This window comes from Trichomycterus rosablanca, chromosome 1 (assembly GCF_030014385.1).
Source record: "Trichomycterus rosablanca isolate fTriRos1 chromosome 1, fTriRos1.hap1, whole genome shotgun sequence".
Taxonomy (NCBI): Eukaryota; Metazoa; Chordata; class Actinopteri; order Siluriformes; family Trichomycteridae; genus Trichomycterus; species Trichomycterus rosablanca.
The window spans coordinates 34297398-34441576 of NC_085988.1; the positions used below are offsets into that span (position 1 = coordinate 34297398).

The window sequence follows — 144179 nt, forward strand, 5'->3', positions numbered from 1 at the left end:
GTAAAGTCAGAGACGATCGCTCATCTATTGCTCCTGTTTGAGTTGGTCATCTTCTAGATCTTCATCAGTGGTCACAGGACGCTGCCTACGGGGCGCTGATCCACTCATACCAGCACAACACACACTAACACACCACCACCATGTCAGTGTCACTGCAGTGCTGAGAATGATCCACCATCCAAATAATACCTGCTCTGTAGTGGTCCTGGGAGAGTCCTAACCATTGAAGAACAGCATGAAAGGAGGCTAACAAAGCATGCAGAATGGACTACAGTCAGTAATTGTAGAACTTCAAAGTGCTTCTAAATGGTAAGAGGAGCTGATAATGGACAGTGAGTGTAGAAATAAGGAGGTGGTTTTAATGTTATGGCTGATCAGTGTATAAATAAGAAATGAAAAGTAAACGTGAAATACCAGTGTATGCAATGTGTGTCATCAATAAATTAAATAGGTAATTTGTAGATGTACAAGTGCCCCCGATGATTAACAGTTCAGTAGTGTTCATTTTTTATTAGCATGATGGAGTGTGGGAAAAAAGCTTCTTTGTAGCCTGGTCGTTTTTATTTTATTTTATCTAACCTTTATTTAACCATACAAGAACAGCTTCTTATTTACAATGGCGGCCTGGAAAAAGGCAAAGCTTCTTAAGGAACATGCATTCTTACAAAAAATTACATAAGATATTGAAGCACGAAACAACAATTTCAATACAATAACAACAAATAATCAAACAGTCCAACAACAGAGTAAAAAGAATGTTAATCTGTTACACAACAGCTGCATGTATCACTTAAGATGTCTGTATCGTCTTTTTTGGAAATTTATCCAGCTTTAATGTTTTTGCAGAGTGTTCCAGTCTTTGGCTGCAGCCACCTGAAATGCTGACTGACCAAAACGTCAGTAAAATAAGTAAAATAAGATGAGCAGTACGAGTGTTGAAAACTGAAGATGAAGTTTGCAATAAATGACACAGATAGGGGGGAGACAAACCAAGGAGAGTTTTGTAAATGAGCATAAACCAGTGAGTAGTATGATGAGTGTGTAAAGATGGCCAGTTAACAGGAGAAGAAAGAGTACAGTGATGTGTCCTTTCAGGGTTTGCTCACTCACACCCATGGCAATGAAGGGAAACAAATCCATATTATTGTGGCGATTGTTGTGCTTACCCTGTGGCAGTGGAGGGTGCAGTGAATAAACAGAGTCTTCATTGCTAGGAAGGAACATTCTTTTTATTTAAACAGCAACAACAACAACTACAAGCTCTCTGTCTGGGTGGGGCAATATAGATCTAGAATGGCTAGATCGACACAGAGTGCTCAGAATAGCACTAAAGTCACTACATAAAAGAATAAACACCTAGATGGTAAATGTGCATAAATGCACAAAGCACTTAAACAAGATACTCCAAACAAATGCATTCACCAAAATTTTAGAGGTCAATTTCTACATTCCTACATTACCACATAACCACATAAAAAGCATTATTTTATATTTTATGCATTATTTTAGTTTACCCAAAGGGGGTTACAACAAAGTGCTCTTTACCAACACTACACCCTCCAAGCCCCAATTCACTGGCCAGCATAGCCAGTGTGACTAGTGGCAGCCAGGCATCCGGGCCAGATGTCTTTGCCTCTGTGACAGATTGGAAATTGGCCTGCCAGACAGTGGCACTTAACTCTGGTGTTACCACCTGCCGCTTACCCCTCTTGTGGTGCTGGTGACGGAGAAGGAGACACTTTATTGTCTATTCTGCACAGTCAGATGGTGGTAGATCCAGGAGCCATAGTGCAGCGGGTGCAGCAGTCCATTCTGCATTGCCCGCAAGTTTGCTGGATAAGTAATGGTTGCTCGATTCAGCGGCACAAAGCTGGGCATGCTGGCTCCACTTAAAAGATTTGGGCAGACATAGCACTCAGTACCCAACCCTAGCAGAGTGTCGTCATGATTGCATCAGCTTGGGTAACATCACAGTTACATTTGCTAATTGGCTATTTACAAGAATGGTGCAGGACAGGCATAATTTTCCAAATTTGTCCAAGTAAAAATTAATGATCAAAAATCATTGAAAAAAGAATTAAATGGGTAAGTAAGATTCTGGTCCCAAATTGACATGCTAATTTGCAGTAACCTAATGACCAGGATACAGCGGTTGTAAAACAGACAATAAATAAATGAATAATACAACCCACACTGGGTTTGTTTTCTATAGTCTTAGTGCTACACTGTTTCTGTAAAAAGCATAGGCTTCTGTAACTAAAGATAAGTAAGTGAATTATGCTAACACTTTATAGCTAAATTGAAAGTGAACTAACGGCATAGCTTCATATCCAAATGCAGAGAAAAATATACAGTACAGACCTTAAATTTTTCATGATCAGCTTACTTAATAGTGGTTAAACCAATTGGTTAAATAAAATTTAAACAAAAATCGTTTTTATGTTAATAGATAGATGGATAGATAGAGAGAGAGAGAGAGAGAGAGAGAGAGAGAGAGAGAGAGAGAGAGAGAGAGAGAGAGAGAGACCCGAATTGAGTTTGGGTGTTGACTGACCTTGGTTTTTAATCAAAGTTGTGGGTAAAAGACAATTTTCTATTTTTCCCACTTTTTTCCTCAATCTAGTCGTGTCCAATTACCCTGATTGCATCCTCTATACTGATTCGACCCTTCACCGCTGACTGAGGACGCCTCTCAACTGACATACGCCCCCTCCGGCACATATAGTCAGTACAGACTGCATTTTTCACCTGCACGAGTCAAGTTCACACACTGACGGGCACTGTGTACGGAGGGCCACACCACCATCAGCATTATTCCTCAGCCCTGTGCAGGCGCCATCAGTCAGCCAGCAGGGGCCGCAGTTGCACCAGTTATGAGGACCTATGATTCGACTTTTTACCCCATGAACAACAGCCAATCGTTGTTAATGCAGCCGCCCAGCCCAGTCGGAGGCCAGAGCTGAGATTCGATACGATGTATTCGAAACCCCAACTCTGGTGTGCTAGCGTACTTTTTACCGCTGCGCCACCTGAGCGGCAGAAAGCACATTGTTGAGCTGAAATATGCCCAAGCTGAGTTAGAAATTTAAATTTCTGTGCATTACCTGTCAGTTTTTTTACTTTAACTTGACATTTACACCTTCCCATACAAAAGAAAGCTAAAACAACTATTAAAAAAGTATGAATTTAACTCACCAACTATTATCTCAGGTGAAAACAAGATTATACTGGCTAATCAAAGGACTGCCTATTGCCCATAAGTTCATTAGTAAAAGAAAAAAAAACTGAATGAATAAAATGATGTGCTTTACAGTGTCATTGTTATATAAATAACATACTTATGGTATGTGCCCTTTGCTTGAGTAGTATTGTAAAAACAAAGTGTTTGTAACAGTTCTTACTTTGCTTTTTTTGTTTTATTATAAGTATTCAACGCAGTGCCATTGCTTAAAGTGATTTATAAGGTCACATTAACAATATACCGCTAAAGTGACTACATTTTACTTTTTTACAGTAAAATGAGTTAAGAACTGAATGTCTAGGAGCTTCTACAAAACTGAAATGGCAGCACTAGTTGCCATGAAATTACAGCATTACAGTAATTACCAATACTTTTACAACATTTCTGCATGTTCCCCCATGTCCGTGTGGGTTTTCTCCAGGTACTTTGGTTTACTACCACCTCCTAAAACTTGCAGAAGGTAAGCAAATCAGCTACCCATTAGGGCAAAGCTCTGCCAGTGGTGATGGATCTCCCTCCCTGTTCTACGAACTGGCTGCCTGAGAAATACCAAACAGCTGAGCGTTTACTGCAAGCTTGATGGCACGCCGGTGGCAGGCCTTATTGACACCAGATCACTATCAGCCTGGCATCATCCTGCACTGCCAGTGACGGAAAGCCACCACAGCGATAGTGGAAATGGTGACAGGACAAGCAGAAAGGATAAAGGGAAAGAAGCAGATTACTATGGAACTTGGCAAACAGTGCATCAGCAATTTGTCTTTTGTGGCAGGATCGTGGACCAGTGCATCCTAAGGTTTGATGTGCTCAACATCATTAACATTACGATCATCAGCAGTACCGACACTCAAGCTAGTGAACTGTGGATGATTGCTGGTGAGAAACATTAAACAAATTTCTAAATAAGTAGAACTGCCATGCCATGACAGCTGAGGGTGAACCAATCTCTTACAGCAGCACAACTCACAAGACACACCAGTTCAGCAGCTGGGGCTTGGTTCAGTGACAACAGCAACAGCACTAAGTGGTAACACCATCAAGATGACGGACCAACTCAGCAAAACTCATTGCTGCCAAACCAACACACCAGTAAAAAGCTCCAGCGACAGCACCAACTTGTTTGCAATAGCTGGAATAGAAATACTTGTACTGCTTGATGTGACATACCAGGGGGAGGAAGGCACACAGCGGCAGACAGTCCCCTATCGTGATCGATTAGCCCCATGCGTACAGGTGGCCCCAGCCCTCATGAACTGTCCATGATTAGTCTGGACACTGAAACTGTCCCCATCAATGCACCGCCCACGTCTGTGCCCCAGGACTTAAACATTCGATTTGCAGACCGTGGGAGGAAGGGGGGGGGGTATGTAACATCAGTGGGTACTGGGGCCATGCTTACAGGAGTGTGATTGGTAAACAGATGAACATTATGTACATTACACTGGAATCTCGATTTAACGGACTAAAAGGGGGGTGCACTGGTCCGTAAAATGCAAGTTTTTTTTTCCAGGGGGTGCGAAAATATACGAAAACACAGCACTGAGGTCTACAAAAGAGCTAAACATAAATTAATGATAAAGAGTAAAATTAACAATGTAAATAGATATGTAAATATGTAATGAAAAACCTGTAAATAAATAAATTAAAATAAAATAAATTAAAATTGTTGTACTGTACTACTGGAGAGAAATTTAATTTACCTTGTGAGGAGATGTTTTTTTTTTTTTGACGTGATGGTATAGTGAGTTACTGAGTCTGAAGCACTGCTGGTGGCTACTGGAGCAGTGCTGGTGAATAATTAAGCACCAGAACTTGCAAAAATTAAGCACGAAACAGAGAAAAAGGCGAGAACAAAGCGAGCCTCCCGTCAAAATGAAGCCTATCACTCATGTAAACAGAGAGACGTGCGCTGGCTAGTGGACAGCTAATGAAGTACTGGTCTTGCTTCTCGCAGGAATTTTAAACAATCTGACCGAACATTTGGTTTTTCATATATTGTCTGTTAATTCTGAAATACATTAAATCGAGGTTCCATTGCAGTTGGTAATGCAAGAGGCTTGTGTGTAGTCTACCCTTTTCAGATTTTATTTTGGTGTGTTTGTGACTGTTCTCCGTAGCACAGCTGTAGGGTCAAAAGGTTGCCGGTTCAAGCCTCACCACTGCCAGGTTGCCACTGTTGGGCCCTTGAACAAGGCCCTTAACCCTCAATTGCTTAGATTGTACTGTACTGTATATTGTCACAACTGTAAGTCACTTGGATAAAAGCGTCTGCTAAATGCCGAAAATGTAAATGTACAATGTCTACCTAAAGCGCCTAATAATAAAAACCCCAAAAAGAGGGGCTGTGGAAGAATAGTACAATATACTGATCATTTAATTATACTAAATTATTTTATAATATACTAATATAGTATATAATATACTGTTTTTTTTATTTGTCAATCCGAATGTGCTAGTCACTAAAACGATTAGGGACTATCCAACACGGGACAGTACGTTGAATTATATTAACCCTCTAAACAGAACCCATACCTTCAAATTAACCTAGTACTGTACTGTATTTAGTTTACAGCATAGCGAGAGCGCTTTTCAATTGCTGTGTTCGAAATAGCATACAACATACTACCATATTAAATACAAAAGTATTGTGGCGCCGGCGAGCAGGAAGGCGAGCGTCGGGACCTCGAGTGAGCTGCCCTTGGCAGATCTCTCAGTGGTTTAGGACGTACACTCATTCACACACACATACATTCATACAACAGACAAACATATAAGCTACCTATTCAGCTCTCACCGCAGCCACCCAGTCTCCCACACTGGGATACACGCTGACGGTAAGCCTGGATACCACGGCTCCTCCCACTGACGCTACAGTATAAACATATACTGCATAATGACCCTTATGAGTAAGCAGTATAGTATGCAATATAGTGTGTAGTATGCAAGAATAATCATTTTGTGTACTACTTCTATATAAGTGCCAGCTTATTTAATTTGGAGGTGTGCTTGCTCAGAATTACACACACCCATAAGTAATTCTGTTAAAAGTATATTTTTAGTTATCATAACTAAACGTATTTCACTTTGTAATAGAAATGGACAAAAACTATTGGTTATGTATGCATACTGAATATGGGTTTTAAGCAGACTCTGGGATAAATAGTATGCATAGTATGCTATTTCGAACACAGCTAATATCCTAGTAACCGAGAAATGTACACAGTAACAGGCCAGGAACTTCCCGAATAACGGATGCAATGGTTGCGACTCACTTAACACAGGGATGTTTGTTTGATTAAAAAATATCTGGTATTGTATTTATTGTTTAAATTAAATTGTTATGGAATTGAAGCAGGACTGACGCGCTGTTCTAGTGAATCAGACACCTGCTGAGAGGAGAAGGACCTACACATCCCTGATCTCTTAGTGCTGTTGATTTACAGGATTCTCCTCTTCTGCAAATGACATTATAAATGTACACAAATATGGAAGCTAAGAGGGATAAAGATCACGGTGAGTCGTTCTCGAGTTTGATAAATGAATCTGTTGCACGCAGTAGCTAGGTGATATGCTAGCTGTTAGCGGTTTGGTAGCTGTCCATTCTCATGGTGGTATATCTATTTCACACGTTTAATATAGGATTCAGTTTATAGCAGATTGCCCATAGTTTTGTTTACCAACGAATTATTCGTCCTGACATTATTTTTCTTTTGATCGTTTATTGACATCGTCTTTATTTTGAGTAGTGTGGCTTTACTCCACTATCTACTCGTTGAAAAGGATTTGTTGTCCACCTACAGTTTGGCATGGAGCACTATAAAGATCTCAAGCTTTCATTGTTTTGTGTCAAAACTGCACAATGCTGCATCACTATAATGCCATTAAATCTATATTTGATATGATATAATTAGTCATGTTCCTTATTTGATTGTTGGTTATTGTGGATCTTCATGCATTTGCACTAACTACTTAATCCTGGTCAGGTTGCTGTTGGTTAACTAACTACTGCTGTGCATCTGATGCCTTTAAGAAATCCACGCTGACTGATCGCAAGTTATGATTCAACCCAGGTCCTCATGACTACTTTGCAGCACTCACCTTGAATTGGTGTACAGCTGTGCCTACATGCCAACCAGATTTTGTGTATACAGATTGAAATATCTGGTAACGAGTTAGGTTAATTTATATAGGATAAAAGTGAGACGTACACTACATGGTCAAAGTATGTGAACACATAATCATAAGCTTGTTGAAAATCCCATTACAAAGCCATTGGTGTTGGCCCACTGTGCGGATCAGTCGGCTCTATTTTGGGAAACCTTTTCACAACATTTTCAGTGTTTTAGTAGGAATTTGTGCCCAGAGCATCTGTGAGGTCCGGCATAGATGCTTGACAAAAAGGTCTGGCCCGCAGTTAATGTTTTTATTTCTTCCTAGGGTGTTTAGTAGCGTTGTCAAGTCAATTTTATTTCACCCGTCACATCTAGCAGGAGCAGCATTGTTGGCACAGCAGTCTCGACTTGCAGTCTTTAACCTCGGGGTAAAACAACAGAAGATGTAGTTAAAATGTAAAATAATTAAAAGTAAAATGTCAGTTTTGCAAAGAGAGCTTTAGACTCTGGCACCCCTAATTATTACAGCATAACTAAAAGGGAGAGCGAGCACGTAACAAAGTCATGAAGGCTTTCACAGGACATCACTCCCACCTCCCCCACCATCATCAAACCTGAGTGATCAGACTAGAGAGGCAGAACAACAGCAACCCAACATCCCTGATCACCACAAGTTTCTATGACCAAGAACCCCCAAGCTCTGCACCTTTGTCTATAGTTGTCAAGGCTCTTTGCAAGTCACCGAAGTTCCTTCACACCAAACTCATTAAACGATGCCTTTATTAAGAGGCTTTAGGGCACAGTCAAATTGGAGCAGGAAAGGCCCTTGCTTAAACTCTTTAAAGCATTGGATACATTTTCTGTCTACACCGCGTTCCAAATTATTATGCAAATGATATTTTTCTCTGATTTTCATAAATGGTCGATGCAAATGACAGTCTATAATTTTCAGGTCATCAACCGTTAGAGTATAAATAAAATTTTATTGAACAAACCTCCCAATGATAACAGTATATTCTTAAAAAAAAAAAAAAAAACTCAAAATGCACTGTTCCAAATTATTATGCACAACAGAGTTTCAAAACATTTTATAGGTTGTAAAATGGTAATTTGTTGAATTTGCAGCATTAAGATGTCACATTCACTGAAATCAAAAGCTCTTTTAATCAAAAACATCTTAACAGGCCAAGTTACATGTTAACATAGGGCTGGACGATATGGCTAAAATTTATATCACGATATAACTCCTAATTTCGGTCGATACGATATAACTCCGATATCGATATGAATAATACAAATTTCAGAAAAACTGCCAAAAATACCAAAATTGGATGCCGGTACCTGCGAACCTCTTTTCTGGTTTCTGGCAAAAAATACAAGCTGAATACACCACTGAATTAGTCCTTCATCTCTTATCAGCTATTTCATCTGCTTCTTTTTCAACTGTAGACCGTGGCAAAGCCAGACAGTTTTCATAGTGGTGGCCAAACTGAGACCATTGCTCACACAGGGGCGGCACAGAAACTGTCTGATATCTTATTTTTTGTATGTGGCTAGTGGCTGTTGATCTAGTAGTGTTTTGGTCACTCACTTGTTTACCTATGGCAGTGAGTACCATGTAGAATTACATCAAGCCTAGCATAATAAGCTTTTTTATTTTTTTCTAATTTTTCCTGACAAGTGAAAAACTAAAATATAGCCTATAACCTTAACATTATGAGGAAGAATTTCAAAGATATTCCTTTGCAATACTTAATCATTTGACTGCAAACTTGTGTGAACATGCTAGTGTGAATGCATGGAAAACTAATTTTAATTTTCTTTCAAGAATATGACACATTCTGACCAACACTATTAAGCCAAATCAGCATTGAAAATTGACTTTACTTTTAACAGCCTTCTACAGTGCTGGGGCTTCTTAAAACTGAATATTCTCTTTTCAATAGAAGTGTTTTTTAAATGCTATTTTTTAAATTGTTTTTCTAAAAGAAAAACCCGCCCATTTTGGAGGAAAACAGCCCAATCTGGCAACAGTGGAACGCGCAGAGCCCGTTCGTGCCTTTACTCGTAGCGCGCTATAACTAATATTAGTTGTATTAGTACTCAGTAGTATTAGTACTTAGTAGTATTAGTACTCAGTAGTATTAGTACTTCTGTAATAGTTTTGGTGGTTGACATTTATGTTGAGTGTATTACTGCACTGTTTTGGTGGAGAACTACTCGCTTGAGGTGCGCTGTTGAATTGCGTCCCTGTGGGAACACCTGCGAGCAAAAATGCTTCCGCACAAAAGTACGCACTGATATAATATATATTGTTCGAATTTGTTTAAAAATCATATCAAATTTTCTATCGCGATATATATCGATATCGAATTATTGCCCAGCACTATGTTAACACAGGACCCCTTCTTTCATATCACCTTCACAATTCTTGCATCCATTGAACTTGTGAGTTTTTGGAGAGTTTCTGCTTGAGTTTTTTTGCAGGGTGTCAGAATAGCCTCCCAGAGCTGCTGTTTTGATGCAAACTGCCTCCCACCCTCAAAGATCTTTTGCTTGAGGATACTCCAAAGGTTCTCAATAGGGTTGAGGTCAGGGGAGGATGGTGGCCACACCATGAGTTTCTCTCCTTTTATGCCCATAGCAGCCTATGACACAGAGGTAATCTTTGCAGCACGAGATGGTGCATTGTCATGCATGAAGATGATTTTGCTACGGAAGGCACGGTTCTTCTTTTTGTACCATGGAAGAAAGTGTTCAGTCAGAAACTCTATATACTTTGCCGAGGTCATTTTCACACCTTCAGGGACCCTAAAGGGGCCTACCAGCTCTCTCCCTATGGTTCTGGCCCAAAACATGACTCCGCCACCTCCTTGCTGACGTCACAGCCTTGTTGGGACATGGTGGCCATCCACCAACCATCCACTACCCCATCCATCTGGACCATCCAGGGTTGCACGGCACTCATCAGTAAACAAGACTGTTTGAAAATTAGTCTTCATGTATGTCTGGGCCCACTGCAACCGTTTCTGCTTGTGAGCACTGGTTAGGGGTGGCCGAATAGTAGGTTTATGCACAACTGCAAGCCTCTGGAGGATCCTACACCTTGAGGTTCGCGGGACTCCAGAGGCACCAGCAGCTTCAAATACCTGTTTGCTGGTTTGTAATGGCATTTTAGCAGCTGCTCTCTTAATCCGATGAATTTGTCTGGCAGAAACCTTCCTCATTATGCCTTTATCTGCACGAACCCGTCTGTGCTCTGAATCAGCCACAAATCTCTTCACAGTACGATGATCACGCTTAAGTTTTCGTGAAATATCTAATGTTTTCATACCTTGTCCAGGGCATTTCACTATTTGACACTTTTCTGCAGCAGAGAGATCCTTTTTCTATCCCATATTGCTTGAAACCTATGGCCCGCTTAATAATGTGGAACGTCCTTCTTAAGTAGTTTTCCTTTAATTGGGCTTACCTGGCAAACTAATTATCACAGGTGTCTGAGATTGATTTCAGTGATCCAAAGAGCCCCAAGACACAATACCATCCATGAGTTTAATTAAGAAACAAAAAATTAAACCTTTATGACACTTAAATCCCATTTGCACAATAATTTGGAACGCGCGTATTTTGTATACACCCATAAGGAAGAAGTGTAGCTGAAACACCCAAATCCAATTATTAAAAGGGATGTCCACATACTTTAGGTTAAATCAATACCATATTACTAGGTGTAAAAATTTTAAGCGGTAAATAAATCAACATGGGGGCAGAGCAGGTAGGGTAGATTCTGCACATGTTCAGGGTCCTGGGTAAATCAGAATATGTAAAATCCTGCAATGGATTGGTGTTTTATTTAGGGTGTATTGATGCTTTGTGGCCAGTGTTTCCATATCGGCTCTTGACCCTCTGTGACCCATATCAGGGCATCACACAATTCACCTGTGATGGAAGGAAACAATAGTACTAGAAGAAAATAGAAGAATAAAGTGACAATTTTTCTTACACAGTCACCAGTTCACCTATGAGCATGTTTTAGGGTGGCAGGAATCTGAATGCAACAATGCCAAACTACACATAGACAGTTACAAGTAGTGTGTGTACACTATCTGCTGTGCCATTGTGCCAACCCATTCAGAGCGCAGGGTCAAATATGCAATGCATATCATGGATGGCATCTGAATTTGAGCTCATGGTGTCCCATCAGTAAGGCCATTGTTTTCCTGCTGTATTATTCAGAGGCCAATCTTTATGTTTTATATGAGACATATCCAGTGGCCACAAAGTCATTTAAAAGTCATTTGTGAATCAAGTATGTAGCTGCTGCAAAAGATGGGAATAGGAGTAGCTCAATAGTAGTGCACATGTATGCATGTCACGGTCAGGAATAGGTAAGTCTTGAGCTAATAGTAGTCCTTATAGTACACATGTTGAATGCAGCATATACAGGTCCTTCTCAAAAAATTAGCATATTGTGATAAAGTTCATTATTTTCCATAATGTAATGAATGTAATCTCAAAAAATTAGCATATTTCATCCGACCAATAAAAGAAAAGTGTTTTTAATACAAAAAAAGTCAACCTTCAAATAATTATGTTCAGTTATGCACTCAATACTTGGTCGGGAATCCTTTTGCAGAAATGACTGCTTCAATGCGGCGTGGCATGGAGGCAATCAGCCTGTGGCACTGCTGAGGTGTTATGGAGGCCCAGGATGCTTCGATAGCGGCCTTAAGCTCATCCAGAGTGTTGGGTCTTGTGTCTCTCAACTTTCTCTTCACAATATCCCACAGATTCTCTATGGGGTTCAGGTCAGGAGAGTTGGCAGGCCAATTGAGCACAGTAATACCATGGTCAGTAAACCATTCACCAGTGGTTTTGGCACTGTGAGCAGGTGCCAGGTCGTGCTGAAAAATGAAATCATCATCTCCATAAAGCTTTTCAGCAGATGGAAGCATGAAGTGCTCCAAAATCTCCTGATAGCTAGCTGCATTGACCCTGCCCTTGATAAAACACAGTGGACCAACACCAGCAGCTGACATGGCACCCCAGACCATCACTGACTGTGGGTACTTGACACTGGACTTCAGGCATTTTGGCATTTCCTTCTCCCCAGTCTTCCTCCAGACTCTGGCACCTTGATTTCCGAATGACATGCAAAATTTGCTTTCATCCGAAAACAGTACTTTGGACCACTGAGCAACAGTCCAGTGCTGCTGTTTCTGGTTCAAAAGTGGCTTGACCTGGGGAATGCGGCACCTGTAGCCCATTTCCTGCACACGCCTGTGCATGGTGGCTCTGGATGTTTCTACTCCAGACTCAGTCCACTGCTTCCGCAGGTCCCCCAAGGTCTGGAATCGGCCCTTCTCCACAATCTTCCTCAGGGTCCGGTCACCTCTTCTCATTGTGCAGCGTTTTCTGCCACACTTTTTCCTTCCCACAGACTTCCCTTGATACAGCACTTTGGGAACAGCCTATTCGTTCAGAAATTTCTTTCTGTGTCTTACCCTCTTGCTTGAGGGTGTCAATGATGGCCTTCTGGACAGCAGTCAGGTCGGCAGTCTTACCCATGATTGCAGTTTTGAGTAATGAACCAGGCTGGGAGTTTTTAAAAGCCTCAGGAATCTTTTGCAGGTGTTTAGAGTTAATTCGTTGATTCAGATGATTAGGTTAATAGCTCGTTTAGAGAACCTTTTCATGATATGCTAATTTTTTGAGATAGGAATTTTGGGTTTTCATGAGCTGTATGCCAAAATCATCAGTATTAAAACAATAAAAGACCTGAAATATTTCAGTTGGTGTGCAATGAATCTAAAATATATGAAAGTTTAATTTTTATCATTACATTATGGAAAATAATGAACTTTATCACAATATGCTAATTTTTTGAGAAGGACCTGTATAGGCAGGTCACATAAAGATTTTGACAGTACACCTCTACCATGCTGAAACACTGAACTTTTAACAGTACTTTTCTGTCTTACAGAAACAGAATGTGCAAAGATCATCCCTGGACTGCTGAAGTCTCGAACTGGAGAATTTGATTTAGAGTCCATTTTATTTCTTAAACTGAGAAATCTAGGTAGGTATAATTTTACTGTGGTTGCTTTGTAATAACATTATCTGTGGTTCCTGTATCATTGTGTTCCTGTTTGTGTATTTGGTAGGAATTTATGATCTTGGATGCATTGGCGAATGTATAAACCTGGAGAGACTGGACCTCTCTGGCAACAATATCACAAATCTAGCACCTTTGGCATCACTCCGAATTCTTCTTGTACTTAACCTGTCAGCCAACAGGATTTCTAACCTGGGTAAACCCAAATGAACATACACCGACCAGGCATAACATTATGAGAACTGACAGGTGAAGTGAATAACACTGATGATCTCTTCATCACGGCACCTGTTAGTGGATTTGAGCGAGTTTGACAAGGGCCAAATTGTGATGGCTAGATCACTGGGTCAGAGCATCTCCAAAACTGCAGCTCTTGTGGGGTGTTCCCGGTCTGCAGTGGTCAGTATCTATCAAAAGTGGTCAAAGGAAGGAACAGTGGTAAATTTGTGACAGGGTCATGGGCGGCCAAGGCTCACTGATGCATGTGGGGAGCGAAGGCTGGCCCGTGTGGTCCGATCCAACAGACGAGCTACTGTAGCTCAAATTGCTAAAGAAGTTAATGCTGGTTCTGATAGAAAGGTGCCAGAATATACAGTGCATTACAGTTTGTTGTGTATGGGGCAGCAAAAGGGCGTCCAACACAATATTAGGAAGGTGTTTATAATGTTATGCTGATCGGTGTATAAAAATAAAATCCTGATTAGTATTTACTGCGTTTAAATCTGCTATGAATAACAAAACAAAACGTATTTTGTAGAGGCGCTTGCTAGCTGTGAAAGCCTTCAGAGCTTAAATTTGGCTGGCAATCTTATAACCAGGTAATTTTAATGCTCCAAACAATGCAAAAATAAATGTTTTCTCTGTGCCTAGTTTCACCTTTTCCACTGCACAAATGAAATAGTTGTTTCTTTTTAAATTCACAGCATGGATAGCCTTCATGCTCTAAAGACTTTAAGAAAATTAGAAAGCATCAGACTGAAGGATAACACCCACAATTTTACTAATCCAGGTATGCTTTTTTTAAATTAAACCTTGATTTTGATTACTAATGGTTTACTTTGCTGATTATTTTTACTCTACTTTTCCCCCCAGTATGCAAGAACTCCTCATATAGAAATATTGTCCTTGAAATGTTTCCAAATATCAAAGTACTTGATGGTAAGAATGTTTTCGCACTTGGATTTGCAATAATACTAAGAACAATGACGCATTCAGCCAAATGTTCTTGCACTAATTCTTTATGTTGCTAAAGGGGAACGGGTGGTTGGACGTGGAAGTGATCTGTATCAACTATGCAAAGACATTGATGACACAATAAAAGGTAGGTTTAGCTGCTGTGCATGTTTTGTATTCACATATTAAATCAATAAGTTCAGTTTATTACAGGAATACTCAAGTCCTTTTGTATGTGTATATGAGTAATTACCACAAAAAACAACAATTACTTACTGCTTACCTGAGATTCCAAACCATAGTGAGTGAAAGCATTCTGTTTGAAAGGAAGTTCAAACTATGTAGGGAGTAACAGTTCATCATTACAAAGGAAGTTGACAGTAAAAATTTACCCATCAATCATTGCATGTGTTGCAGGTTAAAACAGCTGGCACATTATCTGAGAGCAGCAAGCAGTTTATGTCAAGCTGTATTATGTCAGATGAATGTTTAATTAATCTTTGCTGAAAATTACTAACGTGTGAAAGTAACCAATGAATGTCCAGAAACGCTGCAAAAACAACTTTAACTTGTTAACTTCTACATAGCTAATCATGAGCAAGACAACACTTTAAACACAACACAAACTTGTTATATGTCTATAAAATCATGTTTATCCCCATTTTGGGGTGGCACGGTGGCTCAGTGGGTAGCACTGTTGCCTCACAGCCAGAAGGTCCTGGGTTGGATCCCCAGGTGGAGTGGTCTGGGTCCTTTCTGTGTGGAGTTTGCATGTTCTCCCTGCGTCTGCATGGGTTTCCTCCTGGAGCTCCGGTTTCCTCCCACAGTCCAAAGACATGCAAGTGAGGAGAATTGGAGATACAAAATTGTCCAGGACTGTGTTTGACATTAAACTTGTGAAATAATGAATCTTGTGTAATGAGTAACTACCGTTTCTGTCATGAATGTAACCAAAGTGTAAAACATTACATTAAATTCCTAATAAATAAACAAATATTCACCTATTACATACACAATATGTTGCAGGATTGTGGTTCATTAGTTTGGTAGTTTGCTAGTAGAAAGCAAAGAAACGATCAAAGATTGCTGTCAACACAATGCTCAGAGGTTTTAACCAGCTGAAGTTTCCCTAGCTGATACCATGTGATTAGTGTGTAGGAAATACAAGGGCATTGTGAGGGTCCTGTGGAATGAAATCCAGTTAAGGAGTTGGGGAAAAAAGCAGTGACACAGACGAGCTGCACTGTGCTGATGTTCTCTAGCACTTTAAAGCTCAGCGTTACAAAGTTTTCTATCTAGTACATAGTTTTAGTGATACAGAGTTATTTATTTACTTATTGGGATTTTAACGTCATGTTTTACACTTTGGTTACATTCAGATTCTCGTGTCGGAATGCACTATTTATAGAAACCTAACGAGAATTCTGTAATTCTGTAATCCATGCAGTAATCATAGCAATTGTAACTGCAAGTAATATAGACTATAATTATGTATTTTGTTATTAATATTTTCCTCTTTATTCTTTTTAGCAGGCATGTATAAAAATGGTCAGCTTCCAGAAATGCCAGACTGTAAACCTTGGGTTGATGAAGGGTTTTGGGAAATTAAGAGGTCAAATAATGCCATTGTGGAAGAAGCCTATAAACAATTTAATGGTAAAATGGATTTTTAATCGGTTTTCTACATTTAGAAAATGTTTTTATGTCCAGTACTTTGCTGAGACACTACAGTCACAGTAGTTGGAGTACAAATCAGCAGCTTAAAAATATTCAGTGTAGCTTTTAATACATCAATGTAGATTTGTTTACATTCACATGTTCTACCTGAAACACTGTTGTGTGCATAAAGTCATTCTTGGCTGCTTCTTTTAACCCATGCAATTCTGTAGGACATTACCAAAGTGCTTCATCTATATTGATTTTATTGGAATTTGCTCAATGGTGCATTGTTTCCAAGAATTATTGTTACTGGTCTTAGGTATCACATACTGGCAGAGAGGTTCTAGCCAAGGTCATGCATTATAAAAAGGAATGAGTTAAGAAGTCATTTTAAAAACAAATCAGTCATTGGTTTCATTTGTTGGACTTTTTGTTATGCTAATATATAATAGCTGGAATGTTAATTTATGAACTGGATTAACCCTTCGCATGCCTCCATTGACAGATTTGCCTTTTTACTAGCTGGTATAGTGCAAATCCTAGTGGTGCAAATCATTAAGGTTGAACAAATAAAAGCAGTATATAAATTGCCAATATTAGAAATAAAATGCTTAAAAGCCTTTTTACTTATAACCAGGAATTTCATAGGTCTTTACTGATATGTTAAAGAGGTTATATTAAACATTTGATTCATTATTGGGAGGAAACCAGAGCACCCGGTGGAAGCCCACGCAGACACATGGAGAATAAATCCCACCCAATCGGGGAATCAAACTCACACCCTTCTTGCTATGAGGCAACAGTGCTACCCACTGCACCACTCTGTCACCCCGGCTTCTTACAGAAATGCCCAAATGGCAGCTAAGTATCAGAAAGCATGTGGAAAAGCAGCACTGTTTTAAACACACCTCATTGACAGGTCTGACGTAAAACAATGAGATTATGCTTCAATGCATAAGCTCTGAAAAATATGTATTTCACTAGCATATGTGCTCCTTAACCCTTTGATGCACAAGCTAAGCAAACCCCTTCTATTGCACAACATGGGTCAAAAATGACCCATATTCATCCATTAAAGAATATTTTCATATGCACATTTGTCAGTTATTCATGTATTTGCTGTCTTAGCTAATAAAAGCTATCTATACTAGAATATGTAAACAGCTAGCAAGCAAATAGTATAGTACATATTCAAGAGCCTAATCTTTGGTTGTCTTTCAAAAGATCAGTAAATATGTTTTTGACTACAAACACTTACAAATGTCAGTAGTTTCTGTCAAATTCCATAGTAAATACATAAGGGTAATTTTTGACCCATGTTGTGCATTAGAAGGGTAGTGATACTAAAATGATTTTTATTAAAAAAGTAAAAAATATAAAACTGAAATAAGGATTTGTGATGATCAAAAACAAGTTAATTGAAAAATTCATGGAAGCTTGAATGACGAAATTAATTTATTGCAAAGATATAGAAAATAAAAACTCAGTTGGGTCACTTTTGACCCAGGTTGTGCATCAAAGGGTTAAGGTGTTTTTATGTACGAAAAGCAGAAAACAAAATTTAAAAAGATTATTTGGCTAATAAAAACTATACATGGACCGACTAACCAAAAAATGCCATCATGGTTTACATTGGTTCTGGAGACCTGGGTTCAAACCTCCTCTCTGGTCACTGTCTGACCTTACAGTTTCTCCCCACAAGTAAACAGAAGGTGAATTTGCTGCTCACATCTCAGTATGTGTTCAGGGTGTGTTCATTGTTGGAATAACATTGTCCTATGGTCCAATTGCTTGAATTGTATATTGTCTCAGTTAAATATCACTTTGGTATAAAGCATCAGCCCAATACCTATATGTAATATGTAAATGCCCCCCCTCCCCAATATACACAATATCAGTGTTGTAATAAACAGTTTTTAAACATGTTTGTCTTATACAGTCTTACACACTTATACAGTACCATTACAAATACATACTTGAATACTTCAAATCCCAAAGGAACCACATCATTCACAATAACCAGTTTTTGCCTTAACACTACTGGTTAAAAAGTACATACACAAAAAAGCTTGTATCTAATATTCTATTTTTACCTTTTTGTTTTACAGATGTAATTCATGAATGCAGGCTACTGAACAGAAGAGCAGCTCATGCAATCTCACAAACTGAGAGGACCCTTGGCCTTAAGAACCCACCAAAGCAGTATTCTGTTTAAAACTTAGCCATGATTTATATATATATATATAATTAATTATTATATTACATATTTTTTTTACGTTTATTAACACACTTGTGTGTTAAAACAGAGCTGTTATTATTTGTTTTAAATTGCTCATTACATCAGTGCCAAAACATTGAATATTTGATGCCTATAGGTTGAGAGTTTAGTTACTGTAAATGCTCTGCTAAACTCATTCTTCTTATAAAAGACATTACATATAGAGACTAAGAACTATTCTGAAAGTCTCTTTAGGATGTCTAAGATTAGTCTAATTTTGAACTGTCACACAAACTGCATTTGCTTTGAACGCTGCTGCTATTTGGACAAATTTGTGAAGCGGTTATGCTTGTTCGTTTGAGAACATGTTTTTGACTTTTTTATATTTTGTTTAATATAATTTATATTGATTGTGTTATGTGTTTGCACTATGTGTGTGTGTTTTTACACTTTGCCTATACATTTTTATAATTTCCTGACCGGCCCATGCTTTGTAATGCTTTTAAATGAATGCATTATTTTGATGTTGTATTTTTTGCATTGTGCAAACTTTTTCTTCTTTTTACGTCTTAATAAATTACACAGTTTTACATGATCGGAGAATGGTAGGTGGTTTACTTGGTGTCTCACAGCAGCATTGGTCCTGGAGTTCGCTGTTCTACTGTTCTTTTCCACAAACATACAGAAGGTGGATAAGCTGCTCCAATTGCACCCATAGGTGGCAGCCTTATGGTTGTCAGTGTTTCCAGCTGGCGTTTGAACGACGAATCTACATGGCCATCTTGTGGCACGTTTAAGCATTAGATTTTTTTAGCATAAAAAAATTCTAAAGTTTGAAAATAAAGTTAAAAAAAAAAAAAAAAAAAACGCAAATTAATTCAGTAATGATAAATGCCACCCTTTAAACAAGTACATCAAGTGCCCCTTCTTAGAATAGAATGCCTTTATTTGTCATATATACTATACAGGTGTACAGTACAACAATTCTTTCTTCACATATCCCAGCTTGTTTGGAAGCTGGGGTCAGAGTGCAGGGTCAGACATTGTACGGCGCCCCGGTTGGCAGTGCAAAACACTGATTAGTCAAACGGATTTGCTACTGAAATTAGAGAATACAAGCACCATGTGAAAACATTAACCTTATACAGTGGTGTTCAAAAAAATAGCAGTCCAACACCATTAACCTGATAAATCAATGTTTTTAGTAGAAATGCTATTTCTACATAGCAAAAAATTTACTTGAAAGTGTAGTAGAGTAATGAAAACAAAACAAACCCAACAATTAGGACATGCATGCCGCTCATTCTGAGTAATCGAAGCATTGATTGAAAGGGGCTTGTTCAAAATAATAGCAGTGAGGAGTTCAATTGGTGAAGTCATTCATTCTGCAGAAGAACAGGTGTCAATTTTGGCCCTTATTTAAGGTAGGAGGGGGGCAAATGTTGCACAGGTTGGTCATAGCGCATTTCCTTCTGAAATACTGGGTAAAATGGGTTGTTCCAGACATTGTTCTGATGAACAGCGTACTTTGATTAAAAAGTTGATTTTAGAGGGAAAAAACATACAGAGAAGTGCAGCAATGATAGGCTGCTCATCTAAAATGATCTCAAATGCCTTAAAGTGACCAAAACCTGAAAGATGCAGAAGGAAGCGTGGAACTACTGTATGAATGGATCAAAGAATGGCCAGAATGGCAAAGGTTCAGCCAGTGATCACCTCCAGAAAGATCAAGAAACATCTGAAGTTCCCAGTGAGTGCAGAAGATGATTAAGTGAAGCCAATTTACCAGCAAGAACTCCTTGCAAAGTCCCGTTGTTAAGAAAAAGACAAGTCCTGAATGGGTTCAAATTTCCCAAAGAACATACTGACTGGTCCAAAGAGAAATGGCTCAACATTTTGTGGACTGGTGAAAGCAAAATTGTTCTTTTTAGGTCTAGTGGCCGTAGACAGTATGTCAGATGACCCTCGAGCACTGAATTCGAGCCAAAGTACACTGTGAAGACAGTAAAGCACGGTGGTACAAAACTATGATATGGGGATGTTTTTCATACCATGGTGTTACGTCTATTTATCACATACGAGGGATCATGGATCAATTTAAATATATCAGAATACTTGAGGAGATCATGTTGCCCTATGTCGAAGAAGAAATGTCCTTAAAATGGGTGTTTTAACATGACAATGACCCAAAACATCTTGATTACAGACAAACAAGGTTGAGGTAATAGAGTGGCCAGCCCAATCCCCTAACCTCAATCCCAGAGAGAACTTGTGGGCTGACGTCTGAAACGCGTTTTTTTGAGGCAAAACCCAAAATTGCAGAAGAACTGTGGAGTGTAGTCTAATCATCCTGGACTGGAATACCTGTTCAGAGGTGCCAGAAGTTGGTCGACTCCATGCAACACAGATCTCGGAAACAATTGTTATGCCACTAAATATTAGTTCAGTAATTTAAAGTAAAGTGAAACCTCAAACATTTTCAGTTTATAGATACATTTTTTGAGTTTTTAAAGAAAAATGCTGGCACTGCTATTTTTTTGAACAGCCTAATATTCATTTTTCTTAACTTTCTGTAAAGGATTAACACAAACTGGCTAAATGTTGTTAATGTATCTTAATGATTTAGAATTAAAAGTGTAGTATTTTCAGTGCATTTGCATTTATGGAAATAAAAGTTATTATAATGATTTTGTGCTTTATTCACTTTTTTAAAATCACTGCTATTTTTTTGAACACTACTGTATATAGAAAATTAAATACCACACCAATTTGGGACATACCACAATGGTCCTATTGGCACCTTGGCATATTTGCACTTACTAATGGAGAACGCCATCACAGTTCAACTTTCAACCTCTGCTAATTTTTCTGGTATCATTGTGCAATTAGGTACCATGCAATGGAAAAGGGGCTAAGGAGCTATTCTGGCAGCTGTATGTGCTGGTATTGTGTAATGTCTATTAAATTAGCATTTTACTTCTGGCAAACTAAGAAATAAACGTGTTTTGGGGATTCCAGGAGAATGTTGGTTGCATATTGCACACTGTAAGGAATAATGGTCTGGTTGATGGCTAGGGCTTACTTTTCCTTTATTTTTAACACATTAAACACTTTACCACGTTAAAATGTATAGGAAAGCCAACTATGAGACATATTGAAACATCAATTTATGACCTCACATACTTATGGCTAAATATCAGTGAATCTCTTCAGTCATGATTTTAAATTAAAAAATCCTCGCCAGAAGAGCCGAGACCGTTAAAAACAGCAACTTCACATCCATACCGTGGTAAGCACGAGAGCGCAGTGTTCCATCCAACCCAGTAGGGGGCGCAAGCGCAGAAAAACATACTTTCAAAGATACTTTCCAGTTGCGGGCTAAAACCCTGCTAGTTTTAGGGTTGCCAGTTTAAGCTATAACCTTGTGGACTACTCGAAACGAATGACAAACCTTTGTAACGATATAGTCACAAATTAATATGAATTATGTATTAAGATACATTCACAATAAATAGAGCTTACTTTTACTGGTTTAGAAAAAAACATTTCATTCAGTTGAAGAAATCACAGAGTATTGTGGATGGCTCAATGAAATATTTGTTATTAGTTGAAAGAATTACGTGAATGAATTGTTTTAAAAGATATTTTTATTTGTAAGCAAATTAATATTTTGTCTTTGTTTAAACAAATAATGACTTTAAAATGATCATTTTAAGCACATAAATGTTGGGTCTGATATAAAACTCAATGCAACTTTTGCCAGTCGTAAGATTTTTGGAATCATACATAATAATTAACATAAATAAATATAAGGGGGTAAAAACAACAGTTTGGAGGGGTCGTTGGTTAGTTAATATATAAAGGTTACCCCCCCCCCCCCCCCCCCCCCCATTGTCACTGTGTAATTCACACTTTGCTTTATCCAAACTGACAATTGTGTCCGTGACCAGGGTCAACAGACAGGCAAAGGCAACCAGCAAGCTTTCAATCAATAGTCCAGTATCTTTAATCTAATAAGCCTTTAATCTAACACTGTCTAAACTAAATATAGTTGGCATAATATACAATATACAATACAATTTATTAAATAATAATAAAAGATTTCAACTGAAAGGTAAACATAAAAAACATTCATAAATGTACTGTCGATAAATCATTGGGTTAGAAAAGCGTTGAAGTGCTGCGTGACATGGCAACCCACCCTGCTGTTCCTGTGCGGAACAGAGCTGAAGATGTAGCAGTGGATATTCAGGTTGCGGCTTGAACTCAGAAGCCTGAAGCTGCAGGAGGAAGATGGCTGGGAACGCTTGGAGGTCATCGGTAAATATGTTCACTGGACAGCACTGAGCTAACTGACATCAATTAGAATGCAAACAAAAAGCTGCTGTAGCATTTGTTGAGTCAGACATTAGAATATAAATGCGTTAGTGTGAAACTTGGTGAGGTTTGGGATGCCAGGACGCAGGGCCTGTTCTTGTGCCCTTCATCACTCTGCCATGCACTGGCACACGCTGTCACCTCGTCTTCTCTTGTTGAGTTTATTCTAACTCTGTAAAGCACCTGGACTGTAAGGAACACATGAATATTCAGTGCTTGTGTGATGTTATGTGTTTTTTCGCTGCATTTTACTGCGCTTGCGTATCTGGGCGGTTAGCTGTTAGCAAGCATGTCCATGCCAAATACCGGCAGAATTAGCAACGATGCTAACTTCTCCTCACCTTTGCTTTCTCAAACTCAAAAGAAGCTTTATTGGCATGACAAATAAGGACATTCGTATTGCCAAAGCAAGTTACAGGGAAATATAAACAATAAAAATAAGAAAGAACAAAAATATACAGAATAGTTACATGTGCAAAAAATATAGAATAGAATAAAATATTAATAAAAACAGTGCAAAATAATAACAATAAAAAGTATAATATTTACAATAATGAGGTAGTAAAACAATCAGTGTGTGTGTGTGTGTGTGTGTGTGTGTGTGTGTGTGTGTGTGTGTGTGTGTGTGTGTGTGTGTGGGACAGGGTCACCCACTGTCCCTCACCTGGTGACAGGTGTGAGTATAGAGTGCTGCTAGTGTGCAGCTCTCTCTGTGTTCCCACAGTAGGTGGGGCAGTTTGTCGGGGTCTGGGAGGGAGGTGAAGTTGGGGATGATGTTATTAAATTTAGGGAAGAATTGGGAGCGGACGTGGTGGTACTTGGTACACCGGGTGAGGAAGTGCAGCTCCGTCTCTACTGTACTGAGAGTGCAGTGCTGACACAACCTCTCCTCCCGGGGCAGCCAGGACCGGGTGTGTCGCCCCGTCTCCACGGCCAGGTCGTGTGCGCTCAGTCTGTACCTCGTCAGGGTGTTTCTTAATTTAAAGTCGGATACTGCGCTCAGATAATCTGCTGCACTGTAGTGTCTGTTTAAGGTCAAATAACACTGCATTTTACTTTGAGTTTTAGTTTCAGTTTCCCAATAATTCAGATATTTAGTTCGGAGTTTTTGTGTAATTTGGTTTATTCTAATTGGGTTTACAGATTTCTTCTGTTCCTGAGTCTTTATTGTGTTAGTGTGTGTTAGTGGTGTGGCGGCGTGTGTTAGTAATGTGTTTGTGTGTGTTATTAGGGTGTCTGTGTGAGTTAGTGGTGTATCTGTGTGTGTTAGTGGTGTATGGGTGTAGTGACTCAGGACCAGTTGGATGAGGGGACTGGTATGTTTGCTCAGCTCTTGGTGTTTCAGGGCTTTATAATGATAAGATTGGGGGTCGCTCTCATTTAGATGGTTCCAGAAGTTGATTGCTCTTCTCTGTATGCTTTCATGTACAGCATCTGTACTGTGTGTGCTCAGGAACCTCATTCATTCAATCCTCATTAATTCTTCACATGTGACACAGAATTGACAGCTTGTTTTCTCTCTGTGGTTAATAATTACTCGAGATAGGATTTGTAAAGAAGTTGCCAGAAAAAACCCAACTGAGAGCATTAACAACTATAAAATTTACCTTTACTTGTTTTAAAGGATGTGGCCACCTGAAAGTGAGCCTGTTGCATATTCAGTTATCTAAATATCAGCTTTAATATGAATAACCCCCACAGCCTCCACTCTTTTAGAAAGACTTTCTACAAGGTTTTGGAGTGTGTCTGTGAAAATTTGTGCCCATTCTGTTAAAGAGCATTTGTACGATTAGGCGAGATGTTAAATAAGATGTCAACATTCATTTCTATTACAAAAGTGTTTAGCGGGTTGAAGTCAGGGTTCTGTGCAGGCCACTGAAATTTCAAACTCGCCAAATCATTTTTGTGGACCGTGCTTTGTGTGCAGGAAACATAATTGGGGGGCATATTGTTCTTTCTACAACATTGATTCCATACACCTGTTAGTTATATGGCTGGAACACCTGAACTCAATAATATGGAGTGATGTCCACTTTATTTTGGCCATTTATCACATATCGTGGTAGCCTTATGGTTTAGGTGATTGTTTTTTTTCTTCTGTGACTGAATATAATTTTATAACGGTTACAATTGGTTGTCTCTTTCTTAGCACTTTCTCCACTGATCAGCCGCTGGCACATATCTGACTTATTCATACAGCCTGCTTGTTTCTGATTTGGGGTTCAGTCTTGGGAAACATTTTTTTAGCCTGATGTACCTTGGCGCTGGAGGGATCAGCAGCCTGTTGCAGCAGCTCTTACCTACTTTGCTTTTTTGTGCTCTTTCATTCTGCTCTATTTTTTTATTGTATTCTTTTTATTTACTCTATTTACTGTACTTAAACAGTACTGGAGCTGCTGTAACACTTGAATTTCCCCCATGGGGATCAATAAAGGAATCTTTTCTTGTCTTATCTTATCTTATGTAGCCTTTTAACCACATTTTACAGTTTGTCTTGGGTTATTGTCCCGTTGTAACACCTGATTGCACTTAAATGTATTTTACAGAGATGTTGGTGGCAATTTGGTACCACAGTGGTTTACAAAATGTAACATTAAGCCTCTACAAGGGGGCATTCATGGTGTAATTTTGGTAGGCCATCCACTCTTAAAAAAGTTTCAAGTTCAAGTTGTACGATGTCTATCTGTCCATCCGTGTGTGCTCCAGAACCAAGCTTGACAATGTTGTACTCAGTGTGTCAAATGTAATGTTTCGGTGTTCATGAACAAACAGAAAAAACTCTAGTAGGTTTGTTAACTTGTTTTCAAATTCATTTTTACCTATGTTTTTAACAAAACATTGAATTTAAAACAGGCTATCCAAACCTCCACATAATACTGTTCATTTTAACATTTGCTTTTGCTAAATCATAATACAGTTTTAAAAGACAGTGATTGTGTACTGTGGAAGTTAAGGCCTGTTTGATGTGTAGTATTTTGTTCAGATGCCAATGTCATTTTTATTTTAGGTGTCTCGTCTCATGGGTGCACTGCAGAGCCAAACACAGGCAAAAACTTTTGCCAGAGGAGTAAGTAAAAGTCTTTTTTTTAACATTATTATTTTTAAAGGGCATTATAACAATGTTCATTTTATTAATATGAGTACAAATATTCACACATTAGCATATGGCAGCTCTCTTGTGGTGTACTATAAATCTATTTAACTACCTAAAGCTTCTTTGGGTCTATAAGGATGGACAAATATTTGATAAAGATCAACAGATGGTCACTATGAATGATTCCAGTCAGTTGTTGATGCAGATCCCGCTGAAGTGGACCCAGGTGAAGCTTTCACCTATAGTTACTGCAAGCACTAGCGGTTAACTCACTATGAGCCAAATCAGAAAATACCTACATTCAAGGAGTGTCCCTTTTTTATACAAAACAATATAAATGCTGAATTTTTGTTTCGTTTCACCCAAATGAATGAAGGTGTAGTGAAGTATTCAATAGGTCAGCAGATATAAAAAAAGACAGAAATGACTTTAATTCAAAAGAATTTTTACCAGATCACAAATTTAAAGATGTGCAATCTGGTAAAACCCAAAGTAAAATGATGCCAGCTGTCAGCACTAATTTATTACAACCTCTGCTTGCTTATCGATGGCAACTGCACAATGAGACGGTGATAATGGATGTCAGTGCACAACTCTTTGTGCGCTTTACAGCTCTCCATATGAACCTGCCTTGTGCAGGTAAAAAAGCAATCACCTACTGCACATGTTTCGGAGGGGGCGTGTTGCAATCTTTTTTGATCAGCAGTGGGGCAGAAAAATACAAAACGGGCAATTGGATATGACTAGATTAGGAGGAGAATGCATTTAAAAAGAACACAAATACAAAAGTGTTTGGAAGCTGTGATATCTGCCTAACCTTTGTACATGCCACAAATGTAACTTTGGGTGTTTTTTAGGTGTAATAAAGATAGTAATTTTAATACAAAGTAACATGCATTGTTGTCTTTGGTGTAATATGATGCAGCTTTCTTCTGTATCATCTTTATTCTGATCTGCTCTAACTTGTTCTTAGATTGTGAACAAGTTTGTTTGTAATAGCCTGTAATAAACTGGTTCTTTGTCTGGGTGTGTTCCCACATAAGTAATGTCCTGTTTTGTATCTGGTGTTTACAGGATAGACTCGTCTGACTAATATTTATTTTTATTAACAGGATTCATATTAATTATCGATAATACTTAAAATTATCTAACGTCAAATCCAGCATTTCTTAGGTTGATGAATATTAAATGTTTGCGGCTGAAATTTGCATTTGCTAACCATACAATCAGGTTTGACACAACTCTAACAAATAGCAGTGATTAGGCCTTTAAAATGCTGTTTTAATAATGGTGACAAAGCTTGTCTAATTTTTCACTGGTGTTCCTGTGATCGGATTTCTCTGATCTTGTGATAAAAGAAGCGTAATTGCACACTATCAGTGTTGGCTTTGTTCTTGTCCACAGTGCTGCCACCATTCTGTTAAGGCAGATATAAAGCTTTAAAAGTCAGGTTCATTATTTTCTGTGTGAGCAGTGTAGACTCTAATTATTATTATTATTATTAAAATCTGCTATTGCACATACTTGTCTTATGACATTTTTGTCTGCCATGTCTTATGTTCAAGTAGCCATAGTGTAACAACTGACTTTATTATGGTATTTATAACATTCTCTATCTAATCTGTAATGAGTAATGAAAGGCTGTGATGCTTTTATTGACATATGACTAATATTTAGAATTTCCTTTTCAGCTGCAAACTGTAACACTAATTCCAGGAGATGGAATCGGTCCTGAGATCTCCACTGCTGTTATGAAGATTTTTGAGGCAGCTAAAGTAAGTCAAACTGAATTGGCTCCACAGTAGATTACTCAATTCATTACTTTATATTTGTTAACAATCTGTGTTAATCATTTTCTCTATCAGTTTGTGAGTCTTTATTTAGCATGTGGCTGCTTCTTTTACCTGTAGGTTCCTATTCAGTGGGAGGAAAGAAACGTGACAGCCATCAAAGGACCTGGAGGAAAATGGATGATCCCTCCTGAAGCCAAAGAATCAATGGACAATAGCAAAATTGGATTGAAGGGTACATATTTTTGTTTACTTTCTTAAATGATAATGATCTTGGCTTGTGGTTGCATTTTTGTTTTATTGTTTGTAATTTTATTACTACTGTTTAGGACCTCTGAAGACACCTATTGCCGCCGGCCATCCTTCTATGAACCTGCTTCTTAGAAAGACCTTCGATTTGTATGCCAACGTGCGTCCATGTGTGTCCATTGAGGGCTTTAAAACGCCTTATACAGATGTCAACTTGGTTACCATCAGAGAAAACACTGAGGGAGAGTACAGTGGAATTGAACACGAGGTATGTAATTAAAATGTGTCTGTGCCCCAAAGTGTATTCATACATATTTTACATTTTGGTGTCATTATTTTCTTTAAATTGTTTGGTTCACCTGATTTCTTTTGTTTTTGCCACATTTGTGGCATTGCCACATTTAAATCTTCCAGGATTTTTTCAACTAATTTTAATATAATATAAAGACAACACAAGTAAATTATCAATTTATTTGTTGAAGATTAGATGTGAAAAGTAATTGCCCTCCTTAATCTAATAACTTGACAAACAACTAAAATGAAACATTTGGGATAACTTGCAATTAGTCTTTAGTCTGTGCAGGAGGTTTGGCACAATCTTCTTTGTTTTAATTCATTGTCCTGCTGCATAACCCAATTGTGCTTAAGCCTTTAGGTTACAAACTGATGGCTAACATTGTCTTTCAGGATTTTCTAATAAGTGATCACTTATCATTTCAGTGATGTTTAGATTCAACATGTCTGGCAGTTGTCATGCCTTTTCCTTCAATAAATAAAATCATAATGAAAAAATAGGATTACATGACGTAAGGTCACTAGCACACCAGTGCCAAGAGCTCCCGGGTTCGGATCTCAGCTTTGCTACCGGTTGGCTGGGCGCCTTCTAGCAGACACAATTGACTAATGCCTGCTGCAGACAAAACCTAATGTGCAAATCCCCCAAAGTTTGAGTAAGAAGGGATTGGTAGACTGCGCACACATCGGAGGGAGTGTGTGTCAGGCGATATACACCCTCCTTGGACACCATCGCGGTCCCCAGCAGCGGATTGGCTATGCTAAATTGAAAGAAAAAGGAGGTAAAAAATATATAACGATAATTGTATCATATACTGTGATGTCACACAGTGTGTCATAAGGTCAGACAAGAAGCTTTTAAATAATCTCTTTTAGTGTGGCATGTGGAATAGTGTGGGTAATGAGCTTAAAAAAACTAAAATCACACATTGTGGACCTGACTTAAGCCAAAGGTCATTAGGCCAACATTATTAGAGATGGGTGGGCTTTACTGTACTAGCTTCTACCACTTTCCTCTTTTATGAGCACTGATGTACTAGCTTACACAACTCCACATTTCCTTGAGCTGCTGCCATCCCATCTAAAAGCTGTTTGATAAAATCTCACCTTACTGTGAAAAGGTCAGGGCTCGTCATACCACTCCAGTCAACAAAGCTATATTTGAGGGTTTTTTGACGAGGTATTTGAACAGTTCTAATAGAATTATAGTGAACTCTCTTCTTTTAGTGGTGCTCTTCTTTTTTTTAGGTATTTGGAACAGACTTTATTGATTGAATATTAGTCAAGTATTATGTGACCAAAAATCTCTATTTTCTTTGCATCACTTTTAATTCATCTGCAATTGCATGCTGCTTTTTGTCTGCCAGATTGTTAATGGAGTTGTGCAGAGTATTAAGCTGATCACAGGAGACGCCAGTCGCCGCATTGCTGAATATGCTTTTGAGTATGCCAGGAATAACCAGAGAACAAGTGTAACAGCTGTTCACAAGGCCAACATCATGTAAGTCTACTTACTGTTGTCTGTTAACCCACATCTTCCTAGACTTCCTGTCAGCTTTGTGTCCATCAGCTCCCTGTCTGTAAAGTCCTAGCAATAAAAGTCCTCTGCAGTATTGAGAGCATTACCTTTTGCATTTGATGTACCAGTTTTTCCTGGTGGTTAGAATTATTGCTGGCAGATAAACACTTGCTTTGATGTGGCATTGCTATTATATAGACGTTGCTCAAAAAGTATCAATACTGGTAATCTAGCAGAAAACGCAATCATGCTCCTAACCTAACTCACTCCTCACTGACGACAGAGCTAGTAATTCACACAAATTAAATCCACACCATTTCAGTAAAGGAAAAACACACTTGAATGAATAAATAAATATTTAGGAATGTAATTACTTTTACATTTACATTTTCAGCATTTAGCAGATGCTTTTATCCAAAGCGACTTACACTGAGCAATTGAGGGTTAAGGGCCTTGCTCAGGGACCCAACAGTGGCAACTTGGTGGTGGCCGGGCTTGAACCGGCAACCTTCTGTTTACTAGTCCAGTACCTTAACCACTGAGCTACCACTTCTCTGATATATCGGATATCTCGGCTGGTCTGTTATGCTAACCAACCAACACTGAGATCCACGTTTGTGGGTGTGATTGACTGGCACACTGTTTAGCTTATTCCTGGCTTGCACCTAGGGTTCCCTGGTGGAACCAAACCCACCGGATCCCTGACCAATATAAAGCAGTTTATGAAAATGAAAAAATTGAAATAACTTCACATACACTGCGCTATAGTGCTGGCTTCTCATAAAGGGTGAGAAGCAGTGCAGGGAGTCTGGGGAGTGCAAAAAAAAGCCTTTGGTTCTATCAGGGTGTTCATTTGTGTTCTTGAACTGTTGTCTACTTGAACTAGAGTAAGGTAATGTTTACTATGGAAGCACTTCTGTAAGTCACTCTGGATAAGCAGGGCTCTAGAGTGCGACCTAATTTCTCAATGGTGCGACTAAAAAAAATCTCAGGTCGCACCGGTGCGACCAGGCATCCGAGGGAAAAAAAAACCAGACACACATTAGGCCAATAACATGGTCTAAACCAATCAGAGATAGCGAAGGGCGGGACATTATTGTAGCGGTGATATGTGAGCGACATTCAGCTCAGCCAATCAGAATGCAGCACCAGGTTTATACACGTGCGTTCGGATGTTCTGCAGTAAGTTTAGTTTTGTATATGAGACTCGCCGGATGTCCCCAGAATGAAAGTTCGGGTTCTGGAGCTCGGCGGTGTAAAGTGTTGTAACGCTCACTTAAGTCCTGACTAAACAGTTAAAGTGACTCTACCCTGCCGTGTGCCTTTATTCCCACACCTCCACCACCGCACAGCAAAAGACCCGTAACATCCCCACCGGACAGCGGCTAGGTGAGCCGACCCTCTACAGTAGCAAGGGGCTAATGCTAGCGGTAAAGTGTGGCGATAGTGAAAGTAAAAACACGACAATATTTTCGTTAAGTAAAATATAAAAATAACTAAAAGACCATAATATATTACAATACATGTAGTCAAAATACACAGTGAGTGCACCGCAAGCGATTTTGGGAATCTGTGTAAAAGATTCAGTAAAGCCGATAATATAATGCACTGCATTTAAGATTACACTCTAACACTCTAGAGCCCCATACACACACACACACACAAACATATACATATAATTTTAAATATACACACACACATAAATAGATATACACACATACATACACATTTACTCTATTATTATTTTTATAATTTTTATAAGTGTGCTATAATTAGTCTATAATACTATAATTAACTGTATTAACTGTATAATTACTACAGTATATTAACTGTAAAGAGCATGGGAAGACCATGGCCGGCAATAGTATATTTGTGACTGGTTCTAATACATTTTGAATTGAAAGGCTGAAAAAGCCCAATGCATCTATAAAACACATTACATGTCGCGATAAATGCACTGCCCAAGTGTCCCCTCTCCCCACTGCCTTTCAGTGGCAGGCAGTAGCAAACAGATCATCAGACAAGGCCATGTTGACCAGATTGTTAGTTATTTACTAGTCAATATTGCCTGTGTGGACAGTGATTTAAAAAAAAAAAAAGTGAACCTGTAAAACTGCGGTGTTAAATGCGATGCGGTCGAAAATTTGGGTGCACCTAACTTTAGTGCTGGTGCACCTAAGAAAAAAAGTTAGGCGCACCAGTGCAAAAAGTTAGTCTAGAGCCCTGATAAGAGCGTCTGCTAAATGTAACTGAAATGTAAATGAGTGCAGGAAGGAAAACTCTGCAGATACATTCATTATAATGCAGGAACTTCAAACTAAAACACCTGTTTGTTTTTTAATGGGTTACAAATATATTTGATTTTTACAGTTTATCAGTAATGCCTACACTAACCTTTCAGCTCACCCAGATGCATTTTCTGATGTAGGACATAATCTGAGAAGAGATCAAGCTGCATTCTTTAACGTTTTGTCTGCATGTTTCTATGGTTTTAATAGTTTGGACTCTGAGTTCTCAGTCATTGATGTTTTACTAGTTTGACCATTTATTGTCTCCCACAGGCGAATGTCAGATGGCTTGTTTCTAAGGAAGTGCAGAGAGGTGGCTGAGAACTACAAGGATGTGAAATTCACTGAAATGTACCTAGACACAGTGTGTCTAAACGTATGTATTTGTTTAACATAAGTCATCAAAATTACTAAAGCTGTTGTAAGATTATGAAAGTTTATGTTTGGCTTTTTTCATGCCACAGGTGACGTGGATGTAGTGGAAAGTAAAATGTTTTATGAGTATATTGTGTTGCATTGTGCATGTGTTTACACTGGCTATGTTCATTCCCTTGGAACATTTCTTTCTATTTCCTTTTAAGACGTCAACAAGATGTATTTTCTTACGCTAATGTATTTCTTGTGTCTTGTATAATTTTAGCCTAATTAGTATTGTTCTTACTTTAGATGGTTCAAGACCCTACTCAGTTTGATGTGCTGGTGATGCCCAACCTATATGGTGATATTTTGAGGTGGGTTAAAAAATTTGCAAGTGTAAATTTAAAAGGAATCTGCTGTAACTGGCCAGATGGGGTGATTTTGTCTAATGATGCTTTTGCTTTAGTGATCTTTGTGCTGGATTAATTGGAGGCCTGGGAGTGACCCCTAGTGGCAACATTGGGGCCAATGGTGTTGCCATATTTGAATCGGTACTTTGTTTTTGTTGTTTAAATAGATTAAAAGATCATTCCAACTTTTCTTCCTCTTCTTGTTGAGTTTAATTACTATGAACATTAGCATCGTTTTGATGGACTTGTATAACTGTGGTTGCAGGTGCATGGAACTGCTCCTGACATTGCAGGCAAGGACCTGGCCAACCCCACCGCCCTGCTGCTGAGTTCTGTTATGATGCTGCGGCACATGGGACTGCATGGCCCTGCCAAAAACATTGAGACTGCCTGCTACGACACTATCAGAGACAAAAAGGTATTTTATATACACACACTTCTTGCACAAATTGATTTTGAATGGATATAATTGCAATTTTACCCACTAATCCACATTTAATCAGTTATAATGACAAAGTGAAAACATGTTTTATAGTATTTACAATCAAAAATTCTAACTTGATTCAAGTATTTTTATTCAATGAATGAACTGTCACCCCAGTTTTTATATGTGCTCTGGAGGAGGCTTTTGTATTTTGCCAGATTATGTACAGTGTCTGTTCTGCAAACACCAAGTCTTTATCTCATCAAACCAGAGAATCTTTTTGCTCTTGTTGATCATGTTTTTGACTCATGTTGAGTCCTTAACATGTCGTTTAGCAATGTTCAACTAGGTAGTCGTGTGCCTTGTACTCAGCTGTGGCTTACATCTTGCACTCATTGACAGAGTGATGTACAAATGTTTGGTCATCCAACAGGTTCTTTAACTCTGCACAGGACCACTGGGTTCTTTTTTTACCTGCATGACCATGGCCGTTCTTGCTCGGATTACCAAATTTGGCCAACGCAGATGGTCAAGGTTGTGTGCCAAGTTTCTTAAATTGTAAGCCCACTGTGGACCTGTGAACAATTGATTTCCAGACACATCTCAAGGAAAATTAAAGTTAACAGAATGCACCTGACCACAAAAGAGTCAGATAAGAGATTGCAGTGTTTTTTATTTATTTTTAATTTATTAAAAAACATGTGGTCACTTCATCATTAGAGATAATTAAGTGTAGATTGATATGCAAAAATATCAATAGTATCTATTAAAATCAAATCTTTGAAAAAGAGTGAACAATGTTAAGGTGCCTGAATACTTTGTGATCTCATTGTACATGTATACCAGTCTCGCTCTTAAGTGACTGAGACTTTGAGTAATGCTCCTTTTTGTGATTGCATCACCTGTTATTTATTTACCTGTGGAAAGTTCTACAGTGGGTGTTTACATTACTTCTGTCCCAAATATTGGAATGCGTTACAATAATCAAGTTCAAACATTACTCTTTACCTTTTTTAATATATATTTTTTTGTAATTCTAGGTTTTGACCAAAGATCTTGGTGGAAATTCCAAGTGTTCAGAGTTCACAGCAGAAATCTGCCGAAGAGTGCAGGACATGGAATAAGACGTAGTACTCAACAATATATCACTGTTTATCTATGTCTGGGCCTCTGGCCCAAAAGGCACAAACAAAAAATACATTCGCCTTTGTATCATTATGCGCACAATTGCCTACACCTTAAATGTGTCTATGACTCTGAGGGGTAAAGTCCAAGTATGTTTTACTTTGTTTTCTTCAGCTTTAAAAACCCAAAAAGAACTGTCTTAAAATCATTTTCAGTGGTATTTGTGTTTAATGTGGTCTTTTTTGTGAGAATGGGTTAAAATACAATCTACATATCTTTATTTATATTTTACATAAACGCTTTGTCTTTGGGGTAATAGCAGGCATATTCCTGGTCATACATTAAAGTTGCTAATATTTTGGATTTAAGGTGTGCTGGTTTTTATTATCTACGGAAAGTATTTGGAATGTTAAATGTTTTGACATTTTGGTTGTACAAAAACCTTGTCACTCCATTATGGTGTTAAGCAGCCATTAATAAACTTATAACTGGTGATAAAGATTAAAGAAAGTGATCCTTACTGATACATACATGCATTTAATATTACACTGATATTACTGTTCTTTTTTTTATTAAGTACTTCACTGCAATCCTTTGGTGAACATTGCTTTAAATGATACTAACAAAAATGCAAGAGACAAAATTTATGTATCCCCATGTAATCCCTTATTGTGTTCAAATTGATGACTTTTTCCTTGTGAGATTGTGCTACAAAAAGCAAGTGCATTGTGTGAAAATGGCTGAGACTGACTGAGATAATCCTTTTGAACTATTTTTTGTAGATTAACATCTAGTTGATAATGTTTTATTTTAAAATATTTCTAAAAAAAAATACACATTTTTTTTTATTTCATGTGTGCTTGGGTGGCACAGCAGTAAATTACAGTAGCCCACAGGTGCTGGGATCCAGTGTTTGAATCCTTAGCATTGCTATCGGCCAGTAGGGTGTCTGCATATAGATACGAGTGGCTCTTTCAGGTGGATGACCGAGGCCCCGTGATGGGTTAGCTTCCTGTCCAGAGTGTGTTACTCCAGTGCACCCAGTGGTTCCAGGGAAGCTGGACCCACCCTGACCATGTTAATGCAGTGGTAAAAGATGAACATGAACTGAGATATAATAGTTACTTTATGTGGTGAATAAGGTTATAAACTAAATGACTATAGGTAAGGTTGCAGCTCATTTAAGTTTTTTTTAATACATAAATATCACAAGTGCAAAACAGATGAACACTTCTGCTTTTTTAAGTCTATTGATTCTTTTATTGTGGACTACTCCAACATAAAGTAGTTCTTCATTCTCTCTTGCTTTTTTGTCCAGTTTATTTGAGGAATAAAAGTGAAACATAAAATCTAATCCAGAACTAGCATAATAATTAGGCAGTTACAATTATTAATTAGTAAGGACAGTGAGGAAGAGTCCGAAAGTAAATTAAAAGTGAAGAGTGATAGGAAGCCAGAACAGTGAGAAAGAAAGGTCAAGAAGAGGGAGTGAGAAAAAAAACTGGCCCTTTTTAATTTTTAAAATGTTTTAAAATAAACTTATAATAAATATTAATGTTGGTTATTTTAATTTTAGGCACTTGGGTGGCACAGTGGTAAAGCCCCACCACCACTGAGATCACGGGAACTAGATCAAACCAGTTCACATTTCAGCTGCTCTATCAGCTGGTCAGGCATCTGCATGGACAAAATTTGTTATCCAAGGGTTGGCGGATTGGCCGAAACAGCCTAGTCATTGAGAGGTGCACCTGTCAGTGTGCTCTCGGTACCAGTCCAAAGCCTAGAAAAAATAGGAGGGTTAATGGCGGACATCCGGCATAAAGACTGCGCCCAGTCTGGTATGTGGATCTGCTGTGGTGGCCCTTAAATACAGGAGCAGCCAAGAAAAAAAAACATTTGTCACATTTTTCCAATTGTGTTTACATATGCTGGGAAGCTTTTGTAAATTCTGTTTTTATTTGTTGTGCACATTTTACATATCTAACATTCAATAGAATATGCACTTTTACTGCATTGGAGGTGAGCAGTAAGGATCATGGAGAGGTCTCCATATATGCCCCATATAAAATTAAGCCCGTAAAATAGGGTCACTATTCAAAAAAAAAAATCAAGTACTCCTGTTCTAGTGTATTTGTAGGCCACTGTGTTAAAATAACTTGAAGAGACATGAAAGCGTAGTAGCCTACATACGATGGCTGTAATAGATAGTGTTAAGCAGTGATTAGATGCATGTTTTTAGTGCATATGACTATGCCACAACACCTACTGCGATGCTGCTGACTGTCCAAACCACTGTGATTTGCTTCCTTTTTGATAAACCTACCATTGTAATAAGCATTGTTTCCATAAATATGCATGACCTATTTTTTTTTTTTTAAAGCTAATCAGGTCTGTATTGTCAATATATAAGTAGTTTTTTAACTTTTAGTACTCAAGAACAAGTAATACACGTGGATGTGCCAAAAAGGTTTGAATAAAAAAAAGTGAACAGAGAACAGTTTTACTAGCATATTTTTAATTAATCTTATTACAAACATCAGATGTGTCTAGATAAAAAATGTCTGACAAAAGTTTCCATTTTTTAACACATTAGGTTAAAATATTAATGAGATAATTAATAATTACCAGATGAGTTTAATTGTGTGTGTTTGTGTTAAATGAGTAATAGTGCCAAACTACAGTGCTATGCTCGTAGTAGTAGTAATTGTTGCAATAGTAATCATTTATTCATTCTGTTCAGGCGTGTTGTAGGTCTCGTACCTCATGGTAAACTGTGGTTGTATTTTCATTCTTTGTAGAACTGTTCTATTTCATCATGGTACTTCTTAAGGACAAACGGTCTGCACAGTTTCATTGTTGGGCCTAAAAGTAAAATAAGTTATTAATTGTATTTAATGCTAAATTACGGTTGGTCCACAATTTAAACAACCATTTTCGTTGCTGTTCCATTCCTTTAACTCGACTCCCAAGACGAAATTCAGCAGTAGGGATTATTTAGTGAAATGTGCTGTTTGTGTTACACTATGGATGCTTTGCAAAATGTCAGTTGCTTACAATGATATAATAGACATACACCAATCAGGCATAACAATATGACCATCTTCCTAATATTGTGTTGATCCCCCTTTTGCTGTCCCATACGCAACAAACTGTGATGCGCTGTGTAGTCTGACACCTTCCTATCACCTTTCTAACTTCTTCAGCAATTTGAGCTACAGTAGCTTGTCTGTTGGATTGGACCACTTGGGCCAGCCTTAGCTCCCTATGTGCATCAACGAGCCTTGGCCGCCCATGACCCCGTCGCCGGTTTACCACTGTTCCTTCCTTGGACCACTTTGGATAGATACTGACCACTGCAGACCGGGAACACCCCACAAGAGCTGCAGTTTTGGAAATGCTCTGACCCAGACGTCTAGCCATCACAAATTGGCCCTTGTCAAACTCACTCAAATCCTTATGCTTCTAACACATCAACTTTGAGGATAAAATATATATAATATATAATAATAATATATCACACCCACTAACAGGTGCTGTGATGAAGAGATAATCAGTGTTATTCATGTCACTTGTCAGTGGTCATAATGTTATACCTTGTCAGTGTATAGAGTGACAACAGAAACTAGTTTACATTTTCATTTGGGAGGTTGTAAAATGCTTTGCAATTTAATTGACCAAAAAACCTTTAATTGACAACTACCTTGTCATAAACTTAAAATTTTGGCTGGCAAGGGACAAATCTACTTACAGAAAAAGATGTGAGGGCAAAATATAGAAAAAAACTTAATGTAAACCTCTGTGATTTGGGTTTAATTTATAGGATTCTTTTGTGGATGGTGGTCAGAAGCTATAAACAAAATATGGGAATTTTTGTAGGTGTTTGTCTTAGATGGATCATACTGTATTTAGTTGTGTTTCTATAGGTGTTCCTATAGAAAATGTGAAGCACTGTCCAGATAATACAGCCACTACATTCCAGAATCTTCATTATGAAATACAGTAAATCTTGTTAAATAAATAATATTTGTTCAGTACTTACCGAGTTCTCCTCCGGTGACTGAAAAGTCTTTTGCAATGATTGTCCATTTCTGAATGCGCTGGGCATTTGAGGTGGCATTGGCATTAACCTGAGCAATTCCCTCCTCAATGGCCTGGTTTAGCACTTTATCTTTGCCTCCAGTTACATCGGAAACTTTTGTTGCTTGACTGCCAAGCTGTTTACAGTATTCCACAGCGTCTGGGCTAAGGTCATCAGTGGGCTCCATGGTTTCAGCATTTGTAACACACTAATCAATACACACACACAGAGTTAAACAGACTACCCTAACAAAGTTAAATGCATGGTTTTAAACACTGTTTTAAACACAAACCTTATTACCGTAAGTGTGAGAAGTATGGCCAGAAACTTCCTTTTGTCCCCTATCAGCATGGCATTGCTGATTATAGGCAGCTCTTTTTTCACAGCATCCTCTATGGGAACTGGAGGTACATTCTCTCCACCAGCAGTAATTATCAACTCTGAACAGAGGTACATGCAAAATTACTGCTTAACATAAAACTGTGGGAGACAATGTTAAATGCACAATGTTTTTATCATCAATGTGATAGTAACTTGTTGCAAGTCTAATCTGCCATGTATTACAACTGATTCTGCTTTTAACAAGATATGTTAGTTTAAATCATAACTGCATCTTTTCACTTGCAAGAGGCGAGTTCATTTGCTGATCAGCTTTCTGTACGGAGAACCAAACCCTGATCAACGCATTCTCGCTTGTCTCTGTGCACCATCAACCAGCCAGCAGAGCGGCTTCCACCCTGTATGAACAACAGCCAATCGTTGTTCATGTAGGCACCCAGCCTGCCGGATTTAGAGCCGACGAGTTGAGTTTAGAACCAACGAGTTTGAAATGTCAGCTCTGGGGTTCTAGCCTGTTTTACTGCTGTGCCACCTGAGCGACCTGTTTTTCCTAGTTTTTAAATGCAATGATTCAGCATGTGATGTGAATGACTAATCAAAATGAGTTTAACAAAACATAAAAAGTAAATTTTTTATATTGGATAGCAATTAGACCACAGTCAAAGAGTGATAAATAAATACATATTTCCCTGCACCTGTATATAGTTATGAAATCATGAGCTAGAATTAATTCTACCTTTTATTCTTCCTGTTATGTAAAGAAAATCATCCTCATCTGCTTTGCCCAAGTCTCCAGAACGTAGCCAGCCATACTCATCCAAAGCTTCCAGTGTCTTATCCTTTAAGTTGAGATACCCCATGAAGACATTTCGACCCCAAAAGCACACTTCGCCAGTGCCATCAGCACCTACATTTACAAGTTTATATCTGCAGCCAGGAACCACCTTACCACAACTGCAAGATAAACGATAACATTAAAGAAGAATCACTTTTATGTTAAAAGGCAAAATGCATTAATATCAAAGACTAGTAAAATCTACACTGTATGGATGATGCACATTTATGTTAACTAGTACTTGCCTTGTACGTTTGTAAGTCTTTGGGCCAGACATAAAGTGAGGCCCGCTGCTTTCACTCAAGCCATAGGCCTCATACAACCGAATGTTGAGGCCAAGAAAAAACTCGGTTGTATCACTTCCTATCGGAGCTGAACCAGAGAAGTACTTTTCACAACAAGAAAAGCCCAGCTCAGTACGAACTTTCTCCAGGACCAGAGAATTTGCTAAGGTGAACAGAAATGACTTCTCTTCATCACTGTTAGAAAGACATAACAGAAAACAAACACATTTATTCTAACACAATACATTTAAAAATAAGTATAGTAAAATGTAATGTTTATATGAATATCTCACTTCGTTGACTTTTGATTAGCCTCCAAGCAAATAGACATAGCATATGTCAGCAGTTTCTTTTTTATGTATGCACAGTGTGACAGCTCCTCCTTTAATTTTCCCATTATTTTTTCCCAAACACGAGGGACTCCCATATGGGATGAGGGGGTGACCTCTTTTAGAGTGCCTATCAAGGTCCCCTGGATAAAAACATCATACAACCAGAGAAAACTAAATGTAAGGCAATGTAAGTCAACTACACTTTGTCCATGTGAAAATATGAAGTATTTTAAAACATACAAGTACATGTTTATGTTACATTTTACATTTACAGCATTTGGAAGCCACTTTAAGCCAAAGTAACTTTTTTAAATGATGATAGGCTGTGTGTCTGTAGGGGGAGGGACAATGGTCAAAAAGGGACGGTGTTCTTTGCAAGGCTGCAAGCCACTGTTGAATGTGCGCGTCCAACCCTCAGGCAGCATTGCACAAGAACTTTATTTGCTACTGTGATAAATATCCCCACATGGGCTTGTAAATATATTTTTAAACCATTGTCACTTAACACAGTTCACTGCTTTATCAAGAAATTAAACTCTGTAATGCAAAGAGAAAGTTGTACATTATTTCAAATAAAAATACTGCTGAGTACTCTGGGCCCAAGCTCATCCCAGATGGACCAAAGAACAGTGGAAATGTGCTGTGGTCAGACAAGTCCACATTTCAGCTTGTTTTTAGATAGAAAAAAAATGGATGTTGAGTTTTCCATGGATGATTTGCACATGTAAGAAGGTATCATTGATGCAGAGGCTTATACTGGGATTTTAGAAAGATGTATGTTGCCATCAGGGTGACATCTTTTCTCAAGAAGTCTATGGTTATTACGATAAGACAATGCCAGGCTTCATTCTGCACATGCTAAAAAGGGGTTGCTCTGTAGACACAGAGTGTGTGTCCTTATCCACCCTGTCTGCAGTCAAGATATGTCTCCTATTGAAAATGTATGACACATTATAAACAGGAGAATCAGACAACAGCAACCACAGACTGTTGAGCAGGTAAAGTCTTCTTTAAAGCAAAATTGGGTAAAAATTCCCGAGCAAAAAGTGTAATTACACTTAAAACGTTTAATTAATTCGAAATATAATTTAGCTTAGTGGTAAACATGCCTCTCTGTGTTGCAGGCATCACATTTAAAATTGTTGTTAACAGAACACAAACAAGATGGTCTGTGAAAACATTGAAAAACCTTTTTTTTTTGTAATTTTGACTCTTTTTTTACCTTCAAAGCATCAGGCTGAGCAAAAGATACCAGCTCTCCCCACTGAATTCCTGTCCAGAGATCATAGATCTGAGCAGCAATATGGCTGAGAGGCAGATAGCTCACTATAGACTCTTGTTTTATTTCAGCTGGTTGCATGTCTCCAGCCCTGCTTGCATGTTGAGCTGTCCATGTGATCTACCAAAAAGATAACATTAATAATGAAAAGCCTTTAAGTGGGTTCATCTATAAACTTATGGGTTAACTTCTTAAAATATGGGTAAGCATGAGTGGACAAATCACTGAGTTGGGTGCCATGAGCAAGAACATTTTGGATCTTAGCAGCCAGTTTTTTAGTCATACTTACAGGCTACTAATCACCAAAGTTGTCTCAAACACGTTTGTACCTTTTATATCTGCAGCAAGTCTCTATTTGGCTTCTAACTATAATGTTCTGTCAACTCTACAGGCATTACACCTAACACTGTGAGAAGTTATATACTGGTCTTTACTCCAAAAGGCACACTACACCGTTTTTGTTCAATTTCATTGTTATGGCAACTTTTTGAAACCACAGGTTAATGCTGTTACTGGATGACTAGCAAATAATACAGTTTGGTTAAATCAATATTACACACTTTGCCTTGTTAATTGTGTTTTGTGGTATCCAAAACGTGGTAATGGACATGTACATTAGACTACTCACTTGCCCAGTGAGCTAGCCAGTGAATTTATGGGTAACTGAAGCTTAGAACCAAAAGTTCATCACTAGATTTTATTCCACATTATAGAGTAGCTATAGTATTATTAGATAATCCCATACCCATACTACAGTACAGTAATAACATTTAAAAAAGGAAATAATTTGTACTTTATTAATGTTAAAGGAATTTTCTAGAACGTCCTAGATTTTCCTAGTCAGAAGTGGTAAGTAAATTATTTTTTGTTTGTGTCACTTTTGATGTCTTTATAGAGGATACACGAAGGCCATTGGTCCCAACCGAAGATCAGAGCACACCTAGCACTCTTGGATCATTCTAGGTTTTCTTTGTCCATTTTGTAATGAAATGTTAATGTTCATTTTTTTGTTTGATTTAGACTTACATTGTCATGGCTGAGCATCACTCCTTTAGGCATTCCTGTGGTTCCAGATGTGTAGATAAGCACACAGCATTGGTTGGCATTCTGACTGCTGATGATGTCATCAAGGGTTTTGTCAGAAATGTCCTGACCCAATGTCATAAATTCCTCCCACTGTCCAAAAATGTAAAACATCCAAATTTCTGTACTTTTACAGTGCTTACTAGCAACATCATGATAGTAATCTGCTTAATTGGTTCATTGTTTAAGTGTACAGTTAGTGACCATTGTTCATTGATCTTGCATAATATATGCAAATTCTCCTTCAGATCTTTGTCAGTGTGTTGCTGTTTTTAACACTGGTGGTTTGATATTGGTTCATCCAATCTGACAAATTTTTTAAAGGATCTGCTATGAAAAATGGTTAAACTGCCCAACTCCAGATGTGAACATTTGTATCTAAGAAGATTTGCAGCTGCAATTACTGCTAATGTGGCTTTTACAAAGTACTGAATAAAGGGCCTGCACAGTTTAGTGAATAATGAATTTTAATTTTTGATTTGTAATTAATTGTCAACAAACTTTGAAAACATGTTTATGTATTTCATCATTATGCCTGAATAAGTAAAGATTGATAAAAAAATAGCAATTAATTATATTTAAATGTAAGTCTACGTACAACACAATAAAGCATGCAAAAGATCAAGGGGCCTGAATGCTTGTATAAGGCAAAATAAATGTTTAATATGGTCAGTAACTGTAGGTAAAAGATAAATGTAGCTGGAAGAAAGGGCAAATCATTGTATATCTTTATAATTTGACTTACTGAATAGAGACCGGGCAATTCCTTCTGCACAGATCCTGAATACTGTACGATGGCTTTCAAATAGGGCAATTTATGTTTTATCTGTGAACAATAGAAGACATCATTAAAAATGGTAAAATGGAATTAAAAAAGACAAAGACAGTTAAATCACATTACCTCCAAAATTTTATCCAGTTGCTTTTGATTTTCCACTACAATGATATTTGCTCTTGAGTCATGAGCCACATAAAGACAGGCTTCTGGTGAGTTTGTAGCATAAACCCCTGTCGTTATTCCCCTAGTGGAATTACATATAATACATTACATTAGTAAATATAAATGTTATTATGTTATATATATATATATATATATATATATATATATATATATATATATATATATATATATATATATATATATATACAGTGTATCACAAAAGTGAGTACACCCCTCACATTTCTGCAAATATTTTATTATATCTTTTCATGGGACAACACTATAGACATGAAACTTGGATATAACTTAGAGTAGTCAGTGTACAGCTTGTATAGCAGTGTAGATTTACTGTCTTCTGAAAATAACTCAACACACAGCCATTAATGTCTAAATAGCTGGCAACATAAGTGAGTACACCCCACAGTGAACATGTCCAAATTGTGCCCAAATGTGTCGTTGTCCCTCCCTGGTGTCATGTGTCAAGGTCCCAGGTGTAAATGGGGAGCAGGGCTGTTAAATTTGGTGTTTTGGGTACAATTCTCTCATACTGGCCACTGGATATTCAACATGGCACCTCATGGCAAAGAACTCTCTGAGGATGTGAGAAATAGAATTGTTGCTCTCCACAAAGATGGCCTGGGCTATAAGAAGATTGCTAACACCCTAAAACTGAGCTACAGCATGGTGGCCAAGGTCATACAGCGGTTTTCCAGGACAGGTTCCACTCGGAACAGGCTTCGCCAGGGTCGACCAAAGAAGTTGAGTCCACGTGTTCGGCGTCATATCCAGAGGTTGGCTTTAAAAAATAGACACATGAGTGCTGCCAGCATTGCTGCAGAGGTTGAAGACGTGGGAGGTCAGCCTGTCAGTGCTCAGACCATACGCCGCACACTGCATCAACTCGGTCTGCATGGTCGTCATCCCAGAAGGAAGCTGACGCACAAGAAAGCCCGCAAACAGTTTGCTGAAGACAAGCAGTCCAAGAACATGGATTACTGCAATGCCCTGTGGTCTGACGAGACCAAGATAAACTTGTTTGGCTCAGATGGTGTCCAGCATGTGTGGCGGCGCCCTGGTGAGAAGTACCAAGACAACTGTATCTTGCCTACAGTCAAGCATGGTGGTGGTAGCATCATGGTCTTGGGCTGCATGAGTGTTGCTGGCACTGGGGAGCTGCAGTTCATTGAGGGAAACATGAATTCCAACATGTACTGTGACATTCTGAAACAGAGCATGATCCCCTCCCTTCGAAAACTGGGCCTCATGGCAGTTTTCCAACAGGATAACGACCCCAAACACAACCTCCAAGATGACAACTGCCTTGCTGAGGAAGCTGAAGGTAAAGGTGATGGACTAAACCCAATTGAGCACCTGTGGCGCATCCTCAAGTGGAAGGTGGAGGAGTTCAAGGTGTCTAACATCCACCAGCTCCGTGATGTCATCATGGAGGAGTGGAAGAGGATTCCAGTAGCAACCTGTGCAGCTCTGGTGAATTCCATGCCCAGGAGGGTTAAGGCAGTGCTGGATAATAATGGTGGTCACACAAAATATTGACACTTTGGGCACAATTTGGACATGTTCACTGTGGGGTGTACTCACTTATGTTGCCAGCTATTTAGACATTAATGGCTGTGTGTTGAGTTATTTTCAGAAGACAGTAAATCTACACTGCTATACAAGTTGTACACTGACTACTCTAAATTATATCCAAGTTTCATGTCTATAGTGTTGTCCCATGAAAAGATATAATGAAATATTTGCAGAAATGTGAGGGGTGTACTCACTTTTGTGATACACTGTATATATATATATATATGTTAATATGTTATTATTATTATTATTATTTTTTTTAAAGCATTTTTCTCACCTCTTTTTCTCCCGACTTTTTAGCGCGTCCAATTGCCCGATTGCATCATGCTTCCTCTCCACTAATGCGATCCCCTCTCTGATTGAGAACGAAGCTAACCCACGCCCCCTCCGACACGTGGACAGCAGCCGTATGCATTTTGTCACCCACACTAGGCGAGTGCAATGTGGATCAGCACTGTGTACGGAGAGACACACCCTGGCAGCACTCTTTTCCCGTCTCTGGGCATCAAGCAGCCAGCAGAGGTCGTAATTGCATTAGTTATGAGAGAGTCCCTATCCGGCTTTAATATCCCACCCCTATCTGAACAACAGGCCAATCGTTGTTCATGTGGTTGCTCAGCCCAGACAGCCGGCAGAGCTGAGAATCGATACGATGTATTTGAGATCCCAGCTCTGGTTCTGGCGTGTGTTTATACCGCTGCGCCACCTGAGCGGCCTAAATTCAATTATGTTTTAATAAATAACTGATGAGAATGAAGCTGCTTTTTATATTAGTGCTTGTAAACATACTGTACAATGTATATATATATATATATATATATATACTGTATATATATATATTGAAAACATTTGCCTTCTGAAAAAATATATAGCTGGCATTGCATGGACTCCTTACCCTGCAAAGACTGCTCCTACAGCAGAAAAGAACCACTCAGCAGAATTAAATCCCAAAATGGCAACGCTGTGAAAACGCTCCAGCCCAATCTATAAATAAATAAATAAATAAACAACACAATAAAATATTCAAGTTTATCGATATCACATAATTTAAATAACGATTTTATAAGTGATTTAAAAATAAGAAGTTCACATATCGTTCATAAAATAAATCTGTAATTTAAGTACACATGCTCATAAAACTCACCTTTAAAAAACTCTTAGCAGCCATCCGACAGTAATGGTAGTATTCAGAGAATGTTATCTTCTCCCATTTGTCATTTCTTTTGGTTGCAAGAGCATACAAATTGCCATATTTCTGAACTGAGTTCATGAACATTTGATGTACTGTGATAGGTTTCTGTGGACAGAGTTCATCTATGCGCAGTAGCACTGCTCCACTTGCATCTGTGGTCCAAAGGGATTGGGCTGGAGCCAGTGCCACATCTGTCAGAACCTCTTTCAAGCCGTTATCTGCTGAAAAAAGACCATAATTGATAGTCAAGTAAATTATTTTTTATGAAAAGAAAGCTTTAGATCAGGTCTACTACACCACTGTAAAATCTTGAAAATGAGTATTGATTACTCATGACCATCCAGATTATATTACTAATCAGAAATATATTCTTGCAAAGTTATAGCACACTGACAATCACACTTTTTTGTGAAAACACATTACTTCAACAGGTGAGAGTCCTAGCCTGATATTATATTCACAGCAGAAAGGTCCTGGGTTTGATTCCCAGGTGGAGCGGTCTGGGTTCTTTCTGTGTGGAGCATGTTCTCCCCATGCAAGCGTGGGTGGCCTCCAGGAGCTCCAGTTTCCTCCCACAGTCCCAAGACATGCAGTCATGTTAACTGGAGATACTAAAATTCCCCTTAGATGTGTGTGTGTAAGGTATGTTAAGGTAAATGTGTTTGTGTGTATGTGGTAGCCTAGTGGTTAGAGCTTTGGACTGTCTATTAAAAGGTTGAGAGGTTGCGCAAGGCCCTTAACTCTCTCTGCTTTAAGGGGAGCCGGTTTGTTTCGTAGTACTGTAGAGCTCAATGACTAAATCCACCCAGTTCTAATGATTTGTGAAGATATTTTGTGTTTACCCTTGAATTAGCCTTTAGTTTTGGTTATTGATTCGCCTTATCTGTTTTGTTTGCCGGATCCTTTTTGTTTGCTCACTCAGTTACTGAAATGAGTAATTTCAAGGGTGTGTAGTCTTACTTAAATCTCATTGTGTGTCAACGCAACATTGCTGGTCATTTCAAAGGTTTAATTTTTTCCTGCAACTGTGTAAATTGGCTGCAATAATAGCACCAAAGGTGGCTTACTTACCTGCACTATTATCCATAACCTGTTCTTCTCCCTTTTTTATGAAATCTGTCATCAGCCCCAGACATGAGCGCTCTGAGCTGAGAGAGAGGACACACACACACGCTGAAAGCTATAACACTGTTCACCCAGTTACAGCCTAGAGTTTTAAACTCACACAATGTCAGGTTTTTAGTTTTTTAACTAATGAAGTTACTTTTTTTCTGCATGAAGTTTTACATGAAAATGTAAATGAAAACAGTCATGTTCTGTAATAAAATGCTGTGCAATGGCAAAGATTAAAAAAAAAAGCTTAAAAAAACACGGTAATGTCACTTGTCTGGTTTTCTCTGACATATTTTCATAAATGCCCAGCCCAGAGCCATTTTCATTTTGACTTATTCTGGAGGTGTTCCAATAACAGAATTTTATTAATTACTTTAAATTATAGGAGTTTAGCACTTTACCTAAATGTTAAAGTTACTTACCTGTCACAAAGTTTTTCTTCAGTTTTGTGTTGAATATTGCTAGATCTGGCCTGGGAAGATATTTCGCTGCTAGTCATGCTGACCGCTGTGCTGGTATGTGCTGATTTGGTGCCTTACACTTTCACAAGGAAACAATGACCCTCCTTCCAAAGCCCCCTCAACCAACCCAGTGAGAGCATGGGGCTCCAGTAAACACAGTCGCAACGCTCCAGTTTTCAGGGAATGAAAAAAACTTTTATTAATATATAGACTCATGTATTTCAAAAACTGTATATGAGAGTTACATTAGGAGTTGATTACATGTTGCTTTCATGTCTATTTTATTTTTTGTGTGTGAGAATATTTACGCAATATGTTGTTTTCATGAAAAATCTCTATTTGGGTGAGATCCCTCTATGCATACTAATGAACTTGGGGCCTTTTTGCACTGTGGATTTTTTATCCTGTAGTCTTTTGTGAAAACAGTTACCCAAAGAGTGCTGTCACTTCAGAATAGAACTGTGTTTAGGTTATTTAAAAGGCACTACACTCAGTTTTGCCATTATATGACAATGAACTTCAGCAGCATTTTAAATATTACATAATATAACTGATAAAACTACATTATGTAAATTACATATAACAAACATGTCATAACAATCATCAGTATTATTTTATAATGTTGTACTTAATTTTATTTTATTTGTATGTTTTTCCCCTGAATCACATTAGAACAAGATGCCAAGATCCATCAACAGTAGCCATCCTCAGATAATGCCAATCATGTCTGTATGTAGGCTCCCAAGCAGCAGAAGTTGGCTAGTGTAATATAATGCTGAGACACCAGAGCACTCTATTTTAAATTATTTTAATATTTTTATTTTATCAATACAATGAATAAAGAATAAAATTAAATAAAAAATCAAATCAATACAATGTAGACAACATATTCCACTTGCACACTAGCACAGAGTTTCTGAACTCCCCGGTTCGAAACTCGGTGTTGTCACCAGTCGGCTGGGCGCCATCTAGCAGGCATAATTGGCAGTGCCTGCAGCAGATACTAATTGGCCACCGTATCTGCAGGGTGGGGGCTGGACTGGGTGGGGGCCGGACTGGGTGTGGGTGGGTGTGTCTTCATACGCTGTGTAAGGGCCCTGATTGGCGCAAGAGATGCCTGTGCAGAATGCACGGGCAAGAAGAGGAGGGCTGTACACGTGTCGGGAGAGGCGTGTACAGCAACATGCTCTCCTCGGATGCAATCTGGCATCTCTCAGCAGCGGAAGACAAAATTGAGTGTGCTAAATCGGGAGGAAAATTGGGAGAAAATGCATTAAAAATAAAAAATAAAACACCGTATTTTGTTTGTCTTATGATTTAGTAGGGGATGTACATTATATGGCAAATGGTATGTGAACGTCTGACCATGAGCTAGCTAGACATTCCTTCCAAAAACCATTGACACTTATATGGAGTTAACCCCCCAGCCTCCATTTGTGGCTATAACAGCCTTCACTTATTTAGGGTGGGTTGTGAAGTGTGTCTGTGGGAATGTTCCAATTACAACCCCAAATCAGAAAACGTTGGGACAGCATGGAAAATGCAAATAATAATAATTTAAAAAAAAACCACTGAGTTTCTTACATCATTTTGACTTTTTTCATTGCAGAAAGGATAAACCTGAGATATTTCATGTTTTGTCTGCTCAACTTCATTTCATTCATTAATAAACATACATTCCTGCATTTCAGGTGTGCAACACATTCCGAAAAAAGTTGAGACAGTAAAGCATTTACCACTTTGTAAAGTTGCCATTCCTTTTCATCACACCTAAAAGACGTTTTGGCTTCGAGGATACCAAGTGATTTAGTGTTTCAGGTTTTATTTTGTCTCATTCTTCCTGCAAACACGTCTTAAGATGTGCCACAGTACGGGGTTGTCGTTGTCGCATTTTTCCTTTCAAAATTCTCTATTGGGGACAGGTCAGGACTGCAGGCAAGCCAGTTCAGTACCCGTACCCTCTTCTTCCTCAGCCATGCCTCTGTAATGTGTGCAGCATGTGGTTTTGCATTGTCTTGTTGAAAAATGCATGGACGTCCCTGGAAAAGATGACATCTTGAAGGCAGCATATGTTGCACTAAGATCTCAATGTACTTTTCTGCTTTAATGCTGCCATCACAGAAGTGTAAATGACCTTTGCCAAGGGCACTGACAGCCCTATACCATGACAGACCCTGGCTTTTGGACTGTCATGCTGATAACAGTCTGGATGGTCCTTTTCGTCTTTTTCGTTGTCCATTTTTTTTCAGAAACAGCCTGGAATGCTGATTCATCCGACCACAATACACATTTCCACTGTGTGAAGGTCCATCCTAGATGCCTCCGAGCCCAGAGAAGTCGACGCCGCTTCTGGACATGGTTAACATAAGGCTTCTTTTTGCACAGTAAAGTTTTAAGCAGCATTTGTGCATGTAACTCCGTATTGTAGAGCTTGACAAAGGTTTGCCAAAGTAATCCCTCACCCATGTGGTTATATCAGCTATTGTTGAGTGGCGGGTCTTGATGCAGTGCCGGCTGAGGGATCAAAGATCACGGGTGTTCATAACTTGCAGTAGGTGGACTGGTTACTCAAAATTGCCCTTCAGTGTAAGATGTAAGTGAACAAGTGACCAACTATAAGACTGTAACAATATTTGGTAAGGCTTTTAGAGAAGGACACACATAATGCTAAAGTTTCTCAGACTATTAGTTTCTAGAATGGTAGAGAGACATAGACAGAGAAAGGGAGAGAGAGAGAAAGGCGAGCTGTAGAAATTTCAGGCGCTGCTGCTCCAGAAAGTTCTCCAGCCGCTCACTGCATATATAAAGGAAGCAGCAGCGCCATCTCACTCATTCAGCCGACAGGTCAACCAACGGTAACGACGCAGAGCAGAGGAGCAAGAAGCCTTCACCAAACCACACAGCAAACTGTAAGTCGCTTACCAGCTGTTGCTACATTAATTACATTTAATGACAATAGAATCTAATATTACTTTAAATAGTGTATGCTTTTGTTTATTACATGTACAGGAAACAATGTATTTATTTATTCTAAAAATAATATAGAGCTTTTAAAATTAGCCGGTGCGCACACGTCCTGGTACCGTTAAACCAGTTAGACGTTAAAGTACTATTATTTTTATTATAACGTCATTGTTGCTACTATAATGCGCATGCCTATAAAATAACTGCACCTTTGCATTTTAAACTACATTAAATGCATATAACCGCCTTGTCATGTGCTCTGTTGTCCAGGCAAACATGGTGCGAGAGACCGGTTACTACGATACTCTTGGTGTGAGCCCGAAAGCCTCCCTCGAAGAAATTAAGAAAGCTTATAGAAAACTGGCCCTGAAATACCACCCGGACAAAAACCCCAACGAAGGAGAGAAAGTGAGTACCAGGCTCGCATGTCTTGTATCTATTTTCACCAGCATGTAGCAGCTGACATCTACAGAAGCGTGTGGAACTTTCTGGAATTGCTGTGCTGTTAGCCGACTAAGCTACGCTAACCTGCAGCATACCAAGAGAAATATTTAAGTTTTTAATTCCAAGTAGCCAAGGATTTTGTGTACAAAGGGGTTGTACTTTATCCTTATTATGATAAATAACACCAAGCAGGATATATTCTAACGTTGCATTACAAGTATGTCTTTTTTCATTCTTTAGAATGAGAGAAGTAAGAATTTTATATAATTGGAGTGTCATTAAAATGGTAATCGTTGATTATCAGTTTATGATCATAAATCATATTGCCTTCACTATTTTTTTATTTTATATTATAAAAAGTAGGCTTTTATTACAATGTCCCCTGCTACACTAAAATCATTTAGATGAAGTATGTAAATTAGAAACCTTTAAGCATTATAAACCTGTTTTACGCAAATGCATTCATTTTTTGTCCATTGCCTAAGTAGGGATTAGTCTTTCACTGTGTACATTATAAACTTTTGTTTCAATCAAAATAAGACTGGTCTAGTTACGGTAAAAGAGTACATAATGAATATAATAATTTTATCACAATCAATCAAGATGAATTGAGAGTGCACATTTGTACAGCCTTTTACAATGTACATCATTAAGCTAATCGATTTTCACTAATAGATCTAATTACTGCGGTATAAATACAATTCAGTCACACTGATGCATTTTGATGCATTGAATGCTTAGTATAATCAAAGTAAGGCTGAGAATGGTAAAAAAACATTAATGTTCCCCGTGTATGCCGCCAAATAGTAAAATGCACATGATTAAAATAAGTAAACTTGAATAGATACTAATAATTAACATTAATCAACTTCAGTTTTCTTCCATTGCTTAAGTGAGGAAAAAACAGTTATTGTGCAGCCTTGTTTGCACAGCCTTGTTTTCCTACAGTATTTTATACATTTGTTGGGCACAAATTTTGAAATGTGAATCTTTAAATACATCAACTACATCAACTATTGGTCTAGAGCTAGACTGGTATTGCAACAGGAGAGCTTTTCTATGTAAAAGGTAACATAAGTGTTAATTCTGTTCCACAGTTCAAACATATTTCACAAGCTTATGAAGTCCTGTCAGATCCTAAAAAGCGAGATCTGTATGACCATGGAGGTGAACAGGCCATCAAAGAAGGAGGCATGGGAGGAGGCGACTTCTCCTCTCCTATGGACATCTTTAACATGTTCTTCGGGGGTGGAGGAAGAACTCAGAGAGAACAAAAAGGTAAGTTTAGCCCAAAACTAGTAATGCAAATAACCAATTTCCTAGAAGTGGTCGCCAGTTGTTGACAATATTCATTTAAAAAAGCTTAGCATAATGAATGTGGGAGTAATGTAAAGAAGTAAGATGAACATAAACTGTGTGAGCAGAACTGCATTCATAAAATGTGGATTTTATCAACAGTTCATTACAAATATGTTTATCAAAAAATAATAATGATTGCTTATCGTCTTACATCATTTACACTTATGTTGTCAGAAAAAGCTTTAAGGTATTAATGTAAAAATAAAGCTGAGTTCTACCTACATACTGTCTGCAGCAGTTGAACAAATAATGCCACACAGATCCACCTGTGCAGAGTTTATCATATGGTCTGACTCCATACTGATGCAAAACAACTTTTCCATTTGGGATTTTAATTTGAAATAGTTCTTTTATTAAGAACGATATAAATGCATTTAGTTTTTCAGTTTGGATTAGAGCTCCTGGAGCTTGCATATTGAATTAGAGTAACGTATCCACATTCAAATTAAGTGTCAGCTGTTGATAATATATTTAAATTCTATTTTTAGCCGATAGCAACTGACTAACTTCGTTAATTGGTTAATCATTAATATTCCTACCTAAAACCAATAACACTTGCAGGGCAACGGTTTACGTTACATCGGTAAAAAAAAAATATATATAAAGGATCTATCACTGTTATACATTTATCCTATATCCTATTCTCTTTTTTAAGGTAAAAATGTGGTCCACCAGCTCAGTGTCACACTTGAGGAAATGTACAATGGTTCAACCAGAAAGCTTGGTCTCCAGAAGAATGTAATCTGTGAGAAATGTGATGGTACGTATGGTACATAAACTACTTTTAAATTCATTAAGTTGCCTTGAAGCTGCATCGTTTTGTCCTACAGATGGCAGTGTGCAGTTGCAGCTCTGGAGCCAATAGCAAAGTCCACCAAAAGTCTATAGTAGTAGTTTTAAGTGCTGGTTCATCACAGTAGTTGTTAACTATTCTGAAATTCTACATACTACAGCAGTATGTCTGTTGTAAAGATATGTCTTAAAAGCTGTTTAAAGTGAGGACAACCTTGTTAATGAAATGTGACTAAATGTTCATAATAAAATGGCATTGATTTTGTTTTAAGCTTAAAGCAATTTCTTTTACAGGTTATGGAGGAAAGAGAGGTGCTCTTGAAAAATGCTCAAAATGCAAAGGCAGAGGAGTTCAGATCCAGGTGCAGCAGATTGGACCAGGAATGATTCAGCAGATCCAGAGCATGTGCTCAGAATGCCAGGGACAGGGTGAAAGATTCAGTGCCAAGGATCGCTGCAAGAACTGCAATGGGCACAAAGTGGAACGCAAAAAGAAAATTCTTGAAGTCCACATTGACAAAGGTATATGTGCCAGTTATATAGTAAACTGCTGGCATATGCTTTTGTTTACACTCATGTGTTTGTTCTTTGTAAGTAACATAGTTGACACTTTTTGTACACCAGGTATGAAAGATGGCCAGAAGATCATGTTCCACGGTGAGGGTGATCAAGAACCAGGGCTGGAGCCTGGTGATGTCATCATTGTCCTCGACCAGAAGAAACATCCTGTATTTAACAGGCAGGAAGATAACTTAAGCATGAAGATGAACATAAAGCTGGTTGAGGCACTCTGTGGCTTCAAGAAAACAATACAAACACTAGACAACAGAACCCTCATCATCAGTTCAGCACCAGGTATATACAGCTAGAGTTTTAAATAGGGGATGTCTATAGTAGAAATCCTCTTGGAATATGAAAAGAAATGGAAATGATGAAAGTGAAGAAAAGGATGAAAGTGATTAGTGACAATGAATGGCAAATTTCTTTGCACAAAACATTTTGTCAAATTATCCATGTCATACGTTGATAGTTTTTATTCAATATTTACATATTACACCTTTATCCAAAGTGAATAGAAAATGGGAGTTTACTATGCAAGCAATTGAGGTTTAAGGGCTTTGCTCAGGGGTCCAACAGTGAGGCTTGAACCAGCAACATTCTAATCACTAGTCTAGTACCTTACCCTCTAAGCTACCACCACTCTATTTAGCAGCTTGTAGTGGTTGCTTTGATACTAGAAGTGAGTGTTATAAATAGATCAGCAACTTTTTCTGGTGATTCTGTGTACAATTAAATGGGCTTCTGTCACTGACTATAATGCTCAAATGTATCATGTTAAAACTTTGCTGTATAGCATTTAATTGTATACTGTGTAGCATTTTTGACAGCCTCATAGTTATTAAACCTAGATTTAATAACATCTGTATGATTTTTTTGTTGTTTTAAGGTCAAGTAATTAAAAACAATGACGTAAAGTCTATTCAGAATGAGGGTATGCCCGTCTACAGAGATCCCTATGAGAAAGGACTGCTCCTCATTCAGTTTGAGGTGAGTTTTTTTTTTTTTAATCACGGTCAATGTTACACCTAACAGTTTTGCAGCTTTCATTCCAATAGCCTTTGATTGTTTAGATTTTTAATACTGTCAATACTGTGTATTCCACCTCAGGTTGAGTTTCCAGAAAAACACTGGCTTCCTGAGAACATGTTCCCCCAGCTGGAACTGCTACTTCCTAAACGGGATGACGTAATGCTGACTGATGATATGGAAGAGGTGGACCTCTGTGAGGTGGACCTTGAATCCCAGAGTAGAAAATACAGTGGAGAAGCCTATGAGGAGGAGGAAAGTCCCAAAGGTCATGGAGTTCAATGTCAAACTCAGTGAGCCTCAATTCAGTGCAACCATAAATGCAGCTCATTTTATTTGTGTCAATGTATTTACAGACATGTTAACTGGTTTCAGTTCAAATGCTATCAGACATTGACTCATTTATTGTTTTATCACAGTTTTATCCTTGTTAGGGTTGCGGTGGTTCTAATTTATTGAGCTAAAGGTAGAAAACTCCTCAGACGGGTTGCGAGTCCATTACAGGGCAGACATGTATGCACAAACACATACTTTTTTTTTTTTTTTTTTTCTACCCCTTTTTCTCCCCTTTTTAGGGCATCCAATTGTTCAATTAGCATCGTGCTTCCTCTCTGTCTATGCCGAACCCTGCCCTGACGGAGGTGATTGAAGCTAACCCGTATCCCCTCCGAAACACGAGCAGCAGCCAGATGCATCTTTGCCACCCACACATTGACGAGTTTTGGCGCCACCTAGCGTTGCATGAGGAGAGACACACCCTAAGGGCACCCCCTCCCATCTCTGTGTAAGCGCCTCCAATCAGCCGGCAGAGAACGCAATCGCATAAAGCAAGGCTGGATTCGATACGACGCTTCTCAGAATCCAGCCCTGGTTGCAGCGCGTTTCTTTTTACCGCTGCGCCACCTGAGCGGCCACAAACACATACTTAAAGCAGTTTTTAATAGTTCCAGTTGGCCTGACAGCATGTTTTTAGACTTGTGGGAGATGACCAGAGTACCCAGAGGAACCCACTCAGATACAGGGAAAACATGCAAACTGCATACAGAAAGAACCCTGTCTGTCTGGCTGTTTAATAAAACCCAGGCCCTTCTTACTGTGAGCTGACAGTGCTAGCCACTGTGCCACCACAAACACCTAAAATCAGCATTTGATGGAGTATGTTGTTTAACAATCCTTATATAGGCATTTTTTTAATTATTGGCCCCTAAAGTGCTAAAGAGGTTTTCCATCTGTTAAAACCTAAAAGTAAAAATGGAAAGGACCATTAGTCATATAAAAGTAGTTCAGATGAATGTTATTGCTGAGAATCACAGCAACCTTCCTACTGCAAAAATATTTAGATCATTGCTGTATGTTTCTCAATGTTGATTTGGTATGTCTACTACATTGTGTGCATGTTGTTTTGAGTGTGGGTGTGTACTTTGTGTTTATTTCATGTCCAATCATATTTCATTTTTTTTACATTTCTACTTGTTTTGCTTTTGTCTATTGTACTTGTAAAAAGCTCAGTGCTGAAAAAGGGTATTTGTATGCTTTCTATGAAGGTAACACCTCCCTGATAACGCACCAGTGTACGTCTATACAATTAAAACTAAACAAGCAAAAAACATTTTGGTGTGTTTATCTTTTGTCACTTGCTTGGGCTAGTAGTAATTCAAGATCAGAGTTCAAGATTTATGATAAACATATAATACATGTGCTAATAATAATTCTGATTTTGCAAGAAAACATGTAACCCAAATTTAAAATGTCAAAGAAAGCATTCAAGAAAATGATCAAAACAGATGTGATTAAGATGTTTTCAGACTTTGTAGCCATGCAAACTCGTGTCTGTCTGAAGCACTTACAATGCACATTTACCGCTGCACCACCCAAGCCCCTTTTTTTTTTAAATTGTGAATGATATAATAAGTTTTAGTATGGTAGCTGACGACCCTCATGTACCAGAGGGAAACTATCAGGGTTCTCTAGGCCCTCAGGGGCCTAAAATATTCTGGAAATATGTGTTCAGCTCTAATTTTATCTTCTTTTAAAAAAAATTTAAAGATACACAAATCTAAGCAAACAAATCCTTTATACTTGCTGATTCATTTTGGAATGTGAAGTGTTAAAGAAGCCAATTTGAATTCCAGCTATAAATTAGAAAAATAGTTTTTCTATGAGAGACTAATTTCAGGTGACAGTAAAATTGATCAATAGCATCTTTTCTCTAAATAGACGAGCTTTGTTATAGCTAACTTGCTAAGTTTGGGCCGCTGTTGGGACACAGGTGTAGTATAAAATTGTCACAAGTTTTAGTATAGTGAGTTGACAGGTAGTTATGTTTGCTCTTATATTTAAAGTATAAAGTAAACAAAGACTAATACTTTAACCATGTGTTGTTTATTTAAAAGTATCAGAAAACAATGAAACAATGTACAGTGTTTGTTTATTAAGATTTTAAAAGTCATGTTTTACACTTTGGTTACATTCATGACAGAAACTGTTGTTACTCGTCACAAGATTCATCAGTTCACAAGTTTTAACATCAAACACAGTCATGGACAATTTTGTATCTCCAAGTCACTTCACTTGCATGTCTTTGGACTGTGGGAGGAAACTGGAGCTCCCGGAGAAAACCCATGCAGATAAGGGGAGAACATAAAAACTCCACACAGAAAGGACCCGGACCGCTCAACCTGGGGATCGAACCCAGGACCTTCTTGCTGTGAGGCGGCAGTGCTACCCACTGGGCCATTGTGCCGCCCTGTACACGGTGTATTGCAGCTTGTGTGATTATGCAATTATTTCTGAGCAAGCATTTGCATGTTGCATTTCTAACTCTGAACTACTATATTATCATCGTAATTTCTGTTTACTTTTGCAGTACAGTACTTCAGAAGAGAACTCTACAGCACCATTTTAGGGCCACTGTTAATTTTTATATTGCAGTGGGTATTCTAATAAACTGATGCTGATGAGCAATGAGATTAAGTTTTTCTTTATTTGTGAAACCAATCTCAACACCCCTTGTTTTTACACAATGAATAATCTTACTGTTGCACATTCATTGGCCATAATAATTAAATTTAACCTCAAAGTAATTCAGTAATTTGGAGAACTTGGGTTTAAGAATCACATTTCGCTACTGTACTAAATACAGTACAAAAAATGGCTATATTTTTATTCACAAGTGTTACAGTAGAAATACCTTCCACTTATTAATCACTGTAGATAGATTACATTATACATTACATTATACTCATTGCAATCAATGAAAAGATAAAACTGACACAATTTATTTTTATTCGAAGGACCCACTTCAATTATTTCCCTTAGTGTTGTTTTCTTCTGAAAGAACAACCTGGTTAAAAACAAAAAGCATAATGTCATGCTTGAGCTGGTTTTGGTGTCACATAAAATGATCAAAAGATTTTAACACACAAAACCTCTCAAATTTACAGCCTAAACTAATACTAAAAATACTTGCCCTCAGTCAGCCTGGCCTTTCCTCCTGTGGGCTGGCAGAGCACTGTTGAGCACCCCACACACAATACCACTGTCTGGGCATGGCTGAACACTGTTGTGATTTTATAGCAACCTGTAAACAGATGATACATTACAATACATAATGTTTTTGCTCAAAAGGTGTGAGTACATATGCACAGCAAAAAACAAATACTTCATCATTTGCTTTGGGTTACACTTATCCAGGCTTACTACTATAGCTTGTTCGTGGGATTTGTTTTGCTTTGTGGGCATCACAATGGTAAAGCTGGTAGTGTGGCTGCCACATACAAACATGGGTTCTGGGGGCCTGGGTTTTATTTTTTACCACGCCTGTCAGAAAGTGTTGCATGCTTTCCCTGCAGTTAATTAAACTGCCATAGATAGACTGGCTGATCTACATTAGCACAGCTGTTGAAAAAAGCAGCTGACAAGAATAACCTATTACAAAGGCCGTAAAAACAAAACACTGTAAATGACACAGCCCAGCAAAGATCAATCTTAAAGATGTACAGTCTTTAACAGTCTTCTACAGATGTTTCCCCCTTTACCCTTTCAAACAGTGGATCATCTGGGTTCTTGAATACTGTTTATTTAACAGTAAAAAAAAAACCACATAACTGTCATTGTAATACATCCATTGTCACACAAATAATTGTAATTAAAATTTTTTGTAGACCATATGCTGACCATATGACAGTATGTAACATTATATTAAACATACACTTAAAGAATAGCCATTAATTGGGTGCTTGGTTGGCACAGCAGTCTAACGCCCTAGCCCATCAACAATGAAGATCTATCTTGAGTTGTAATTTTAGGTTGTGATGTTGACCTAGCCGGGCATCTAACAGCCTCAGTTGGCTATGCCTTAAGAGGGAGGTCGGGAAATGTTTCACTGCTGTCTGGTCAAGGCAACTGCACTAGTGAGGATCGATTTGCAGAGTGCTTTGTTGTAGACAATACAGTTCTCTGTAAGACTCCACCAGTGGCAGGGAAAAGATGAGGGTTACCGACTGCATGCGTCAATGGGGGCACGTGACAGTTACAGCTCTCTTCGGTCACCAAGAGGGGTGGAGCAGGCAGGTAGAAGTTGGCACAAATAGGGGAATTGGCTACTACTAGTTTGAAATATTTAAAAATTATTTTTATAAATAAAAAAATAAAAATAAAAAAAGAATGGCCAATAATTATCATGGCTTCTTAAGTATCTGGCTTCCCTGGAAGCAGTAACATACCCCAGACAGGACACCAATCTATCGTGGTGTCTTGGCCAACCCCCTCACACATAGTGAATCATGTCTGTATGTGGACACCCTGTACATAGCACCGCTGTGGATTCAAACCCTGGATCCCAGCAGCAGTGGGCTAGCATAATTTATTCAGTTTGGTAAAACCCACAAGGTACATGACTTGTATTGAAAAATGAGATGAAGGTGAATCATATAGAACGTACGACAGTAAATAAATGTAATTGTAACATAAATATAACTAGAATTTTAGATTAATTTACTTATCGTAACAATGATTATACTTTGACTCACTAAGACAAACTGATAAGCTATTCTTCACCAACTGACAGGTGAGCTATTAGACGAACAGTCAATCATTCTGACTCATCCTTAATGGATTGCATGGCATGTCATATTGATTTAGGTGTGGTATATACCTGGGCATTTCACATCCATGAAGTAAGAGTTTGGACTTTGCACCAGTCTTTTCTTCTTATGCTGCCTCCTCTCCAAGTCGAAGGTGGGGTGCATTAAGTCTTTAGCCAGCTGTTACACAAAAACAAACACATTCCCAAATATACACTAATATAATTATATACAAAGTGAAATATACAGGGGTTGGACAATGAAACTGAAACACCTGTCATTTTAGTGTGGGAGGTTTCATGGCTAAATTGGACCAGTCTGGTGGCCAATCTTCATTAATTGCACATTGCACCAGTAAGAGCAGAGTGTGAAGGTTCAATTAGCAGGGTAAGAGCACAGTTTTGCTCAAAATATTGCAATGCACACAACATTATGGGTGACATACCAGAGTTCAAAAGAGGACAAATTGTTGGTGCACGTCTTGCTGGCGCATCTGTGAACAAGACAGCAAGTCTTTGTGATGTATCAAGAGCCACGGTATCCAGGGTAATGTCAGCATACCACCAAGAAGGACAAACCACATCCAACAGGATTAACTGTGGACGCAAGAGGAAGCTGTCTGAAAGGGATGTTCGGGTGCTAACCCGGATTGTATCCAAAAAACATAAAACCACGGCTGCCCAAATCACGGCAGAATTAAATGTGCACCTCAACTCTCCTGTTTCCACCAGAACTGTCCGTCGGGAGCTCCACAGGGTCAATATACACGGCCGGGCTGCTATAGCCAAACCTTCGGTCACTCGTGCCAATGCCAAACGTCGGTTTCAATGGTGCAAGGAGCGCAAATCTTGGGCTGTGGACAATGTGAAACATGTATTGTTCTCTGATGAGTCCACCTTTACTGTTTTCCCCACATCCGGGAGAGTTACGGTGTGGAGAAGCCCCAAAGAAGCGTACCACCCAGACTGTTGCATGCCCAGAGTGAAGCATGGGGGTGGATCAGTGATGGTTTGGGCTGCCATATCATGGCATTCCCTTGGCCCAATACTTGTGCTAGATGGGCGCGTCACTGCCAAGGACTACCGAACCATTCTGGAGGACCATGTGCATCCAATGGTTCAAACATTGTATCCTGAAGGCGGTGCCGTGTATCAGGATGACAATGCACCAATACACACAGCAAGACTGGTGAAAGATTGGTTTGATGAACATGAAAGTGAAGTTGAACATCTCCCATGGCCTGCACAGTCACCAGATCTAAATATTATTGAGCCACTTTGGGGTGTTTTGGAGAAGCGAGTCAGGAAACGTTTTCCTCCACCAGCATCACGTAGTGACCTGGCCACTATCCTGCAAGGAGAATGGCTTAAAATCCCTCTGACCACTGTGCAGGACTTGTATATGTCATTTCCAAGACTAATTGACGCTGTATTGGCCGCAAAAGGAGGCCCTACACCATACTAATAAATTATTGTGGTCTGAAACCAGGTGTTTCAGTTTCATTGTCCAACCCCTGTACTTTTGTGTGTTAATATGAATTGTACATAAATGAATATAATTTTATATATTGTTATAAAAAGTGAATATAAAATACATTTATAGTACAAATAAAGGTCCAAATACATGGAAAGAAAACCCTAAACAAAGACCAGAAATGTCTTTTAAAAAAACATCTGACAAGTTACTAAAATTTAGTAAGACATTTCTGCCACCTATACTTAAAGTTTATTTAAGTCATGTTTATGTGTACATAGTATACACATAAAAACTATTTCTATAGTTAAAAAAAACAACCACCTACAACTACAAAAAGTCGAAAAGCTATATATATACAGTGTATCACAAAAGTGAGTACACCCCTCACATTTCTGCAAATATTTCATTATATCTTTTCATGGGACAACACTATAGACATGAAACTTGGATATAACTTAGAGTAGTCAGTGTACAGCTTGTATAGCAGTGTAGATTTACTGTCTTCCGAAAATAACTCAACACACAGCCATTAATGTCTAAATAGCTGGCAACATAAGTGAGTACACCCCACAGTGAACATGTCCAAATTGTGCCCAAATGTGTCATTGTCCCTCCCTGGTGTCATGTGTCAAGGTCCCAGGTGTAAATGGGGAGCAGGGCTGTTAAATTTGGTGTTTTGGGTACAATTCTCTCATACTGGCCACTGGATATTCAACATGGCACCTCATGGCAAAAAACTCTCTGAGGATGTGAGAAATAGAATTGTTGCTCTCCACAAACATGGCCTGGGCTATAAGAAGATTGCTAACACCCTGAAACTGAGCTACAGCATGGTGGCCAAGGTCATACAGCGGTTTTCCAGGACAGGTTCCACTCGGAACAGGCTTCGCCAGGGTCGACCAAAGAAGTTGAGTCCACGTGTTCGGCGTCATATCCAGAGGTTGGCTTTAAAAAATAGACACATGAGTGCTGCCAGCATTGCTGCAGAGGTTGAAGACATGGGAGGTCAGCCTGTCAGTGCTCAGACCATACGCCGCACACTGCATCAACTCGGTCTGCATGGTCGTCATCCCAGAAGGAAGCTGACGCACAAGAAAGCCTGCAAACAGTTTGCTGAAGACAAGCAGTCCAAGAACATGGATTACTGGAATGCCCTGTGGTCTGACGAGACCAAGATAAACTTGTTTGGCTCAGATGGTGTCCAGCATGTGTGGCGGCGCCCTGGTGAGAAGTACCAAGACAACTGTATCTTGCCTACAGTCAAGCATGGTGGTGGTAGCATCATGGTCTTGGGCTGCATGAGTGTTGCTGGCACTGGGGAGCTGCAGTTCATTGAGGGAAACATGAATTCCAACATGCACTGTGACATTCTGAAACAGAGCATGATCCCCTCCCTTCGAAAACTGGGCCTCATGGCAGTTTTCCAACAGGATAACGACCCCAAACACAACCTCCAAGATGACAACTGCCTTGCTGAGGAAGCTGAAGGTAAAGGTGATGGACTAAACCCAATTGAGCACCTGTGGCGCATCCTCAAGTGGAAGGTGGAGGAGTTCAAGGTGTCTAACATCCACCAGCTCCGTGATGTCATCATGGAGGAGTGGAAGAGGATTCCAGTAGCAACCTGTGCAGCTCTGGTGAATTCCATGCCCAGGAGGGTTAAGGCAGTGCTGGATAATAATGGTGGTCACACAAAATATTGACACTTTGGGCACAATTTGGACATGTTCACTGTGGGGTGTACTCACTTATGTTGCCAGCCATTTAGACATTAATGGCTGTGTGTTGAGTTATTTTCAGAAGACAGTAAATCTACACTGCTATACAAGTTGTACACTGACTACTCTAAGTTATATCCAAGTTTTATTTCTATAGTGTTGTCCCATGAAAAGATATAATAAAATGTTTGCAGAAATGTGAGGGGTGTACTCACTTTTGTGATACACTGTATATATAATGACAAGTAGAAAGAGTGGAAGGCCCCCACGAAGCTTCTCAAAACACGACATGTGAAATCACAAAACTCTGATAAGCTAAATGTACTGCAAACCACAGTAGTTTTGCATGACAGTAATATTTTTAGCTAGCTTAGGTATTGGTGATGTAAGTTTCCTTTTAATTGAATAAAAAAGCGTGAATACTTACAGGCATTTTCTCGAGTAAAAGATTTTCTTCTCACACACTGCGTGCTCTAACTGCTCGCTGCTGGCTATAAGAAGGGTGCTCGTCGCTCGGAGGTTGCCAGGCATGTTTTAAAATCCTCGAGTTCGGGACTTTCCTGTTAAAGTGAATGAGAGGACATGTTCGGGCATGCTGCTACTGTGCTACATCACATAATAGTAATTACTTTATATACAGAAAGTGCAAAGTCATGCCGTCTAGCTTTTATGTAATGCTGCTGCATAACACTTTAATGATGCATCCCATTAGTCATCACATTTTGGGGGCTCTAAGTTTTCAAGACCCCCCCCCACCACTACTACCACCACAGGAAACAGTTCCCCCTCTCTCTCTGCATTGTCTTTGCTGTGCTGTAGCCAAGGTGTATATGAGGGGTCAGGTTTGGTGGGAGTAATTTAAAAATTATTGTTGTAGTGGTCTATTATGTTAACCCACCATTAACATCCAGGTTTAAATCTCAGCAGTGCTATTGGTTGGCCAGGCATCCACACAGACACATTCCTGCCTTGTGTTTTTTTGTGGAAACAGACTTGCTGTATCCCTGACCTGGATAAATCATTTGATAAGAATGAAAGAGATGTATTTATATTTCATGTCTAGGTCATTTTTGTGTGGAGTTTGCATGTTCTCCTTGTGTGTGCATGGGTTTCATTCAGGAGCTCCGGTTTCCTCCCACAGTGCAAAGACATGCAGTCAGGTTAATTGGAGATACTAATCCCCCTAGGTTAACAACTGGGTACTTCTCTATTCTAATACAAATAGGGCTAGTTTGACTGCACTTATTAGACTGGGTCACAGCTTTTAAATGAACCTCTTTAAAAAAACATCACTCAGAGCCTTTTAAAAACAACATAGGCCCCATAGATTATCTGTCTAAACACCTGTCCTTATTTTGAATATTATTTTCATTAATAGTAATGGATTAAGTGGGTAAGAGCTCAAAGTGATTATGCCTTATGTTTTTAATGGAAAAAGTCAGAACTTGAAAAAAGTACTTTTTATTTAGTAATATATCTGGCAACCTCACTCATTTTGCTCATTTCCTCCTGGTACAGTGTAAATAGTTCCACATGAAGCGTAATACATAATCGGCAAATAGAGCTATCGGCATAGTACTCTGTTCCTTACCATGGCAAGAAAATAGTAAATATAAGTGGTAGAAAAATAAAAAAATAACCAACAACCAAAAAACAGTCCATAAAAAGGATCAGAACGTTAAAGAATAAGAACATTAAAGATTATACACTATATAGCCAAAAGTATTCGCTCGTCTGCCTTCACACGCATATGAACTTGAGTGACATCCCATTCTTAATCCATAGGGTTTAATATAATGTCGGCCCACCCTTTGCAGCTATAACAGCTTCAGCTCTTCTGGGAAGGCTTTCCACAAGGTTTAGGAGTGTGTTTATGGGAATTTTTGACCATTCTTCCAGAAGCGCATTTGTGAGGTCAGACACTGATGTTGGACGAGAAGGCCTGGCTCACAGTCTCCGCTCTAATTCATCCCAAAGGTGTTCTGTTGGGTTAAGGTCAGGACTCTGTGCAGGCCATTCAAGTTCTTCCACACCAAACTCGCTCATCCATACCAGACTTGCTCATCCATGTCTTTATGGACCTTGCTTTGTGTACTGGTGGGCAGTCATGTTGGAACAGGAAGGGGCCATCCCCAAACTGTTCCCACAAAGTTGGGAGCATGAAATTGTCCAAAATCTCTTGGTATGCTGAAACATTAAGAGTTCCTTACACTGGAACTAAGGGGCCGAGCCCAACTCCTGAAAAACCACCCCACACCATAATCCCCCCTCCACCAAACTTTACACTCGGCACAATGCAGTCAGATAAGTCCCGGTCTCCTGGCAACCGCCAATCCCAGACTTGTCCATCGGATTGCCAGACGGAGAAGCGTGATTCGTCACTCCAGAGAACACGTCTCCACTGCTCTAGAGTCCAGTGGCGGCGTGCTTTACATCACTGCAGCCGACGCTTTGCATTGCGCTTGGTGAGCTAATCTGAAGGCCACATGAAGTTTGGAGGTCTGTAGCAATTGACTCTGCAGAAAGTTGGTGACCACTGTGCACTATGCGCCTCAGCATCCGCTGACCCCGCTCTGTCATTTCACGTGGCCTACCACTTGGTGGCTGAGTTGTTGTCATTCCCAATTGCTTCCACTTTGTTATAATACCACTGACGGTTGACTGTGGAATATTTAGTAGTGAGGAAATTTCACGACTGGTGCAATCCTATCATGGTACCATGCTGGAATTCACTGAGCTCCTGAGAGTGACCCATTCTTTCACTAATGTTTGTGGAAGCAGTCTGCATGCCTAGGTGCTTGATTTTATACACCTGTGGCCATGGAAGTGATTGGAACATCTGAATTCAATGATTTGGATGGGTACCCAATATAGTTTATTTACAAAGACAAACTGAGGCCTGTTGGCAGTGGTAGATGCCACTTAACAGAGAAATTGCCTTATGGCCCAAAAGCCAGCAATATAAAATTAGCATATCTTATAACCTACACTCAACAATAACCTTATGATTCATAGTGGTGTGGGCAAACTCTTGTGGAAACTCTTAGGGTAATCCTCTGAGTAAGAAAAAGATGTTTTCATATTGTGGAGTTGGGTCAGTCAAGGACGAGGCCAGAGGAAATGTTTTTTATGCTCTTTTACTGAACAGATGGAGCAAGAGTATACTCTGAGACTAAAGTAACATGGAACACAGGGCTAAGCCCACCACAAGCAACACATTACACTAAAATGGTAACTTTTAAAAACTTAAAAACTACACAAACTATCATACAAGCCGACATAACCAACACAACTGTAGACTCTTTCCATACAATTACAACTACCTGGGAGATGCGAGGACAACCACGTGCCCAGCTCTCATAAGAGTGACACATGCTATTTGACACATGACATTTCTGCTTACTACTTGTAATTACCATCAGCCCAAGTTGTAGAATTTGTTACAATGAATTATTACACCGATTTGAAGCATTCACTAATAAGCCAGTGAATTGGTAACAGCAGATTGGATTGTATCGCGATTAAGCATTAAAAGATCTACTGAATCCACTGAAGGCTCAGTCTTTGCAAGCAGAGATGGCTCATGATTTTGTTAGACTATTTTTTTAGACTGTAATTGCTAAACCACTGTTAAATGGGCATGACCTTTTAGCACTCAAATGGCACTGCATAAGAAACCATTGTGTTACTGTGATAAATATATCCCCATGTGCTCAGAAGTACATACGGAAATCTATTGTCACTTATTACAGTTCGCTGGTGCATTAAAAAATGCAACCTGAAACTCTATCTTGCAAAAAGAAAGCCTTAAGTAAATTCTATGCAGAAATGCTGGCAGGTTCTCTGGACCAAAGCTCATCTCAGTTGGACCACAAGTAAATTCGTGTGCTGGGGTCAGAGGAGTCCACGTTTCAGTTTGTTTTTAGGGAAAACAGACATCAAGTTCTTCGGGCTCCGAGTTCAAAAGAACCAGGTGAAAAGAACCATCCAGACTGTTATTATCAAATGGTTGCATCAGTGCCAATGGCATGAGTTACTTGCACATGTGTAAAAGTACTACCGACACTAAGGATTTTAGAGAGACATATGCTGCATTTAACAGTGGCAAAAGTTCAAGAGTTCAAGAAAGGCTTTATTGTCATTTTAGCTATATACAAGTACATATTGAACCGAAACAATGTTCCTCCAGGACGAGGGTGCAACATGAAACACAAGTGCAAGACAATACAATATACACAGTGCAGCTAAAAAAACAGTACAATAAATACAAAAACATTTCTAATCTAAAAAGTAATTAAGGGAGACAAGACTAGAGACAAGTGTAGTGATGGCCAGTACATGGTACTGAATAAATGATAGGTGAGGTAAAAAAACATATTCTGATATACAGTTAGCAGCGTATGGTGGTTTTTTTTATAGCAGCAGAGATATAAAAAGTGTAAGGTGCAAAAATGCAATATTGTGCAATATCAAATTCTACATTCATCATATAATAATTGCGCATTTTTTTTTTTTTCCCTTTATATTACTAGGAAGTTAATTTTGACAGTCTTGGGTTGGATTAGCTTACATTTTTAGACTTTGGAGTTAAAAATGACTAAGATAAACATCGTAGAATTGGATCCATGTGATGTATTATTTTTTCTGATTTGTTCTCCCCGTGTCTGCGTGGGTTTCCTCCAGGAGCTCCGGTTTCCTCCCACAGTCCAAAGACGTGCAAGTGAGGTGAATTGGAGATACAAAATTGTCCAGGACTGTGTTTGATATAACCTTGTGAACTGATGAATCTTGTGTAAAGAGTATCTACTGTCATGAATGTAACCAAAATTTTAAAACATGACGTTAAAATCCTAATAAACTAACAAACATAATATGATTTAGCTTCTTCTGTACTACAGAACACATCAGTAAAAAAACTACACTAACCATGTGCGCAGTAGCTTGCCAGTGACGTCAATATTAAAGCCCTGCCCCATGCTCGTTCCTGTCTGAATATTTTTGGCAGTGGTATGGACAGCACGCTTACTGCAGTCTGACATTTAGACCAGCAGCACCGGCGCAGCAAATGGCTAAGACATACGATTATTTGTTTAAACTGTTGCTGATAGGAGACAGCGGAGTTGGAAAGACGTGTTTGCTGTTCCGCTTCAGCGAGGACGCGTTCAACACCACCTTCATTTCTACTATCGGTTAGTGTTTCTGCCGGCTTATTACGGGGTGGTGGGAAGTGCAGCTTTGGGTTCTTAGCTTCTCTGTTAGGGCGTTTTTTTTATCTAATATTATTTTATTATATATTATCTACAAAGCATTTCAGTAGACAAGGGAAAGGTTACGTTTGTCAACAGTGTTGGTTAATTGCAGGCTACAATGGCTACCAGATTCAGCCCAGTTAATAAATATCAGCAGCCTGTGATGAAGGAATGTTAACTATGCAAATTCATTAAAAAGAATCGAAATGAAGCACATGTGGAAACAATGAAACATGCCTAAAAACGCACTGTTTTACTTGGGCAGCAGGTATGTTGGCATGCTCTTATAAGGCAGTAAGGGGAATTCTGCAGATGTAAACTGTCAGTCTAATTGTTCTTCAGATTGAGCTCAAGATATAGTGCTAATGACTACTGGGTACCAAATATCAATATTTTATTTGTAAAACTGCTGTCACTATATAATTTTAGTACACCATATTTATTTACTGAAAGATTCTAAACTGTCTTTCGAGCTTAGTTGTTGAGGGTTATGCTAAGGGCCTTGCTCAGGGGCCCAACAGTGCCCACTTGGCAGAACTAGGATTTAAAACTAAAACTACTGATTAGTAGCCAAGAGCCTTAAGAGTCACCACTGTCTTTGATACAAATATATTTATGTTTTTGTTGTATGCACTTGTCTGAGAGTAAAGCGAGTATCATCAGGAATTGTGTAATTTGTCCTATTGTCTATTTTCAGTATTTGACCTAAATGTGATTGGGATGATGACAGTCATCAGGTTCTACAATTCCACCTTCACAGTTATTAGCAAAGACCAGGTTCACAGTTATTAAAATAATTTAATGAATCGTATGATGATTTTCCTATCTTTCTTTTCCTATTTTATGACCAGCCCCACTGTCTCGGACTGAAATGTTGGCGTGTCGGGGGAACTTCCTTTATATTTATCCATTGACCATAGCTGCTGGCTCATACCAATAATCACTCAAATGACTTCTACGGAAGTGTGTCCTTCCCATTGTTATTTATAGCCTGCCTTTTGGTAATTTATTGGGATTTCCTTGGGTGGGAATTTTTTTTTTATTATTGAATGGGTAAATGGATAAATGTTAAATTATTATTGTTGGTCATGGCCTTTATGGTGTGTTTGATTTGTAACTCTGTTGTTTGACACTGTTAGATTTGCTAGCCTTCCTGGACTGGCCTTTTTGTGTATCCAATTTGTGTTCGGTAGTGTATATCATATAGAATTATTTATATTTATTTTAATGCTTTCGACTGTTGGTTAATGGATATTTTTAATAAAGTGTGCAATAGAATAGAATAGAATGAAAATTGAAATGTCTGTATTGTAACAGCTATCTTGTTTGAAGTGGCTTAGTTTTTTTGTTTTTCAATAGGAATTTCTCTATCCAATTTTGCCATTTATGATACCAATTGTGCCATCAGCAAAACTCTTTTTCAGACAAGTATTGTCTGAAATTAATACTCATTTGAAATCCAACCTTACAGTTACTGTGCAAACGTGCATCTATCAGGGCTGACTAGACCATGTATTTTTTTTTTTAATTTGTATACAGTTAAATTACCCTACATTTAAAATGCTTTCAAATAATATTCCATTTGCAGATTTTCCATGTAAATACAGGGATGAAATGAGTTGCTATGGTTAAAATTCCTCCTTGAACCTTAGTGACACAGTACTTCCTGCATCCTGGAAAAGAGTATGTATTGTGTTTTTGCAAAGACCATGCCTGAAACCAAAAAGGCCGTTGTTTAATTCCACCATTTCCCCTCTAGTCAAATTTAAGATTAACTGATAGTGCAGCTTAGGTGGTTGACTTAATAAACTTGTACTGCATAATGGGACTGGTTATGTACAGCCCAGTATAGTATAAAGCACTTAATATAATGTGATAAAGTTAGTTAACACAATTTGCCCAAAAAATCTATCCTTGTGTATCCAAATACAATACCATACAGTATTCTGGTAGATTAGCCTTAAAAAACAACAATGGACTGTAGATTTCATGTTAATTTATCTGTCATTCCAAGGCCAGTTATGCTGGGAAAGGCTTTCAGTTGTGCAGAATCAGGCGGCCCCTTGAACACTGGCCACACTGTTTGAACCACCTCTGAGCCTTGTGACCTTTAGCTAGTTAACGCCTTCATTTTACATACAATGCAGTAGGCAAAGGCATTATGAGCTGCTACTTCTATGTGCCAGGAGGTGGTTGACCCCAGCTCTGGCCACAATGCAGGCTTCCCTATCTCCCTCCTGAGCATAAAAGATCTCCTCTGGCACTTCCTCTGACTCAGTCTCTCTGTTTACTCTTAATGTTACGCACTTAAAATATGCTTATCATGACAGAGTTATTCAGAACAGGACTGTAGTTTACTCTTGTGTGCAAATGTTATCTAACAAGCTTTTGTAGCTTACATGCTTTATATAGCTAGCAAATTCTCTCTTTTCCGTTTTCATTTTTGTTACCGAGTTGCTTAGAATAGTACTTCCTCTAGGTCTGAGTTTTGATTTTAGCTGTCTGGACATGCCTTTAGGGTTTTCAGCTAAATACATTGCTCACATGTGTATTAAGTCTATTTTTATCAAATAAATGATGTTTCTCAAACTTTGTGGCAACAGTTTGGCCTAGCAAGGTTAATAAAAACATGATTTGACGAGTTTGATGTAATTCCAGTGCCTTGCGCAGAGCCCAGATTTCAGTGAGCTCCATTGACAATCCTTGGAATAAATTATATCACTGATTAAATGCCAGCCCTTTTTAAAAATCATCGCCTAACCTTACAAATGCTCTTTTATCTGACTGGATACAAATTCCCACACACAAATCTTGTAGAAAACCTTCCCAGAGAACTGAAGGTTGTTATAATTGGAAGGGGGAATGCATGGATTTGAAGTAGGAAAGATTCTTTTGACACAAACAACAACCATGACTGGGAGTGTCTTGGATACTTTGATTATTTTGGCCTTTATTGTTTTAAAACTATGCACCCACATCAGTGTCATGTCCAAGGTAAAGATCGTCGAGGGTTGGGGCATGGTTACATAACTGTGCATATTATTGACATGTTGGTTCTTCTCAACTGTCAATCACCTTCAGATGGAAATGTTTCCATTTATGATAGAGCTGCCATATATAGAGCTGCCAGCCCCACTGTTGGCAACGTGTTTTCTCTTGGACTGGGATGCTGAGCTCGGTCTGGTTTTCCGTAGGTGCATATACCGGCACACTTCTTTTTTGTGGACTCCGTCGATGTCCTGGCACTTTTTGGCCGTTCCGGTGATGGAACCACCTGTGATGAGTAAGTTGCCTTTCTGGAGCAGGTCCCATATTTGGACCCCTGCTGACCATAGGCTAGTGCAGCTGGTGGGGAAGGGGTGCTGCTTGTTCACTGCCAACCCCAGGTTGTTTTGGATCTTCTTTCTTTCCTCTTTTTCTGAGAACTTGGTTTGCCATATTGTGAGAACAAGTTTCTCTATTACTCTATCTTGACAGTCTCCTTGTCAGAATAAATGTTGAGCTTGCTCTGGGTTAACTTATGTTTGCATTAAACTGCTATGCCATGACAGCCCAGGGATAAACATACATTATGAGTATAGAAAAAAAAACATATAGCCGCTGCAGCACATCCTTGCTGAAATTGATATAGGCTTTTGAAAACAGTAATTTATTTGTGGTGTTCAATAAAATAGTTTGATAGTTTGTTCTGAGCGCAGATAGCATCTTAGTAGCTTGGTCTTTTATGAGTCTTCTAGAAATGTATCACGTAACATCCTTGTACTGAAGGAAATGGATTGGCATGTGATCAAACTGCTTACAAAAAGCAGATTTATTACCACATTTGTGTTTTGTTTCACTTCTTTATTTGACTGTGTTGCAAACAAGCTAAAAGTGGAAAGCCCATTAATAGGTTACTCCTCAGCTCCACCAAAGCCATTAAAGCATTGTTGTTAATGTTCAGCCTGCAGTTAATGCATACCATACAGCTTCCTTAGAGACGACATCAATCGTTATCAGTCTGGCTCATCAACAGAAAGCTCTGCATACAGTGCTTTGAAAAGTTTTTGTCCCCTTGTTTACACTAAATGGTTTTATATTCTTACACAAGATTTAATTAGTGATGTTAATGATTAACTGGTTAACCGATAACCACAAAAGAAGTCATTGTTTATATAATGCTGTCAGATTTCAATGTAATTTATATTTACTTCCAATAGTGGTAAGTTAAGAGTGGAGCTAGTGGGTGCTCTCTTTCTAAACTGAACAGGAACTCTCTAAATATTATAAGGTAGAAACCTTGAGAGGATCCAGACTCAACAGTGACCCATTTGTATGAATTAAAAAATGGATTGAAACCAAATACAGAATATGTAGAAATAATTGTAACAAAAGTTATAACAAATAAAAAGCATTATTTTTATTATTCTTGAGTTAAGTCTGTGTAAGAATAAAGGTCAGGGTGAGTGTAGTTACGACAGATTTCCATTATATTCATCAGTTCAGCAGGACCAGCATTGGCTCAGGTGGATCTAAATGTCCATGTGGATAAATGCAAGAACAGTTGTGAAGAGTACAGCATGAGACTTTGGAACCGCTATTTATTACAGCCCTACTAAAAGAGAAAACCAGATCAGAATTTGGTGTGAGGGCTTTCTCTGGAATTCAACAGCCACCTTACTCATCGTCAACAAACCTGAGTGATTGTATGTGAGAGGCAGAGGGATAGCACACCAACATCCCTGTTTGCTGCAAATCTTTATGACCATGAACCCGTAAGCTTTGCACTTTTTGTCTAAGGCAGGGGCGCACAATCCCAGTCCTACATTACTGCTACCTAACACTGCCAAATGACTAAACACATTACATAAACAGCAGGTGGAATACACCATGGGAGCACCAAACTGCCCAGATTCCCTAGGACTGGAGTAAATAAGTATGTTTTAAATCTGGACTTGAGCTTGTGTCTAAAACCCAAACAGAGCTGCAGAGATTATTCCAAAGTTGTTCTCCCTTAACTGGGATTTTAAAAACATTCTAGGAACTAATAGTGGTCTTGCATCTTGTAAACAAATTACAGCTGTTCGGTTGTAGTGCTCAGTAATTGTGGAGCCAGGCCATGTAGCACTTAATTAATTAGTAAAAGTATTTTGGAATCGATGCCATATTTAATGGCAGCCAGGTTAGGAAAGTTAGAATAGGACTAATGTAATCAACCTTTTGCTGCATTTTAATCCGGCTGGAGCTTGTTTATGGATACCAGAGCATTCAGTGAGAAGGGCATTGCAATAATCTAACTTTAATGTTATAAATGCATGAATTGTTTTTTCAGCATCTTTAACAGAATGCATTTTTTAGCCTGGCAATATTATAAAAATAAGAAAAAGCAACTCTAGTAATATTATTATTATGTCCATCAAATAAGAGGTCTGAATCAATAGCAGAGATGTTCACAAGTCACAAAATACGAGTCCGAGTCAAGTCACGAGTCTTTAGGCTAGAGTTCGAGTCAAGTCACAAGTCTTTAGGCTAGAGTCTGAATCAAGTCACGAGTCAATATAATCTACACAAAACATATATTGGAAATGTGGCGTAACAAACAATATGTAAGTTCAGATAAAAAACAAAAACAGATTATCGATTATTCACACATCATCATCATAGATAGCCTTTGAGTGTTTTTCAGAACAAATTTAAGACAAACCTTTATGTTCCTTTTGCCAAATTTCTTTCCAATGGTGAAATCATGAATGCTGCCATTACCTGAGATGAGCTGGTCATCCACGAGCTCCTGGAGGAATTGTGGTTGATTGCCCACTTCTAAAAGTATTTGTCACTGTTTGACTGTTTTCGCCATAGGGAGATAATGGCTCTTGTTGTGTTTGGCTGGAGTCACAGGTTTTTCAGACTAATTAATTTTATTTCTTCTAACATTCTCATTTTTATATTCATTACATCAATTCTGTCAGTAAAACTTACAGGGTCGCATGTAAATAATAATAAATATGCGATTGAAATTTCCTTATAGTGCTGTCAAACATCATGGTTCATACTTTGAGGCACATGTGATAGTTCATAGTTTTGTCTGCGGAAGTAAGAACGCCTTCAAAGCTTCAGAGCGTCAGAGCACAAGAGCTGTACTTTCTGTTTTGCAACGTGACCGTAAGCAAGACTAAAGCTAACCACTCTCTCCTTTTTATAAAAGCTCTTTGGTTCAGTGCTGTTACCAAAGAATATTGCTAAAGAAGAATTTACTAAACCACCTGAAATGTATTCTATTTTCTAAAATTGTATTTAATGTTTGGTACTGGCAGTTCTTACATACCACTGTGAAGTTTATTACAGTTATTGGGGGCGGCACGGTGGCTCAGTGGGTACCACTGTTGCCTCAGAGCAAGAAGGTCCTGGGTTCAATCCACAGGTGGGGCAGTCCAGGTCCTTTCTGTGTGGAATTTGCATGTTCTTCCCGTGTCTGTGTGGGTTTCCTCCTGGAGACCTTTAGAGCATTTAGCAAGTTTTTTTTTTTTTTATATACATATATTTTGTTTATGCATTTTCTCCCCTTTTTCTCCTGACTTTTTAGCACCTCCAATTGCCCGATTGCGTCATGCTTCCTCTCCACTAATGCCGACGCTCTGATTTGAGGAGAACGAAGCTAACCCACGCCCCCTCCGACACATGGGCAGCATCAGTATGCATTTTGTCACCCACACTAGGCGAGTGCATATATGCGAATCAGCCTTGTGTATAGACAGACACACCCTGATCCTCACTTTTTCCCTGCCTCTGTGCAGGCGCCATCAAGCAGCCCCCGAGGAGTCCCTATCTGGCTCATACCCCACCCCTATATGAACAACAGGCCAATCGTTGTCCAAGCGTGTGTTTTTACCTCTGCACCACCTGAGCGGCATTTAGGCCATTTAACTACTGTCACTGCTGTTTGTCAATGTTTGCATAATGTTTTCCTATTAAAGTACTAATCATCAGTCATGTTTATATAGGTGAGATTTAAATTTGCACACTTAAATGGAACTTGAAGGTCATAGCAGTTTGTATGTTGTGGTTTTTTGAAAACATGGAAAATCTGCTAAGTCAAAAATCGGCCTGCCAAAATAATATTGTAATACATACAAAGTTACAAAATCATTTTTACATTTAAACAACTTCAGTTTGGGTGTTTGACCAACTGGGTCAAGGTGCCAGGACTTCTAACCTAATTTTAACCTGATTTAGCCATTCCAAGACCAGATTTGACAAGTCTTTTGGGTCATTGTTCTATTGGAACAGCTAGAACCTTTAGATGATGGTATGGTCGGTGAACACGTTTGAAGTTATCTTCTATCCTTATTATTTTGTCCATTTTCTGCAATGCATCAGTTTTACTTGCAGCAAAACAGCCCAATAGCATAATACTAACTGTGATCATGCTTGACAATAGATACAGCGTTAGGTTTGAATGCTTCACCATGTCTTCTTAAAACGTACAGTACTGTGGAAAAATATTTGCCCCTTTCCAATTTTTCCATGCATATTTGTCACACTGTTTAGCATGTTTTAAACCATCAAACTACTTTTAATATTAAACAAAGATAACACAAGTAAACACAAAAATGCTTATCGCTTTTAAATAATGATGTCATTTATTGAAGGAATAATGTTGTTTAGCTCTACCTGGTCCTATGTGGAAAACGTAATTGCCCTCTAAGCAATCAGTTAACCAAGTGATTTGACAAATGGGTTCAATTTTACTAGCCACACCCAGACGTGATTACTGCCAGACCTGTTGAATCCAAACATCTCTAAAATAAAACTTGTCTGGCAATGTGAAGCAGGCTAAAAGGCCAGGTCTCAAATAGTAGCACATGATGGCACATTGAAGAAAGATTTAAATACAGATGCAAAACTTAAGTCATTCAAATAAATCAGTCAGAAAAAGGTTACAAAGCCATTGCAGAGCCTCTGAAACTCAGCCTTGAGAGGCTCACAAATGAACCCAAATGAACATCTGAAGAACTGCAGGTCTTATTTGCCTCAGTTAAGGTCAATGTACACGATTCTGCAATAAGAAAGACACTGGGACAGTATGGGAGTTTTCTTTCTTCTTTTTTGATGGGTAATGTGACTGAGGGGGAATATAGGACTTTGTGGTTTGTTAATATGCATTTGTCCTTCCTTACCCTTTTCTTCTTCTTTCTAAATTACTCCCCTGCTATTGCCCTTTCATTTCACAAAAAATCCCCTAAAACTCACGTGCAGTTGCAAGCAAGTCCACCACTGAATGGTCCATTTGATATACAAATTTCAGTTTTGCTTTAGGGTGCCATAGTGATATGTGTTCCAGAAGCTTCTGATACATTGCAAACCGTTTTTTGGTGGTTTTTTTGAATACATCTAACCATTTCCTCTATGCTTAAGGTAACAGTATGGGTTTTCTTCCTAACATTGGCAGATTTCACAGGTGCTCTTTTGTGCTTGAGCCACATTATAAAACTTTATGCTCCATTAAATGGAGTTTAAAAATACACAATTGATGTATAAAAACACAACACATTAATAACCAGTCATAAATCATAAACATTCCAAGGCTTCATAACATCTCCCACAAGTGTATGTTAAAAAATTGACCTTTACTGTAAGTGATTTGTTAAGTGTCTGTATTCCAACAGCAGAAAATAATGTTTTGCCTTTTTAATTGTCTTCTCTTATGGTCTTTTGTTATAGGAATAGACTTCAAAATAAGGACTATCGAGTTAAATGGAAAGAAAATCAAACTCCAGATATGGTAAGTATTCTGACTTACATTCTTTTAGTTTTCAGCTTTATCCTTATAGTTCTTTTTCACTCTAGAAGTCGGCACTTGGGTGGCGTAGCAGTCTATTACATTGGCCCACTGTTGCTGAGATCCAGCTTGAAATCTCAGCTGTGTTATTGGCCGGCTGGGTATCTACATAGACATGATTGGCTATGTCTTCGTCGAAGCCCTCTGATGTATTGGGCCCTGTCAAACATCCATCCAGTTTTATATCAACATGTGCAAATTGTTGGCTACAGGTGCTCATAGTTCAGTTTAATAAGATTTAAAGTAAAGAGTCATGACATATCGAATAGGGATTGTAAAACAACCCTTTGGAACCCTTTTATGGCTTTTGCTCAGAATTTTAAAAGTCATTTGTTACTTTACATTTTTTCAGTCTCAAACTAAGTACTTTAAATACTTATGCACTCTAAATAAAGTCGGACCTCTTTCATGTCCATGTGCACTCTTTGGGTATAGTTTGCTTACACTGTTGAGCCAAATCATGGTCTACCGGCTTAATATGCTGTCAAAACAGCTTTGACCCACTGAGACATGAACTCCACAAGATATATGAAGAAGTCCTGTTGTATCTTGTCTTAGGACATTACAAGAACTTCAACTTTATTGCATGGTGAATTTTCCTGCAGTGCATCCTGGTGCCAGCTGTTCTGTGGTGAATTGGCTGGCTATCCAAGTGTTCTTGGATAAAGCAGGATTTGTCAAACCAATTGACCTTCTTCCATTGTTTCAGTGTCTACAGTGTCTAAAGCTTCATACACAGAATGGTTTGATACACTGTGTGTTGGGATACTTTCATCCACAGAATTAAAATGATCTGCAGTTTGAGCCAAAGTAGCTCTTTTGTTGGCTCAAATCAGATGCCATAGCCCCTGTCCTCTGACATCAGTGAGTCTTGGCCACCTTACAATTTGCTGACGATTTGTCCCATGTCCCATGCTAACTCCTGTACATTGTTAAAGTGCAGACAGACATCGGAACTAGACACTGGAGCAATGGAATGAGACCGACTGGTCACAGAAATCCTGTTTACTCCAAGATCATGTTGGCAGCCAAGCAAGTTTGCACTGATAGGTTTCACTGTAAGACAATGTTCAGAGGTTTGTAGGACTTGCTGGTTGTGTATTGGTACCAGATACCACTGAAATCTTTCCATTGGCTTACTAGTGTATATATAAGTTAGATTAAAACCAATGGTCCCTAACAATTTATTAGCAAAAGTTATGTATTTGTTCTTTTAAAAGTATGATGCCCTGTTTTTAAAATCTTTTTGGATATTCTTAAAGATTTCACATCTTTTCTACATTTAGAGCATAACTTTAGATTTTCTTATCAAACTATACAATCATGCTTATACATACAAGTAGTATACTATCCCACCCCAGATTCAGTGTTCCCCTGAAGTTCTATATCTATTCTTTATGAGCCTGTCCTTCCTTTGTTTGATTTCAACTATGTGAGCACTGACGTCAGAAGCCAAACAGCTTTTCCTGTTGGGGGTTTTAGTGCTCACTCACCCAGATCTGTCACTAGGTGACTAACGCGAAGGACGTGCACACTGTAGTGCATTGAAAACTGTGGCTTTTCTATTTACAGGATGTGTAGTTTAGAAATGGCTGGCCGTCACCAGTCATCAGCGATATTGCAGGCCATGTATGATAAATAGGCTTTTTGAGTGTTACATGATTAGGTAATTCATAACTATGAACTCTGTCCATATTACAGGGACACAGCAGGACAGGAGAGGTTTAGGACCATCACCACAGCGTACTACAGAGGAGCAATGGTGAACCCATTTATTTCCATATGCTGGTCTAATTAAAACTCATGAGTGGTGTAAATCCATGTTCTGTTTTTGTCACTTTATATCTCTGTCTCTGCACCTGTCTGTCAATGTTTGTGTCTCACTGCAGGGTATTATGTTAGTGTACGATATCACTAGTGAAAAGTCCTTTGAAAACATCAAGAACTGGATTCGCAATATTGAAGAGGTTAGTTTGGAAAACTCACAACACAAAACAAAACAAAAGTTTATATATACTAATAAAATTTGTTTGCTTGAACACTTGGTCTACAGTTAAAGTCCAAAGTTTACATATGGTTTTAGCGGATATGCATGTCATGGTTATCTTGACATTTTAAACATTTTCTTTCTTGTGACTAATAGGAAAAACTAGTGACTAGTGTGAATAATTGGAAACACCTACTTCTGTGTTCCTTTCACTGAAGATTTTCTAAAAAAATATTTTACATCATGCTTATATATTTAACAACTAAAACTGTGTGGCATGGCCTTTCAGCTCCATGTTAGTAATGATAGTTGACTATCACTGGTTGCAAATTCAAACCTTCTCCACATTCCCAGAACTAAACTAAGTGCTCCTCTTCTATGGAATGCCTTCCCCGACCATCTGAGGGCACCACAGAGGATTGAGAATTTTAAAAAGGGTTTAAAAATGTTTCTTTTACCAGATTTTATGACTCTTAAATAACCACTTGATTCTATGATGTATTATGTCTCATGACATAATACAATGCTATGATGTTTATACACCAATCAGCCATAACACCACCTCCTTGTTTCTACACTCACGTCCATTTTATCAGCTTCACTTACCATATAGAAGCACTTTGTAGTTCTACAATTACTGACTGTAGTCCATCTGTTTCTCTGCATGCTTTGTTAGCCCCCTTTCATCCTGTTCTTCAATGGTCAGGACTCTCCCAGGACCACTACAGAGCAGGTATTATGTGGGTGGTGGATCATTCTCAGCACTGCAGTGACACTGACATGGTGGTGGTGTGTTAGTGTGTGTTGTGCTGGTATGAGTGGATCAGACACAGCAGCACCGCTGGAGTTTTTAATACTGTGTCCACTCACTGTCCACTCTATTAGACACACCTACCTAGTTGGTCCACCTTGTAGATGTAAAGTCAGAGACGATCACTCATCTATTGCTGCTGTTTGAGTTGGTCATCTTTTAGACCTCCATCAGTGGTCACAGGACGCTGCCCATGAGGTGCTGTTGGCTGGATATTTTTGGTTGGTGGTCCAGCACTGACAGTGAGGTGTTTAAAAACTCCATCAGCACTGCTGTGTCTTATCCACTCATACCAGCACAACACACACTAACACACCACCACCATGTCAGTGTCACTGCAGTGCTGAGAATGATCCACCACCCAAATAATACCTGCTCTGTAGTGGTCCTGTGGGGGTCCTCCTGACCATTGAAGAACAGCATGAAAGGGGGCTAACAAAGCATGCAGAGAAACAGATGAACTACAGTCAGTAATTGTAGAACTACAAAGTGCTTTAATATGGTAAGTGGAGCTAATAAAATGAACAGTGAGTGTAGAAACAAGCAGGTGGCATGTTATGGCTGATCGGTGTATATGTTTTATATTTCATGCTTTATATTACTCTTTCTTTGTAGCACTTTAAGTGCGTTATAAATAAAATGTATTATTATTATAACTTCTTTATGCTTATTTATAACTATATGGAACACTAGGTTTTCTTCTTGACCTTTGGCAGAATACCAGTTTTATGTACCATATAATAAATGCTTTAAGGCTATGCCGCTGAGATAGATTACACTATTGATTGATAAATTATTAATCTCAGTCATTAATGCCCATAATTGCATATGTGTAAACTTTTGACTTTAATTGTAGATATTCAGATCCTAGATTACTTTAAAATTACTGTATTAATGATCCATTGTTTATGAATTAACATTGCCTGGTATTGTTTTAATTACTATTAAGTTTTATGTTTTTTTTTTTAAATATAATATAATAAAGTGATGTCTCTTTTATACATTTATTCATAGTGAGTTAAATGTGTGATGTGTTGATTTCCTTAGCATGCATCATCAGATGTAGAGAGGATGATCCTGGGAAACAAATGTGACATGAATGAAAAGAGACAGGTATCCAAGGAGCGAGGAGAGAAGGTACTGCTTTAATATATTCAAACTGATCAGGATCTTATGCCCTTTTTATGCAACTGCTGTGGACTAACATGTCTGATTTGTCAGATTATTTGCACCTTTTTTGGCCAAGGCTTTGGATTAAAACTGTTGTAAATTTTATAATGTCTTTTGAACTTGTTTTTATTGGTAGCCTAGTTAGTTTCTAAGACAATATGAAAACTACCATATAGAAACAGCCAAACTAGCTGCACATCTGTAAACAAACAACATATAGAAACAGTCAAACTACAGCAAATTATAAAATGAAGTCCAGTAGATTGCTTTATTTGTCATATACAGTGGGGCCAAAAAGTATTTAGTCAGCCACTGATTGTGCAAGTTCTCCTACTTAGAAAGATGAGAGAGGTCTGTATCACATTGTAGGATTTTTAAAGAATTTATTTGTAAATTATGGTGGAAAATAAGTATTTGGTCAATAACAAAAGTTCAACTCAATACTTTGTAACATAACCTTTGTTGGCAATGACAGAGGTCAAACGTTTCCTGTAAGTCTTCACCAGGTTTGCACACACTGTAGCTGGTATTTTGGCCCATTCCTCCATGCAGATCTCCTCTAGAGCAGTGATGTTTTGGGGCTGTCGCTGGGCAACACAGACTTTCAACTCCCTCCACAAATTTTCTATTGGGTTGAGGTCTGCAGACTGGCTAGGCCACTCCAGGACCTTGAAATGCTTTTTACGGAGCCACTCCTTCGTTGCCCGAGCGGTGTGTTTGGGATCATTGTCATGCTGGAAGACCCAGCCACGTTCCATCTTCAATGCTCTCACTGATGGAAGGAGGTTTTGGCTTAAAATCTCACGATACATGGCCCCGTTCATTCTTCCCTTAACACGGATCAGTCGTCCTGTCCCCTTTGCAGAAAAACAGCCCCAAAGCATGATGTTTCCACCCCCATGCTTCACAGTAATTATGGTGTTCTTGGGATGCAACTCAGCATTCTTCTTCCTCCAAACACGACGAGTTGAGTTTTTACCAAAAAGTTCCATTTTGGTTTCAACTGACCACATGATATTCTCCCAATCCTCTTCTGGATCATCCATATGCTCTCTGGCAAACTTCAGACGGGCCTGGACATGTACTGGCTTAAGCAGGGGGACACGCCTGGCACTGCAGGATTTGAGTCCCTCTCGGTGTAGTGTGTTACTGATGGTAGCCTTTGTTACTTTGGTCCCAGCTCTCTGCAGGTCATTCATCAGGTCCCTCCGTGTAGTTCTGGGATTTTTGCTCATCGTTCTCATGATCATTTTGACCCCACGAGATGAGATCTTGCGTGGGGCCCCAGATCGAGGGAGATTATCAATGGTCTTGTATGTCTTCCATTTTCTTACAATTGCTCCCACAGTTGATTTATTCACACCAACCTGCTTGCCTATTGTAGATTCACTCCGCCCAGCCTGGTGCAGGTCTACAATTTTCTTCCTGGTGTCCTTCGACAGCTCTTTGGTCTTGGCCATGGTTGAGTTTGGAGTCTGACTATTTGAGGCTGTGGACAGGTGTCTTTTATACAGATAACGAGGTCAAACAGGTGCCATTAATACAGGTAACGAGTGGAGGACAGAAGAGCTTCTTAAAGAAGAAGTTACAGGTCTGTGAGAGCCAGAAATCTTGCTTGTTTGTGGGTGACCAAATACTTATTTTCCACCATAATTTACAAATAAATTCTTTAAAAATCCTACAATGTGATTTCCTGGATTTTTTTTTTTCATTTTGTCTCTCATAGTTGAAGTGTACCTATGATGAAAATTACAGACCTCTCTCATCTTTCTAAGTAGGAGAACTTGCACAATCAGTGGCTGACTAAATACTTTTTGGCCCCACTGTACATATACAGGTGTACAGTACAATAAAATTCTTTTTTCACAAATCCCAGCTTGTTTGGAAGCTGGGGTCAGAGCGCTGGTGCAGCCATTGTACGGCACCCCTGGAGCTGTGAGGGTTAAGGGCCTTGCTCACAGGCCCAACAGTGGCTGCTTAGCAAAGCCGAGATCTGAACCTACAACCTTTCAACTGATAGCCCAGAGCTCTACCTACTGAGTTACCACTATCCCAAAGCATATTTTTAGCAAAGCACAGTTTTAGTCAAAGTTGGCTACATCAATTAAATAAAAAAAGGTGGAAAAAAAGATTAGATTTAATCTATAATTTAAATAAGTGGCCTGCCAATGGCTTGCCTGTAGTCCAGATCTGTCTCCTATACAGGGCATGTTATGCAGAGAAGAATCAGACAACGGCAACCATATACTGTTAAGCCATGGAGTTGACCATAGCACTGATGACTTTTGTGCTTTAGATCATAATTGTTTTTGAGCTTCCTGGATTAATAACCAAACATTTGACTTAAATCTTGCGTCACACATAAAATGTTGCTCACCATCATGTGTAACTGTTGGTATGATGTTCGGATTGTGAAATGTCATGTTATATTTGGGCCAAATGTAATAGGATCTATGTCTTTTTCATTTTTGAGTCCTTAGTCCAAAGGTCATTATTCCAATCTAAAATAAGCCTTTATGTTTCATTTAGCTTGCAGTGGTTTTCATCCAACAAGGGTTTTTTGTGACTTTTTGGATAAATTGTTGATGTGCTGTTGAAGGAATTTTAGCTCGCCAGCCACTTATGAGAAGTTTTATCACTGTTTCTAGTTTTATCCATTTGAAGTGATGTTTAGATTCTCTATTGCTGGCTGTAATTAGGCTTGAGTATGTAATGTGCTGTTTTACCCAATAATCCATTAAATTTGTTTAAACTTAATAAATTAAGTAACAAAGTGGATACATTTTTTTCCCACCAGTTCTATATATTGTATTTATAGATGTATTTGTCTTTATTTAGTTTGTAGACACACTTAAATGTAATAAACATGCAAAATATAAATCAGGAAAGTGGCAAAGCACTGTATAAAATGGGCTATGTTTTTTAATTCTTGTAACATTGTAATATTACTTATGTCCTCTAGCTGGCAATAGACTATGGGATCAAGTTTTTAGAAACCAGCGCAAAAACCAGCATGAATGTAGAAGAGGCATTTTTCACCCTGGCCAGAGACATCATGTCTAGACTCAACAGAAAAATGGTGAGCCTTGCTCTTCCCTTCAGAGCTTGTCTTCAACCTCAAACCCTACCACAGTGCATTTTTACTGACTACCAAATTCTCTGTTGTATTTAATCCTTTCCTAGAATGACGGCAGTAACGGCGAGAGTGGAGCACCCATTAAAATAACAGAGAAACGTTCAAAGAAGCACAGCTTATTCAGATGCACGCTGATATGACGGACTACAATGAATGGACTGCATTTATAGACTTGATCTTTCTCGCTGCAGAATCAGCTGGTGTGAGAAGTCATGTGAGCTATGACTGAGAGCTGCTCACGTCCTTCATTATGGCACACAGACACCTGTTAATACAGCTGCACAGGCAAGTTGAAAATACGAATACTGGAGGGAAATCAACCGTATTGATTTCTTTGATATGAACACATTATACTTTGACTGCCATTATAGATTTAGTTTAAAATATAAAGGTCAAAATTAATTTTATAATGCTCTTATTCATGTTTTTAAGGGTTTATAAGTGTAGTCTAGCAGACAGTGTTGCACTGCCAATGAAACCTTATGTATATAGTCTCTAAAAAGAACACCTCAAAAGACCTATATGAAGGTAACTTTAGAATTAACCAATATTTCTTATTTTGTAAATGTCTCTAGATGTTTCCCACAGGCACATAACTTATAACCTAATTTTTAGACTCAAACATTGGACATTTTGTATAATGCAATAAAAACAAGAATCTGTGATTTGATAATTCTCTTGGACGTTTATTTAACTGACAAAAGTACAAAGAAAAGACATGTTTTGGCAACTGAATTGTATTTTGTAAATATAAACAGATATTCAGTGCAACAAAAAAAGTTGAGACAGCAAAAATAGTGAAAAGTTAATTGAATGTTGAAGTTACACTATTTTGAATTATTTTACTAAAGCAGGTCAATTAGTAAAATCATGATGGATATAAAAGGAAGATTCAACAAAGGCTTAGTCTTTGTTCAGAAAGAACATTTCTCAATGCAAGATTGAAACTAATTTGTCTTTCACCATCTACCATACACAATATTGTGAAAAGATTTTGGGATTCTGTAAAAATCTGTTTAGCGTAAGGCAAAAAAATGCTTGATTGTGTGTACCCTCCAAGCCCTCAGACATTGCATGAGAAACATGCTACCGGGATTAATTTAGCCACATTGGCTCTGGAGTACTTCGTAAAACACTTAACACAGTCAAAAAATGCAACCTAAAACTGTCATGCCATATACAGTATGCCTTATTGAAAGCCATATATCAGTTCTATGCAGAAACACTGCCTAGTTCTGAGCCTGAGTTCATCTCAGATGGACCAAAAGACAGTAAAAACGTGCTGTGGTCAGGTGAGTTCATGTTTCAGCTTGTTATCGGGTAAATCAAATGTTGAGTTCTTTATGCCAAAGACAAAAAGGACCATCCAGACTGCTATTAGTGAAAGGTGCAGAAGCCAGCATGTTTCATGGTATGGGGATGGGTGCCCACAGCATGGGTAACTTACATGCATTAGAGAAGGTACCATTAATGTAGAGGCATGTAATAAGATTTTAGAGAGACGTATGCTGCCATCAGTGTGACATCTTATCCCAGGAAGTCCATGGTTATTTTAGCAAGACAACACCAGGCCTCATTCTACATGTGCTACAACAGTGTGTGTTTGACTGGCCTGCCTGCAGTCCAGATCTGTCTCCTATTGAAAATGTAGGGCATGTTATGCATGTTATCACACAATGGCAACTATTGTTTTTAACAAGCAAAAATGGTATTCCCCAATCCAAATGATTAATAAATGTCCTTATTTGAAAAGGTGATGTAAACCAGTGTTAAACATGCATCTGTCCCAACTTTTTTTAATGTGTTGCAAACATCAAATTCTAAATTTGTGCTTTTCTACTTGGTACTTTTCTCAGGTCATCAAGGTTAAGAGGAATTAGGGAATTGCTAATTTTTATTGCATTATACAAAATGTCTCAACTTTTCTGTGAATGGGGTTTGTATTATATTCCTGACATATACTGAAATAGGTGAATGAAAGAATATAAAACATTATGGCTGTAGAGCATGATAAGTAATACACTGTATGGCCAAAAGTATATAGGCCCCCTTCTAATTATTGAGTTCAGGTGTTTGACAACCATTGATAACTTGTATAAAATTAATGAAGATTTTATAATGCATAAAATAAATAAGATGTGTTCAAACAAGTTTGTATAAAGACACAAGTTTGGATTTGACAGGTTTCTTGCAGAACTCTAGTGGCCTGCACAGAGACCTGACCTCAACACTATTAAACAGCTTTGGGATTAATTGGAACGTTGATTGTGAGTCAGGACTTTTTGTCCAACATCAGTACCTGACCTTATAAATGCTCAGTTAAATGGCCACACACTTCCACACACACATTCCACATTTTTGTGGAAAGCCTTCCCAGAAAAGTGGACACTGTTGGCTGCAAATAAGAGGGGCACCTTATATTAATGTCCATAGTTTAAAATATGATGTCAAAGAAGCCCATGTTAAGCACATGTATAAGTTTGGCTATACAGTGTAGTACAGTAAGGCTTTTACAGTTTGTCCATGTGCCTATAAAGCACAGCCACTAATATAGACAATACATATAAATAATATATATCTAAATATATATATATATATATATATATAGGGGTTAGAGTCCGGCACAGTTTTAATTTGACTTAATTTAACAAAAAAAGTCCCACTATCATTTTTGTGATTGTTGTATATTAAATGTTTGGTATTTGAAGTAGCTTTTGACATTTTCATCAGTATTTGAAAATATTGCACTTTTTTTCTTTGGAAGTGAGATTTGTGGAAGTAAGTTTTGTGTGATGAAGCAGTCAATTAAGAACTATGAGGGTTGTTAAAAATACTGTGTATGTACTGTTGCCTCATCATTTTAATTAAATAAACAGAAATACATTTATACATGGTAGGAAAAAAAGATTAGAGAAAAGGTTGTGTTTACTATACAGCTTCCCAAGTAAAAATAATGGGGGAAAAAATGACTAATATAAGGACATTTGAGTCTGCGTCAAGCAGGTGGTAAAGTAATAGTATGAACTTAACTCCCAAAACTTAGTAAGAGAATATTTAGCATACATTTAACATGGTGAAGTCTGGTATATATAGAAATAAGTATAGTACATTTGAAGGTCCATCACAAGAGTTCAGTATGCCTTAAAGTAGCACAATGTCATTTGTTTTAGTAAGTTAAGCAATTAATTACAACACTGTGGCTGTAACCAGATATAATCTGCCTCTTTTGCTCTGTTAATTGTTGTGCTGTTGCAGATAATGTAATTTTAATGTCATTATAGCCCTATTATATTAAGAAAATTAACTAATCGCTTATGTTGCATTTGTGAAATACTAGTCTATCATATCAAAATCATGTCTGTCTATATCTTTGTGTTTTATTAACTGCTTTCAGGTAAGTTTTCTTGTTCGTAGTAGCCTATACATTGCACGCCAGCACTGAATAGCATAAGCAGGAGTATTTAAACAGGAAAACACCAGATTGTGCTGAACTGTTACCTTCTGGGACAAACTGTGTTTGACAAATGGTAGCAAAATGTACAGTGTTTTTGACTGATATTCACCTTGTAAAACTGTTTGAATGTTTTGTCTGGAGTGGTGGACAATGGGAAGGAATTACAAATATTTGCAAAAGAATTTATAGGAAAGCCACTAATGCTTGCTTTATTATTGTATGATGTGCGGTTCATGTTTTGTTTTTAGCATTTAGTTTAAAAACATCATGTTTGTCGAAGGCTAAGAGAATTTTGGTTTACATTTGTCACAACCCGTTATATCCATTACTAGTAGCTCCTCAGTAGGCATCACATGAAAATATATGATTACATTGTATTGAAGTTGTCAGTTTGCCTAATCAATTCATGTCTATGCATTTGCACCCAGTTGAATAGTATAATAAGTAGCATTAATTGTACTGGTGTTTTGAAATTTGTTTGGTATACACATTTCATTTTAAAGTCATCCCATACTGGAATCCAAAGACTAACTTGGTTAATTCTCTTTGAGCTTCTGTTAGCATGTTACACAAAAAATCACATGCGTTGTAGCAGGAGGATTCATGACAGTTTGTGGTCAGATTTAATGGTGTGTTCATGTGTGTGGTTGTATGTTGTGTTTTAACATCGCACATGTTTACAGCATAAAATAACGTTCTGTGCTCTGGATTGCAAAATATGGTGTTTAGGGCATTACTAATACAGCAGTTTAGACTTGTTTAGAAAAGTATTTTCAATGTTCAAATTCTGTCATACTGTTTGAACACCAGAAACCACAACTATTGTATTCCAAACAAGTGCATCATGTGATCTGTTAGATTTTGTTACTTTGACTTGTAGTATTTTTGACAGACTTACAAAAAAACTCTGAAACCATTCCGTGCATACTTGCTTGTTTGTGCTGCTAGCTGCAGGAGTGGCTGTTTGAGAGTGAATTAGCATCATGCTAACACGGGCACTAACTGAGGGAAATTAGGTTTAATGCTGTATAAATATTTGGTTTTAGTTATTCCTGTACTGGGGCAGCACGGTGGCTAAGTGGCGGTCCGGGTCCTTTCTGTGTGGAGTTTGCATGTTCTCCCCGTGTCTGCGTGGGTTTCCTCCCACAGTCCAAAGACATGCCGCTAGGCTAATTGGAGACTCTGAATTGTCCCATAGTTACCTAGCCGCTGGGATGCACAGACCAGTGCATCGCAGTGCCGGTCCCAAGCCCAGATAAATAGGGAGGGTTGTGTCAGGAAGGGCATCCAGTGTAAAACTGTGCCAAATCCCGCCTGTGATCCCCAATGGGAAGAAGCCGGAAATGCCGACCCCGTAACCGAAAAACGGGACAAAGAATGAGGAACAAGAAGAATTCACCCTGTACTGATTCTTGTCAGATCCATGAAGATGGCTACCAGCTAGTTACAAACAGACAAGTATGTTGTTTTACATGGTTAAAAAGAGAGAATTTGAGGGTATTGTTATCCCCTAGTAGTGCTTCTCAGTGTTCTTTTGTCTTATTCCTATGGTGGCTTGGTGCAGCAGGTAGTAAAAGTGCCAAACAGCACAACTATCCAGAGTGTATTTTTGCCAGAACTAAAGCAGTTAGTGTTAATATGTAAATAAAATCAAAGCACACAGACACTGGACACAAATGTTACAGCTGCAATCACACATCATGTTTTGTGTAACTTGGAACAGAAGCACAGAGACTTGCTTTCTGTTAAGATTCCAGTATGTGGCAATAAGATGATGCTCAAATCTCCGATAACTATCATAAGAAAATGTTGCACTGAGGTTTCAGAGACTGACAGATTCTTTGGCAATACTCCCTTCCTTTATTTTTGCCATCTCTATTATTGAGGCCTTAAAATGTCTGTATTATAGTTACATAAACGGAAGTGTCTTAATGTGTTTAAATTCTGCATATAATATATACAAATGTAGCAGATTATTCCAGCACTGATATTCACTGTTTTTGTGTTATGTTAAATGTTTATTATGTTAATTACAGAACTGTGACTGTAATTATTTGAGTTTCTATAATGTATTATTTTGTGTTGTGCCATCTATCAGTTCACCAGGAAAGTGTTAATCTAAACCTACTCATCTGGTAGGCTTATTTTTGAAAAAGGAGCATGTAATCTCTATTGTTTTGTGTGTGTTTACATTTTATTGTACCACATATAACCGTAGTAAATCCGCTAAGAGTGATTATTTGTGTGATAAATATCTGTTTTTGCTCTGTTACCCTACAAACTGCAATCGTGTAACCAGAAAGTATCTGTAATTCACCGTACTAAACGCTAGAGAGCGCTAAATTATTACTATAATTCCTTTTAAAAACCACCCTTACCATGTTGTCTTGTTTGTATTTTTGTAATCATGAAATCATGAATGTAATGTTGAAGTTGGGCGTAGTAATAAAAAGGGCAATTTTTATTATTACAACAAAATATTGTTATTATTTATTTTCTACTATATTGAAAGATTTAGGCAGGAGATATACACTGATCAGCCATAACATTAAAACCACCTCCTTGTTTCTACACTCACTGTTCATTTTATCAGCTCCTCTTACCATAAAGAAGCACTTTGTAGTTCTACAATTAACGACTGTAGTCCATCTGTTTTTCTGCATGCTTTGTTAGCCCCCCTTTCATGCTGTTCTTCAATGGTCAGAACTCTTCCAGGACCACTACAGAGCAGGTATTATTTGGGTGGTGGAGCATTCTCAGCATTGCAGTGACACTGACATGGTGGTGGTGTGTTAGTGTGTGTTGTGCTGGTATGAGTGGATCAGACACAGCAGTGCTGATGGAGTTTTTAAACACCTTACTGTCCCTGCGGGACTGAGAATAGTCCACCAACCAAATATATCCATCCAACAGCACCCTGTGGGCAGCGTCCTGTGACCACTGATGAAGGTCTAGAAGATGACCAACTCAAAAAGCAGCAATAGATGAGCGATCGTCTCTGACTTCACATCTACAAAGTGGACCAACTAGGTAGGAGTGTCTAATAGAGTGGACAGTGAGTGGACACGGTATTTAAAAACTCCAGCAGTGCTGCTGTGTCTGATCCACTCATACCAGCACAACACACACTAACACACCACCACCATGTCATTGTCACTGCAGTGCTGAGAATAATCCACCACCTAAATAATACCTGCTCTATGGTGGTCCTGTGGGGGTCCTGACCATTGAAGAACAGGGTAAAAGCAGGCTAAAAAAGTATGTAGAGAAAAAAATGGACTACAGTCAGTAATTATGCTTTTATATGGTAAGTGGAGCTGATAAAATGGACAATGGGTGTAGAAATAAGGAGGTGGTTTTAATCTTATAGCTGATCAGTGTGTGTAGAAGAAGAAAAGAAAATGAATGAAAAAACTAACAAAAACGATAGGGTTCCAGCACCCTTGGAAACTTTTGTTTCTTGTACAAGTAAAAAAAAAAACATTCCTTTATAGTAAAGAGTAGTATAATGTAACAACAGAGTACCTAGTAAGGATTTCTGAAAATGAATGCTATATCCCAACTATGAAAACAAATATTTATTAATAGCCAGACACCTGCAAGAAAAAAGTCAGCTTTTATATTAGGACTTTCTTTAGGTTTGGTATGAGGGGCAAAACACTGTTTCTGTGAATGTGCTCAGCAAAATAATGCCTTTGAATTTTCCTGCCTTTTATCTGCATATAAAAACATAATTGTGTATACAAATATGATTATGGTTTTCATTGTACCAAACATACTTCATTTTGTATGTGGCTGTTGTTGACTTGTATTCATTGTTGAAATATAATTTTTTTGGGCTTTAAAATGATGCTTTTAAAGCAAACATTAAAATTAGATTTCATAACTACTAGTATTGTTAGTAAAGAAAGGCTTTAAATTGCTTACTTATGAGGAAAATCAAGATAAATGTATTTTCACCACTGGCAGAGAAAACGCACCATTCTACTGAATAATGGAAATCTTCAAAAGTTATTAGGTTCGAAAAATGTAACAGATATGAAGCCATAGAATCCAGCCATTAGCAGGTTATGTGTACTTGCCTAGACTAAATCCATAACAGTTCCAAGAAAAGTATTTCCCCCAAAGAAAAAATAGCACAATGTCTCCTATTTTTGTAGACAACAAATTGTATCCTTCAAACTTCCCTCTGTCCTTTTTAATTCTTAAAAGTCTTAATTAAACTTAAAGCAGTAATAAATCTCAGGTAAAAAAAACATTGGCTTCAGTGGGGTCAATGCAAATTCTGAGCATGCAAAAACTACAATATTTGCAATAGTGACTAACAGTTATTATCTGTATTGCAAGTGTACATGCATGCTTAATGTCAATAAACCAGTGGTGCCAATTTCTCTCTTTTCAGCCCAATCCAAGTCCAACTCTCCCAATTATAGGGCAGCACGGTGGCTAAGTGGGTAGCACTGTCGCTTCACAGCAAGAAGGTCCTGGGTTCGATCCCCAGGTGGGGCGGTCCGGGTCCTTTCTGTGTGGAGTTTGCATGTTCTCCCCGTGTCCGTGTGGGTTTCCTCCGGGTGCTCCGGTTTCCTCCCACAGTCCAAAGACATGCAAGTGAGGTGAATTGGAGACACTAAATTGTCCATGACAGTTCGATATGAATCTTGTGTAACTACCGTTCCTGTCATGAATGTAACCAAAGTGTGTAAAACATGACGTTAAAACCCTAATAAACAAACAAACAAACAAACTCCCAATTATAACTATCAATATCGTGTACAAATAGTCCTTGAGCAAGGCCCTTAACTCTCAGTTGCTTATATTGTATACTGTCACAACTATAAGTAGCTTTGGATAAAAGCTGCTAAAATGCCGAAAATGTAAATGTAAAAATTCATGAATGGACCATCAGATCTCTTGACCATCCAGCAGGCAACAACTGCAGTAGCAGTGAGGAACCCTATTCAACCTTTTTCCTCCTACAGACACAGCCAATTTTGCCAGTGTAGGTGTCCGACTGATCAATAGCACAGCTGAGATTAGAAATTGAAAGCTTGAGATCTCAATGCTGGTGGGCTGATTGGTTAGTGCAATCAGCAGCTAATCTGTGTTCTTACTAGTACTAGTGTACACAATTATACATTATCTATAGTAATATTTGTAATCATACAGTATTTCACACTGTCTATATTTTTACTAAATCTGAAGCTGTTTCCTGAAGCTAGCCAGATGTTGCTGGATAAGATGGACAGTTTGCATAATAATTAATATTTCTAGATGCTGGTATTGATAGTAAGGGTAAGGATATACATACATATACTAAACTACTTATTATTTTATTACGATTATCTGTATTGGTTAATCATGACCTGTTCAAAGGACTTTAACTGACCAGGCCATAATTGCTCAAAGACCATCCTATTGCATAAATATTGTGTTCCACAAATTTAAGTTCTTAACTTATTTTTTACTTCTATTTAGCAGCAAGTTGTCTTTAAATGTAGTGCTTTTTTCTTCCTGTTTTCTTAACTGTCAGACTCTTTTTCAGGCTTCTCCGGGGAACTTCCACATGATAGGCGTCTCTCCCTGCTTGAGCCTCGAGACTTGTTTGTGATTACCGCCAAGGCTTTAGTACATTTCATGTTCCAGCTCTTGGATCTTGCAGGAAAGAACTCCTTTTCTTCAGGTACATGTAGATGACAAGAGTCTGGTACACCCTCCAGAGAGTACATCCTGCCATCTACTATATTCTCCCATATTTGATTTGTCTCTATTAAATCTCTGGCTGAGTTTTCTGTTGAGTTTAGACTATCCTCTGTGGCACCCTCCTCTTGCTTAAAATCTTTCAGGCCATCCTCATGTTTTTCTGTTGTGTTAATGAACGCAACTTTTAGCATCAACTGATTGTCAGAGTTTTTATCTGGAGCTTTTATTATGTGTATATCTGGTGGTGATTGACCAGAAAGGCTGGGTTGAAGCTTGTGCTCAGAGCCAGCACTCCACCACCCTGAATTGTGATCTTTGGCCCAGCACACTAAATCACCAGCTGAACAGAGCAAGCTGGTGCTTTCTGCCCCTTGTACTGCAGATGGAGAAGAACTCGGATTTTCTGATTGAAAATCTCTGATTGATTTTACCTTTTCTAAAGAGAACGGCATGGCAGTATCAAGAACTTCGCATTTTGGAAGCATCTGAGAAATGTCAGCTTGAGCCTGATCAATACATTCAGTTGTCTTCTCACAAGGTGGGATCAAGATGTCCAAACCTAAGCATGGGTGACTACTCAGTCCGGGAATCTCTACCTCTAAGCCTGACCCATAATCCTTTGTAGAACTTGATGCCTTCCCAACTATTCCTGGTAAAAACTGGGTGGGTTTAGCACCATTTTTCTCCTCTGTGGCTGAGCAGTCATCAAAGCTGTATTGATAGAGGTTGTATCCATCAGCACTGTTAAGACTGCTGGTTCGGAGGAGAGATGACTGGCCGCACACAGAGGATGTCCCTGACCGCGTCCTGTGTAATTCAGTGTGATCGATTCCTGCCAGCTTCTCCAAAGCAATGCTAATGCGAGAGTAGATGTCCTCCAGCTGGGCCAGCCTCAGATCCACTGTCTGCAGAGAGGTCTTCATGCCAATCTCTCTCTCATTGACTTCCTCCAGGCGCATGGACATGTTTTCAACCCTGGTAAGGTGTGAACAAATATTTACATATATTTACATGTTTTATAAATCACATTTAGACATTACATGCTTCCATGACATGTGAATCTGGTAAATGGTTCATGAGTTTGCAGATGTCCAGCATTGGCTAGTATGGTTCTGATTTGACAAAGAACATGCATTTCTCACAAACAGATTGAGTCAATTAATGCTTTCAAATGTCATTATATAATAGAATATCAGAATATGCTCAGCAATAGATTAGTTATGGTAAATTTTACAATATATGTACCTTTCGAATGTTACCCTTATCCTTTCATCATTTGAGGACTGCTGCATATCTTCGTTCTCTCTGAAGTACTCTTCCACACACTGTTCCTCAAATTCATACAATGACTTTAATTCATCTGCATTCAGCAAAAGCTCTTAAAGAACAAAAAGAGAAGTGGAATAAGTTAAATGTAGCTGGGCAGTTTACTTTTACAGTTTACTTGCTTTTTCTCCCTTTTAGCGCGTCCAAGTTCCCGATTGCGTCACGGTTCCTCTCCACCAATGCCAATCCCTGCTCTGATTGAGGAGAAGGAAGGTAACCCACGCCCCCTCCGACAAGTTGGCAGCATGCCGTATGCATCTTATCACCTACACTTTGACAAGTGCAGTGCAGCTCAGCGTTGTGTACGGAGAGACACACACTGAGAGCACTCTTTTCTCATCTCTGTGCAGGCGTCATCAATCAGCCAGCAGAGGTCGTAATTGCACCAGTCATGAGAGAGAGAGACCCCATCCAGCTTAGTCCCGCCCATTTCTGAACAACAGGCCAATCGTTGTTCATGTGGCGGCTCAGCCTTAGCCGGCAGGCGGAGCTGAGATTTAATGCAATGTATTCGAGATCCCAGCTCTGGTTCCAGCGTGTTCTTTTATCACTGCGCCACCTGAGCGGCATTCACTTACTTTCTTAACCGCTTATCCAATTAGGGTCGCGGGGGGAGGGCGTGCTGGAGCCTATCCCAGCTTTTCAATGGGTGCAAGGCAGACAGTAACACCCTGGACAGGATGCCAGTCCATCGCAGTGTTTTAAAACCAATTTATATTTTTTATTATTATTCATCTTTTTATCTTTATTCTTCAAGGTGTACAAGGTGTACAAGGTGCACCCTGATAAATGCTCTTTTGAGTAAATGCACAAATGAACAAAGATACACTCCTACACTCCTATTTTAGGCTGGTAAAGCTACCAGGGGGTAAAGGGATTGAATGGATTTTAAATTGGAGCTCGTAGTCAGGTCCCCCCATAGTTTTGGTCATAAAGTGGGCCAGTGTTTTTTGTAACAAGTTCATGTTAATTAATTAGGATTTATTGATAAAAAATCACCTGCTTTATTACTAAATCAATAAATGACTTTACACATCTTGCATGTCGCTTTTTTTGTACTGGTAAAGTGAATCAGATATCATCTGTAATGAGCTTACTCAATCCTTTGTCCTTCTCATCCAGCTCTACTTCCTTCTTCTTGCCACAGCGGTAACAGAATCTTCTCATAAGGATGTAGATGTGGCTGAAGATGATGAGAGGGGGAGGAAGCACTGGCCTGTCATGGAAAGTCATGATCAGCTGATAGCGCTGGAACTTCCACACCTGGTTTGAAATGGACTTTACCTCAAAGAAGGTGTTGCTGTTGAGAACATTGATGTAAAGATTAATTCATTTGTTCATGGCTAAGTTGTGTCAAATATACTTTTACATCAATCCTAAAGCAGATTTGCTTTCTGTATAACTATATACAATATACACTTACTTGAAGACAGCAATAAGCAGGTTAACAAGGAGGATGTTAGCCACTAGCAAATAGCAGGCCATAATGGCTGGAGTGAGCCATGCCCCAGGAATGCAGGGGGGAAGCTTCTTACCATCCTCATCATACATGTTGTCTCCACATGGTGCTGATGAAAAACATCCAATTAAACTAGAGAATTCATACTGAAGGGGCAGAATTTCTTAGAAATATATTAGAAATGTAAAATGTACTTACGATTGATCTCCATGGCATAAACTTTAGAAAATTCGAAAAAAAGAGAACAAAAACAGCAATGCTTAAGGGTATAACAGAAGAAATTATGCATTTTTAACTGCCTTTATTACTGCATATTTGTTTTACTTAATAATTAGATTTTAAACTTTTAAATTTTATAACTTTTTTAAAATTTCAAATCAGAAATTTGACTAGGCATATTCAGACGTAAACTTTCTTTTGTATTTTAGACATAATGTCAGCATTAACCCATTTTTTCCTCATTTTTAGTTCTCAGCCATACATTCTTTCAAAGGATTAGTGCAAAATCCAGGTTCTGGTACAAAAAAGCAGCCCCAAAACATCATCAGGTTTGACTGTTGGTTAATGTTTCTACTATAAAATGCAGTATCACCAGATTTTGATGATTTACAAAAAGTTACAATTTTAATTGGTCTGTCCATATACCATCATTACGAAAAGCTTGTGTATGTCTGCTGTTCTTTAGATGTTTCTGACCCACTGAATGATTTTCAGCAATCTAGTCATTCCTGAGAAAATTCACCACTGTTCCATTTTTTTTATTTAGATCGTTTTGCTCAAACTTTGGTTCAGTTAAGTCCTCCAGCCATAGAAATAGCTTTAAAACAATTTCTGCATAGGGTGATTTGTGTTGTGTTGGATTTTTAATCAAATATTTTGAGATGTTTTATAAAATAATCTTTTACTGAATTTCATGCTTTGTGTGAAATCATTTACAGGTACAGGTACGTACAGTAACAGATGTTCTTGATGTTCAAGAGATAATCAGAACGTTTTTGTATTGCAGTTTAGAGAGCATGATGCTAAACTCTTTCTCATGTAAATCTAAAAAAACAATAATATCAGTATTTTGATGCTTACTTGTTTTAGGCTCTTAGCCAAAATGTAAAGTAATTTGCTTCAATTAAATTTTTTTCTGCATTTGCTAATGTTTTTTAAAGGTGAGTTACTAAATACCATTTTTTGATATTCCACAGTGCAGTGCTAGAATATATTTTATCTACAATGGAAAGGGACAGACACAGCAAACAACATACATTTAAAATCTAGGTGACATATGGTTTGATTCATTCATCACCTGGATAACATATAACTATGGGCTAATAATTCATCAGCAGGGTAAAACAGAGGTAAGGGAAGACTAACACAACTGAAGACAGACTACTCTGGAAGCAGGAAAAAAAATCTTACTATTAATTCTAGTCTTACGGTCTATTGAGTCCACAAACACCTCGCCATAGATCATCCAGTAAGGCATGTAGAAAATGTTTCGAGCTAGACGCCAGGTGGGCTCTTCGTCTGGGTGTAGGATGGCCTGACGTGCTACCCCAAAGCTCATAAGAACCACCAACATGATCACCACGAAATACAACATGTCAATCATCTGAAAAACACATTGGTTATGTTACAACACACCAAGTAAGCCAGAAAGAAATGCAGATTGTACATCTGCTGTCACTTACCATTTTTCCGATCATCATGACATAGGGACCAAGGTACTTATTGACCCCAAAAATATCCAGCACACGGATGTACCAGAAGATGATGTCCACACAGTAGATAACTCGGCCATAGCCCATGTATGGTTCAGGCTCCAGCCTGAGGAGTAAACCCATCATGAACATAGATATGGCCACCACGTCTGTGATATTCCAGTAGTCCTCCAGCCACACATTAATCTTCTGCTTCAGCTTACCAGGCTCTGACATCAGGATCTGCCACAAATCAGAGCAGGATCATATTGCATTTATTGTATTCCCATTCTTTTCACCTCTTTATTGTTTATTAAGTAACTTCTATCTAAAATCCAGAATATTGTACTTCATTGTTAATGCTGAAAAATACATTCACAGTTTTCACAAGGTATAGACAGAGCTTTCATAGTTATAGTAGTTACATTAAGAGCTCTAGATAGACATATAATTTTTTAAAATAATAACTCTACTATAATGGCGACAGTTTCCTAAAAATGCATCTTTTTGTTTCACTGTGATGTTTCTACATAACTATGGCATTTGATTCACTTAATAACTCTATTCACGGTCCCATTAACTAAATATATCAGTACAATGCGTAATTAAATAGAAACTCTACAAACAGAGATGCTAACCTCTAATCTGTCAGTTCAAATAAAAGATTAACTACATGCTACTGTTTATTGTTGGTACATGGTACAACAAAGACTTAAATCAACAGTTTTACTTTATGAATTATCAGTATTGATCACTCACACTTTCGCATTTTAGTAAGTGGGGGAAATGGAGAAATCCAAGCAGAAAAAAGTACAACATGCCAGTTTTCTTACAGTAAGTAATGACAGACCACAGGTCCGGAGAAATTATGTTAAAACCACTTGGTTAGTTAGTTTCTTTGTTCATTCTTTGAGTTATTTAGACATTTAATGTACAAAAGCATAACAGCAAGAACAGCACAAACAACAACAAAAAAATGAATCCAAAGCAGTTCTTATATTTTTAGAGGATGAAAACTACTGCTTTAAACATTTAAAGATTTTAACCTCACCTGTCTAACTTTCTCCAGGCCCAGAGTCAGTATGTAGGAGATAACTATCCACTCTTGTACTGATGGCCAACGTTCCATCTTCACCAGGACAATGTAATTATACAGCATAAGATACACAAGGTAGGATATCTGTCCAAAATAAACAGTTTCATATATTTCAGTAATGGATCATTTGTTTGCCAGTAAGATAATAATAAGAAAAAAGTTTTATGTACAGTATTAAACCAAAACTTGGTAAAAGGTGCATTGTAGAATTCATAAATCTTCCTTCCAATTGGTACTCGACTTAGTTTCTTGCTGTTTTCTTCATCAACTTTCTTTGAGTGGATGTCTGTGTTGGCCTCCTTAAAACACAATAGTAAAACACAGTAGTCATGCCAGTGTTTAAATTGTACCATGAATTCAGGAATGACACTTTATTAATAAAATAGCAAAGTACTACAACATTCTGGTTAAAATGAGCTATTTAATTTATGTTTATTTATGTGTTGACCAAAAGTATGTGGACACTGTTCCTAACTATGGAGTTGCGGTGTTTCAGCCACAGTCATTGCCAAAGCTACATAAAACCATTCATTCACTCATTCATTCATTGTCTTATCTATCACCACTTTATTCTACTTAGGGTCGCGGTGGGTGCAATTAAATCTGCAAAAGGTAGGAAACACCCCAGACAGGTCACCAGTCCATCACAGGGCAAACACACACACTCACTCCAATTTTTTGTAGTTTTAATTAACCTTACTGCATGCCTTTGTACTGTGGGAGGAAACCAAGAATCCCAGGGGAAACCCACACAGACACAGGTAGAAAATGCAAACTCAAGGCCTTTTTGCTGTGTTCTCCACAAAGCAATCGTGCTGCCCTTTACATAAAACCAGTTTAACTCAAGGCCAATAACGACATAGTATAGAGAAACTCTTGAGGCCTGAATAGACCCTCAACCAAACTGAACACAATTAAGTAAACAGAAATGTTGATTGTTTGCCATTGATTCTAAGCCAGCGTCAACTCACAGATGCTTTTTTGACTGAATGGTCCTGAAAATGTGCAAAGTAAGGCTAACCTTAATTTAATGCTCATGGTTTTAAAATGGGATGGTGAAGTGTCCACATGTTCTGCCGTATAGTTAATGTATTTCAGATAAGCTATCTTCTCACACTGTTAATGAAGGAACAAACCCCATATTTACCTTGCTGGGTTTATTGTCATCATTTCTGTCTGTAGCTTCCTTTTTATCATCAAAGCCTTGGTTTGTGTCATCACTAACACGGAAATCCAGCAGCAGGATTGATGGAGGGAAGATGATGCCAACAATCACCTGAGCACATAAGGTTTAAAGATTATAAGATTATAACATACACTTGTCAGTACGTGTGTCCATCATAAAAAGTTACATATTATCCCAAGGACAAAATTCTTCAAATATAAGTAAACAATCAGCACCTTCAGTCCTGGGTTCTTGCCCACTCTTAGACAGCCCATCCACATGTCGGTAAGGAGCATCTGGCAGCATGTGTGGGCAATAAAGTCTCTGTGCTTGGCAGCCACAGCCAGCTTTAGACAGGTAGAGTTGCTCCAGTTTTTAAGCTCATAGGTCAAGAGCTTCATTGCCACCTGTTCATCATGCTTGTATGCTTGGTCTAGAAGCTCAAAAGCCAAAGATCCAAATTCCCTGAAAGTTAAATGTAAATATGATGTTGTATTGGCAGCCTTTAGGGAAAAGGACCATACAAATACATAATCTAGATAAATCATTCAAAGCCAATTGTTTTAAATTGTTAAACAGATTAAGGTACAACATAAAATCCTGTTAAGACAGGGTAGTAAAACAGTATGTGTTGAAGAACAGTGACAGTGTATCAGTCTGATCACCATTACTTACTTAGAGTTGTTATCTAGATCCTGAGAAATGTCATCAACTAGTTCACTAACAGAGGACTCATGAGCCATTGCTTTATAGAGCTTACAGGCCACTAGAGCCTTCGCCATGGCCTCCTCTCCTCGCTGCCAAAGGAACAGAGCCATCTTCTGCCTCCTGGTCAGTACCGCCCAGACTATCAGCTCATGAAATGGGTATTGGAAACGGCTAACTTCAGGATCATCCAAATCCACGTCCACCTCCTCCTCTTTTTTTTTCTTTTTCTTCTTCCCTTTTAGATTCGAATCATCATCCTAGAAGTGTCAGTAACAAGTCAACATATAAATGCTGGAAAACATTATGTAAAGACTAATATTTATAAAGTCATAAAGATAGAAATATAATCATACCTCCATGCCAAGGAGTTTTAGAGCCTTTGGCTGAAAATGTTAAGTCACATGTTAGATTTCTGGGTTTAATAGAATGATTGTCATGGTTGATGTACACATCTGCTGTGCTTACCCTTTTAAGGCCATAGAGGTTGTTGTAGAGAGAACGAAAACTTTTTCTTGTGTAGTTACACCGGTACGCTCCTCCCATTAGGTACTCCATTACTAATCCAATGTCAATTAGGGTAATTTGGTAGTCTGGTGGGAGGTTACCCTAAAATGGTTGAGATATAATTATATAAATCAGAAACAGTGCTACACAAATGATTTAGAATCATTTTGTAATAATCTTGACATAAACTATGCTGATTGGTAATACTTGTTAGTCACATTAGCCTTGTAGTACCAGTACAGTACAAAACCAGCAAGGAAATACGGACATCAAATATATCACATGGACAAAAATATGTGAGCAGTGTTTCTAACTAATAAGTTTGTCTATTTCACCTACACTTGCAGAACAATTCAATATTCAGAGACATATAGAATTGGTCATACTAAAAACACAGCAGTCATAATATGCCACTTTACCAAAGTTTAAATTCATGAAATGCTGCATTTGGTTATCATAGTGCCAGTTATAAAATTTGCAACAATAACAACAACAATAATAATATGTTGATGGTTTTCAATCCCTCAAGTTAAACCATACAGTGTAATTTTAGAAATTGTATCCATGTAGAAAGGATTTGGTAAGCTTCTTGGTGAAAAAACATGACAGCCCAAAACAGATTCCAGATCTTAACCTAATTCAATACTTTTGAGATAAAATGGATTGCCAACAGTGAGCTAGGTATTATAGCACAACCTTACTGCTCACTTCACTAATTCTTTTGTAACAGTTCTAACAACCAATATGCCCATGGTTGTAGAATAAGATGTTTAGAAGACACTTATGAATGTGATTTTGGGTGTCCTCATACTGTATGTCCTCATTTGTTAAGTCATGCAGGACAAACAAGATTTAGTGTAATGATTTGTGTAAATGTTAGTAAATCAGGGGTGCCCATACTTTTGTGACTTGAGATGTACTATTTCAATCGACAGGTCATTGCGATTTACTTTTTAAAAAGATTGGCCTCATCATTTTTCAAAAAAGCTTTGACACTTTTTTAAATGCGCTTCAGTTACGTATATTGATATTCAGCATAACAGGGCAAGCAACTGAAAAATCACACTAACCTTATTCTGATGATTTGCTCTGAATGGTATCAGCCAGGTTTATGTAGTCTGGATAATAGTTGCTGATACCAATTCTCAAGCAGGCTTTCAAGTGTTCATCAGTAAGGGAGGACCAATATTTAGATATTTAGATTTAGATATTTCAAATATGTGGCACATTTTCTTACGTTTTGATATTTTTTTCTGAGCCAGCAAGTTACATAATTGTCCAGCAGAGGCCCTTGACTTAATATATATGTTAGATTGTAGGGTTAAATTTGTGTATGCAGCATGAGTTCTGAATATTCTCCACCAGCTTCTTCGACGTATGAACGAAACACCCGTCTTTGCAGTGGTCTTGCCCGAATACAAACGTTTTTGCTTTCTTTGTGCTTGGTTGCACACTCATCTTCACAAACAGTGTAGGTTACAAAAGGAAAAATGCAAAAATGGTGCAAACTCGCTACTGAGGAATGAAAACTTTCTATATATTACAGTGCTTTAGGCAGGCTGAGGCGTAGCTATGGTAATAAACCACAAATGAAAGAAACAATGGACACATTTCATGTCAATCACATTGACCTGTTTGAATGAGGCGCAACCTACCCGCATGCGACTGGTCGATCACGATCAACGTATTGGGCACAACTAGTGTAAATGTATAATAGTATAACCTATTAGAATGGCTTTTTAAACATAGTGTTATATTTTAGATTCTTTGTGACTTACTTTTTTAACATCTCGTACTACACTGCTCAGCGTATTGGGAGGTCCAAGTTTCTAAAAAGAGCAGCAAAATAAACAAGATGGCACTCAATAAAAATGAAAAAATGAGCAATAAACAGATAATCTTCTGTGCCTAAATATAGCAAATGTTCTTTGTTAGGATCAAGTATGTCGTCATGAGCTGTTTTTCAGTAGAGATCAGTGCTCACTGTGTTGTATAACTCCTCCAGGCGTGGGATGGTGAGGAAGTGGTGAATGTTGACCCCATTTTCAATCAGCAGCTTGACAAAATCCACTCTGTCCAGAACCAGAGCATCCATCATCGCCTGCTCCAGTGAGTTCACCTGAGGGGGACGCCAAAAGATGAATGAAAAACGAATATTACGTATACTTTTTCATATAACCTGTTTTGGCCACGTAAAGTTCTTCTTTTTCTATAGATTTGTCCTCCCTAAATAAAAACGGGTACTTTATAAGTATTTCTGAAATAATACAAATATTGTTAAACACAGTATTTAGGATTAAATTGTGTAATAATGCTTTAAACTCCTTGAATTTAAGCCAATCACAATTGCTATTCAAATTAGTAATGTATGACAAAGTCCAAAACACAGTGCTTTGAAAAATGATTTGCCCATATACATTTCTCAGATTATGGGCGTATGGGTGGAGCAGCAGTAAAATACGCTAGGTTAAGATCCAGGGTTCTAATCTATTGGCTACACAGTCACTATTGGCAATGTCTTCGGAAGGGCAAACAGCTTAGCTATTGGGAGGTTCGATGATTCAGAAATAATCAAACTACTTTTATTATTAGACAATGATAACCCAAGTAAACTTAAAATGCTTTTTTTTTTAATGATTTAATTTATTGAAGGAAAAATACTGTTCAGCCCTGTCTGGCCCTATGTGAAAAAAGTGATAGCCCACTTAACTACTAAATCAACCAGTCAACCAGATTCAGTTGTCATTAGCCACACAGGCATGATTACTGCCAGACCTATTGAATCTAAACATCACTCAAATAGGCAATACGTATGTCTGGTAATGTAAAGCCAAGTCATTAAGATCTGGAAAGGTTTGCAAAGCTGTGAACCACAGTGAACCACAGTGAGAGCCATTATCCACAATAGGCAAACAATTGGAACAGCCATGAACCTACATAGAAGTGGCTGGCTTACCAAAATTTTGCCAAGAATGCATTAACAACTCATTCAGGTGGTCACAAAATAACACAGTTAATCATCTAAAGAACTACATGTCTGACTTGTCACAGTTAAGGTCAATATGCATGATTTCACAGTAAGAATGACACTGGACAAAAAATGGCATATATGGAAGAGTTGCAAGGTGTGAACTTCAGCTGACCAAAAAGAAAGCCTTGCCTCGCATTTGACAAACAACCTTTGAGATAGTATCCTATGGACTGATGAGGTGTTAAAGGTGGAACTTTATGGAAGACATGGGTCCTGTTACATCTAACACCGCATTTCTTGATGTTGAACCAGAAGGTCTGGCTCGGCATCTTGTCAAAAGATGTCTTTTGTTCCTTTTATATTAAAATGTTAGGAAGGGTATGATGAACTGTAGTACAATATATTATAGTACAATATAGTTCATTTTGTATGATTTGTCTTTACCCAGTTAAGTAGCTCTAACTTTCTAGGATCCATTTCCTGTGGGACTTCTGCTTTGGCCTTTCCTCCTTTGCCCTTCTTGCCTCTGCCCTTTGCATTTCCGTTTGGCCCTGCAGGGGAGCTTCTGGACTGGGAAGACCTTGCCACAGTGGATGTCTCACTGGCTAGTGCACCTGCAGGCTAGAAATTAAATGTGTTTAAGAATATTGACTGGAACACTTTAAATGTGGTATGTGTTCTTTTTCATGGCCATTTTGGAAGGTTTCAGGAAAATGTCACTATATGTTCACTTACTGGTAGGTTGTGTCCATACACAAAGATTTGGTTGCGTGCTATGTCTACACGATTCCAGGCTAAAGCCAAGCTTAACTGGTCTGATGCGGAGGCATTTGTGCCTAAGTGAGAACAAAACACATTTGTTACAAATCCTTTTCAGTTATAAGCTGGATTTGAAAGATAATTTTGGGGCACAATAAAAAGTACCTTTTAGTAGAGCAGTTAAAATGGCCATCTCAATGTCCTGTTGTCCCTCTGCTCCCATTCGAAAAACTGTAATCTATAGTGGAGTATTGATAAAAGAAGTAGAATTTAGTGAATCACTAAATGAAAAAAAGAAAAGTGACGGGAATAGGTCAAAGAATAATTACATGAAACAATAGTGTCTCATAGTCACAGCTTAAAAACGAGAGCAATGGACAGATATAGACCTTTAATAACACCAAAGAAAGCAAAATTGCTTCCTCTAAGCATCTTAAGATTCATGTCTGACTATGTAGTTAATACTTGCCCAACATATCCATGCTTAACAGAAAATCAAAGCTTCCCTTGTTCCTCAGTGTTTGTATAAAAATACCATTGCCTGAGTGATGTGATCACATGAGCAGAAATGCTAAGCGTGATTAAGCTGGTATGGATGTGTGGCAACATGCCAAACATTTCCAAGCTCTACAGTGGATTCTTAATCCTCATGTTTTGTGTATTTACTTCAAAATTAATATTGGACTGATCCAGACCACTTTGTTTGATTGTGTATTATTTAACTGTAAATATGAACTGAATTTATAATGTATCTTTATTTGTTTATTACATTATTAACCTGTATTTGAGAAACAGATAAAGGCTATCTACTGTGTGGAGTTTGCTTGTTCTCACTGTGTCCAAGTGGGTTTTCTCTGGGTGCTCCGGTTTCCTTCCAAAAGTCAAAGACTAGCAGTCAGACCAATTACAGCTACTAAAATTACTCTAGGTGTAACTGTGTGTGTGAATGTGTGTGTGTGTGTGTGTGTGTGTACGTGTGTGTGTGTGTGTGTGTGTGTTTGCCTTGTGATGGACTGGCAGCCATTCCAGGGTGTTTTCTGCCTTTTGCCTACTAAATCTGACCCACTGCAATGCTGACCATGATGAAAAAGTGGTAAAACAGACAATGAATGAATGAATTAATCCTGTTTTCATGAACACACTTTTTAAGCACTGTGTACTTCCCACTTATATATACTATTTAGCGTTTTAACTTATAACAACTCAAAAATAATCCAAATATTAAAATTTCCAGTGATAGCTCAGTGGTTAAGGTACTGGACTAGTAAACAGAAGGTTGCCGGTTCAAGCCCCACCACCACCTAGTTGCCACTGTTGGGTCCCTGAGCAAGACCCTTAACCCTCAATTGCTCATCGTGTTCTGCTCATTCTGGATGTCGCTTTGGATAAAAGTGTCTGCTAAATGCTGAAAATGTAAAGGTTTCTAGTTTTAAATTGTGATGAACAATTTTAGAATTTTAGCCCTTTTTTAGGTTAAGCATCTCATTTGGGTTAAGGTCTGGATTCCATATATTTTAAAACAATTATTTAATTACTCTTTAAATATTGTTGAACATAACATAAAAATAATTCTTACCTCAGTTATTTTAAGCCCTTCAAGTCATGTTTCCAAATTATTAATTTAAATGTAACTTTTATAGACAGAACTTTTAATTTCAAGTATTTTGATAGACACAATCCTTTTTTGTGATTTTTGCAGTGGTGTGCTTCCATCAGCACATTTTGTGTCATGTTTCATGTTAATTTAGGCAAACAGAAGAGATTTCTGCAGATTCACTGTGTTACCCTTGAGTTTCTTCTCCTTTTTCAGCAATGCACATTGTTCTTGGTGTGATCTTTGCAGTTTATACACTCACATGGGTAGCATTATCTGTAATTAGGGCTGTCAAATGATTACAATTTTTAATCGCGATTAATTTCAGAATTTCATATAGTTAATCGCGATTAATCGCATAAAAAAAAATCTGTGTAAATGTTATAGAAAACAAGGATTTTTAAGTGAAATGTTACAGTTAAAATGGTGAACACATTTTATGCTAAATGTACTCATGTTAAAAACTGCTGGGACAAGAGAAAACTGTAAGGGAGTTTTATTCACTCACATACTAGGCAGTAATACTATCCAGCAGAGACCCTTGACTTCGTATATATGTCAGATTGTAGGTTAAAATTTCTCCATCAGCAAACATTGTAGATCAGCAGTGCTTTAGGTGGGATAAGGCGTAGTTATTGTAACAGACTTTTCTGTGGTTGTATCGTGACAATGGTTTGATGGACGTTTCTACACGAAGTGACCCTTTGGGGCTTCCATAGTGCATGGAATAGCATGCTTGGCTAACGTAATGACTCTAGCTGTCCGCTATTCGGTACCGTAACAAAAGAAGTTAATAAAGTGTTTCGCTCCCGACAATTTGTGAATATACCGTGTATTTATTTCTTTATTAAGCAAGTGCATCACTACGACGCTCGGTTACATTATGTTAACAAACCGCAAATGAAACAAACGGTGGCAAGTCTGATGTTAAAACATTGGTTCTACCAGTCAGACGGTACCCGCGCCCGCACGGTCAAGTCTCAACATGAACTACGGATGACTCGCAGGGCCAAATAGAATTTGCGTTAACGGCACTATTTTTTAAAATCGCGTTAAATTGAGATCGCGTTAATGCGTTATTATCGCGTTAACTTCGACAGCCCTGTCTGTAATATATCTTATTATTTGTTAACAATATCTATTATCATGTAATGATAAACACCCAGATCTTCCATCATTGCCTTTCATCTTCTGCAAAAACATTACTAAAGACCATGGGCACACTTAATACCATGGGCACACAAATATTCAACACCTCCATATGACCTCTCCAAATTATTGAGGTTGTGGCAACAGACTGAGGAAGGCTCATTTCTGTTCAAGTATGACTGTGCACAAAGAAGGTCCTTAAATAAATAGTTAGACTCTGTTGTGGAGGAACTGCAGTGGCTTGTACAGAGCCCTGACACCAACCCACCATCAAACACCTTTTATATAAATTGGAATATTCTTTGCAAACCAGGCATTTTTTGTCCAGACTTTACATCACAACAGCTCTTTTGACTAAATAGACACAAATTACCACATAGCCACAAATTGGGGCCAGTGATTGTAAAATGAGATGCCCAACAAGCATTTGAAGATTCCAGTCAGAGTACCACCAACAACAAACATAAAAATTGTGAAATTTTGAAACTTTTGTATTTGTGTTTTAACATATTTTTAGACATATAGTGTAACGTGGTTGGGTTTGGAAAGGAGGGTGATAATGACAATAGATACATTTAACCCAAGATGTTCTGAATTAGTTGCAGTGTATATAGGAGGTGAATGAGGATCTAAGCTGTTGAAAAGCTAAATGTATTTATGAATAAATGAATGAACGACATTTTACACACTTAGGGAAGATTCTCTGAAAGTCACACTTTATTTATGAATGATTGCATGGAGATGAGTTTTCAAACACATGACTGCATAGAAAGAACACACAAATGAAGATGCAGGACAATGAAGACAATTACAATTGGGAAAATGTTTATTTTGCACAATAGAAAGCCATATAGCAAAATGGTGGTATGTAATCTTTAAAGATAAAAATTCAGTTTATGAAAACAACACTATGATACTACATAACAAAAAAATTAAAGTATAAACTTATATTATGTTAACTTCATTGCTAGAATATTATTAGAGTAACTGCTTCATCCTGGCCAGGGTTACAATATGACTCACAGAAATATACCCTGGGCAGGGCATCTACTACAGGACATCTATTGCAGATTATTTATGTAGTCATCTACATCTATGAACAATTTAGCAGGCAGCTGCTAAATGAGTTTGGCCGTGTGCCACATTAAGAGTCGTGTCTTTCTGAATTGCCATTTTGGCTGGTAGAGGGGGCACGGAGGTGTAGATAATTGATATGTCAGTTTCTCTTGATTGATAATCACTTGCATCTCTTAAATAGTAATTCAGGCATACATTGTTTCTATATATATCAGCGTTTCTCCATCTCACACTTGCCAGCTTCTTTGTTGGCACAACTGATTTTCTCTGAAACAGTGATACCAGACTGCTTGGGCAGGTCTGTTTTTTGCTGGTGGAGCAGAGCCCACCCATTAAGCCACATTATGTGCAGCTAGTTGGTGTGGTTGGGGTGCTGCTTGTCCAACACTGGTAGAACCCTTTGAACCCAAGTTTAATTGACCCATGTTGCTGTGCAGCACCCAATCTACCAGCAGTGTCACCCAGCTACCCAGAATAGGTGTATTATCCCAAAAATTGACCAAACTTTTTTTGTTTTTGAATAGACAATTGTGACTTTGTTTCTTGTTTTCAGTTTCATGTTTGTACTTACCAGTTCTCTTTTCTTCATGCACTCTATGATCATGATTAATATCTGGTGGGACTGACTTTTGCTGTAGTTAAAGGTTTTCTGAATAGTGACTAGAAGCTGGTCTCTGGCATCCTCCGTTAATGTCCTAAGAATATGAATATCTGCATTAGTCCACTAATACATCTACCACTGGCATCAATGAGTTTTAGCTTTAAAGTTAATGTTATTACATAACTTAATATGTCAATGACTATTTAATCTTACCCGTCTTTATTTGAGTGTTTGTGGGCGAAAGAAAGGATATCAGAGGCTCGGCCACTGCCATCACACACCACCACTGGTACTGGAGGCTCCTCACGCATACTCTCTAGCACCACCATGATCATATTTGGACCTCCTTCCACAATCAAGCAAACCACTGGGACTCCCTGACCTAAACCTTAGGCACAGGAAAAAGAATAGACCCTAATGAAGTCATTATTTCACAACTGTATGATTGATTAATGCTACATTCATAGAAAGCCTCAGATTAATTTGGTTTTTCTTAACCAAATGTAATTATGTTAGGTTAGGCACTATGTTCACTGCATAGCTAAAGCATCACACATAAATTTCAAACCATACAGAGTAACTGAACACTTGAGAATTTATCTTTGTGATTTCTGCAGGTATGATATTTATAAAAATAGAACATGTACAGTGTTCCCATTATCATTATACTTCAGCCACCAATATGGCTTTGTGGCATCATCAGGGCTTAGACTCTTGAGCAGGATTATAGGGTAAAGACAAGCAGCAGCATTTTAAAACAAGAATCACTTTCCATATTACCATTTAGTATTACACCAAAATCTGGTATAAGATATTATTTAAATAATACATATTTATATTTTAGCATTATTTAATGGATACTGCTATGTTTAAACCTATTTTTAAATTATAAATGTTGGCAACCTATACTATAGGCTTATTATTGTAAATATTAATGCATGAGTGCAACCATGACTGGCTTTTGACCACTATTAAGCCCTGTTGCGGCACACCTGATAATAAAGGTTGACAACAATTGGGTTAAAATATAAACAAGAAGGTTCTGGGTTCAATTCACTGGCAGGACCTTCTTGTCCAGGGTCCTTTTTGTGTGGAGATTTCATGTTTCCCTTGTGTCCACACATTCATTGTTTCATACAAGTGAGAGAAGTACATCTCCAGAATAAATATTTGATTCTATTTCACAGTGACCTGGTTAAGCAGTGATGTAATTGGTGACAGCTGAGCATCCCTTTGCTGTCCCTGCCTTATTTTAAACTCTAGGCATAGGATGACAAAGGGAAACCCACAGGTCACAGACAAGAGCCCATCAGTCCATGGAACATCCATGATTAGACTCACCATCAAACTTCATCCAACACTCTATCTAAAAGCTAGCATAATATGTCATTACCAACATTGAAGTTGAAAAGAACAGTGATGCACTAAGAGTAGATGTGGATGAGGCAAGGCATTACTGAATTGCTTCAACATACGAGTGTTAATCTTCTGCAAAGAGATGTGCTTCTCCAGCTGTCTGCGCAGTTTGACCTCTGCTCCATACTTCCCACATGTGCCATTATCACACAGGATAAAATGAGAGTGGTTGCTGTTGAGCACGGCTAGCTTGCTCATAGGGTTGGACATCGTCTGGTACGCTTTGTTCACCTGAAAAAGTGAACATTATAATACATAAAAAGCAAGTACAGCTTGATATTATGTTACTTTCTGTTACTGAATGCTAGTCAGTAAGAATCTTACATCTCTTCCTAATAGATCCTCCTTGCTCTCCAGGATTCCCCATGGTGCAATTCCAATGGCACAGACCTTTCCTCTGGATTTCGAGCAGTGGTCTTTCAAAGCATCTCCAACATGCCGGATCACCCCTTAAAGGTCAAATTATAATTGACATTTTTGTTGCAGATTTTGTTCATTACTGTGCTAGTTTTCTAAATATGCCCACCTGTGCTGATTCCTGCAGTGAAGATCCACGCTCCTGTTGTTACTGCAGCTTTTATCAGGCCTTTACCAAACACCTGCTTGAGTCTGGGCTGCAAATCAAAGTTCTGAAGGCCTCCATGAACAGATATGAGCAGGGTGGGTAGCTCCAGATGCCATTCTTTCACCATCAGGTGCAACAAGTTTTCTGGTTTAGTGTCATAAGACACTCGGATGTACTATAAGTGAAATATTGGCATACCACAATATTGACATATTTTAATATCAGACATACCAGTAATTTTAGTAATACTGTACAATCAAGGGTATTGGTTGTCATTTACTAGATTATTTTATGTAGCAATATTTAATTAAATTCAAATTTTACTTGTTGAGAGCTATCACTAGAGCAGTTTACTTTTCTCTTTAAATATTTGTACCATGGCCTTGTTGACTAATCCTGCTCCTTGGAACTCGATGGTGCCATATGCATCGGTTGGGAAAGCCTGTGTGTGCTTGAGCACTGTCCACTTCTCTTGACATTCCACCTGCACCAGCAGATTTTCTGTTGGACCTGGTTGGATGGCAGCATGTTGGGTCACCAAATGACCACATGAACACCTGGTACAAAATAAAGACTTACCATTAGCAAATGGGTATAATTTTATATAGGCATAGCTTATATATAACTCCTTGTGATCTAATTTTTAGATGAATTAAAACTTTAATGTAAACAAATTGCTCACTTCTAGTATAGTGACATTTTCTATTGATTAATTAATGTATTCATTTATTCATTGTCTGGGAAAAGACAGAAAATGGACAGGTTGCCAGTCCATCACGGGGCAAACACACACACACACAAACACACATTTGCACACGTTCCAGGTTTTCAATGGGTGCAAGGCACACAGTAACACCCTGAGCCGGGCGCCAGTCCATCGCAGGGCAGACACACATACACACACACACACACACACCCACACACACACACATTCACCTATAGGGCAATTCAGTGTCTCCAATGAACCTGACTGCATGTTTTTGGTCTGTGGGAGGAAACCGGAGCTCCCGGAGGAAACCCATGCAGACACGGGGAAAACATGCAAACTCCGTACAGAAAGGACCCAGGACCTTCTTGCTGTGAGGCGACAGTGCTACTCACCGAGACACCATGCCGCCCTATTAGTAAACTATAAAACAGAAGTTTTATTTGTGTTAAAAGGCCAATTTGGTCTTACTAGCACACTTTATTACATGCTTTGTAGCACACATCCTGGCTATGGGTAGTTAGTGGACCGGTTCATACCCCCTTTACCCTCTTATGTAACGCTCCAAGCAGCTAAATGCTCTATCTGCCCATTAGAAGTTCAAACAGGACAATCTCAATAAAATGAATATGAGGCATATCATATTTATTTTTCTGTTAAGAGAATTTGAGCTTCATTTATTGTTTCTTGGACTTATATACAGTATATACTTTCTATTGTCCTGTGTATAAATCACTAATTTACACTATATTGTCTCAACATTTTTTTATTTAAATTTAGTGCTTTATTTAGACAAAGATGCTTACCGAGTTGGATCCTTGGATGGTTTTATATGAGTGCATTCTCTTTTCTGGAAGGTCCTTTCAATCCATGCTTTTGATCTCTGAAATAAAGCATAAAATAAAAATATCAATGTAGGAATTAATCTGTTGGCATAAATAAATTGTTGAATAATGTTATTATTTTGTATTAAGAAAACAAAGAAGAAATTACTTTTAGTTATTTAAGTTTTGCTGAGCTAGATTCACTAAATCCGTCTAATATAGTAATCCTGACTAAAGTATAATCAGTACAGTACTGCAGGCTGCCTGGTAAAATGTTTGGCAGCACATTAATAGTAGACTATGAATTTCTGTAGGAATAAACACTTAACAGTATTACCTGCTAATTTTCTCTGGGTTAAATGTATTTATTAACAAATACGTACATGAAAATGAACTTACTTGATTAATTACATTATGTACAACACCACATTGTCTAAACAATACTAAGTCTAAAGACCAGTAAAATGCCGTCAGCTTATAAAAGGGAGAAAAGAATCAGCCAAGGCTATGACCACGTGAATTCTGTTTTGCCTAAAACAATTAGTGCCTAGCAAATTAGGTCATTGCCAAGGAAACCCAGTGAAAGAAAAGTAGCATTTTCTAATGGACATGTCAGCTTTTGCAAAGCATGGGTTTGATCTTGCTCTGTTAACCAGATAAAAATAACCTTGCTTTTGCCTGAACACTTCTTGTCAGTTTTGTCCCAATTAAGATGAAAGCTTTTGAAGCCAATCGCTCCAGGAAGTTTATGAAAAAAAAAAAAAAAAAAAAAAAAAAAAAAACTGGACAAGCTGGTGGGGAAAGCGCTGATCATAGACCCATGTTACCAGGTCTTACCTGCTGCAATTTCTTCATATGAAATCCTCATCCTTTAATTAAGGGTAAGCATGAACTAATTTTTCTTTACGTAGGTTAGAAAAGTCAAAATTTACTGTAATGTTTGATTATAGAGTATTAATGAAAAATCTAAGGCTAATCCACCCAATTACATAAATATTAAGTTTTGTCTAATGAGAAAGATATTTAGGTATAAAAATTGTGCTTGTCGTTAGCAGACAAACGATCTATGCATATTTAAATTCAATCCAGAGTTACACAATAACATCCTATAATAATTTTAAAATTTTCTTCAACAGTGAAGGCAAGTGTAGCATTTTATGACTTGCATTGCAATAAACATCAAAAATACAAATTTAACATTCAAGACATTGGTTTCTACGGTTTATCCAACAATTGATGCAATTTAGGTAATTCACTAAATTTACCTTACTGCATCACTTCAGATTAAATCAACACATCCAAGAGTCCTACCTGTGGAACCTATTAGGGTAAATAGGCAGAGAAAGTGATCACGGTTGGCACCCTTCTGCATCAGTGTCACCATTTAAGCTCCTCTAGTGCAGGCATGCTTTCTCTTGGTCTGTCAGTACCCACTGAATCCCGCTGGACATGAAACTTCACCACTTTATGAGGGCCTGTTCATATGATGAGCATGTGAGCAGGCTCTTTGTTCGGGGCAAGTCTCATGATTCCAGTTCAAGGTAATCCTTTTGGGAGTCTCATGACCCCTCTTTCTGTGCCCACAGGGTATTTTTCATCCCTTGCTAGAACAAGGAGAACAGCAAATCTGCTTCGATAGGCTCAACCCCTCCTCCCTTTCTTTAATCTCTCAATTCCTGAGACTACTTTTTTTGCATTTTCATTTTTGCCAGTGTTAAGTTTAGCCAAAGTATTTGATGGGGGTAATTGTGATGAAAGAGTCAATGTAGGAACGGTAAGGATGTAGCTGTAAAACTAAGTAAAGTAGATGTGTACATCAAAGTTAAACTCACTGAATCACTTCAGCTCTTCTCAGCTATTTGACTTCAACCACTATTTGCATAATTGAGAGAACTGAACCCAGAAAGACTTAAGAAAAACATCTTGTTAAGAAAGGACTGGACTCCAGTTGAAGACAAGGTCATTCACTGCTAATTGCAGTTAATCTTTATTTCCATCAGTCATAGTGTGGTGGAACAAAACTGTTCTGGCAGATGGTAGTCAGACAATAGATAAAAACTAAAACTTCTATTAAACAACTATACTAAAAAACAATTAGTTTACAGAAACAAAATTAAAGTTATAAACAAAACTAAAATAATAACAACTGAACAAAACTGAAATAATTAGTCAATTAATTTATGTTTAAGTTCCAATTTATTATGAAAAATACCACTTTTAGAATAAAAATTTACAAAGAATACCAATGAAAAGTGCTTTATACAAGCAGTTGGATATATTCTTTGTGATTTGCCAGTAATAAAAAAACAAGATCAGATGCTTAAAAAAACACTAACTGAATGTGTTGTTTGTTCAAAATCAGCAATGGTTAGTTTAAATCAAAATCAGCAGGCTGTGATGCATAAGTGAAGCGAAAATATTAAACACAGGTGGTCAGCGCCTCATGACAGAGACACCAGGTTTAACCCTGCACCAGTGATATTAAAGTTAATAAACCAAATTGAAGGAGGCTTAACAAAGGCAAAACAGTAATGTGGCCCAAAAGCCATTCTAACAAAAAATAAAAGATACAGGAAAATAAAAGATACATTATTTAACAAAGTAACAAAAGTAAAGAAATATACAAAATGAAACCAAAACATAAGTGACAACCAAAGCAGAACTCGAGAACAGAAAAAACAAGTGGCCGCATTACTGGTGAGAAAACTCCATGAAACTCAAGACAAGCACAAGCACTTAGATTCAGCTCTGCTACCTACTCAGTCCACCAAAAAGTATATTGTAAATACTTAAAACCAGTTTAGTTTCTGAATTTACTAGGCAATTTATTTATATAAGTAAAAGATGGTAACTAAGCTACCATAGTCTTTCTGTTAGATCAAACCAATCTGGGCATTCTCCTCTACCCCTATCAAAACCAAGTTTTTCCACTTGCAGAACTGACAAACGCTGGAGGTTATATATTTACTTTTTGTGTGTAAACTTCAGAGACTGCTGTGCATAACAAATTCAGGGCAACAGCTTAGCTGGAACAGTATCGAAAATGCAATTAAAAAATGCAGTGTTTCTTACATTGACGTTGACTTTGATTGCAGTGCAGACAGAATGAGCCCAAGACGTTAAATGTTTTGTCTGCTCAACTTCATTGTATTTGTTAATATACATTCATTCCTGCATTTTAGGCCTGCAACACTTTCCAAAAAAAGTTGGGACGGGGGCAATTTAGGGTTAGTAATGAGGTTAGAGAACTATATAATTATGTTATTTCAAACAGGTGATTGTAATCATGCTTCATTTGTATACCACACATGCTGCAATTAGGAATTGTGTATGGTCTTATACAGCAACTGTGTATGGCTGTGCAGCATACAGCCAACTTTCATACGTGCATTTAATAAAACCTCTTAACATGGCATATTCAGGATATTTTTTTTTGTGGAGCAAATTTGTCATGCAGACTTTTACTGTAGACTTAAGTAATAGCTAGGGCTACAAAATAGATGATCAGCATGTGGGCTGCACAGGGTTAGCACTGTGGTTAAACTGCTGTTAATTATATCTTAAGAAAACAAAGGGCACTGGTCAGCTTTGGGGTTTAATTAGTGTGACGCACTTACTTCAGCTTACTTCACTTCATTATCCCCAGCAATTAAAATCCAAATCATTTATGAATTAATGCCCTTGTTAGTTTTCTTAGAAAACAGAAAACAACTTTAAGTAGGTAGAATTAATACTGAAGTGTGATTTGATTTTGTTGCTCCAAACTTATTATGAAGTCCTTTTGTCAAACCCGATAACAGTCAGTGCTATTTTATCCCATAAGCCAATAGGAGTTACTTAAAACAAAACATAATTCATTCATGGTTTAGAATAGCATTAAGATTATTGAAAACAAAACTATAATCCTCTTTTATTTATTTTACATTTTTACTGTATAAACAATTATTTTTATTACTCAGCAAATTGATTTGAGGCACTCCCATGAGTTAGAGCAAACTGACTTTCAAAAAATATCAGGTGAGGATCAAGCTTTTAATCACTTTAAATAAAAAGCATACACTATTCCAACTACCTGGTGGATATCTACCAATGATCAATGTCAACTGTAAAGAACTATAAAGTTTGGTACAAGGCTTGAACTAAGGCTGGTCTGGGGTCTTTTTTTCTGTAAGGTAATTTTAAAGATGCAGCATACAATGACACTTTATAGCTGAATGGGATTCTTTTTTATTGCATTTTACGAAATGTCCCAACTTATTTGGAAATATAGACAGTAGTTTATAAAAAAAAGTGTTTTGCTGATTGATGTAGAACAACTTGTCTAACCTACATAGATCCCTGAAGTTTTTTTGTTAGTGGTAATGCAGGGCTAAGAGCGATCCACCATCCAAATAATATCTGATCAGTGGGGGTCCTGTGGTGGTCCCTCTGCATTGATAGATGGGATAGATAGGAGTGTGACTTTAGCTTTAGTCAGTCACTTTTAAAAAGTGCATTGAAACGATGGATTATTTAATGGTCAGTATATGTACAGACAACACAGTGAACACTGTGAACCTAATAAAGCATTACAGCCTATGGCTTGTAGACTGAATAGACTGTTGTGCCTTGAGTATCAATTAAAATCTTCATGCCACATATATTCCGGATTCCTGAAGTCACACTGCAATCATTTAGCATGTGCAGCACAGGGCAACTTTACCCTAACTTGTTTAAATTTGCTAAAATGTGTTTTTCCTAAACAGTCTCTAAAAGGCTCATTGTTTCTGCAACTTTAAATTAGATTAACAATAATCACATGGTTACAACACGCTGCTGTTTAGCCTTAGGATTTTTGGAGTCATGAGATGTATTATGAGAGCTATTTTTTCTGAAGTTAAAAAAAGCTCTACATACAGTGAAAAGTTTGTGTAAAGTGTAAGTAAAAAACTATAGAAAAATGTATTTTGATTGCTTTCTTAACAGGGCATTTAATATATAAAACCAATTTTGTTTTGTTTTTTTATTTAAAAATATATTTTTTGCACTTTTCTCCCAATGTAGTTATTTCCATTTACCCTGGTTGTGGATATACAGTCACTAGCCACTTCTTTTTACCTGCCAGAGGAGAATAATAACACAGAGGTAAATTGGGTACACAGAGACATGCTATGCTCTGTGATTTGCCCACCTCTCATGAAGATGCCAGCCAGCAGAGGTTGCAGTTGCAGCAGAAATGAATAACCCATTTGACTTTCCAACTTCAAAAACAGCCAACTGTTTCTTTTGGATGACTGGCCATGTCTGAAATTTGAATTTGAAAGTTTAATATCTCAGTGGTGATGAGTTTGCGCATTAGACCGGTGTGCCATACAAGCATTTATAATTCATTTTAAATATATAGTAGGATTACGGTTAATTAAGTTTGCTTAAATAAATGATTGTGGGGACTAAAGGTGTTAGACCACTAGTGAAAATGCGGAATGCAAAAGTAGCTCAAATCCAAAACAGTCTGAGAATGTGCCTTAATGGACAGGATAAAACTGTAGAAAATCTGACCTTTTAGACAAATGAACTGACATGGTCAATTTCATGAATGTGCTTTCAGGAGTGCTAAATACTGAGAAAGTTTGAAATGTATGCATTTTTAAAAGATGTAATCTTTTACTCAAATTGTTGTGCTGATGTGATTTCTAATAAAATCAGTTAGGAGCAGCAGCAGCTACATCTCAAATGTTACAGCATGCATTTTTAAACTAATTATTATGAAATAAAAATGTATCTAAAAAGTAGTTCATTACATTGATTCAATAAAATGCATATAATTCAAGACTGAGTCACGCATATGTAAAATTATATACAGTGTATCACAAAAGTGAGTACACCCCTCACATTTCTGCAGATATTTAAGTATATCTTTTCATGGGACAACACTGACAAAATGACACTTTGACACAATGAAAAGTAGTCTGTGTGCAGCTTATATAACAGTGTAAATTTATTCTTCCCTCAAAATAACTCAATATACAGCCATTAATGTCTAAGCCACCGGCAACAAAAGTGAGTACACCCCTAAGAGACTACACCCCTAAATGTCCAAATTGAGCACTGCTTGTCATTTTCCCTCCAAAATGTCATGTGATTTGTTAGTGTTACTAGGTCTCAGGTGTGCATAGGGAGCAGGTGTGTTCAGTTTAGTAGTACAGCTCTCACACTGTCTCATACTGGTCACTGAAAGTTCCAACATGGCACCTCATGGCAAAGAACTCTCTGAGGATCTTAAAAGACGAATTGTTGCGCTACATGAAGATGGCCAAGGCTACAAGAAGATTGCCAACACCCTGAAACTGAGCTGCAGCACAGTGGCCAAGATCATCCAGCGTTTTAAAAGAGCAGGGTCCACTCAGAACAGACCTCGCGTTGGTCGTCCAAAGAAGCTGAGTGCACGTGCTCAGCGTCACATCCAACTGCTGTCTTTGAAAGATAGGTGCAGGAGTGCTGTCAGCATTGCTGCAGAGATTGAAAAGGTAGGGGGTCAGCCTGTCAGTGCTCACACGATACGCCGCACACTACATCAAATTGGTCTGCATGGCTGTCACCCCAGAAGGAAGCCTCTTCTGAAGTCTCTACACAAGAAAGCCCGCAAACAGTTTGCTGAAGACATGTCAACAAAGGACATGGATTACTGGAACCATGTCCTATGGTCTGATGAGACCAAGATTAATTTGTTTGGTTCAGATGGTCTCAAGCATGTGTGGCGGCAATCAGGTGAGGAGTACAAAGATAAGTGTGTCATGCCTACAGTCAAGCATGGTGGTGGGAATGCCATGGTCTGGGGCTGCATGAGTGCAGCAGGTGTTGGGGAGTTACATTTCATTGAGGGACACATGAACTCCAATATGTACTGTGAAATACTGAAGCAGAGCATGATCCCCTCCCTCCGGAAACTGGGTCGCAGGGCAGTGTTCCTGCATGATAATGACCCCAAACACACCTCTAAGACGACCACTGCTTTATTGAAGAGGCTGAGGGTAAAGGTGATGGACTGGCCAAGCATGTCTCCAGACCTAAACCCAATAGAACATCTTTGGGGCATCCTCAAGCGGAAGGTGGAGGAGCGCAAAGTCTCGAATATCCGCCAGCTCAGTGATGTCGTCATGGATGAGTGGAAAAGCATTCCAGTGGCAACCTGTGAAGCTCTGGTAAACTCCATGCCCAGGAGAGTTAAGGCAGTTCTGGGAAATAATGGTGGCCACACAAAATATTGACACTTCAGGAACTTTCACTAAGGGGTGTACTCACTTCTGTTGCCGGTGGTTTAGACATTAATGGCTGTATATTGAGTTATTTTGAGGGAAGAATAAATTTACACTGTTATATAAGCTGCACACAGACTACTTTTCATTGTGTCAAAGTGTCATTTTGTCAGTGTTGTCCCATGAAAAGATATACTTAAATATCTGCAGAAATGTGAGGGGTGTACTCACTTTTGTGATACACTGTATATACTGTATATATATATATATATATATATATATATATATATATATATATATATATACTGTACGTATATACATATTATGGCAAATATATATATTAAATAAGCAGTATATTAAATTAACTCACCAATTACAATTTTATTAGAAAGTCATGGTCTAAGAATGGTATCAAGTGCCAATATGGTTCAATGTTTTAAAATATATTTTAAACTCTGTTGGTTGTTATTTTTGGCATGGTGGTACTGCAGATAGTGTGGATGCCGCGCAGCACTGGGGTCATGTGCACCTGAGTTTTAATCTTCCCATTGTTCACTGCCTGTAGAAAGTTTTGCATGTTGTCTTTGTGTCTGTATATTCTTCTGGTCCAGGTCTTTTCTGTGTGGAGTTTGAATGTGTCCCCGTGTCTGTGTGCGTTTCCTCTGAGAGCTCCGGTTTCCGCCCACAGTCCAAAAACATGCAAGTGAGGAGAATTGGAGATACAAAATTGTCCATGATGTTGTTCGACATTAAAGACTTTAACTGATTAATCTTGTCAATGAGTAGTACATGTTCTGTCATGAATGTAACCAAAGTGTGTAAAACATGATGTTAAAATCCTATTAAATAAGTATATTTTTCCACCTCCAAAAACATTTCAGTGGGTAGATTAGATGACATTTTGGAACTAAAACTTCTAACTAAAATAATACAATTGTAAATAGGATTGTATTAAAAAATAAACATAACAAATTTAAAAAAACAATTGTAACATTTCATGTAAAACGTGAATGTGATCCAAAAATCCGAAATATAACACTAATGTGGATATTAATAAATCCAAAATATGTTTTCTTTAAGTTCAAAAGCTTGCAGCATTTTTTATCCCTAAACATTTTAGGACAAAGACCTGCATGTGCCTGTGTATTTCAAAACCTATAAGTATTTTGTAAACAGTTTGTGTCTGCTAAATGCCAAAAAAATTTAAAATATAAAACTTTGTATGTATGTGCACCTATGAATATGCAATATGGTAAGGTATATTAAAAGGTATAGTTATTAACCATTACCAGTTATTATTGTCGATCACACCAAATATACTGTTGTTCACTTTGGTGTGAGCTTTTTTGAAGACAGTGTTATTGTAGTTCAGCAGGCTTTAGAAAGTGGAAAGCTTAATCTGAGCCAGCTGCTTGTGCTCATACTCAGCCATTACAGAGGATTAGAAGTGGGAATAAAGTAGGGGTGGGGGCTGTACCCATATAAAAGTGAACCAGTGTGGCATTGTCCTTTGATAGAAATTTAACCATACCATGGATAGCCTCGAATTAATCTTAGAGCAGATTTCACTTACATACATTTTACAGTCTACATAGTACATAAGTTTTAAAAAGGGTAACAACTGAAATGTTTGTGTTGGTATTAGGGATGGTTCAGGCATAGATTGATTAATACTTTGTGACAGCACCTAGTTCACCATTTAGTTCTCATTGTTTGACAAATCTACTGTATACACTCAGCGAGCACGTTGTAACTTATTTGGTATGTACATGTACACCTACCACACAAAACTTTGTCTTTTTATTGGTTTAATTAGTTTATGTGTGTACTACTTTAAAGAACATTGTATTATTATATCCTCAGTAACCATTTAACCTGATCAGGGTTGTGGTGGTTAAATTGCCATCAGGAAACACTTTAGATATGGAATAAGTATAGACAAGGCACCAATATAGGGCACAACACACCCACTACTAATTAACACCTTAAGGCATATTCAAGCAGCCAAGAGGGTCTGCATGGTTTTGGGAAATAATAGTAACCCTATAGTACATAAAGAAAACCCACATAGACCACTCCAACAACCCTTGTTTTTCTCACAAGTGTCTGCTCAGCTAGCCAATGCCCAGATCTCCTATTTGTACTGGTCTGAGATCATTACTGAAGATTCTGACATCAACACTAAGGGTATGAATAGAAAGTATTGGCAGCGGAAAACTTACAAACAAAAACTCTTCTGGTGCTCTGTCTAATTACCTCGTGCAGCAGATCACATGCTGAAGACATGCTGCTGCACACACAACAGCAACATTTACATTTTCGTGCCTAGACTACATTCAAATGATACACAGAACCCAGTTAATATGCCTAGTACTGTTCATATTATCTTATGCAAAAGTTTGGATTTCTCTGTTCAAATTCCATGATTTGAAAAAAGAAATAACCTAAATTATGAATAGAATAAAATAATAAGTTGTACATTCAGTGTATTATGTTTTTTTCTCAATATGTTAAATTTAGCAAATGAACTGTCAATAAAATATTAACTACCTTGAAAGTCAGCAAACCTTAATATTTGACCAGTGGTATCCAAACTTTTGCACAGTATGTATCAAGAAAAAAAAAGTCTGGTTCAGTTTACAGTATTAAGGGTAAATAAGTTAAAGATATTAGCACATCCTGTACAAAAAGCAAAGCGCTTAATGTTTATTTGCTGAATTCATGGTGTTTGCACATGCTATATATGATCCCATCATCGTTCATCACTCATGGTGAAATTCACGTGATCGTGGTTCTCACATTGTTCCAATATCTTACGTCTAATTAAACTTTCAAAATGATCAAAGAACATTTATTATGGCACCCAATTGATAAGTCAAACATTTATCAGAAGTTGTTTTCCCTCTTACACTGGCATCTTCTTGCTGAAATAATCATAGCCTTCCCGGGAAAAAACTCACCTATGCCATGTTGCTAATGTACCCCCATACCATGTTAACCGTTGGCTTTTGCACCTTTCACTAATAACAACAGTCTGAATGGTCCTTTTAACCTTTGGCACAGAGAACTTGATGTATGTTTGTCCTGAAAACAAGCTGAGCCACAGCACACATTTACACTGTCTTTCAGACCATCTGAGATGAGGAAACTGTGAGGCATTTCTACATAGAACTGATGTACATCTTTCTCTTTGTTAAGAGTTTCAGGTTGCAACTGTTGATTAAGTGGTGGACTGTGTGAAGTGACAGTGGTACTCCAAGCCCATGTGGCTATATTTATCACAGTAGCATGACAAGGTTATTATACAGTGCCTTCTGAGAGCTCAAACACATTCAACAGTGGTTTCCGGGTCTCTCCAGATTCCCTTAATTTTTTGTCAATATAATGAATAGTAGATGGTTACAGATTAACATATTTGCAATCTTGCATTAAGCATTATTTTTTTTAACTGACTCTCCTGAAATTTGGCACAAAATAGTGAGCCACGACCCTTTATTGCTTGTAAAGACCAATCTTTTGTTGAAGCCTCCTTTTATACCCAATCATGATTCCCTCACCTGTCACGCATTCACCTCCTTATAGTAGAACATGGTAACTTTAATATCATATAAACTTTTCACTCTGATTTTGCCTCTGTCCCAACTGTTTGCAGGCATCAAAATGTTTTTCTATTTACAAAATCTAATGATGTTAATCAGTGAAAACACTGGAAATCTGTTTTTTCTCATTTTTTCAGTTAAACAAGGATTTAAGAGAATAAACAAATCACAGCTTGTTATTTTTACTGCATTTTACACATGTCTGAAGTGGGTTTGTAATTCTGTAATTTAATAGCAAGTTATAATATTCATTTTCTTTGTAATTTTGTTGTGTGAGACCTAATAAATTTCAAACATCATTAAGCAGTATACAGAATATTTAACTGTAGTGTCTATTAAATGGCTAAATATATTAATAATATCAACAGAAATACTACACTGTTCACATTAATGAACGTATGCATATACACCTTGCAAACAACAATAATATGTTTTATATATTTAAAGCCACATGTAAAATTGATGTTCGAAGTTAGGGATACTAGCAGACCAAAGTGACTGCACTAAAAGGATTCACAAAAATGCTTTCAACAAATTAATACTATAAAGTGATGTGAATTAATTATTTATTGAAATTAATTATGTAACTTGCAAAATAGCAAATACAAAGTCTTAAAACATTTAAGCAGATTAAGATTGTTCCTTTTGCCAATGTAAACAAAGCACATATTTCTCAGATTCTTCCATTTAAGCTGTGCACTCTGAAGCTTTGATCAAGCTCTTAGCTCTGCTAGCTCTGACATCTGAGGCTCAATGCCAAATCAACTACAGGTGAACAAGTCAACTATAGCAATAGCAGCAAAATCCTACCTTCTGTGAGCCCGAGCTGGTCCGACGGATAGAAGACTTTTTGAAAGAGCTGTTCATTTTTGCTCCTCTTTTCAATTGTTCATACTTTCACATCCCTCATGGACATACTGTATATTCCATGGACAAACAGAACTATACAGTGCCACTGCATGTGCCAAAATCACAGCATCATCTCTTTACTGCTTTTTCTTACAGCTCAGTGTTACTTAAAATGACATGGTTGACAGTGCTAGGGGATAAAAATCATTTGCTGCCAAGCTAAACCATGGTTCCTCTTCCTAGCACACTATAATCAGGCTTAATGCACCCAGCTCTTGGAAGCTTCTGACTTTAATGGAGTGAGATTTAATAAATGGTTATGGAAGATAAATCTACTTTGGGATGCCATGGCCCCAAAAAGGGGACAGAAAGCATAAACACATGGTGTAAGAGGCGCAGACAGATGGGTTCTAAGGGAATAGAAAGAAAAGCACAACATTTATCTTATGGGTACAGATCAGTTACTGGCTAGATTTTGGGTTTGATAGGGATTACCTTGTGTATGTCATGGCCAGAAATTATAGACTACATTAATGTGTGAATGTACATCTAGTTCACCAGTCAGCAACTGTACATTAAACAGTATATAGACATAGACAAGCTGCTAAAAATAAAGCACTTATTACTTTTTATGAAGCCAGGTTAAATGTATTTACAGCCTGTATTTACAGACTTATTATATAACCAGACAATACATTACCTATTTGTCTGCTTCATTAATTTTTTGTTTGCTTTATTACTGTCTCTCTCTCTTACTCATTTGGCCATTATAGTAACATCTGAAAAATGAATAAAAAAGCATAACGCTACTCCTACTTGGTATGCAGGTATGCAGGGTCAACAACATAGTCCTTTGTAACTAGTGTCTTAGGCTAAGCAAGTCAACAGGTTCAATCACACAGTCATCATGCAGGCATCCAATATTCATAAACACTACAGTAAAATGGGTCACACAAAAATCTTTTAAATGTGTTATTGACAGATTATTCCCTATGCAATAAATCAGACACTTAAGTCTCTGCTGTGCCAGAGCTGCCCTAGTCCATTTTATGTGTTTATATTGTGAGGTAGAATCATTTTTAAGCAAAAGCAGCTTGGTCTACTTAAGCTTATAGGGCTATCAAGTGTTTACAATTTTTCTCAAATGTTTAAACACATTAGCAGTAACATTGGCTCACTTTTTGAAAACTCTAAACACAAACTGAGGGGTTAACTACTTTGTCAAATCTCCACAAATCTTCTGCAAAATGTTCTTTTTTTTCAAGGGGGATTCCTTCCACCAAAACAATACACACAGCTATCATAGGCATCAAATAAACACTGATGTGATAAAATTCCATGAACACTTCCATCAAATGTATTCATTTATGTTTTGGCTTCATGTTACATATTCAAATGGTTGTGGAAATAAGTGTCCTTTTTTAATATTTTGGTAAAGATTTTTGTCCCAAAAAAGTATTTACAGTAATACATGTATATGCAACACAAATGTTACCTATTTTCTGCAGTGTGTAAAATGTGTCATTAAGTGCCTTCTCCATTGACTGGAGCAGTGCCACATGCTCATGGCATCGTACACTTTCCACTTGCTGAAAAGAATTTCTTTATTGGATTTAGAAATGGCAATATGGTAGAAAGGCACTACAAAATCTGGGTTGTTGGTGAACAAGTTGTGGACCTTGAATCAACACCAGCTAAGGGTGAAACATGTATATCGTGTTTTATCTGGTCGCAACTCTAGTCGAGTGAAGGAGCAATGGTTGTGCTTTGACCAAGATGGCAGTACGTTAACACGCAGTGGCCTCTCCGGGTCCAAAAAACTTTTACTTTACTTTATTTTTATGTAGCGCTTTTCAAGAACCCAAAGATGCTTACAACAAGTACATAAAGCATCACAGACAGCAAGAACATTAAGTATCACAGACAACAAGTACATTAAGCATCACAGACAACAAGAACATTAAGCATCACAGAAAACAAGTACATACAAATAGACAATAAGGAGAGTACATACAAGGAGACAATAAGAAAACGACCTGATGGAGTATTGACTGATGGAGTAAACTGTGCTATTTTGTACATTTATCATTAAGTTTGCGTTTTTGTAAATACTGCATTTATAACCGTATGGAAATAACAACCACCACCATGTACTGACCAACACTACACTTGTCTCTAGTCTTGTCTCCCTTAATTACTTTTTAGATTAGAAATGTCTTTTGTAGTTATTGTACTTTTTTTTTTTATTTAGCGTACTGTTTTTATCTGCACTGGAAAGGGAAGGGCAGGACTCTGGCTTCCTCTTTCTGCTGGTTAAATGTATATAGGCAGTTAATATGGAACTGGAAAGAAGTTTCAGCCATGCCCTCCCAAACCTAAATTATTCCATCGTTTCATTTGCACAGGAGTTCTCCCCGTGTCTGTGTGGGTTTCCTCTGGGAGCTCCGATTTCCTCCCACAGTCCAAAGACATGCAAGTGAGGTGAATTGGAGATACAAAATTGTCCATGACTGTGTTTGATATTAAACTTGTGAAGTGATGAGTCTTATGAAACGAGTAACTACCGTTTCTGTCATGAATGTAACCAAAGTGTGTAAAACATGACTAAATGTGCTAAATGATGCCATTTGTGTTCAGACATTTGCAAAACTGTGATTTAGAATGATATTTGAGTGAGAACAAATTGAATTGTTCTTAGAGTTTAGAAGTTTGGAGTCATGTTGATACATGAGCTTAACTTTTCAGAATTGTGTTCATAGTTATATTTTTTATCTGTATAAAATGGGGAAAACTGCAAATTGCACCAAAACCAGCTGACTTTGTTTTTAAACCTAGATTGATGGCATTATACGGTTAAAAGGAACAAGTCTGCCCTCTTTTGGCCATTGTAGTAGCTCCAATAAAAATGCGTGTGGTGATTTCCACAGCGATGTTACCCTACAGTACAATATGATACGTTTCCAGATCCAGGACTAACTGTACCTAAAGTGCCAGTGTCCATTTTAAATTGCTCAAGGTTACCAGTAAAAGTAAGAGGAGTTTGCTGAAGGTCAGGCTGTGACGGCATTCTCTACCAAACGCTGTCTGTGAGCTAATACGCCACAATAACTGTAAACAATAGCTACGACGGCGTTTTGGAGCCTTTGTTTTTTAAAAGTTTGTAATATTTTAAGAATTAAGTGGGAAGATTTCGAGAATGAAGTTAAAATATTTCGAGAACAACGTCATAAAGTTTCAGAAATAAGATCTTATCATACATGCTATAATCAAAGGGTGTGTTAAAGGTGTGTTAAAGGTAGATAGCAACATCGTCGTGTTTCAGTTTTACACTCGATATTTGACTTAATTCTTACAATATCACGACTTTAATCTCAAAAAGTGTTGACTTTATTTTCGATATAAAAAAATTACAACTCTATGTTTGAAGTTTACTATTTACTTTTTAACAAATAAAATGACCTTGGCCTTGACACACTATCATAAACAGCAGTATAGCAACAAAAGGACAATTTTCAATTTAAGTTAAAAACTGTATATATATATATGGGTCATTCTATAATTTGGGGTACATTCCATGTCCAATGATAATAATTATATTTATTCTAACTATTTTCTTTAAAAATGTCATATTTTACCTATTAATGGAAAACATGTTGTAATATCACAAAAACATTATGTGCATCCTATGCTTCATTTAGCTCGAAATTTGTCATGATGTTCCTAAATGAACAGTTTTTGCTGTGTCTGTTTTTTAAGTTGAGGGTGCCTTGGTTTCAAAATAATGAATAAAATCATTAAGGGCAACAACATCTATTTTTTTATTTATTTTAAAAGTTTAAATACCAAAGAAAAATAATATTTTTTAAATTGAGTTTCTCTTTTAAATAATTTAAATATCTTTATTTATTAATGTCCACAAAAGTTCTGTCAACTATGTTACTAACAGAACTCCACTCAGCAACTCAAAAATGGTTTGTTCTAAAACTATGTGACCAGCATTACATGATATCATTTTTCTCTGTGGAGGGTATATTGAACAAACTGTGGTGAATGTCCTCTTATTTTTTAAAATATTTTATCTATAATAGAACATTGTCAATGAGTATATTAATTGACAGTCAACTATGTTACATACATTGTTATGGTTACAATTTTTTTTATAATTTTAATTCAAACGTATGTTCAAATTAGACATTATTCTGTTCAAGAAATGACATGTGGTCAGCCAGGCAAGGTCTACCACTGAAGTTATCGGTCAAAAAAGGGAAATTGTCAACTATGTTACCTGTCAACTAAGTTACCTAGTAGTCTACATCTACTGTCCCTTTAAAATAAAAATTATAATAATTAATGTTTAAGCTTTGCAAATAGTGGATATGTTATACTAAAGAATATATTAACTTGAACCACTGATTGTTTTATTGAGAGAGAACATTGTTTTTGTACTTTTTTGGTGATGTGAAATGTACCCCAAATTATAGAATGACCCATATATATACAGTGTATCACAAAAGTGAGTACACCCCTCACATTTCTGCAGATATTGAAGTATATCTTTTCATGGGACAACACTGACAAAATGACACTTTGACACAATGAAAAGTAGTCTGTGTGCAGCTTATATAACAGTGTAAATTTATTCTTCCCTCAAAATAACTCAATATACAGCCATTAATGTCTAAACCACCGGCAACAAAAGTGAGTACACCCCTTAGTGAAAGTTCCTGAAGTGTCAATATTTTGTGTGGCCACCATTATTTCCCAGAACTGCCTTAACTCTCCTGGGCATGGAGTTTACCAGAGCTTCACAGGTTGCCACTGGAATGCTTTTCCACTCCTCCATGACGACATCACGGAGCTGGCGGATATTCGAGACTTTGCGCTCCTCCACCTTCCGCTTGAGGATGCCCCAAAGATGTTCTATTGGGTTTAGGTCTGGAGACATGCTTGGCCAGTCCATCACCTTTACCCTCAGCCTCTTCAATAAAGCAGTGGTCGTCTTAGAGGTGTGTTTGGGGTCATTATCATGCTGGAACACTGCCCTGCGACCCAGTTTCCGGAGGGAGGGGATCATGCTCTGCTTCAGTATTTCACAGTACATATTGGAGTTCATGTGTCCCTCAATGAAATGTAACTCCCCAACACCTGCTGCACTCATGCAGCCCCAGACCATGGCATTCCCACCACCATGCTTGACTGTAGGCATGACACACTTTTCTTTGTACTCCTCACCTGATTGCCGCCACACATGCCTGAGACCATCTGAACCAAACAAATTAATCTTGGTCTCATCAGACCATAGGACATGGTTCCAGTAATCCATGTCCTTTGTTGACATGTCTTCAGCAAACTGTTTGTGGGCTTTCTTGTGTAGAGACTTCAGAAGAGGCTTCCTTCTGGGGTGACAGCCATGCAGACCAATTTGATGTAGTGTGCGGCGTATGGTCTGAGCACTGACAGGCTGACCCCCCACCTTTTCAATCTCTGCAGCAATGCTGACAGCACTCCTGCGCCTATCTTTCAAAGACAGCAGTTGGATGTGACGCTGAGCACGTGCACTCAGCTTCTTTGGACGACCAACGCGAGGTCTGTTCTGAGTGGACCCTGCTCTTTTAAAACGCTGGATGATCTTGGCCACTGTGCTGCAGCTCAGTTTCAGGGTGTTGGCAATCTTCTTGTAGCCTTGGCCATCTTTATGTAGCGCAACAATTCGTCTTTTAAGATCCTCAGAGAGTTCTTTGCCATGAGGTGCCATGTTGGAACTTTCAGTGACCAGTATGAGAGAATGTGAGAGCTGTACTACTAAATTGAACACACCTGCTCCCTATGCACACCTGAGACCTAGTAACACTAACAAATCACATGACATTTTGGAGGGAAAATGACAAGCAGTGCTCAATTTGGACATTTAGGGGTGTAGTCTCTTAGGGGTGTACTCACTTTTGTTGCCGGTGGTTTAGACATTAATGGCTGTATATTGAGTTATTTTGAGGGAAGAATAAATTTACACTGTTATATAAGCTGCACACAGACTACTTTTCATTGTGTCAAAGTGTCATTTTGTCAGTGTTGTCCCATGAAAAGATATACTTCAATATCTGCAGAAATGTGAGGGGTGTACTCACTTTTGTGATACACTGTATATATATATATATTTATTTATTTATTTATTTATTTACAGCACAGCTTTAATAAAATTGTTTAATCTTTTTAATCTTTTTTAGTTTTCCAGTATTTTAGTTACCAGATGTTCTGCTGTAAGACAAACGTCTTGGCAGTGGCAATGGTCTTCTATGTAAAGTCCGTGCAGAGACCCAAGTGTGGCCCATCAACATCAGGTATTGTAACATCATGTATTGTAACTTTGTAAATAGCTAACAGTGGCTATTTAGCCTGCTAAAGGGCAAAGTGTAAAGTCGGTTTAAATTAAACTTTTATCTGATTTTGCTAAATTAAGTTGACATTAATATCCTGCAGTCGCTGTCTAATAGTTAACATTAGCTAATGTAATGCCAAGTTCACACTACACGACTTTCCAAGTCGTCAGGTCGCTGTACAGTTCACACTACACGACTGGATCTCTTGTAATTGGGAGTCTTTCAAGTCGTTGTGTATTTCACACTACATAACTGATCGGCGATAGGGTGGTTCACACTACACGATCTATCACCAACTGGAATCGCAGGCGAGTCTGTCCGGTCTCCCAAACTACATTTTGTCACGAAAACAAACGTGAGAAGTGACGAGGGGTTTAATGATACCATGTCCAAAAATGCACGTCAACAAGTAGCGAGTGATCAAAATTTGTGCAGTAATATGCAGCATAAAGTCAAGGAGAAAAAATTTATAAATCTGAGTGGATTTGGCTACATGAGCAGCATGGATTGTTCTATAGTGAGTTGGAGGTTAATGGAAAATATTTTTTGCAATGCAGCGGTGTTTTGTAGAGAACGATAAGGTCAGAAATACTGTAAAATTTGTGTGTGTGCCAATGTATTCTGATATAAACTATATTACGCCCCTGTCCCACCTTTTTACAACTCCTCCCCTGTGTTTCCCCTTACACCGTATCTTGCGTTCTCATTGGCTGTCGGCCAACTCAGATCTAGATATTTCACATGCTAGAAATCTCTCTCCTCGAGCCGCTCGGATCGAGTTGTTAAGCAGTTCACACATAGAGATTGAGAGCCGAGTTTCGCCGAGCGAACGCAGAGTTGCTCCCGAGCCAGCAATTCTAGCGCCGACCAGTCGGTGAGTGAAAATCAGGGCAAAAATCATGTAGTGTGAACTAGGCATTAACTGATGTAGGTTTTCCAAGACAATCAGCTTCATGACCATGCTGCTAAGACAACATGAAACTACACTTGTTGGAAAAATGTAATTTAATAAGCTTCAAATTGTTTAATCAGGTTTCACTGGCTGTTAAATATGTAAGGATTTTTAGAGTGGGATTTGTAGGCAGTTGTAGCCTAGCTGTTAAGGTACTGGACTTGTAATTGAAAGGTCACTGGTTCAAGCCTTGCCACTGCCCAGTTGCCACTGTTGGGTCCTTGAGGAAGGCCCTCAACCCTCAATTGCTTAGACAGTGTACTGTCACAATACTGTAAGTTGCTTTGGATAAAAGCGTCTGCTAAGTGCTGAAAATGTAAATGATTCCATCTTGTATTTGTATGCTAACTACATCCAGTGTTTCATCCCCACTTTAAATGTTAATATTATGTTTGCAAATTGCAGCGTGATTTAAAAGGCAGCTAAATAAATGTCACCACAAGAACTGCCATTTTGGAGCAGAAAAGTGCCCTTCACACTCTGTGGGGCATATCATATGTTTTTTAGAAAGAGGTAGAAAGGGGTATGGCTACTAATCACCTAAACTCATTAATTAGGAGGGGTGTCTACATACTTTTGGCCATATGTCATGCTTAAATCACTACATACATTTTCTCAGTCATATTGAGCCCTGGCTAGTAGCAAAAGTAACATTTTTATTGAGCTTCAATAAAAACTGCAGTACATGTCTATGATATAATCCAAAGCTAATACATAGACTAGAAATGTTTACATTTATCCTGGACAGCAGAATAACTTCCAACAAAATTCCAAGATGTTTAAATAATATTAATGTTTATTATTATTTAAACAGTTATTTATTCTATCATAGAATATTCTGAGTGTACCATTTACATGTTTACATCATCTATGTCTATGCACAGTACTTGAAAAAATGAAACCAAATCTCACCTGTGTTGTAAAATGCAAAACCTCTTAGAGAATGCAGACCCTCTTTTTCCAATTGCAGTCCGAAATGAAAGGCAGCTCAAGTAAAGACAAATGCATGGCCCCATAGTCTTAGGAACAGATCGAGTGTAATATCTCATAGTAAGCAGACACAAATGAGATTTAGGACATGCAGATGGCTTGCCCCATAAATACTGGAGAGATGAGTAGATGGGCACAGTTTTCAGTCTTTGCTGTGTTTAATAAGTACATTATATAGGAATAACCTAACCAGCAGCAAATTAAAACAAAAGTTTTCTCATAAAGGTTACTTTAAATGTCAGAAAGTATTTCTTAGTTAATTCATCATATAAGTCATATTGTGTTCTTGTGTTGTAAGAATGACTCACATATTTAATTGCTTGTTAAAATATCTTTGTTGAGTAGGTGACAGAATTACGTTTCAATTTTCTCTCACTGCTTTGTCTCTTATCTGGAGTGAACTCCTAATTTAGTCTTTAAAAAGCAGTGAAAGAATATTATGTATTATTTCATTTCTGAAAGTGCTACACTTTATGTATTTGCCTCACAGCAATAAGGACTTCAGTTCGATTCCCTGGCCCAGCTGTCAGGGTCCTTTCTGGGTAAAGTTTGCATGTTCTCACTGTGTCTGCGTTTCCAGGGGCGTAGCACCAATTTCTGGGCCCTATGCACAAGCAGTGCCCATGGGCCCCCCTCACCCCAGTCCAGACTACTTCTAGACTCCTCAAGGGCCCTCCCCCGACTTGGGGCCCTGGTAACCCAGTCCCACTTTTCACCCCACTACGACGCCCCTGCGCGTTTCCTCCAGGTGCTCCGGTTTCCTTCCACAAGTACATAGTGTTTGTGTGTGTGTCTTGTGATGGTCTGATGACATGTCCAGGGTCTTTCCTACCTTTTATCCAATGAATCATACCCATGTGACCCATACCAGGACAAAGCAGTGGTGAAACAGACAGTAAATGAATGAGTATCTTTTAAGAGTAGGTGTAATTAGGGATACCTTACTCCAGTAATTGTGTAAAGATAAAATGTATTTTAAACCTGAATCATTTTGAACCTTACATTTTCAACCTTACAACTTTACAATGAAGTTTCGGGCAGTCCAGGTTCTTTCTGTGTGGAGTTTGCATGTTCTCCCCGTGTCTGCGTGGGTTTCCTCTGGGTGCCCAGGTTTCCTCCCATAGTCCAAAGAGATGTAAGTGAGATGATTGTGTTCGATATAACCTTGTGAACTGATGAACCTTGTGTAATGAGTAACTACCGTTTACTGTCATGTAACCAAAGTGTAAAACATAATGTTAAAATCCTATTAAACAAACAAACAAACAATGGAGTGGAAATATCACATTATTTCCTTGATAACAATAAGGATGTTGCCTTTAGTTGCAATTATTGCTTGTAAATATGGTGCAACTAGATATTAAGGTGCCACTTAGGTATCATATCATTTTGTATAATGTTCTGATTGTTTAATGATCTAAAATATTTAATGATGTTATTAAATATGCAATAAAAGATGCATTCAGAAAGGAGGCAATTTTCACATCACTTTAAATATATTTGTCAATTGTATTTAAACACTAATGAAATGGGACAAATGAGACAATTGGATTAATTTCTGTAATGTATACAAACAATACACTTTTCCAAACAGTACACTTAAAACCTAATAACCGAGGGTGTTACAAAATGAATTAATCCTTTATTAGACACTGGGATTGCTGTGCAATATACTGGGTTGTTTCAGCCAACCCTTGATTCTGCATTACTAGCATTAACCAGGAGAGGACGCAAATGAGGTGCAGTTACTTTGCCACGTTGACGTTTCAAAGAGGCCAACATGACCTTATTCACCCCTCTTCTGCTTGCTTTAGTCTGGGAGCTTTATTAGTCTGAGTCATTTGTTGAAAACAAATATTTATATTTAAATTAGTCCTTTTTTAATACATACCACATTGTTTAATTTTATTACTGACCGCTACATTCAAATATTAAAAGTTTATTACAAGTTTATTTAAAGTTCATAATTCAGTTTTTGTAATGGCAAGGTAGGTGTGTCAACAAACTGGTATAGAGAATTTCTCCAGAAAAACAATGAAAAGTTGTGTCATATGTACCAAAAATGTACCACTATAACAGGTTACAATATATTTTTTGACCACAAAGGTTGACCACTTGTAAATCATGTGCAGGATGAACCATTTAATAATGCTAGACATTTTAACTGGTAATGGTTAATATAAACAGAATCTTTCTTTGCTTTTAAGCCAACAAAGCACAAACTTGTGCACAGAGACTTTTTTGTTGTCTGTCACCCTTACGTGCATGTATTGTTGTGATCTCTACTTGTTAACTTGCAAATATTTTTCCCAGTGACATGTCTTATTGTTAAAGTTAAGGAGGGGCGAAAATAGAGAACAGCTGTCACGCAGGTTAAAAACCCCAAATTAGTTCCATATGCAATAAACGTCGGAAAAAGCAGCATGCAAAGGGGCCTAATTAGGCCTTTCCAGCAGCCTGATGCCCCAGGATGAAGCACACAAAAAAACAGGAGGAGGGATACTGTTATTTGATCGGATTAGCTGTGCTTGTGTGCCTGCATGGCTAGTCAATAATGCAGCAGGTGTCTGCCTTACCTGTAGGAGCCGACAGATCCACCTGGTTGTTATAGAGACAGACTGCTGGCCCTGAGGGAACAATAAGTGCATGGTGTGTGTGTGGCTGTGTGTCTGTGTGTGTGAGAGAGAGCATGTGATGCGATGTACAGTAACTTCATACCTCATGCGACACAGTGTAATATTTTCACTCATTAACAAAAACGTTTTCTGGCTTAGGATACAGTAGCGTCGAATGGGCATGTGCTATGAGTTCACATCTGTTTGGGTTGTTTCTTTTGTTTCTTTAGAATGTATGTCAAGCATGGGCACTGTATCCAACCTGGCGAGACTCCAGAGGAGAAAAGAGCTTTAACATGGTGAAGATAGTCAGACATGTTGGAACATGTTCCTGAGTCACTATTTGCATAGATGCCTAAGTTCAGCCATTCAGAAAGTGGAGTGCTGTTCTTGAACCTGTACCTCTAGCTTAACAAGTTTATCTTGTAAAACAGTCAAAACAGCTGAAAACACCTCAAGTCCATAATAAGGAGTTTGTGTCCGTTTTTATCAGGTTGTGTGATGCCCAAATCCAAATGATATTAATAAAGTCTATTAAATACTATTAAAATACTTTTTACAAGACAACAGAAATAATAAAACAACACAAATCAAGTGTACCATAACTGAGAAAACAACATCTGAAACACAGAGAGCAAACTATTCTTATTTTCATACGTAGAGGTCAAAAATCTAATTTGTAATCTATCATGTACCACTATAACAGGTTTGTGTCTGGAATCGAGCCATGCTGTATTAAAGTATTCTACATGGACTTTAGAGCCATTCAGCGATGGGTTAGGCTTTCCTGAGAAATCAACTGATTGTACAGTTATGTCATTTATCATATGGTGTGTGTTTGTGTAGGTGTGTGTAGGTGTGTGTTTGTGTAGGTAGGTAAAAGTAAAAGAAGTTGTACACTTGATATCTCTTGTTTTGTTTTAGCCGAGACAGAGAAACCCTTGGTGACTGCTACTATGTTATTAAAGATTATTTAAGAAAGTAATTCCTGTGGATAACATTTGCTGTGTAATCTAGAATGCCATTTAGAAATGGCATGTACTTGATTCAGTGTTTACCTCTGAAACATTTCCTCCTTCATTCTTAGCAACAATGAGGCCACAATATTTGGCAGTGTTTTCCTGTTGTCAAGGAACTGTCCCGAATAAACTATGCAAAAGCAGCTAGTTATATGTAGACAAAGACACAGAGGCAAGTGCAGCTTTACAAATAGTAATGTCTGGCTTAGTTCAGTTAAGAGAAGTGGTTTGTACAGGGTTTCCCTAAAGTCTGGACACATAGGCAACAACATTTTATTTTATTAGAATATCAATCAATAACATCTTCAATGTGTTTTCCACTATTTGTGATGCAATATGTACTGTATGTGTGTGTATTTTAGTAAACATATAGTTATAGTTAGTGATATTTCATATGTGTCCAGACTTTATGGACACTGTATTACTGCATGAAACAAGATTAGGCCCAAACAACAATCAATGTAACTTTGTTCTAGTTCAGTTTCCACCAACTTCAGAGGCAACAGCAATGGTCATAAAAAGGCAGCAACAGTTACAGCAGCTATACATTTACATTTTCAGCATTTAGCAGACGCTTTTATCCAAAGCAACTAACAGTAGTGTTACAATATAAAATCCAAGCAATTGAGGGTTAAGGGCCTTGCTCAGGGACCCAACAGTGGCAACCTGGTAGAGGTGGGGCTTAAACCGACAACTTTCTGATTACTAGTCCAGTACCTTAATCACTAGGCTACAGCTGCCTTTTTTTTAAATTAACATTTAAGTTTTGTAATTCTCATTAATAACTTTACTCTGTTCACAGTCACAAACCTGCCTGGAAATTTTTTTTAGATAAGAAATTGGAGTGCCTGAAACACCCGGGGAAAACAAATTCACTGAAACCAGTAAATTTTGCATGTGAAATTAATCTCAATATAAATATCCATATCTCAGTATAATACAATATACAGGGGTTGGACAAAATAACTGAAACACCTGTCATTTTAGTGTGGGAGGTTTCATGGCTAAATTGGACCAGTCTGGTGGCCAATCTTCATTAATTGCACATTGCACCAGTAAGAGCAGAGTGTGAAGGTTCAATTAGCAGGGTAAGAGCACAGTTTTGCTCAAAATATTGCAATGCACACAACATTATGGGTGACATACCAGAGTTCAAAAGAGGACAAATTGTTGGTGCACGTCTTGCTGGCGCATCTGTGACCAAGACAGCAAGTCTTTGTGATGTATCAAGAGCCACGGTATCCAGGGTAATGTCAGCATACCACCAAGAAGGACAAACCACATCCAACAGGATTAACTGTGGACGCAAGAGGAAGCTGTCTGAAAGGGATGTTCGGGTGCTAACCCGGATTGTATCCAAAAAACATAAAACCACGGCTGCCCAAATCACGGCAGAATTAAATGTGCACCTCAACTCTCCTGTTTCCACCAGAACTGTCCGTCGGGAGCTCCACAGGGTCAATATACATGGCCGGCCTGCTATAGCCAAACCTTTGGTCACTCGTGCCAATGCCAAACGTCGGTTTCAATGGTGCAAGGAGCGCAAATCTTGGGCTGTGGACAATGTGAAACATGTATTGTTCTCTGATGAGTCCACCTTTACTGTTTTCCCCACATCCGGGAGAGTTACGGTGTGGAGAAGCCCCAAAGAAGCGTACCACCCAGACTGTTGCATGCCCAGAGTGAAGCATGGGGGTGGATAAGTGATGGTTTGGGCTGCCATATCATGGCATTCCCTTGGCCCAATACTTGTGCTAGATGGGCGCGTCACTGCCAAGGACTACCGAACCATTCTGGAGGACCATGTGCATCCAATGGCGGTGCCGTGTATCAGGATGACAATGCACCAATACACACAGCAAGACTGGTGAAAGATTGGTTTGATGAACATGAAAGTGAAGTTGAACATCTCCCATGGCCTGCACAGTCACCAGATCTAAATATTATTGAGCCACTTTGGGGTGTTTTGGAGAAGCGAGTCAGGAAACGTCTTCCTCCACCAGCATCACGTAGTGACCTGGCCACTATCCTGCAAGAAAAATCGCTTAAAATCCCTCTGACCACTGTGCAGGACTTGTATATGTCATTTCCAAGACGAATTGACGCTGTATTGGCCGCAAAAGGAGGCCCTACACCATACTAATAAATTATTGTGGTCTAAAACCAGGTGTTTCAGTTATTTTGTCCAACCCCTGTAAGTATCTCAAGTAATCATGTATTTAATTCACTTTATTAAATGACCTCCTACAGACAGTGCACCAAACCCGTGTCTCCAAGGCCCTGGAGTACGCTACTGGTGCAGCACATGATGATCAAATAATTTAATCAATTTCTTTAAACTTTATGTCATACTCTACAGTTTTGGTACCAGATTCTACTTTCTGCAGTAGATCTTCTTAAACTTTAGCAACTGAAGAGCTACCATAAACAACAATATGATGAAACAAAAATTATTGTATTATTGTAAGTATCTCATAGTCAAAAAGTATGTAATCTTTTTGTGTATTGTGTGTTTTAATAAAATAAAACTTAATAAACCTTCCTGGCCAATACTAGTAAGAAAACCCCTCTTCAAATGTGCAAGAGCTAATGCTAATTAGTTCTTAGATCTTTACGTGTCCTGTGTCCAGTTCCTGTTTTCTGTTCCCTAAAATCCTGGTACTTTAAAATATCATAGAATCACTGGGTGCATTTACATGCAGAGAATTATCAATTATTTGATTATTGACTTTACATACATTCGACTCATTTGACTCTGGCAAACTAGGAGTTTGCATGCGTCAGTTAGTAGTCAGATTTCTTAGGGTGACTAAAGTTCACTTTTCAGTAGAGAGATTGTAGCATATTTACATTTTTTATTTGGTTTACCCAGTCATGACTCTACAATGTTGTGAAGTTGATGTGTTATTTTTATGTAATAGTGGTTTCATCCCTATTTTCAAAAACTTAAAATTTGTAATTCTTTTTACAGCCATTTATTCACATAAACTATTATTATGACTAAATACAAGTGGCACTGTAAAACATCACACCACTTGAATAATCAAATAACTGCAGAAATTAATCTTTTATTTATTTCACTTCAATAAATGATTTTTCTTGACCTCCCTACAGACAGTATATATACACATTGTCTACATAAATATACTTACACATTTACATTCTTATTAACAATATGCTAAACTATACCTAATTATTTTATGTTTTCAGTAAATACAGGGACACAAGATTGTGATTTACCTTTTATACATAACTGTGAAATATGTATATAAGTTTAAATTTTGCTAAATTATATCAAACACTCAATTACTCTTGTTTTTGGCCATGTATGAATATTTAGCACAGTACCAATAGTAATTTATTGAAAGCACACTAACAAAATGTCATACATAAGTTTGACTGGTTCTCAGTTGGTGCAACGGTCTTATAAGGTAGCCCATTACTACTGAGATCCAGGTTCCAATGCAGGCTTGAATATGTCTAGACAGACATAATTGTTTATGTCTTGGATGGGGGTGACTAATAGATGGGTGTATTTCTGCCTTGTGTTCAGTGTTTTCTAGTAAAACTGGACCCTCCGTGACCCTGGGCAGGATAAGGCAGTTGATGAAAATAAAATGAAATAAATAAAATGTAAATTTTATTACTATATTGTTGATTACACATAAATTCTAATGAATTTTAAATATATTTAAATATGCTTTCCTAATCGTCATAATTGAGATAATTAATAACTGAGTATGTAAAAATTGCTTACTCTATGCATACTGTATGTGGACTAAGTATTAAGTTTGGGCGTTTTAGGCTTACCAGCAGGTAAGGCTAAAACAAACAGGTGTATTAATTGTACAAAATGACTGGGGAAGGCTATTTTCTGCTCCATCATGATGTAAACCACTATTAACCACCTTAGAGGTTGTATTTAGAACAGTAAACCTGTGAGCCAGGCTTTCATTCAACATCAGTGCCATTCTCATATACATATTCCAAGATCTCGTGAAAAGCCTTTCTAGAAGAGTGGAGGCTGCTATAGTTGCTGTGGGGGGTGGTCCATATAATTGTCCATGGTTTTGAGTAATGTATGCTCAAGTGTCCACATACCTTTAGCCATAAAATGTATTTAAAGACACTTAGACATATATTGTGTACGTGTAAAATCAAGTGAACATGTAATAATAAGTTATGTTTTCTGTAAATGTAAAACAATATGATTCATTTTGGTGGCACACCAGCTTAATGTGCTTGTCCACCACCAAACTCTCAAAGTTCAAATCTTGCTTTGAATATATGGTGAGCAAAATTTTTTAGTATGTTTGAAGTTTAAGTACATTTACGTAGTACCACTTTCACAGCTAAAAAGTTCACTTAGCACAAACAATTGTAGTTTTTTTGTACAATAAATACAAAAATAGTTCTATTTTAGCACAAGTCTATAATCATTAATGTGGCTGCAAGTACTCGTCAGTATAACGTAGAATAATAAAGTTTAGCGTGCTTAGGTCAGGTTCTTCTCCAGGGAAAACCACCTACACAGAAAGAAAGCTCAGCCACCCTCCAGACATCATAGGTTATTAAATTAAAAAAAAGTAAAAGGTACTTAAAGTCTTTTCATAAGCACTAGACACTGAGTCCACTATGAATAACATGAATCCTGATGGAAAGCTAATGCTATCATATATATGAATTAATAAAGCTAATACTGCGAAGAGCTTGTTGTTCCCTTGACTCATTCTTTGTCATTGTGATGATGAGGGGGGACTCCATGTTTTTAAGCTGAGGTGCTTCAACAGCTGGTTTTGTTGAGTTTCTGCCACTAAGCAAGCCCCAACAAGGCAGTACAAAATCAAGAGAACTAAGGATGAGTGAGAGTTTCCTGTCAGACAAAGGAGACTGAAAGTTAGAGGGAGGGGAAGAGGCATTATTTAAGCCTACGTATGTAAAGACTGGGAGAATAGCAGCAGTAATTCTAAACTTTTAGGCCAGGAGTTTGAACCAACTGAACAGGTGTTCTGCATGAGGTAAAAAAAAAAAAAGTGTGTGTGTGTGTGTGCTTTTACAGCTTTAAAGGCGTCAGGAACTGCCCTTCATTGCACGCTATGTACAGTGATGGGGGTGGGTTGGAGCTGCTGGGTGATGATAAGGGAAACAGTCATTCGTCTGTTCACAACAGAAGGTGTGGCCCTGGAAACATGCAGATGCAAGAAAAAATGAATCACCTTAAATGAAATTAGGTTTGGCTTAGTGACCTTTCTGCTACTGGCCTCCAGCTTTCCTTGCACTTGGCCCTGGAGTAAAACTGGCAAAAATCCATCTTTCTATGTTTCTCAGCATTAACTTTTATAATTAAAACCATAAACTGATCATAGACCTTAGTAAAATGTAAATTAATACAGACTTAGGGAAATTAGAGCATTGCACTCAGCATTAAAACAGCAAATGACATTTAATCCGACCACATTATTTAGCTGGACATGACAGTTTACCATGATAAACAACAAAGGGCTCTTTCTCTCTGGTGTGAGGTGGTTCATTAACCATCTGTGATTTCTCTCAAGGAATCCCTTTTTGGTCTCACAAACATTCAAGATTTGGTTAAAAAGATCTGACTCCCAGATTGGGGTGGAGAAAGTACTTCAAGGCTTTTTAGTGCTTATGTCAGATGTGTAAACTTGCAATATCAAACCTAAATTCATAGTCCCCAGGGCCATTCTTTTCTCTCATTGTGTTGTTTCTCCTGACACCCTCCTGAAAGGATGCCATTAGAAGCAGCCATTGGAACTTCAATACAATGCTTGGGTTTTATTCTGTAGGCAACACAAGTTTTTAATGTATTGCCTAGAAATCTGTATTACCTAGGGACAGCTGGAAAGAAACAATGGCAAATTCCTTGTCTGCAAGGCAGAAGAAACTAAAATTTCACTCATCTGAACCTTTTAGAATTTGATTTCCTTCCTTCTGTGTTTAGGTCAGCTTGGAAGGCTGTCATCTTCCAAAGATCTTTAAGTTGTTTGTCTGATGAGAGCTGCTGTAACAAAGAAATTTCCTGTAATGGATCAATAATGTATCTATCTATCTGTCTATCTAAAGCCGGATTTATGCTTTCTTTGTACAGGCCTAAGATAATCCCTGCAGTCAGAAAGGTGGTCTATATGAAGGTCAGGAGGAGGGGGTTAAGGCAGCTCAGGAAGAGTCAGTCTAAACCAGAAGTGCCCAGAAAATTTGCTTACATTTGCAGTGATTGGTTAGTGAAACATATGCAAATGGATATGGGAAAAACTTTGGCTCCACTGCTCAGCTGCTGATATAAATGTGTTTATAAGCATATTGGAAGCAAGGGCGATAACATTTACTTCAGAATATACTGCCACCAACATTATTTTACTTAACAGTAAAGGAAACTAGTACCTAGTAGTAGTTAAAATACGTATAATGCCTAATTTTAAAGCAGTAACCACATGAAATGCAATGTTAAACAGTAGTGAAGCTGTTTAAAGCTGTCCTGAGGTTTCCATAAGTAATCATTTGGTATGTTATACCAGGCTTCTTTCAGCACTTCTTTTATTACTTTCTTTGTCCAGGTGATCCGATACTGCCTTGTAATCTACAGGACTGGACTCTGTGTTTTATCAGCTGTTTTTTTCTGTTCAAATATGATTTCACTGCATTAGCAGTGTGCTTGTGGTTGTTATCATGCTGAAAAATAAAACCATTCCCAATCAGGCGCTTTTCAGAAAGAATGGCATGATGAATTAAAACCTGTCTGTACTTTTCAGCATTCATGATCCCATCAGTTTGGACAATATTGCCAACACCGCTGGCAGAAATGCAGTCTGAATCCAGGACAGACCCTCTACCCTGTTTCACTGAAAGCACATATTGTCAATAAATGGACCCAAAATTGGACCCAGGTCCTTGCTGGACTTTTTCCGGCCTCTCAAGAAAGAAACTCTAAGAGACTTCTTATTAGATCTTCAAAGTTTTTTTGCCTTCCAGTCCTTTTTTGTCTTTGACCTCTCCTGATTTTTCAAATTTCTTTATAACAGCTTGAATACATCTTGAAAATCCAGTTGCTGATTTCTGTTTGGGAGTGGCCTTGCTAATTTCCTTTGTCTTGCTGATGCAAAATAATAATTTGATGTCTGTCAAATTCTGTGATCTTTGGCATGCTGAATGAAATAAAGTTTGTCCTTTACATTTTAGCAAGCTTCCAAT

General features: G+C 38.0%; 7 protein-coding genes across 10 annotated transcripts; 4 read left to right on the forward strand and 3 right to left on the reverse strand.

Annotated features, from left to right (window-relative positions):
- The first annotated feature begins 6479 nt into the window (after positions 1–6479).
- lrrc61 (leucine rich repeat containing 61) lies at positions 6480–19113 on the forward strand. Of its 3 annotated transcripts, none has more exons than XM_063002121.1 (9): positions 6480–6754; positions 13337–13432; positions 13518–13664; positions 14226–14286; positions 14392–14477; positions 14561–14626; positions 14721–14789; positions 16172–16297; positions 18409–19113. In XM_063002121.1, exons 1-9 carry the CDS (start codon positions 6715–6717, stop codon positions 18513–18515), a joined length of 798 nt encoding a protein of 265 aa, XP_062858191.1. In that variant the 5' UTR covers positions 6480–6714; the 3' UTR covers positions 18516–19113. The 3 variants fall into 3 exon arrangements, with proteins under 3 accessions (XP_062858191.1, XP_062858198.1, XP_062858206.1); XM_063002128.1 differs by having other exon boundaries at positions 16175–16297; XM_063002136.1 differs by lacking the exon at positions 16172–16297.
- A 3632-nt stretch (positions 19114–22745) lies between these two features.
- On the forward strand, positions 22746–34808 carry idh3a (isocitrate dehydrogenase (NAD(+)) 3 catalytic subunit alpha). Its single transcript, XM_063002148.1, has 11 exons — positions 22746–22838; positions 25903–25962; positions 27681–27764; positions 27900–28014; positions 28109–28296; positions 29690–29823; positions 32403–32505; positions 32796–32860; positions 32953–33037; positions 33162–33314; positions 34361–34808. Exons 1-11 carry the CDS (start codon positions 22812–22814, stop codon positions 34442–34444), a joined length of 1098 nt encoding a protein of 365 aa, XP_062858218.1. The 5' UTR covers positions 22746–22811; the 3' UTR covers positions 34445–34808.
- Positions 34809–36958: 2150 nt separating this feature from the next.
- Positions 36959–48015, reverse strand: acsbg1 (acyl-CoA synthetase bubblegum family member 1). Of its 2 annotated transcripts, none has more exons than XM_063002170.1 (14): positions 47933–48015; positions 47469–47545; positions 46350–46615; positions 46101–46189; positions 43577–43697; positions 43421–43501; positions 42619–42768; positions 41536–41712; positions 40275–40453; positions 39943–40176; positions 39599–39816; positions 38824–38963; positions 38485–38731; positions 36959–37307 (listed from the first exon to the last, which is right to left on the reverse strand). In XM_063002170.1, exons 1-14 carry the CDS (start codon positions 48007–48009, stop codon positions 37231–37233), a joined length of 2133 nt encoding a protein of 710 aa, XP_062858240.1. In that variant the 5' UTR covers positions 48010–48015; the 3' UTR covers positions 36959–37230. The 2 variants fall into 2 exon arrangements, with proteins under 2 accessions (XP_062858240.1, XP_062858230.1); XM_063002160.1 differs by having other exon boundaries at positions 46350–46618.
- Positions 48016–50818: 2803 nt separating this feature from the next.
- On the forward strand, positions 50819–56726 carry dnaja (DnaJ heat shock protein family (Hsp40) member A). Its single transcript, XM_063002181.1, has 8 exons — positions 50819–50880; positions 51206–51343; positions 52477–52657; positions 53394–53498; positions 53825–54052; positions 54155–54385; positions 54978–55078; positions 55199–56726. Exons 2-8 carry the CDS (start codon positions 51212–51214, stop codon positions 55412–55414), a joined length of 1194 nt encoding a protein of 397 aa, XP_062858251.1. The 5' UTR covers positions 50819–50880; positions 51206–51211; the 3' UTR covers positions 55415–56726.
- A 757-nt stretch (positions 56727–57483) lies between these two features.
- rps27l (ribosomal protein S27 like) lies at positions 57484–63913 on the reverse strand. The gene is made up of 4 exons (XM_063002191.1): positions 63823–63913; positions 60273–60381; positions 58587–58697; positions 57484–58460 (listed from the first exon to the last, which is right to left on the reverse strand). Exons 1-4 carry the CDS (start codon positions 63826–63828, stop codon positions 58432–58434), a joined length of 255 nt encoding a protein of 84 aa, XP_062858261.1. The 5' UTR covers positions 63829–63913; the 3' UTR covers positions 57484–58431.
- A 4547-nt stretch (positions 63914–68460) lies between these two features.
- Positions 68461–85167, forward strand: rab8b (RAB8B, member RAS oncogene family). The gene is made up of 7 exons (XM_063002200.1): positions 68461–68584; positions 77345–77405; positions 79164–79224; positions 79352–79429; positions 81308–81397; positions 84393–84509; positions 84614–85167. Exons 1-7 carry the CDS (start codon positions 68461–68463, stop codon positions 84704–84706), a joined length of 624 nt encoding a protein of 207 aa, XP_062858270.1. The 3' UTR covers positions 84707–85167.
- An 8372-nt stretch (positions 85168–93539) lies between these two features.
- Positions 93540–125032, reverse strand: LOC134318872 (transient receptor potential cation channel subfamily M member 1-like). The gene is made up of 27 exons (XM_062999857.1): positions 124976–125032; positions 113314–113390; positions 112178–112358; positions 111763–111976; positions 111561–111685; positions 111296–111467; positions 110034–110208; positions 109791–109914; positions 105565–105637; positions 105376–105476; positions 105085–105261; positions 103654–103788; positions 103448–103498; positions 101631–101771; positions 101519–101548; positions 101133–101422; positions 100694–100922; positions 100440–100568; positions 99463–99591; positions 99248–99376; positions 98188–98439; positions 97916–98108; positions 96704–96724; positions 96470–96614; positions 96144–96346; positions 94966–95098; positions 93540–94695 (listed from the first exon to the last, which is right to left on the reverse strand). Exons 1-27 carry the CDS (start codon positions 125030–125032, stop codon positions 93540–93542), a joined length of 4842 nt encoding a protein of 1613 aa, XP_062855927.1.
- Between the last annotated feature and the right edge of the window lie 19147 nt (positions 125033–144179).

Bases quoted from the DNA above. Each gene is read 5' to 3' on its own strand.
- lrrc61 (XM_063002121.1), top strand. From the start codon at position 6,715: ATGTACACAAATATGGAAGCTAAGAGGGATAAAGATCACG. The intron at 14,478-14,560 runs GTATGCTTTTTT...TTTTCCCCCCAG, and splicing joins CCACAATTTTACTAATCCAG to TATGCAAGAACTCCTCATAT. The intron at 16,298-18,408 runs GTAAAATGGATT...TTTGTTTTACAG, and splicing joins AGCCTATAAACAATTTAATG to ATGTAATTCATGAATGCAGG.
- idh3a (XM_063002148.1), top strand. From the start codon at position 22,812: ATGGCTGGGAACGCTTGGAGGTCATCG. The intron at 22,839-25,902 runs GTAAATATGTTC...TTTTTATTTTAG, and splicing joins GGAACGCTTGGAGGTCATCG to GTGTCTCGTCTCATGGGTGC. The intron at 33,315-34,360 runs GTATTTTATATA...TTGTAATTCTAG, and splicing joins ACACTATCAGAGACAAAAAG to GTTTTGACCAAAGATCTTGG.
- acsbg1 (XM_063002160.1), bottom strand. From the start codon at position 48,009: ATGACTAGCAGCGAAATATCTTCCCAGGCCAGATCTAGCAATATTCAA. The intron at 46,619-47,468 runs GTAAGTAAGCCA...GTCTTTTTTCAG, and splicing joins GGTTATGGATAATAGTGCAG to CAGATAACGGCTTGAAAGAG. The intron at 37,308-38,484 runs GTAAGTACTGAA...TTTTACTTTTAG, and splicing joins AGTCACCGGAGGAGAACTCG to GCCCAACAATGAAACTGTGC.
- dnaja (XM_063002181.1), top strand. From the start codon at position 51,212: ATGGTGCGAGAGACCGGTTACTACGATACTCTTGGTGTGAGCCCGAAA. The intron at 51,344-52,476 runs GTGAGTACCAGG...TCTGTTCCACAG, and splicing joins ACCCCAACGAAGGAGAGAAA to TTCAAACATATTTCACAAGC. The intron at 55,079-55,198 runs GTGAGTTTTTTT...ATTCCACCTCAG, and splicing joins TGCTCCTCATTCAGTTTGAG to GTTGAGTTTCCAGAAAAACA.
- rps27l (XM_063002191.1), bottom strand. The intron at 58,698-60,272 runs GTATATACCACA...ATCTGTTTACAG, and splicing joins CATGGATGTGAAATGCCCAG to GTTGCTATAAAATCACAACA. The intron at 58,461-58,586 runs GCAAGTATTTTT...GTTTTTAACCAG, and splicing joins AAAGGCCAGGCTGACTGAGG to GTTGTTCTTTCAGAAGAAAA.
- rab8b (XM_063002200.1), top strand. From the start codon at position 68,461: ATGGCTAAGACATACGATTATTTGTTTAAACTGTTGCTGATAGGAGAC. The intron at 68,585-77,344 runs GTTAGTGTTTCT...CTTTTGTTATAG, and splicing joins CACCTTCATTTCTACTATCG to GAATAGACTTCAAAATAAGG. The intron at 77,406-79,163 runs GTAAGTATTCTG...TCCATATTACAG, and splicing joins AAAATCAAACTCCAGATATG to GGACACAGCAGGACAGGAGA.
- LOC134318872 (XM_062999857.1), bottom strand. From the start codon at position 125,032: ATGAACAGCTCTTTCAAAAAGTCTTCTATCCGTCGGACCAGCTCGGGC. The intron at 109,915-110,033 runs GTAAGATTAAAT...TCATATTCTTAG, and splicing joins AAACACTCAAATAAAGACGG to GACATTAACGGAGGATGCCA. The intron at 103,789-105,084 runs GTAAAGACAAAT...CGTCCCCCTCAG, and splicing joins AGTTAGAGCTACTTAACTGG to GTGAACTCACTGGAGCAGGC.